Source organism: Protopterus annectens, chromosome 7.part0 (assembly GCF_019279795.1).
Source record: "Protopterus annectens isolate FY-2018-M chromosome 7.part0, PAN1.0, whole genome shotgun sequence".
Lineage (NCBI taxonomy): Eukaryota > Metazoa > Chordata > Ceratodontiformes > Protopteridae > Protopterus > Protopterus annectens.
In genome coordinates, this window is record NC_056739.1 from 438,031,229 (window position 1) to 438,175,407 (window position 144,179).

The 144,179-nt window shown below is 42.4% G+C and overlaps 1 protein-coding gene across 1 annotated transcript; it reads right to left on the minus strand.

The window, feature by feature from the left end:
• Nucleotides 1–1,140: 1,140 nt before the first annotated feature.
• TMEM256 (transmembrane protein 256) lies at nt 1,141–119,310 on the minus strand. Its single transcript, XM_044077019.1, has 4 exons — nt 119,150–119,310; nt 102,260–102,297; nt 43,342–43,422; nt 1,141–2,709 (listed from the first exon to the last, which is right to left on the minus strand). The coding sequence occupies exons 1-4, from the start codon at nt 119,241–119,243 to the stop codon at nt 2,566–2,568; spliced, it is 357 nt and encodes a 118-aa protein (XP_043932954.1). The 5' UTR covers nt 119,244–119,310; the 3' UTR covers nt 1,141–2,565.
• Between the last annotated feature and the right edge of the window lie 24,869 nt (nt 119,311–144,179).

Genomic DNA, 144,179 nt, shown 5'->3' on the forward strand with positions numbered 1-144,179 from the left:
TTCCACAAACAATCTTGGATTAGACTAGCATCCTTTGAGCCATTTGTTAACTAGATCCTTGAGTCATTGCTACCCCCCAGTGGTGAAGCAGCAGTTTACAACAAGGTCACATTCTAATGAGAGACTTGAGCTGCGCTCTACATTTAACTGTTTACAAAATTCACTAAGATATGCATACTGGGAAGGAGCTGATGCAGGTGCCTGAAACTTTTTTTTTTTTTTTAAATCAAATAATTTAAAATATCTTTGCTCCTCAATAAGAACATCTCCATGGGCCAGTTCATTAGTAAATCTAAAATGTATGATGCTGTGCTCATATATTAAAATGTTTTACAGTCTAGGCTGAAATCTCACCCCATACGATACGAGACCATCATGTTTCACAATCCTTGCTACCTGGACAGCAGGAATAGTTTGCCAACATCATCTCGTTTATTCCAACATTACTCTACCATTAGCCTGATCACATTCTCAGTGCCACTGGTGACCATAAGCATACCTACTATCACTGCTAGCCTGATTTTATTGTACTCTAGTGCATAATGCTGTTCCTAGCCTTGTTACCCCTTAGTTCGCTCGCCAGTGAAAGGGCTGGATGGAAAAGGGCCCCCTTGTCACAATAAATTAAAAAAATTACTTTGCAATTTTGTCAGCCTGTTACTTCCAAACAAGTAAAAATGGCACATTTTCACAACTGGCCCTTTAAAATAAATACAGACCAACAAGAATTTATAGTCTCTATATACACTACCGTCATGTTATGAATCTCAAGAAGAGTTGTTAAGGTATGCTTCCTGTTTGTACCCTATGTAGGATTGCTACCAGTAAGAAAAGAAAACCAAGCTATTTCAGGTTACAGACAGTTAACAAGAGAAAAGGAGCTTTGTGCCATTTCTGAAAGTTGAACAAAAAGTTACACATACACACCTTTGTATTCTGCTTGCAAAAGAAATTGTAAGGAAGCAAAATGTCAATATACAAGCCAAGAGCTAGATACATTTGACACTCAGCACTGAAATATGTTGCTAATAAAAGCCCAGCAGTGACAACATACATCTGAAGAACTACAGTGCAATGTTATGCAAATCACACAGTTCAGGGTGTAAGCCATTACGTTTTGACCATGCAAAAAACAGGTAATGCAGGATACAATCATTTTAATCAATACTCATTAGCACTTACTACAAGATAAAATCATCTTAGTTCTTATATATTCCTAAATAAAGCAGTGTAAAAACTGGGTGTAATGTTGCAAACTGAGCATCAATGTTCCATTCTGGACATTTTAACCACTTTACACAGTGAAGCCACATGCAGTCAACCTACGAATAATTCAAAGCTACAATATTAGAAACATACCACTTTCATTCATGGATGTACTTTGATAGAATGGTCCTGTTCTTTCCTGTTCACAATATGTACACTACAAGCAGTAGGTGTGTTTTAACTGGATACACTAGAGAATCTCGAAGTACTGAAATGTCGAATTTCAGTACTTGGAGACTGAATACTCAAAAGTGCAGTTATGCGAAACTGCACTATGTCGAGTGTGGAAATGTGGAATCCGCTATCGTGGTGTCGCGTTCATGATATGCGGTTTGTGGATTTATCTGTGGTTTCAGGCAAGTGGTGTTTGTGTAAGGGTATTGGCTATGGATTCTAGTGTGCTTGTGTAGTGGTGCTTTTTGTGTTTGTGTGTTTAGTGTGACCTCAGAGTTATACAAGTAGGGTGTGTGTTATGCTGTGTTTGTGTGTGTTTTGCTTGTTTTAGTGTAGTTAGGTAGGTGTGTGTGTGTTAGGTCGCGATTGTGCTATTCGCGGTTTTGGGTGTTCAGGTATGTGGGTGTTCGACTATTCAGTCTTGAAATACTGAAATTCGACATTTCAGTATTTCAAGATTGTCTAGTGAATCTGTTTTAACTACACCATGCTATATAAAGACTTAAAAGTTCCCAACCTCCATAAAAGTGAGAGGGAATACAGTCTCTAATTAGCAGACCTGCCGACTAGTATCCCCTGCAAGGTAAAACAAGTGTAAAAGCACAGTGCAAAAACACAAGACGCTGGTCACCCATGTATGCTACCTCTGGTGTTTTTAAAGGTTAGTGTTATTTGTGGAGTTTTATGCATAGTCAATGCCACAAATTTTACACTGAAGGTTTGAAACCGGTAGTAAGGCATAAACGTTCATATATAATAGGACAGAAGTAGATATTTATTCCCTCTTAGTGTACTGAAGTTACAGGTGCAGCAATAACCACACAAGGACACACAAAATCCTCACCTGTATCTTAGTGAGACCCTGCAAACTTTACTGCAATTTAAATTGTGAAGGACTTCTACAGTTATGTGCCAAGGGCATCCTTGTCAAAGCCCAAGTAGTCATAGCTTGGGCTATTTCTTTGTCATTGTACACTTTTTGCATTTAACAAATGGTGGGAGTGGTCCAGCTACAAAAAATTGGGATCTCATCTCACAGGCTACTGTATGCTACCACAATCTTGCACGTCTGATTTTGTTTGAAGATGCTCCATTCCATTTGCCATTTCAATAGCAGTGGTTGTGTCAGAGTGCCAAGGCCACCCATCCTGCAATTAGTAAAGTTCCGCCATATGGTGCTGCCTTGCTGAGTGAGGAATCACCTGTCAGAGCATGATAGTAAAAAACACCACAGAAGAGAGTCATGCCAGATGCAAGCAAACTGCCAGCCTGTCAAAAAAAAAAAAAGTGTGAAAAGACTTGGTAAAATGCACAGTTACCAATTCAACAAGACAACTTAACTAAGGAATATAGAATATTACAGATTCAAAATTGAATGACCTGTCAGCAGGTTGCCAGGGCTACTGTTATTAAACACCAATGACCTCATAAAAAAACACCTTGGATGATAATGAATCAGCTGAAGTCATCAGCTTATCAGGTAAGAGTCCACCTAATAGCAACAGTAACATCTGGAGAATGACGTGCAGCAGTCAGGCTATACTCGTACTGTGGTACGAGTGTTCCAATAACTTGGCCAGGTCGACACATGGTGACAGCAGAACTCAACTCCATTCATTCACATTCAGAGTGGTGTAAACAATGGGGAAAGGAACTAACCACACAAAACTGTGCTCCACAAGCACTACTTTCTCAGTGAACACAGAACCATCTGCTGGTTAAAATGCTGTAACACTGGGCAAAAAGGCAAGACAGTCCCTCAGATGCATGCAGGTGGGAAGTTCTTACTGTAGGAGGATAAACTATGAAATAAAAGTATAACTCTGTACGTGTGGATAGCTACTTACAGATAAAATACTTCATAAAATTATTTCAATATTACTGAGGTCTGAGAACCATTCTGTCTCTGCTAATAAAATACACTACAAAGACAAAGGGATTTCTTCTTGTCACAGCAAATCTTATTAGGTCACAACTGCATTTCAGCAAATATGGATTTAACAGGATGCCAGTTTTCACTAATAGATCATACTGGCTCTGGGAGCAGTGATGCCCTTTGCACCCACCATGTTTCATATAAACAAACTCCAAGGTTACACCATACTGAGAAGGGAAGAAAACATGGCTCCTAGTCTGGATCCCTCAAAATGCAGTTTTGACATAACAGATTTGCACAGTCATGGTGCAATGAGAAGACAAACGAAGTAAAACAATCACTTACATACTCTTTATGCAAGTCTATTCTGCAAACCCTGCCCAACAAACTCTCTCATATGACTTGTAGATCAATGTGTGTATGTCTTTTTTAAAAGCTATCCAAGGGCTTGCACAAGTATATAAATACTAAGCTTGTGCAAGTCTGACTGCCATTTTGTAGTAAGCTGTTGAGATGTAAGCATGTAATGTCTGTTAACCAGTTTAATATTTTATGATGCTGCAAGCCATCCTGATGTATTAATGCATCTAAATGAAATACCCCACCTGCTTGTAATCTATGTTAGAGAGGGACAAGCGACATGGTCTCAGAAGTGGCATGTCTAAAGGACTTGAAGTCAGAATGGAATCCAAATTCTTCAGTTCGAGAGAGAGGCATTCGGTTGAAACTGGAGTGAATCATCCTTATTGCACATATACTTCGCAAAACAACGAATTTCAGATGTTAAAACTTGCTCAGCACTATTTCTTATTCTCACAATATAAAACAAGACATACAGAATATTCTAAATGATATTTTGAATAATTTACTGACGCTGCTCTGTAAAACTCTGGTGGGGACGAATTATCAGGCGTCCCGAGCTACAGGAAGTGGATGTTATTGTGTTACGGTAAGTTCATTTACACTCTCCGAGCTTTTTTGCACTCCTGTTGGGTTTAGTTTGTGATTTTGGAGAGCTTTCCGTTTTTTTCTGGTTTGTGTTGGTTTACGGATTAGCTATGGAGAGAGAGTCCCCAAATAATGGAAAGGGATGTGACGATCTGGGCCAGTCCCGGAAGTTAATTGGACAGCTTACAGAGCTCATTGATTTACTGACGCCGCTCTGTAAAACTCTGGTGGGGATGAATTATCAGGCGTCCCGAGCTACAGGAAGTGGATGTTATTGTGTTACGGTGGATTTATAATACACTTTTTTGGGCCAGATAAGTTAATTTACACTCTCCGAGCTTTTTTGCACTCCTGTTGGGTTTAGTTTATATTTTGAATAAACCAATATGTCCAATATTGATAAAATATTCAAATTATTTCAAAACATTTTTCTGTAAAGTCCGAATTGCAAATGAATAAAAGAGGAAACAAAGTACAGTTTTGTACCTACCATAAATGTAGAGTTAGAGTGCTCATACAGCTGCAGTCATAAAGTACAGTTTTGTACCTACCATAAATGTAGATGTCCGAGAGGTATGCATCTGCAGTCCTAACAAATGGGTTGTCCTGGCCTCAGGCAGCCCTTCGGTCGGCCGGATTCCAAAGTCTGGGTCTGGCCTTGGCTGATGTCGCACTTCACCCGACGTCATAGCTGCAGTTCAGCTGGTATAAAGGCATCAGCCGACGCCATTTTCCTCAGTGTTTCTTGCCCCAGATGCCAGGGGCCCTCTAGGAAGGCTAAATTTGGATAAATGCAAATGTTTCCAAACAATAGAGAGCAAATAGAAATAAACAAGTATATACATATATACAAACAAATACACCATAATAGATTCCCCCAGCTAGCTACAAGATGGGCAAATACCCTAGGAGTACCACAGAGGGGAAGGAGGGTGGGTAATCCTGACTGCAGATGCATACCTCTCGGACATCTACATTTATGGTAGGTACAAAACTGTACTATGTCCTTCAAGGATGCATCTGCAGTCCTAACAAATGGGTAGAATACCATAGCCAAACTGGGGGAGGAGGTAATAATTACATTATGGTGTAGTTAAGATCCCTTGCAAAACAGCAGTGGCAAAACCTGCTCGGGATCTGGAGTATAAGGGTAGATTATAATGCTTGGCAAATGTATGCACGGAGCTCCAAGTAGCAGCCTCTAAAATGTCTTTGGTAGCCACTCCTCGTAAAAAGCTGTAGTAGTGGCTGTAGCCCTTGTGGAGTGAGGTCTGATGTTTTCTGGAGTTGTCTTTCCATGGTAAGAGTAACAAAATCTAATGCAATTTCCTATCCACTTTGAGATTGTCTGTTTTAAAATTGCTTTTCCTTCCATTCCTGTTGCATATGCTACCAGTAGCTGGTCAGTTTTCTATTGCTCTTGGTTCTGTCCAGGTAGTAGCGCAATTGCCTATGTACATCCAAGGTATGTAATAATCTTTCTCCCCTGTTCTGTGGGTTGGGGAAGAATGTAGGTAGGTGGATAGCTTGGTTTAGAGATACCCTGGAGACCACCTTTGGCATAAAAGTAGGATTAGTTCTCATGGACACTATCTTGATGGAAGATAAGGAAGGGCTGTACTGCCATTAATGCCTGTAATTCAGAAACCCTTCTTGCTGAAGTGATTGCAAGCAGGAAAGCAGTTTTCCATGATAAGTACTGTAATTCTGCTGTTGCTGCTGGTTCAAAAGGAGGGAGTGTCACCTTTTCCAGTACAAAGTTCAAGTCCCATGTGGGCAATGGTGGCTTCCTTGGTGGCTTTACATTTTTAATTCCTCTCAGAAACTGCCTGAGTAGAGGATGAGAGAAGACTGGAGGGTCCATGTTGTATTCTGCTGAAATAGCTGATGCATGAATCTTAATGGAAGACTAGGACAGGCCATTGTGGAAAAGTTCTGCCAAGTATTCCAGTACGTTAGCTATGTTTACCAGTGACACATCTTCTCCTTTAGATGCACTCCAAATGAGATATCTTTTCCATTTTGCTGAATAAGTTTTCCTTGTTGAGGGTCTGCGATCCTCCAAGATAATGTCTTTAACCCTTTGAGATAAATCTGGGTTATTTTGTCTTATGCAATGTTCCAGGCAGCTAGCTGCAACGTTTTCAAGTTTGGATGCAGGGTTTTGAAGTTGTTCTGTGTTAGCAGTAAGGGAACTAGGGGCAGAGGCCATATTTGTTCCCGAGACATACTCCTCAGTAATGGGTACCAATGCTGCCTCGGCCAGTCTAGAGCTATCAGGATGATCCTTGGGCGGTCTTCTTTGATCTTCAATAGCACCTTGTGCATCAAAGGTAGAGGTGGGAATGCATATGCTGTCAGGTTTTCCCAACTGAAAGATAGGGAGTCCACCTTCCAAGCCAGAGGGTGGTATGTCCTTGTGCAGAATTTTTCAATTGGTGGTTGTGTGGGGATGCGAATAAGTCTATTTCTGGTAGTCCCCATTTCCTTGTAATGGATTTGAAGATGTCTGGATGCAGCATCCATTCGTGGGCATCCGTGGTAGTTCTGCTTAGGATGTCTGCTAGTATATTTTCTTTTCCTGGTACAAATATTGCCTGGAGCTGAATGTTGAAGCTCAGGGCCACATTCCAGAGGTCCATTGCCATCCGGCATAGAGGGTATGAATGTGTGCCTCCCTGTTTGTTGATGTACCACATAACTGTGGTGTTGTCCGTCCTTATCAGCAATTGACCCTGTTGAAGAAACGGTCTGAATGTCTGAATTGCCAGTTTTACTGCCAGCATCTCCTTTTGATTTATGTGTAGGTTCAGCTGGTCTTGAGTCCATAAGCCTTGTATGCACTTGTCCAGCATGTGTGCCCCAACCGAGGTCTGAGGCGTCCGTGGTGATAGTCTGGCTTGGTTGAGGGCTGTGGAAGGGCAGTCCTTTGTTCAATTGACAGGCCTGAGCCCACCATTGGAATTCTTGCTTCAGGCATGGAATTATTGGAATTTGGGTTTCTAGGCTGTGCTTGTGCTGAGACCATAAATTCCTTAGGTACCATTGCAACTTCCTCATATGTAGTCTGGCATGTGGAATCAATATTATGCAGGATGCCATGTAACCCAGGGCTTGCAGGACCTTCCTTGCTGTTAGCTGGTTCTGCGTTGTTAATGCCATGAAATAGAGAGGAAGGTGCTTCTGCTTTTCTGCTGTGAGGGATGCCATTTGATTTGATGTGTCCAGTTCTGCACCCAAGAAAGTTATCCTCTGGGATGGTATCAGCCTTGACTTTTTTATATTGATTGTGTATCCCAGGGCTTGTAGCAGATGAATGACCTTTTCAAATCTTTTGCTAATTTTTTTTGTTGTCCGCTTGTAACAGGCAGTCGTCCAGGTAAGGGTAAATTTGAATTCCCTGAAGCCTGCAATGAGCAATTACTGATGCCAGGCATTTCGTGAATACTCTGGGCGCAGTAGATAAGCCAAAGGGCAATGCTGAGAATTGATAATGCTCTGATCCTGCAAGAAATCTGAGGTATCTTCTGCAATTTGGTCGTATGGGGACGTGCAGGTATGCCTCCTTGAGATCTAGAGTTACCAGCCAAGACTCCTTGCCCAGCATGGGAAGAAGCTGCTGTAGGGTCAGCATCTTGAATTTTGGAACAATGAGATATGTGTTCAGAGCGGACAGGTCTAGAATAGGTCTCCATTGGTTTTCTTTCCTTGGCACCAGGAAAAGTCTGGAGTAAAATCCTTGCCCTTGTTCCATAGACGGTACCTTTTCTATAGCTCTCATCCTTATTAAGTTGTCTATTTGTTCTAGAGCTTTTGTCTTTTGATTTGGAGGTAGGTTTGGCATTCCTCTCTTTCTTGGTAGAGTATGGAAGTGAAACCTGTAACCTTTGTCTATTGTCTGTAAAATCCATTTGTCTCCTGTGATGTAATGCCAGTTTACTGAAAATAAGGCTAGCTTTCCGCCTAAGGGTGCATCTAGTTGTTCCCTGGTAGGCGGTCTCAGAGCCAAGTCACTGTGATTGTCCTGTGGAAGTGGTAGTGGCTGGATCTGTGGCAGTACTTCGCTGGTTGTTAGGCTGCCACTGGCGTCCCCTGTTGGCACCTCTGGATTGGCCCCTGCCTCTTGGGCGCCTATTCCTGCCTCTCTGTGCTCTGGTGGTGTCTGGAAAGGACCAATTCTTGGAAGGCCAATTCCTACTAAACCTTGGAGGCTGGACCTGTAAGAAATCCCTGACTGTCTGGACAGATTTTGCTTTCTCTTCCACCTTCTTCAGCACCTGCTGTGCAGGTGAGCCAAACAAATTATGCTTATCCATGGGAGCATCTAGGAGCTTTGATTTTACATGGTCTGGTAAGGACTGCTCTTTTAACCATGCATGCCTTCTGATCACTGTACCCGTCATAGCTGATCTAAAGGAAGCCTCCAGTGCATCATAGCCGCATTTTAAGGAATGATTACTGACCTGCTGTATGTTATGTACCATTTCCTGAAGAGACGTTTTGTCTAATGGTTCAGGCGAGGACAGTTTTTTAGTTAACTGGTCTAACATAAATTCCTGATACTGAATCATGTGGAATTGACAGTTTAAGGCCCCAGCAGAAAGAGTAGCAGAAGTATAAACTTTTTTACCCCATCTCTCTAAGGCCCTAGATTCCCTTTCAGAGGGGAGGGGGTTTTTGGCAGAGGTAGCTGCTACAGCCTTGGGTCCCTGTGAAATAGTTTCAGGATCTGCAAAAGGAGCCTTATACAAATGATAATGTGTGTCCGGAACCCTGTAGTACCTGTCGGGCTTAGCAGGGGCTGGAGGAAGTGAATCAGGGGCAGTACAAGCATCATTAAATGCATCATCCACAACAGTAAGTACTGGAGGAATGGCTAAAGGCCTATGCTGTGGCAAATGCAAAAAGGTCCTAAGCCTTTTCCTAGAGTCTGAAAAATCCTGGCCCTGCCATTGAAATTGTTCCCTCATAGCATGCAAGGTTTCCCCAAAAGAAAATTCCTCAGGCGGAGAGGCAGAAGGAATGGAGTCTTCTGCATCAGAGTCCTCATAAGGATAATAAGGGCCTTCTGGAGGGTTTGTATTTTCTGAATCATCAGAAGAGTAATCTGAAGAAACTGGCTCAGGGGGCTCTGCTCTAGGCCTCTTCTCTGGAGGTGGGTGAGAGGCCCTGTCAGGGTGAGGTTGGGATCCCTTGATCAAAGAAATGAGATCCTCTGCTAGACTAAGCATTTGAGTACTAGAGCTAGGCCTGTGAGAGGGGGTCTTAATAGGTACAGTCTTGGTTGATTTTGCTGCTTTAGCCCCGGCAAAAGCCTTAATCGACATGGATGCAGGGGGCCTAGCAGCTCCACGTGCACGAGTGGATATATCTAAAGGGATAGTATCAGATAAATCCTGTGAACCTGTAAGCGCAGGTGGAATTTCAGTAGCAGATTCAGCCATGCTGGATGAGGCCTCGGTGGGAGGCAAGCTTTCGGCCGAAGGAAGAACCGAGGGCTCGGTTTCAGCCGAAACCGAGACACTCGCGGTTGACAACCGCGGTTTCGGCCGAAACCACGGACCGCGAGTGTCGGTCCTTTTCCTTGCGCTTTTTAACTAATTGTGAAGTCGGAGTTTCCGACGGCATGTTGTAAGCAAAAGCGGAGCCGAAAAACTCCTCAGCAAATTCCGACCGACGTCTAAGTGTCCGTCGGTTGAAAGAAGCACAGGCTAGACAGGCTGCTACGTTGTGGTCTGGGCCTAGCAGTAAGAGTGGAAATCTTTATGAGGTATTTGTTTCCCACAAGTTAAACAGTTATTCACTTTTTCTGACATCGGCTGAGGCAAGAAAGACTCTAGCGGGTACTTAGCTTTTTAGAAGTCTTCGGTAGTAGCAATCTCTGGTTCTGACCGACCGGCACTTGCGAACAGCTTCTGCTTCGGGCGCCACGCGGCAAGAAAGATTGAGGAAAATGGCGTCGGCTGATGCCTTTATACCCGCTGAACTGCAGCTATGACGTCGGGTGAAGTGCGACATCAGCCGAGGCCAGACCCAGACTTTGGAATCCGGCCGACCGAAGGGCTGCCTGAGGCCAGGACAACCCATTTGTTAGGACTGCAGATGCATCCTTGAAGGACATCAGATGGGTTATCCTGCCGTTAGGCGGGTCCTCGGTCGGCCGAATTCCAAAGTCTAGGTCCGGCGTCGGTTGTCGTCACTTCTTCCCTGACGTCAGCGCGGCAGGGGTATAAGAGAGGCAGCCGATGCCATTTTCTTCAGTTTTTCTTGCCCCAGATGTCAGGTGCCCCCAGAAGGAAGGCAAACATAATGTTATGCAAAGATACAATGTTGATAAATCAAAAACAGTAGTTGCAAGCAAATACACCATAAAAAAATACCCCAAAAAGGTTATATGAAAAGTGTTTGTCATAAGGCCTGTCCTAAGAGGGGATGGAGGGAGGGAAACCTGGACTGCAGCTGTATGAGCACTCTAACATCTACATTTATGGTAGGTACAAAACTGTACTATGTTCATCGTGCATACAGCTGCAGTCATAACAGATGGGTAGAATCCCAATACTAAGTGGAACTAGGAGGGGCTAGGATGCCCTGCAGGACTGCTGTGGCAAAGCCCGCTCTAGATTTTGAGTATAGTGGGAGGTGATGGTGCTTGGAGAAAGTGTGCACTGAACTCTCCAGGTAGCTGCTTCAAAAATGTCCTTGGTAGGGACACCCCTGAGGAAGGCTGCAGAGGTAGCTGTGGCTCTGGTGGAGTGGGATCTGATGCATGCAGGCACAGTTTTCCCATGAAATGAGTAACAAAAGCGTATGCAGTGGGCTATCAATTTTGAAATTGTCTGTTTGGAAATAGCCTTTCCTTGAGCACCTGCAGCATAGGACACAGAGTTGCTCAGATTTCCTGAATGGTTTTGTCCTGTCCAAATAGTAACAAAGTTGTCTGTGAATGTCCAAGGAATGTAGTAGGCTTTCCCCTTTGTTTTGTGGATTAGGATAAAAGAGGTAGGTAAGTGGATAGTCTGATTCAAAGCTACATTGGATACTACCTTTGGCATAAAGGTAGGGTTGGTTGGTAAGGAAACTCTGTCCTGATGGAAAATGATGAATGGTTGCACAGCCATGAGGGCCTGTAGCTCCGAAACCCTGCATGCTGAGGTGATAGCCAGAAGAAAGGCTGTTTCCATGACAAGTACTGTAACTCTGTTGAAGAAGCTGGCTCGAAGGGAGGAAGGGTCAGCTTTTCCAATACGAAGTTGAGGTCCCAAGCAGGGACTGGTGGTTTCCTTGGGGGTTTTATATTCTTTGCCCCTCTGAGGAACTGCCTTAAGAGAGGATGAGAGAATAAAGGAGGATCTGTGTTGTATTGTGCAGAAATGGCTGAAGCGTGGATCTTGATGGAGGAGAAGGAAAGTCCATTGTTTAACAGCTCAGCTAGGTACTGTAAAATTTGAGGTATATTTATTACCCAAGGATTCTGTCCCTTTTCTTGATTCCAGGCACAAAATCGTTTCCATTTGGCGGAGTAGGCCTTTCTAGTAGAAGGTCTTCTGGCCTCCAAGATGACATCCTGCACCTCCTTGGAGAGGAGAAATTGTTGGGAAATAAAGGAATTCTCCATGCAGCTAGATTTAGAGTTTTGAGATGGCTGTGAAGGGTTTTGTAGTTGTGCTGGGACAACAGAAGAGGAACTAGAGGTAGGCTCCATGGTGGGGAATGTGTCAGGCTCTTCAGGAGCGGATACCAGTGTTGTCTTGGCCAGTCTGGCGCAATGAGAATCATTTTCGGCCTCTCTGCTCTGGCTTTTAATAGAACTTTGGGCAGCAGAAGAAGAGGCGGGAAGGCATAGACTGTCAATGTTGCCCAATTGAAGGAAAGTGCGTCCACTTTCCAGGCCTGTGGATGATAGGTCCTTGAACAAAATTTTTCAACTGGCAATTTCTGTGGGTAGCAAAGAGATCTATGTCTGGCTGTCCCCATGCCTGAGTTATCTTTGTGAAAACTTGAGGATGCAACTTCCATTCGTGTGGATCTGTCATATTTCTGCTTAGGTTGTCTGCCAGTGTGTTTTCCTTCCCTGGCAGGAATTGTGCCTGTAGTTGAATTTGCAATTCCAGTGCCGTGTTCCATAGGGTCATGGCTTGCCTGCACAGGGGGTATGAATGAGTTCCCCCCTGTTTGTTTATGTATCACATCACTGTGGTGTTGTCTGTCCTTATCAATAGCTGGCCTGGATGCAGTAGGGCTTTGAAGGTCATAATAGCCTTTTGCATGGCTAGCATTTCCTTTTGGTTGATGTGAAGGTGCTTCTCTTTTCGGGTGCATTTTCCCTGAATGCACTGATCTGTCATGTGTGCTCCCCAGGCGTAGTCTGAGGCGTCTGTTCTGATGATTTGAGACCTGTGTTTCTTTGGCAAGCTTGAGCCCACCACATAAATTCCTTTTGAAGGCATGGAATGAGTGGTATAATTGCTTCCAAAGCTGTGGCTGTGTTGAGACCATAAGTTTTTTTAGGTAACATTGAAGTTTCCTCATATGCAGCTTTGCACATGGGATTAGTAGGATGCAAGATGCCATGAATCCCAGAGCCTGCAGGACTTTCCTTGCAGTTAGCCTGGTGTAAGTTGCCATTTTTCTGAAGTATTGAGACAGTTGCCCTTGCTTGTCTGGCATGAGGTAGGCCATCTGGGTTGTATCCAAGTTGGCACCCAGGAAAATTATTTGTTGAGAGGGTATTAGTTTTGATTTCTTTTTGTTGACTGTGTATCCCAGGAAGTTCAACAGTTTTATTACAAACGCCAGGTGCTGCAGTAGTATGTCCTTGCTGTCCGCTTGGATCAGGCAGTCGTCCAGATATGGGTAGATTTGTATCCCATGTATTCTGCAGAAGGCGATTACTGATACCAGGCATTTCGTAAACACTCTGGGCGCAGTAGATAAGCCAAAGGGCAATGCAGAGAATTGGTAATGGGTTGAACCTGCAAGAAATCTGAGGTATCTTCTGCAATCTTGTCTGATAGGGACATGCAGGTATGCCTCCTTGAGGTCCAATGTTAGCAGCCAAGACTCCTTGCCCAACATGGGAAGAAGCTGCTGTAATGTGAGCATCTTGAATTTTGGCACCTGTAGATATGTGTTTAGGATGGATAGGTCTAAGATAGGTCTCCAATCTTTGTCTTTCCTTGGTACCAGGAATAGTCTGGAATAAAACCCTTGACCTTGTTCTTTTGCAGGTACCTCTTGAATTGCTTTCATGTCCATGAGAGCTGAAATTTATTTTTGTGCCTCTGCCCTTTGATTTTGTGGCAGGTTTGGCATGCCTCTCATTTTTGGAAGGGTGTGAAAGTGGAACCTGTAGCCTCGGTCTATAATGTCCAGGATCCATTTGTCTTTTGTAACAATATGCCAATTTTTTGAGAATAATGTCAGTTTTCCGCCCAAAGGTGCTGCCATTAAAGCTTTGCTTGGCAGGTGTAGGGGGAAGTCATTGTGTCTGTTTTCTAAAAGACTGTGATCTATCTTCTCCACCTCTTGGGGTTGGTGCTTGCCACTGTCTGGCTCTGAAAGATCCTTGAGGTTGCCCTCTACCCCTTGGACGCCTGTATCTGCCCCTTTGAGGTCTGTCCGTGGCTGGAAAGGACCAATTTTTTGAAGGCCAGTTTCTGCTGAATCGTGGAGGCTGTACCTGCAGGAAATCTTTCACTGTTTGCATGGATTTCACTTTTTCCTCCATTTTCTTTAGCACCTCCTCAGCTTTAACACCAAACAATACATCTTTTTGAAGGGGTGCATCTAATAATTTAGCTTTGACATGATCTGGTAAGGTTTGCTCTTTGAGCCAAGCATGCCTACGTATAACAGACCCCGTAACAGCAGCTCTACATGAGGCCTCTAAAGCATCAAAACCACACTGCAAGGTATGTTTACCCACTTGCTCTGCACCATGCAAAAAATCCTGCAACTCTTAAATCTGGTTGTTCTGGTTGTGTCATCTTGCTTTTCAGCTGAGATATCAAAAACTGTTGATACTTTAACATATGGAACTGACAGTTTAATGCCCTCATGGTTAAAGTGGCCGAGGTGTACACCTTTTTCCCCCTCCTTTCTAAAGCTCTGGAATCTCTTTCTGAAGGTAATGGGTTTTTAGCAGTAGAGGCCTTAATTCCCTTGGGACCCTGTGAAATTGTTTCTGGGTCAGCAGTATGGCTTTTATATAGGAACTGGTGAGAATCAGGAACCCAGTAATACCGGTCTGGTTTAACAGGAGCTGGAGGCAAAGAATCTGGATTAAGGCTGGCTTCTGTGTACACATCATCCAATATAATCTAAAACAGGAGGGATAGCCAGAGGCCTATGCTGGGGGAGCAGAAGAAATTCCCTGAGCCTTTTCTTGTAATCTTGGCCTTCCCAGTGAAAGTGTTCCCTCAATGTATGTAGGGTTTCCCCAAAAGAGAAGTCCTCAGGGGGGGAGACCAAGGGAATAGACTCCTCTGCATCAGAGTCTTCGAATGGAGAATAGGCATAATCCTGGTCCTCAGATAGCTCTGAGGTAATAGAAGCTTGATCTGAGGAAGGGTAGTCTTCCCCTAATCTGGGCCTTTTGTCAGAGGGGGGTTGAGAACCCCTGATAAGTAATCAAATCCTCAACCATTTTAAGCATCTGTTTTTTAGGCATGGTGCCTTGAGAGGGGGTCTGAGGAATCTGTTTTTTGGTTTTCATGGCTGCTTTAGATTTAGTGAAGGCTTTAATAGAGAAGGAGGAAGGCCTGAAGACCCCTTGAGAAATGGCAGGACTGTCTAAATTCTGAGTTTTCCCGCCAGGAGTGGCGTCGGTATCTGTAGAAGGAATGGGGGCCGAGGAGCCTGCGACCTCGGGTACTGAAGACACCGGTAATGCATTGTCATCGGTACTCAGGGGCTGCGTAGGCACCTCGCTGAGTACCGGAGAACCGGTAGTCGGCCTTAACGTGGTTTCAGTAGGTGGTGCGGACCTCATATGTCGGTCCTTATCTTTGCATTTTTTGCTCAAAACTGGAGTCGGAGTATCCGACGCCATAATATAATTGAATTTTTTGCCAAAAAAGTGAAGGGTGAACTCTGCCCGACGCTTAATAGTGCGCTTGTTGAATCTAGCACAAAAATGGCAGGCCGAGACGTCGTGGTCTGGGCCTAAGCAAGGTATACAGAAGAGTGGAAATCCTTATGCGGTATTTGCTTCCCACATGAAATGCAATTATTAACTTTGTCTGACATCGGTCTGAGGCAAGAAAAGTTTCCCTAACGGGGTACTTAGCTTTCAAGAAGACTTCGGCTGAAATACTTTCGTAAATCTCAGGAGCTGGTCGACCGGCACTTACTAACTTCTTCTGCTTCGGGCACCGCACGGCAAGAAAGACTAAAGAAAATGGCGTCGGCTGCCTCTTTTATACCCCTGCCACACTGACGTCAGGGAAGAACTGAAGACAACCGACGCCGGACCTAGACTTTGGAATTCGGCCGACCGAGGACCCACCTGACGGCAGGATAACCCAACTGTTATGACTGCAGCTGTATGCACGATGAACATCTGCATTTTTACTAAGCACATACTTTATCCGAGTTATCAGAATTGTATGAATTGTTTGCATGTTTGTGCAGTATTACAGTAAAGATATTTCACAGAATACAGCTATTTCAGAGAATAATTCATAAAGTACAGTATTTTGAAGTGTGTATTGTGCATTTGAATGTTATTACAAGCTCACAGAACAGTTCATACAAAATTACAAGGGCCATATTTTCAGTGTGTTTGTGCACACTTTGTGGACATGGCAGATGGATTTTGAAAACCCAGTGCACTTATGTTTGAAAATAATATTGTCAAGAACTGCAGGGTGTTTGAGCAAGAGCACGACATTTTCATACAGGCTGCATTTTCTGTTAAACATGACCACACAAAGCCATTTATTCTGTTTAATTTAGCTGGGTCAGAAGCCATAGAAAGGGGCGCAGTAGATAAGCCAAAGGGCAGTGCAGAGAACTCATAGTGCGTGCAGCTTTGAAGTGTAGGTATCTTCTGCAAGATTCCCTGATTGGGATGTGCAGGCATGCTTCTTTTAAATCTAGTGTTGCCAACCAGGCATCTTTACCTAGCATAGGAAGTAATTGGTGAAGAGTCAGCATCTTGAATTTTGGAATCTCCAAAAAGGTGTTTAGAGTAGACAGGTCCAGGATAGGACGCCATGAATCGTCTTTCCTGGGTACCAGAAAAAGTCTCTAGTACAAACCTTGTCCCTTTTCCTCTTCTGGTACCAGATGAATAGCCCCCATGCTTAAAAGTACTTGTTTTTGTGCCTCTGCTCACCGATTTGGGGGTAGGTCCAGTCATACATTTGGTGTCGGCAATGTGTAGAAGTGAAATCTGTATACCTGGGACACTATATTTAAAACCCATTTGTCCTGGGTAATGAGTTCCCAATTCTTTGCATGAAGAGAAATCTTTCCCCACAAAGAGACAGTCAGATGATAAGTGCTTGGAAATTTTAAAAGGAAGTCACCGAGACAGTTTACCATAGGGGGAGTCTTATTATTCCCAGACTTGGAAGTGGAGGCCCCCCCCACTGCTTAGTTCTGCGAGTCCCCTGGGACTAAAACCAGGGGGTTTTGCTGTGTCTGGGTTTGGCTTGAGAAGACCTGTAAGGGGCTGGAAAGGACCATTTTTAGAGGGCCAGTGCCTACTAAATCTAGGATGCTGAACTTGTAAAAAATATTTAACAGTTTGCATAGATTTAGCTTTATCTTCCATCTTTTTAAGGACTTCCGCAGCCTTGTTGCCAAACAGACTGTCCTGATTTAAAGGAGCATCCAACAATTTAGCTTTAACATGATCAGGCAAAGATTGCTCCTTAAGCCAAGCATGCCTTCTGAGCACAGACCCAGTAACAGCAGCCCTACAAGAGGCCTCTAATGAATCAAAACCACATTGCAAAGTATCTTTTTCAACTTGTTTGACAGAATGCATTAAATCTTGTAATTCTTTATTTTCCACACAGTCAGGAATCAACATCATTTTCTGTTTAAGCAGTCCAATAACACGTTGCTGATATTTTAGCATATGAAACTGGCAGTTTAAAGCCCTAATGGCCAAGGCTGCAGAAGTGTAAACCTTCTTACCCAATCTATCCAGTGCCCTGGAGTGTGAAGGGGTAGGATTTTTAGCAGTAGAAGCCTTAGTCTTTGGGCCCCTGTGAAATAAATACTCTATGGATCTGCAACAGGATTTTTGAAAAGGAACTTGTGGGACTCGGGGACCCTGTAGTATCAGTCAGGTTTTTTGGGAGCAGGAGGCAGGGTATCAGGTGCCAAACTAGATTCCGGGAAAGCATCATCAATAATGTCCAGTACAGGAGAAATAGCTAAAGGCCTATGCTGAGGTAGGAGAAGGAAATCCCTAAGCCTCTTTTGAATCAGAGAAATCCTGGCTTTCCCAGTGGAAATGCTCCCTTAGAGAATGTAAGGTTTCCCCAAAATTAAAATCCTCAGGAGGGGAAGCAGAGGGAATAGAGTCCTCATAAGTATGTAAGGACAAATCTAGGTCATCAGAAGAGTCAGAAAAAACAGAATCCTGATCAGAAGATTCATAATCAACCTCAGTCATAGGCCTATTAGAAGGGGGGGGGGTTGGCTACCCCCAATTAGACTGATTAGATCTTCAGCCATTTTTATTTGTTCTTTAGGCATAGAGGCCTAAGCATGTGGCCTGAGAGTCGTTTTTTTAGACTTTGATCGAGATTTAGGCCTAAATATGAAAGTCCATAGGCCATTTTTATTTGTTCTTTAGGCATAGAGGCCTGAGCATGTGGCCTGAGAGTCGTTTTTTTAGACTTTGATCGAGATTTAGGCCTAAATATGAAAGTCCATAGGCCTGAATACACCATCAGACGCTGGTGCCTGTACAGCGGCTCCGGACCCATCCAAGGTAGAGACATCGGCGGGTTCCATAGTTGAAGCATCTTGCAGCATACCGGACTCTGAATGCAGCTCAGTAGAGGCCTGTGACTCAGAAGTAGCGGGTATCAGGGCCTGCAAAAGCGCCTCAGTACCGGCGAACTGGCGACTGACTTAGGAGAAGCGTCATCAGCAGTTTTTGACCTCGGCGGCCTGTCTCTGTCTTTATCTTTGCATTTTTTCGGAATCCTGGTAGTTGGATGGCTAACCGATGACATTTCTGGATAATTAAACCGAAAACCGAAATATTTAGAGGCAAAAATATACCGACGATGGATAGTGCACTGATTAAGTAAAGCACAAAACCGACAGCAAGGTATGTCGTGGTCAGGGCCTAGGCAAGGAATACAGTATGACTGAAAATCTTTGAGGTATTTGCTTTCCACAAGTAATGCAATTATTAACCTTTACTGACATCGGTAAGGAGCAAGAAAAAGTTTCCCCAACAGGGTACTTAGCTGTAGTTGAAGACTTCGGTTCTGAAACTCGAAAACTAAATTTTCAGGAGTCGGCCGACCGGCACTTGTGAACTGCTTCTGCTTCGTGCATCGCACGGCAAGGAAGACTGATGTAATGGTGTCGGTTGCATGTTTTACACCCCTGACGACCTGATGTCATGGAAGAAGGGACAGCAACCCACACAGGACCCAAGACTTTGTTAATCAGGCCGACTGAGGGCAACCTGCAAGCAGATTACCCAAATGTAATGACTGCAACAGTGAAACATGAAGAACATCTGCTAGTCTACCAACTCTCAGATACTATGATGTTCACAAACCAGTTACTCTTATGTGATGCTTTGAAATTTGGTCTAGGTGCAGTCATTCTACAAGAGAGAGTCAACCTGTTGCCCATGCATTGAGAACTGTTACCCAAACTCAAATGCAGTACGCTCAGATCGAGAAAGAGCTTCCAGCAATTGTGTTTGCATATCCATGATTAAAGTTATGGTAGACCTATCCAGATTCAACCACCTCTAGTCACTATCTTGAAAAAGCCTATGCATTCAGCTCCAGCCAGACTATAACGTATGATGCTGAGATTACAAAAGTATAATTTCAATTATGTCTACAAGAAAGGCAAACTTCCCTATCTTGCTGATGCATTATCCAGATAGTCCAGAAACACCACTGAACAGCATGTGAATGAATTTTGAAGTCATGGAAGTGAGAAATTTTTCTTCCACACGTTTCGATGAGTTGGGAGATCACACAGCCACAGATCCAGTTTTACAAAGGCTCAACCATCAATCAAGGATGGACATCAAAGCAATCTGGTTTACCTCAAAGTGCATCCTTCTATTCAGAGATGAGATTTTGTCTGACAACAGTATCATTATGAAAGGTCCAAAAGTAAATGTTCCAAAGCCCTTGCAACAAGAGTACATTACTATCTTGCATAGTGGTCACCCAGGAACAGACTCTACCAAAAGAAGGGCGAGATGCCTAGTATTCTGGCCTTCTATGTCACAAGACATGGAGACAGCATTTTCTTCTTGTTTCATGTGTAATCGTACAAAGCCACATTAGCAGAAGGAACCACTTCAACTAAACCAGATTCCTGAACTACTGGGTCGACAGTAGCTAGAGACATCTTTGAGTGGAATGGTCAACATTATTTGGTGTTGTCATTCTAATTGGATCAAGACCGACCTACTTCCTAACATAGCATCCAGTACTGTCATTACTAAGATGAAGCATCATTTTGCAGTACATGGCTCATAGGTTGGCACTAGGCTATCGTCCCTAGGGCCTATATAAGCCTAGCCATAACAATTCCCTGGATATTTCTTCCCAAAATAATTTACTTCCCTGAACCCCTGTCTAGCAGGGCTACTGATGTGATCCCCGGGGTGAATTTCCCATCTCCCATCCAATCATCAAAGTTCCTTGAGCGCCAAGGAGGCGCTCTGCTCAACATGTATGGGCAGTCTATTCCAGAGTATGGGGAGTCTCTGGGTCAGGAACCTAGCCCTCCAGCATGTTTTGTTCATTGTGATGACAAGGTTTAGATCCCTGAAGCGTGTGGCTCTGAGGGATTGGGATTTCTTTAAGTGGAGCATGTCCAACAGCTCTGGGTCTGACATGGCCTTGTATGTTAAGCAGAGATCGCCTCTGAGTAGACTATATGCCACAGAGTATAGCTGGAGTTTTTTTTTAGACGGTCAGTATACGGCATCTGCTTTATTAGGCCTGTGATTCTTTTAGTGAGGTATTTCTGTGGCCTTTCCAGCTGTTGCAGATGTCTTGTGAGGTACATACCAAACAGGGCGTTGTATTCTATAATGGGTCTAATGAGGGATGAGCACAGTGGGACGATGACCTCCTTTTTTCTTGATGAAAAGCCCTTAGTGATGAGGTGTGCCACACAGAAGGATTTCCTGACTGTTGTGGCGATGTGGTTATCGAAGGTGAGACCACTGTCCACCTGTATCCCTAAGTCTCTCATCACACTTTCGGTGTTTAGTGTACTGCCACCTATGTGGTAATTCATGGGTATATGGTTTTTCCCAAAGGGGATAACTATACATTTCTTGGCATTAAGCTTGAGCCCATGGCTCTGGCACCAAGCATTTGTTTCTGTAAGGCCCTTTTGTAGAATATCCACATCATTTGGGGATTCAGTAATGGCTCCCAGTTTGCAGTCATCTGTGAACTTTGTTAGCCAGAGTCCCTTTTGTTGGCCTGTACTTCAGAGAAGTAGATGCCAAACAAGAGCCGTCCCAGTACTGAACCTTGAGGCACTCCACTTGTCTGCAGCTAGATTTGGAGTCGGCTAATTTTACAGTCTGGGTTCTGTTAGTAAGCCAGTTGGCAACCCATCAAGTGACATATGGATTTATGCCTAGCTTAGTAAGTTTATCTAGGATTCCAGAGTGGGGGATGGCCATGGCAAGGTCCAGATAGGCTGTGTGGACTGCCTTACCCTCGTCCACAGCTCTGGAGATGGATTCGAAGAAGCAAATCAGGTAAATCAGGTTCAGGAGACAAGATCGGCCCTTCACGAACCCAAACTAGGTGGGGTCCAGTGTTCGAATGTTGCCAATGTCCTTGTTTATAAGTTCCATGATAATGCGTTCCATGCCCTTGCAGATCAGACTCGTCAGACTGATGGGACGGTAGTTCCTGGGATCCAAGATGGATCCCGCCTTGTGGAGTGGGGTATCTGTAGCTGTGCGCCACTCAGTGGGCACAAAATCTGAGGTGAGGCTATGATTAAACACAACACTTAGGTGAGGTGCCAGTTAATTTTGTAGTTCATGTAGTACACAGCCCGGGATGTCATCTGGTCCCATGGATGCTGTATTCTTAGCTTTGGAGAGTGCGGTTTCTACTTGTGTGGCCATGATTACCGGAATTTGACAATCTTTTGGTATTGAGATGGGCCCTTTAGGGAGTGAGAGGGGCGTGAAGTTTGCACTAAATCAATCTGCCAGGATATTGGCAATATCCTTGGGATCAGTATATTTAATGCCATTCTGTTGTAGCTCAGAGCATATCTGAGCACTGCCATTTAGATTCTTGACATAACTATAGAATGCCTTGTGGTTGTCTTTGGAATTTTTGGCAATTTTATTATGTAACTAGCTTTGGAGGATTTTATGAGGGATCTCAGCTTCTTACTGAGGCTGGTAAGGGAGTTTTTTGCATCTTGGGATTTTCCTCTTTTCTGCAATAGTTTCTTTCTTCTGTTGTATAGTTTATTTATGGCAGGGGGACCACCAGATTGGCTTCCTTTTGAGTGTAATGGTTCTATTTGGGATGGCATGATTCATGCACGAGTGGATGTGCTCGTACAGTGCCTTAATGTAGGATTCAGTCGAACTTTCAGCTCCCATCTGCATGGGTGTCATGAAGTTTGCTTATGGTCAGACCTGATCAATGAGGGGGTGACCACTGGTATGGAGCATCTATTTCCCATGTTGGTAATGACTGGGTCTAGGATATTGGAGCCCCTGGTGGGACAATGGATTAGTTGACCCAGGGCGTTGGAATTTATGAATTCCAAGAACCGTTGGGAAAAGGTGTTGGTACCCGAGTAGTTTTCCCAGTTAATGCCAGGGTAGTTGAAAATCACCCAGTATTAGGGTGTTTGGTTGTATCTTAGTATTGTCCAGTATGTTTAGAAAAGTGTAGTGAGAATCATGGGGCATGGTGGGGGATCTGTAGCAGGCTACAATTTGGATTGCAGTCTTACCTAGTGTTAGTTGCACCTGGAGAATTTCAGATGCATTGCGTTGGGCAGCTAACCTGGAGGTGTGAATATCCTTGGTGAATATGGACAGTCCTCCACCTTTAGTGTTTTGGTCTATGTTTGGTAGTCTGCATAAAGTTATTTCTGACAATGGCACGCAGTTTACAAGCCAACAGTTCAAAAGATTTGCCGAAAATGGGACTTTCATTTCACGAGTAGCACTGAGTACCCACAGTTAAATGGTTTGGCAGAATGTGCAGTACAAAGTGCACAATAGTTACTAGAGAAGTCAAAACGAGATAATAGGGATGTTTTCCTGTATCTCTTGAATCTCAGAAATGTTCGTGATAAACATCGTGGTTCACCTGCTCACAAAGACAAACTAGAACCACATTACCAATCAGTAGGTCAATTGTTGGCTCAACAGTTGGTTCCATGCGTCAAAAACAGGTCAGTAAAAGCCAGTCTGTTGAAGAAACTCCTAATGCAGAAATCCTACTACGATAAAACCAGCCAACCACTCGATCCATTATGAGAAGGAGAGGTGGTAAGGATGCAAACATCCAGAGGTTATGACTGGATTGGAGTCGTGAAGAATATTTACCCAGAGCAGAGATCATACATTATGGAACAACAAGGAAAGCACAGTTGTGTACACTTACCATAAATGTAGATGTTAAGAGTGTATTCAATGTTGCAGTCATCACACTTGGGTTATCTGCCTGCAGGTAGCCCTCAGTTGGCCCGAATACCAGTGTCTTGGGATTTCTGCGTTCGATGCTGTCGCTTCTTCCATGACGTCAGGTCATCAGGGGTAGAAAACATGCAGCAGACGTCATTACATCAGTTTTTCTTGCCCCATATGTCAGGAGCCTCCAAAATAGAAAGCAATTACATGCTGTGGAACACCTGTAGTAGAAAGTAAATACCACAGCCATAAACATGGCCAAAAAGAGTAAAGGTAGATAGCATAAAGTCAGGAGGTTGGAGGGAGGGTAACCAGGACTGCAACAGTGAATACACTCGAACATCTATATTTATGGTAAGTGTACACAACTGTACTATGTTCTTCATGTTTCACTGTTGCATTCATCACACTTGGGTTGATTCCCAAAGCCGAGGAAGGGTGGAGGCAGTCAATAAGTATTAGGGCTGGCTTGCAGGCCTTGCAAGACTGCTGTGGCAAATCCAGCTCTGGATTTAGAAAAGACAGGTAAGTGGTAATGCTCGGTGAAGGTGTGTTCAGAACTCCAGGTTGCAGCTTCCAGGATGTCCCTGGTAGGGACTCTCCTGAGAAATGCTGTAGAGGTTGAGGTAGCCCTACTGGAATGAGTTTGATCCCTTGTGGGATAGGTTTTCCATGGTGTTTGTAGCAGAAATGGATGCAGTTTGCTATCCATTTGGAAATGGTTTGCTTTCAAATGGCCTTGCCCTCTGCCCCTGTAGCAAAGCTAACTAGTAACTGGTCAGTTTTTCTGAAAAGCTTAGTCCTTTCAAGGTAGGATCTGAGCTGTCTGTGCACATCCAAGAAGTGCAAAATCCTTTCCCCTTTATTCTGAGGGTAGGGAAACAGGTTGGTAAATGGATGGATTGGTTTAAAGCCACACTGGATACCACCCTGGGCAAAAATGATGAGTCAGTCCTGAGGGAAACCCTGTCCGCATGGAAAATAATGCCTGTAACTCAGACACTCTTCTTGCTGAAGCGATGGCTAGAAGTAAGGCTATTTTCCAAGAGAGGAAGTTTAACTCTGCTGTAGCAGCAGGCTCAAAAGGGGAAGCGCGAGTTAAGGTCCCAGGCAGGAGTGGGAGCTCTCCTCGGGGGAGTCTTAAATTGTTAGCTTCTCTCAGGAACTGTTTGATCAGAGGGTGAGAGAAGAGAGGTGGCTCAGTATTGTAATGAGCGGAGATGGCAGAGGCATGAATCTTAATTGATGAGAAGGATGCCTTTGTGGAGTAGCTCTGCTAGGTAATCTAGGATTTGAGGTAAGGTGGGCATGGTTGTGACCTTTCCTTGAGACTGGTTCCAGGAACACTATCTTTTCCACTTTTCTGAATAGGATTTCCTAGTACTAGGCCCTCCTGGCCTCAAGGATGACATCCAGCACCAGTTTGCTGAGGGTTGCTGGTGGTGTATTCACGGAATAAGCCAGGCTGCAAGGTTGAGGGTTTGCAGCTGAGGATGCAAAATCTGTCCCTCCTGCTGGGACAGCAGAGAGGGGATCTGATGTTGGTGCCAGGGTGGCACTGCTGTCAGACTGCGCAGGAGTGAGTACCAGTGCTGGTGTGGCCAGTCTGGTGCAATAAGGATGGTCCTTGGCCTGTCCTGTTTGATCTTAAGTAGCACTTTTGATAAGAGGGGCAGAGGGGGAAAGGCATAGATTGAGTTTTTTTCCCCATGTAAAGGATAGGGCATTCACCTTCCATGCTTGGCTGTGGGCATTTCTGGTGCAAAATTTGCTCAATTGATTGTTTTGGGGGGGAAGCAAAGAGGTCCACCTCTGGTGTCCCCCACCTGTGGTTTAGAAGTTTGAATGAGTTTGGTTCCAGTTTCCATTTGTGTGGGTCCCGTACATTTCTGCTTAAATCATCTGCCAGTGATAAGGTATTTGAAAGCTGTCACTACATTCTGTACAGCTAACATTTCTTTTTGACTGATATGCAGGCAGGTGAATTTGTCCTGGGCTCCATTTACCAACCACGTGAGCCCCCAATGCATGATGCGTCTGTTGTCAGGGTTTGGGCGGCGAGGGATTGAGTGAAAGGGAGTCCCTTGTTGTGGTTGCAAGCCTCTGCCACCAAAGGAGCTCTATCCTTAGACAAGGAATGATCGGAATCGGTGTTTCCAGGTCCTGAGAATGTTGACACCAGAGACTTTTTAAGTACCACTGAAGTTTCCTCATATGCAGTCTTGCATACAGAATTAGTCGAATGCATGAGGCCATGAACCCTGGGGCTTGCAGTATTTTTCTTGCAGAATTTTGGTGGCCAGTAGTTTGAAATCATTTGGCAAATAAACCTGCTTTTCTGGAGTGAGGAATGCCATCTGGGAAGGTGTGTTCAAGCTTGCTCCCAGGAATACAATCTTTTGGCTGGATACCAGATGTGATTTCTTTTCGTTGATGGTATACCCCAGAGAAGTAAGGAGTCTCTTTACAAACGTCAGGCGCTGAAATAGCAATTCCTGACTGTCCACCTGAATCAGGCAATCATCCAAGTATGGGTAAATTTGAATATTTCTCTGCCTGCAGTATGCAATGGCTGGAGCCAGGCACTTACCCTGGGCATAGAGCCTGCCCTAAAACGTACATATTTCCTGCAAGATTCCCTTATGGGGATGTGCAGATAAGCTTCTTTCAAGTCTAGGATGACCAGCCAGGAGTCCTTAGCTAGCATAGGAAGCAGCTGCTGGAGTGTAAGCATTTTGAATTTTGGTACCACCAGGAAGGTGTCGAGAATGGACAGATCCAGGATATGGCGCCAACAGTTCTCTTTTCTGGGCACTAGGAACAGTCTGGAGTAGAAACCCTGTCCCCTTTGCTCTACGGGAACAGGTTGAACAGCTCTGATACTGAGAAGAGAAAGTACTTGCTTTTGAGTCTCTGCCCACTGGTTTGGAGGAAGGTCTGGCAACGCACTTGGGGTTGGCAGTGAGTGGAAGTAGAATCTGTATCCCTGGGATACGATGTTTAGGACCCATTGGTCCTGGGTAATGTACTTCCAGTTTTTTGTTTTTTGCATGCAGGGCGAGTTTTCCTCCTAGGGGTGCAAGTACTTGGGCATTGCTGGGAAGGATGATAAGACAAGTCATTGTGAACTTTTTCCATACGGGGTTGGCTTACCACTCCCTGTTTTTGAGGTGGGAGCACTCCACTGTTTAGCTCTCTGCATACCTGAGACTGTAGTCTTTGTGGTCTGTTGCCCCTAGGTTTGGACTGAGAAGGTCTGGGAGGGACTGGAAAGGACCAGTTTTTCAAAGGCCAATGCCTACTGAATATAGATGGCTGTACCTGTACGAAATCTTTAACAGTTTGCATAGATTTAGCTTTTTCCTCCATCTTTTTAAGAACAACTTCTGCTTTTATGGCAAACAAACATTCTTGGTTTAATGGAGTAAATGTAATTTTGCTTTGACATGGTCTAGCAAGATTTGTTCCTTCAGCCAAGCATGACTTCTCAGTACAGACCCGGCGACAGCAGCCCTGCAAGATTCTTCTAGGGCATCAAAACCACACTGCAAAGTAGGTTTACTAACTTGGTTTGCAGAATGCATTCACTCTTGTAAATCTTTATTTTCTGTACAATCAGGAATCAACAACATTTTTTGTTCAATTAGTTTCATAATATGCTGCTGGTACTTCAACATGTGAAACTGGCAATTTAAAGCCCTGATGGCAAGAGTTGCAGAGGTATATACCTTCTTACCCTGTCTAAAGCCCTAGAAACCCTGTCTGAAGGGGTAGGGTTTTTGGCTGTAGTAGCCTTAACACTTTAGGTCCCTGGGAAATGGTCTCTGGAGCCGCAGTGGGATTTTTAAAGATAAATTTGTGAGAGTCAGGTACTCTGTAGCACCTGTCAGGCTTTCTAGGAGCTGGAGGTAAAGTATCAGGGGTAAGACTGGATTCCATGAAGACATCATCTACAATATCCAGGACAGGGGGTATAGCTAGAGGGTCTGTGCTGAGGCAAGTCAAAAAATTCTCAGAGTCTCTTTCTGGACTGTGGGTAATCCTGGCATTCCCAGCGGAAATGCTCTCTTAAGGTATGCAAGGTTTCACCAAAAGAAAAGTCCTCTGGAGGGGAGGCAGAGGGAATGGAATCATCTGTATCTTAATCCTCATAGGTAGATAAAGACATGTCCTGGTAATCAGAGGGATCAGAGTCATGTCCTGGTAATCAGAGGGATCAGAGTCATCGGACTCGTGGCCTGTAGAATCAGAAGGAAAATCAAAGATTTGTCTTTTAGAGGGGGAAGGCTGGCTTCCCCCAATTAAAATAATAAGGTCTTCAGCCATTGTAAGCATTTGTTACTGTGGCATGGGAGCTTGAGAATGCACTTTGGTCGTCTGTTTTTCTAGGCGTAGTGCGAACTCTGGGCCTGAGAAACTCGGTAGTTTTAGTCAGAAATGAAGTAGTCGGTTTAATACGAACATCGGAAGATCTGAATACACCCTTAGAAGCCAGTGCCTACACAGCGGCTCTTGACCCATCCAAGGTAGAGACATCTGCAGGTTCCATAATTGAAGAAGCATCTCGCGGCATACCGGACTCCGAATGGGTCTCAGTAGAGGCCTGCGAATCTGCAGAAGCGGGTATCAGGAGCTGCAAAGGTACCTCACTGAGTACCAGACTGGCAACTGCTTAACAGAAGCGTTGAAGGCAGTTTTGGACCTATGCGGTCCGTCTCTGTCTTTATCCTTACATTTTTTTCGGAAGATCAGTAGTCGGAGAACGAGAGCAAAAGAATTTAGCGACAAAGATAGCCTGATGACAAACAGTTCGCGCATTAAACAGGGCACAAAACAGACAGCGAGGAACGTCGTTGTCTAGGACTAAACAAGTGGCGCAGTAAGAATGAAAATCTCTGTGAGGTATTTGCTTTCCACAGGCAAGACAATTAATAACTTTTTCGGACATCGGTTAAAGCAAGAAAAAAAAAAAAAGATTCCCAACGGGGTACTTAGCTTTAGAAGACTTCAGGTTTGAAACTCGAAAAATGAAAATTTCAGGTAGCGGACGACCAGCACTTGCTAAACTGCTTCTGCTTTGGGCTCCCACGCGGCAAGAAAAGCTGATGTAATGGTGTCGGCTGCATGTTTTATACCCCTGACGTCATGGAAGAAGTGACAGCATCCGACACAGAAATCCCAAAACTCTGGTAATTGGGCCGACTTGAGGGCTACCTGCAAGCAAATAACCAAAGTGTGATGACTGCAACAGTGAAACACGAAGAACAGAGTTTAGGCGGAATCAGAAACATTTGAAACCTGTGTTCGAGCCTATGCCACAGCACACAGACAGAGTCTATCTCAGAGGGAGTTGTCCAGTGTTCCAATTCTGAGTTGTCCAGTGTTCCAGTTCCTGAGAAAGTTCAGGAGAATATTCCCATTCTTGTGATGAATCCACAAGTCCTGATAAGAGTTGTTCACCGAAGACTGTCCCTGTTGCAAAATTCAGTCCAGATTGTTATGTTACGAGATTTGGCCGTATCACCAAATCATGCAGCAGATACATGGCAACTTGGACATGAACATTGAGTTTGTTTCTAATGTCTATAGTAATGCACGTCTAATTCTAATATTGTTTTTACAAAGGGCAATCTTTTTAAGAGGGAGCCTGTAGATAAGTGTGTGTGTGTGTGTGTGTATATATATATACATATATACATATATATATCTTTAAGAAGATATCCAAGGGCTTGTGCAAGTGTATAAATACTGAGCACATGCAAGTCTGACTGCCATTTTGTAGTAAGCTGCTGAGATGTAAAGCATGCATGTATGTAAGGTCAGTCTGTTAACCAGTTTGTTTATATTTTATGATGCTGCTATCCATCCTGATGTGTTTCTATGTATTAAAGCATTTAAACAAAATACCCAGCCAGCTTGTCATCTATGTTAGAGGGACAAGCAATATGACTTAATCGTAATACTTTTTATTGTGAAGTTATTCTTTGTAGAAGTTTTGCCTTTGTCCAGAGTCATCTGAAAACCTGCATTTTAATAGACCCCCACATACTGTGAGAGGAAAGGCATACCTTTGGAATGAATATGCCAATCAGCCTGAAACACTACATCAAAGATGTAGTCATACAAAAGACAAAAATGTTTATGACACATCTTGGTACAAAGATATTCAAAGTCTTTTAGTATGTATTTTTTTTAAATTACAAGTTCCTCTGCACATCCCTAAAGGATAGGACTTTTTCCATTACAGCTCTAGCGGCTTGTTAACTACCCACATATTAGCTAGACCACTTGTCTCATTGAGGGCTGCTGAACCAGCTGTATTCAGTTCTCCACTTTCAGCACGTATGAAATGAAATAAACTGTCCATTAGTTTAAAACGGTCTTTCCTTTTCCGGTTTTCAGTCAAATCAACCTTCCGATCCTGCATATTACACTTACACCAGAACCCAGTTACTGCACAGTAATCAAAGGATCCCTCTTTGTAATCATTATGAGGCTCCTTAACCAAACAATCAACACCCAGCAAGCCATTAAGGGATATTAAAATGCAGGGACCCTCCCCTTCTCTGAAGTGGCCTGTATACACTCGGGTTCTTTCTATGTTCAGTCTTGCATCACTCCTGAAAACTAACACACCTGATGGAACACATGAGCAATGTCAATATAATGTTTAGGAAGCCCAAGAATATTTAGATATTCCCAGTTTTTTACAATTTGTGGAGTAGACATCCAAGATGGTGGAAGATGGCTGCCAGCTTAAATCAAGTGATATGCTCACTTACTCATGGAATAAAGAATACTTATTTTTGTCTTGATTGGACTCTCATAATGATGGTTTGCCACCCAGGGCAGATCAAAATTAATTCCGGGCCGTTTTCAAATCATAGGCCCCTTGCATATGAAACATACATGTGTTCTTTGATACACCTTCCTATTGCTTTGAACATTTTTCCAGTAAACAATGAAACAAAACTGTCCAATTCACAACATTTCCATCATAAAAGTCTACTCAAACTTCTACAGTCCACCATTATCAGTAAATATGCACAATTCTACAGTCCACCATTATCAGTAATTATGCACAATCTCTGAAGTAGTAAAAAAGTCATCTAAATAATTCCACGTTAAATAAATCTGTAATGAAGAGGTTGGTGCTAGCAATCACCTTTATATTTCATGGTTTCATTGAAAAATAAAGTGTCTGATGCCCCTGAGGAATAAATTGCCTAAATTACATTAAAAATAAGCTAGTAATATTGCAATAGGAAATGGATGGTAAACTGATAACAGGCTCATAGTTAGTATCTTAATTTTCAGTATGGCAGCATTCACCCCTTATGGGAGTAGAACCAACAACCTTCTGCATCAAAAGCAAGTACACAATCTTTTGTGCTATTAGAAATGTGAGCTGACTTGGCATAATCAGCACTAAACTTCTCTTCCCCTGCAGCTCTCAGCTCCTTGTAAAATCTACTCAATACTCAACTGCATCTCAACTTCGCAGCACAAGAAGTCTGGAAAAAGCCAAATTTATTGGGGTGGGTCAAAAGGGCAAAAACCAGGGACACATGTATAATCATGGAAAGCTGCTAGAATAAAATGCTGCGTTACCACCATAGATTTTACTGCCATGGTCCCTGTGCAAAAGAGTCAGAACAACATACCACTATGCCAAATCACCTGCTTTGTGAAAGAAAAATGCTGTGTTAACCACCGTACATTTTACTGCCAAGGTCCCTGTGCAAAACGGTCAAGAGCAACATACCACTACGCCAAATCAGCTGCTTTGTGAAAGAGAGGAAGACTGAAACTCAAATGGCTATCATTTAATGAATTCAGTTCTCACCATAGCTGTCAACCTCTTAGCACAAAACACCTGGACAAACCCAGTAATGAGGGAATACAGCCCTCAAACATACTCAGTGAATTCAGTTCTTGCCATAGCTGTCAACCTTAGCACAAAAAGCCTGGATAAAGCCACTAACAGGGTATTACAGTCCCAAAAATAAGGACAAATTTCAAATAGCCATCTTATAAACTTAAAAAATTGCTATAATAAAAGGTTGTGTTACTATATATTTATTGCTAGAATAAAATGTTGTTTTACTATGTATTTTCTGAAGAATATGAAGTCTGAAATTCAAATGCCTGTCAATTTTACTTCTGACGGAACAAAAACAATTTTCAGCAGAGGCCCAGGGAGAAATACTGTAGACACATGTCTTTGTAAAATGGCAGGACACCAGAGCAAATCCACACAAACACAGGGATAAGATGCAGACTCCACACAGAAGGCACCCCAGCCAAGAATCAAACCAGAAAACCTATAGCTGTGAGGCAACAATACTGCCACTGCACCATCAAATATGTAAGGAACTAAACATTTAGAAACCTGAAGTCTGAAATTCAAATGCCTGTCAATTTTATTTAACATTTGTTAATCAGGACAGTCTGACTTGGAACAAAAAAACAATTCTCAGCAGAGGCCCAGGAAGAAATAATGCAAACATGTCTTTGTAACATGGGAGGACACAAAAGCAAACCCACACAAACACAGGGAGAAGATACAGACCCCCCCCCCCACAAAGAAGGCACCCCAGCCAAGAAGCAAACCTGAGAACCTGCAGCCGTGAGGCAACAATGCTACCACTGCACCATCAAATATCAAGCATTGCAACATTTATAAACCACAGATATTATGAGGAACAGATCAGATCAAATATGAGGCAAAAATCTGCAATTTTTTTACAAATGGTGGTGGGTAGGGAATTCAGGTCTTTAACACCTGCATACAAGGTACAGGGTTCCAGCCTGAGGTATTCCCTACCACACCACCATGAGCCTAACCACCAGTATATTGCACCAAGGGCATTTTTACACACACACACACACACACACACACACACACACACACACACACACACACACACACACACACACACACACACACACACACACACACACAGAGACACACAGACACAGAGACACACACACACAGAGACACACAGACACACACACAATCCCTGTACACTTACCGGGTCCTGTAGTACATCCCTGTCCGCAACCACCATTAAATTAAATCCAGGTCCCTGTCCACAAAACCCCCCGACGAGTGCAGCTGAAAACCCGCGCAAATCCGACCTTGCCCATCATGAGATCTTCCCCTACAGCAAGCTCCAATCCAGACCCGAGATCCTTCTCCTGACTGCCGACCTTGCAGTCCGACCCAGACGCGTTTCCCCAGCGAGTTCCCAGGCAGTCTATGCAGTTTAAAACTGCATAGACTTGTGGGAGCGCTCCTGTTCTCGTGTCTCAATCAGGACTGCTGCTGAGACAATCTGCGCATGCTCCATGCTGTCTCAGCAGCAGTCTGGACTAGTGCGCATGCGCGAAGTCCATGAAATTTTAAAATATTTTTTTCTTATTTTTTTCTTTTTCTTTTTTTTATTTTGTTAGTTTGAAGTTGAGGGGGCTGCAGTCCGGCAGTCCAATAGCACGGGCCGCCCCTGTACATTTTACAAGTTGCCAACCTGTACGGCAGAAAAAGAAAGTCTAGTTATGGGACAAGCCATCAGGGTGGCTCGTATGACATCACATAGGGAGGATGTGTGGGATGAGTTAACCAAGTTAAAGGAAATGTTTTTAGCAAAGTGGTATCCTGACAGCAAACGGATGTGTAGAATGACTGGGGCAATGGGTATAAACCTCTTTTGGGTACTGTTCTAGCAAATCAGAACAAGACAAGCATAAATATGAAAGGGCATTAGTAGCTGAATACAACCAATTCTCTAAGGAAATGAAAGAAAAAAAAAAAAAAAAAAAAAAAAAAAAAAAAACACTGGTGTTCTTTAAAACCGACCCAGAATTATACTCACTAGTGAGGGCTGAACCTGTATTCATTTCAAAAACTGCCCCAAATTTCAAGAGATTTTTGGAAACCAAACATGCCACTCTAAGATTTCCAAGGGCACTATTAAATCTGGATGGTGCAGCCAGTGTGCATACATTACTAGGAACCAAGTCATGGTGCTAGGAAATGTAATGAATACAAAGATCACCTTTCATGATGGTAACTGTATCAATGGGTAGTTTATGTAGTGATGTAAGCAGGATGTTCGGCATTCTATGCTGGCAAAACTGAGCGAGCTCTCAGAATATGTATTTATGAACACACAATATTGCGAACAAAAATCAGAACAGTGCTCTTATAGACATTACAATCAATGTAACAGTTCTAGCAAGGGTTCACTTTGGTATTTTAGAAATAAAACAATCACACTGGATCCCAGGGGGGTTGTCTGAGAGATTGGAAGAATTAAAAGTACGTGAACTGCAATGGCAACAGACTGGGGGCTTCCTTTCCCCCTTGTTTGAATGACAGCGTCTCAAATTACAACTGTTTTAACATTGAAGGCTAACAAATTATAGCCCAGGTTTTTACAAATCTTTTGTTATATTTTTTACACCATTACTATGTGCAACATTGCTTATTACTGTACATTTGTTGTCTGGGCCTTTAAAGAATAATACAGTTATTATTAATTAATCAACTACCAAATGAAATATTTGTATCCACCACTGAATGGCTCTGTGCTAGGAACATTTTATTCTGATGAAGTCTCTTGTAGGAGATGAAAGCAGTCATTTTATTTTTTCAGGTTGTTTTAATAAATTAATTCTTGGACCACTTCTAGACCCTTGTTTGGTGTTGATTTTCTTTGGTTTCAAGTCACAAGATTCCACCCAAGACTCAAATGAACTTTGAGTCTTAGCCCTTGGGGGGGGGTCTGTCATCTTGACTGAGTGTACCAAAAAACAGTCCCAGGGACCCTCTGGGATTGTTGCAACATGCTCACGTTAAAGCTAGTGAAAAACTTATTGCAGTGAACAAGCAAACTTACTCCTGTCTTTCCTCCAATGCATGGGCTGCTAGCTGAATCTAGAGAACTTGTGGTGTACTCAAAACCAAAATGTTCACTCTGCAAAGCCTGCTTACTACAATGGATTTATTTGCATTTTTGAAAGTCAATCAAGAATTCTCTTCCCCCTTATTTTGTGGATTGAAGTAGAAATCAGGAAGCTGGGCAGTTTGATTAAGAATAAATTCAGAGACTACTGTTAAGCATAAAGGAAGGATTCTGTCATTGTGAAAAGCCAAAAAAGGTTGGAGGCATAAGGACCTGTAATTTAGAAGCCTGCCTAGCAGACATTATAGCTTCCAGCAAAGCAGTCTTCCAGGTCAGAAAGTTTGGATAAGAGACGGCTGCTAGTTCAAATGGAGGTCAGATTCAACGTTTACAAAACAATTCACACACAAAGACGAAGCTACCTTCTTTCTTGATCTAATAAGCAACCCCCCCACCCCCTTGCAGAATTCCTTAACTTGTAAGGTTTTTCTACCCATGACCCAAGTGAACTCCCCTGCCTCCAACTGCTTCATTCTATAGTGTACTGAGCACACAGTATGTTTTGACCATTCCTGCAAAAGTACTTCTACAGCTGAATTTCTCTCCAGCTGCAAAAGTACAAAAGTAATACCTTCAGTTAAAATCTATGTAAAGCAGTTTCCAAGAATCAAATTATACTTAATGAGATATCTTAAGATGAAGCTAAATTGACACTTTAGAATATTTCACTCTAGCAGTGTAAAAATTCCCTGGAAAAGCAATATAGACCCACAACAATGAAATTAAATGCTGTGAAAGTATTTAAGAGTTCAAAGACCTCATCTTTGTGTCCATAAACATTCTTCCTCATTGATGGTTTTCCATAAACATTCTTCCTCATTGATGGTTTTCCACCAAAAACAATCTATGTGTGCGTGTGTGTGTGTGTGTGTGTGTGTGTGTGTGTGTGAGTGTGGGGTAACTGCATTCACTTAAGTACCCGATTGGCCCTACCCTCATATCAGTTGTTCCCCAGCTATGACAGTCCACTACAATACTGCCCGTTAACTTATGTGTATGTTAACAGTTAACTCTCAGCTTGCATTAGTCTTAAATGCAAACAGGATTTGTCTTATCTCCCGTCTCACAGCAGTTTTACATGGTGGAGGAAGTACCAGGAAAGCAACCTGTTCTGTTCAGCTCTCATTACCCTTGGGCATCACTCTACTCCCCTACCCCCAATTCCCATCCACCCCTACTACATTTAAACTTATATCTCACTTACTCTGCCTCCTCTACTCATCCTCCTATCCTGTGCCTAACTGCACTATCCAAACTGTTCTCAATAAACAATCCCCACTCAATTCTGTTCTAAATTCCTTCTCAAATATCACACTGCTCCAACACTATCACTGCTCATTACCTCACCACACTAAGATTTTTTACATTAACCATGCTGTTTCCTTCCTGTATCATCTTATTCATACTCTTCCTCCTTTCATTCCTAACATCGCCACTAGTAGCATTAACACAAGCATATCGCAACCATTACTTCATCCTCCCAGCAACCATTTTCCCTCTAGCTACTCAAAAATCTCTACAAGCTTATTTCCCATAACTGCATTCCACTTTTGTAAACTCAAAAATACTAAACAATGTTAGTACCAATGCCAGGTTAATACCGCTCCCATCTCTGCTAAAAATGCCATTAAAAAATCTCTCCAGCATACATCAGTGTGGTGACATCCACCTCACCCCAGGTCCCAACCAACCCCCCATACCAAAGAATACTCCCCAAAAGTTCAGAACAACTGTTTTTAAACCTTAGAAGCATATGCAACAAAATCAGATTTTCATGTCTGGATGACAACACAACCCAGACATCCTAGCCACAGGAGATATGGCTAAAGCTAGAAATAAAAAATGCTGAAATACTACCTCCTGGTTATATTATTATTAGGCTGAATAGCTATAATCTTCCCAAATATGTTCACAGTAACTCCTTATACAGGCACAATCACAAATTTTCAAAAAGCAGAAATCCTAATCTCATTCCTAAAACTTAATAGCTCCAAGCGCATATACATTGTTGTGCTTCATATCCCCCAGGACAGAACATTCCAATACCTGAACACATACTATCCTGGATAGCAGATACAGTCACAATCACAAATGAAATTATCCTCCTGGGCGATGTAAACACTGCTGAATTTGCAGATAAAGACTGCCAGACAATCAACACCATAAACCTATTAATACCAATAAGATATGGCAAATGCAACTCCCAAGAATCTATCCTGGACTTGTTTCTGTTTACCAGCCAGTTTCATTCTACCTCCTGCCAGCTTATATGCACAGGACTTATTACACAACTAACAAATGAATATAAGCTAAAGACCACCCGTAATCTCTCCAATTTCTCCAAAGACTCTTTCTTTGAAACTCTGAAAGCAGTTAATTGGTCCAGCCTAAAAAGGTTCCCTTTAAATGATACAGTGGAATACTTCAATGCAGCATTTCAAAATACTCATCACCTTAACCCCCCACAGCATACAAACAACCATACCCCACAGCTCACCAGCTAATACAAACTCCTTATGAAACAGACAAAACATGGATTAACTGGCAAAATATAAATTAAAAATTTGCAAATATTCAAACAGCTACAAAACCAAGAAACAAGTTAGAGATAAAAAGTATGATACTTGCCTAAAAAATAATCATAAAAACAACTCAAAAAATTCTGGTCCTCAGTATCCTCTCTCAACACAGGTACGGTACAAGACAAGATCCCAGCCCATACTCAAAACATTCCCCCTCATCAAATAGCTACCTATTTTGATACATACTTCACAGAATGCATAGCCAACTTAACCTCAAACTCACTTAACATCCCCTTCCACACAGCTAACTTCCCATATCTTAGGCTCTAGCATATTTCCTTCACCTACCTGCACCCTCTTCAATGCACATACAGACCTTTACCTTTCAACCAGTTTCTATAACACTCATAAAAATGCTTTTACATGAACTAAAACCTTGTACCTCTGCAGCAGACAACCTTGCCCTGGAATACCTAAATCTAGCTACAGGTGCAATAGCATACTTGATCAACATTCTTATCAATACATAAACAGAACTAAACAGAATCCTGTGTCCCTAACTTATAGAAATGTCATACATTATCCCCTTACATAAAGGAGGTAATTCCACTGACATTACATATTTCTGTGTCATAGCCATCCTGTCTCCCCTCTCTAAAATCCTTGAAAAATGTATACATCAGTTTCTCCACCATCTCTTACAAAATAAGCTAATCATTAACATGCAACATGAATTTTGGCCAGACCACAGTACCCCCACTTCATTACTATCATTTACAGACATCAATAAAGCTTGCAACTCTAATAAACTTCCCTCTGCAAGATCTATAAATCAAAACATTTCAACATTGTCTCGCACTAAATTTCTCAACTTTCCACCCTTTGGTCGATCATCTCCATCGATTCAATGGTTTTGAAGTTACCTTGCCAACAGGCAATAAGCTGTAAAATGACAAGGATCCATCTCTGCATACCTTCCCACTTCCACAGGAGTCCCACGTGGATCTTTTTTTAAATCAATAACCTAAATTCATGTTCTTGTGAAAGCACCTTGTTTCAGTATGCAGAAGACTATCATCTGTTCTTTAAACACCTCCAAGATCTGTTCTTTAAACACCTAAACACCTCCAAGAAAAATCATTCAAGCAGTCATCGCCAACGAATCCTGGCTTACAAGAACACAACTCTTAAAACTCCTCCCCAAAAACCTTTCAAAATCTTTTAGGCAAATGGCACTGAAAAGGAATTTGTCCACCATACCAAATTATTAGGAGTCATAATATGTATGAATCTTAAATTTGACCTCCACATCCAAAGCAATATCAACACCCATCAAAAAACTATGATGCTATACAGAAGCAAACATTTTCTGAACACAGCCACAAAAAAAGTTACTCTAGCCATAACCAACCTTCCACCCTCCCTATGCTATGGAGCACCAATTCAAACCAATTTACAATTATCCATAAAACAAACTTGAAAGCTGCTACAACAAAATTGCTAAGTTTGCCACTAATTCATCCTCCTTTACTCATCACTGTAAAGCTCAGCTCTGCAAACTCTTAGCTGGCTGAACTCCCCCTCCACCTCTCCTACATTCAGCTTACAACAACACATAAAATCATACACAAACCCATCAGCCTGCCCATCTCTGACCCTTTTATCGACATATATTTCCCTAAAAGAACTCTCAGATCAGAAGACAAAACTTCACCATAAATACACCAAATAAATCACTGGACAAAAGTCTACATTGTTACAGAGTAGCAAAAAAATGAACCCCTTACCATTTCTAACTTACCCACCTTTAAATGCTCCATATTCAAAATCATGGACCTGCTCCTGTGCTAATCCTGGCTAAACTTACTCACTATACTTCACTCACTCCCTTAAACCAGAGTCACACTTCACAACCCTCTCTCCAACTTCCTACTGCACTCCTTTCTTGTAGTTTTCCCCACTTTCCATATCCACTTCCTTTTTTCTACCTCTTTCTTTTTCCTCCCTATTCATGTAAGCTACATGAAGACACCCTACCCTGTACTCTTCTTATAATCTCTTTTTTTCTCCATTCTTCTTCCTTCTATAACCATAATATGAACACCTCTCAAACAAAAGACGTTATACGATTAGAGACAGTGAAGGGGAAATTAATTTCCAGTCTCTTAAATATCGTATTCGAGTTGCCTCAGGTCTCGTTTATCCCATACTAATCTATGTCTATGTAATAAATAAGACTAATGAGTTTTTCCTCTCACATATTTTTTCCAACTCATGATATTATTTTTCATTGCACTCTACTATGAAATACATTGTGATTGTGGAGTTCTTCTCCCAGAACCTCTTCTGAAAATGGACACTTTCTGGCCTAGTTGGACTTTCCAGGTAAATAAAATATCAACTAACTAAAGATGGGAGGATCCAGTGGCAGACAGGCTGATAATGGCCAAAACATGTACCTTTACTGAAGTGTACACAACTCCAGAATTGAGCAATTCACTGAATTAGTGGAGAACAAGGGGTGCCTCCACTTTAGATGGGTCCTGTATTTCTGCACCAAAATGAAAATCTCTTCTGTATGGATAAATACAATTTTCTAGTGGTATGTTCTTACCTCCAATACCATGGATATTTGCATGCATCAGAGATCTGTTATCTTGTGTTAGCAAGTCTGCTGTATAAGGTGGTTTATGGCAATTGCCCTTGGCTACCTGCAGGAGGATTTTTGTACACTAGTTGTGCGTTTTAAGACTAGTTTGAAAGGCAAATACATTTCAAGGTGCTTAGTCAAACACTTGTAATGGATCTTTTCTAATGTTTCATCCTTGAGTAATTTGATTATTTCCTCAGAGACATTACTAGGGAGTGAGGTAATTTCGGGAAATGCTGAGTGCCTTGTTTGTTAACCACGCAGAACGAGTGAGCTCTCAAGATCATGCAGTCATGGCAAGTACAAGATAGTATTTGTTTGAAAAAAATAGCAATCCTAAGATAAATCATTTTCTTATGTCTCATAACCATTTGATTGTAACAGATATATCTTAAAAGGTAAGGAGAAACAAGGTCTTCATAAACTTCATCCCATGCTTCAGCAGTCCAAATGACTTTACGACATATGCTTACAAATAAAGTGCAGAAAAGAGTAACACACAAGACCAAGGTTGTGACTTTTTCACTTAAGAGTACGTATCTTACATCTTTGTCTCTCTGTATATATCTATGTCAGTTACCACAAAAAATTGTCAAAATAGTCCCTTGTTGAAACCGTGGAAATGTCAGCACACCTGATTGAATGTACAGGCTGTGTTTGTGCAAGACTGCAGAAAGTGGGGACTGGGGAATTTGCTCTTTCCCCAACGTAGTATGATCTCAGAAACGGTATACAATTAGGGAGTGTGCAGGGGAGCCCCGAAAAAAAAAAAAAAAAAAAAAGTTATGTCTTACCATAATGTTCCATCTGTGTTGTTGATCTTCTATCTGTGTTGTTGATCTTCTTCCATTTATCACTGATGGGTTCGGTTCAAAGCCCTTGGAACCAAGTCGGCCTAATACCAAGCTCGTGTACACCAAAAACTCTCGAGCTAAGCTGTTACCCACAATGCCCTTCTCCCAGTTACCTCAGATCGGGTTTGCATGCAACATATAGAAGTAAAAGCAGAAGCTATTTTCTGTGCAAAAACCCTGAAAACACCACACGGACCCATAAGATCCGCCAGGAGCCTTTGGAAGGGGACAGAGGGTACGATGTGATGAATGGAAAAAGATCAACAAACACAGATGGAATGTTATGGTAAGACAGAACTTCTTTATCTGATGTTGCTAATCTTCTTCCCATTCATCACTGATGGGACAGAATCCCAAGCTGAACATTCCTGAGTACCACTGAGCCAAAGGCTGCTCTTCTCCTGGAGACCATGTCCCACGTCCAGTTTGTAATGCTTGATGTAAGTATGGGGCTTAGCTCAAATGGCTGCTGCGCAAATGTCGTCCATAGAAGGTCTGGAGTGAAAAGCAACGGAAGTTGCTACGGCTCTCATTGAATGTGCTTTGATATTGACAGGTTTAGGTTCATTCGCTTGTGAGTATGAAAAGGTAATACAATCTCTGAGCCATTTTGATAAAGTGACTTTTGATACGGCACATCCCATTTTTTGGTCCAGAGAAGGAGATGAAAAGTTGATCCGACTTGCAGATAGATTTAGTCCTATCAAAGTAAAAACGTAATTGTCTATGCACATCCAATGAGTGTAGACAGTATTCTCCTTTATTGGAATAATTTGGGAAAAACACTGGGAGGACTGGTGGACAGAGAAATCAGAAATTACTTTGGGGAGAAAAGATGAATTAGTACGAAGAGATACTCTGTCTTTATGAAAGATTAAATAAGGACTCTTGATGCATAAGGCTTGTAATTCTGATATCCGTCTAGCTCATGTGACAGCCACCAAAAATAGAGATTTCCATGATAGAAATTTAAGGTCACATTTTGCAGCAGGCTCAACAGGGGATAAAGAGAGAGACTGTAATACCAGAGAGAGAGTCCATGTCTCTCTAAAGGCTGCCTGATTGGGGGTCCGCTATGGAAAACTCCTTTGAGAAAGGTCTTGCATATGCGGGTGGAGATAAGTGGAACGCCTTCTAGACAGTTATGGAAACTGGAGATAGCTGCCAAGTAGACTTAAACAGTAGAAGCCGATGCTCCATTCTCAAAAACCTCAGAAAGGTATTGAAGTACAACAGATACAGGAGCTGAGAAGGGGTCTAACATCTGTTCTTTAGACCAGAGAGCGAACCTTTTCCACTTATCTCTGTAGAGTTTTCTGCTGGATGGCTTATGGGTGGCCAGAATAATATCGTGAACATGTGAGGAGAGGGTTTCCTGCCTGGCGACTAACGGAAGTTGGGAAACCAAGCTGTCAGCTTGAGAGTGGACAGATTTGGGAGAGTCAACCCTTGGGTGTGAGAGCTTAAGTCCTGACGAGTGTCCAGGATCCATGGAGGTTGTAATAGGCGAGGCCAAAGGAAGGGGAACCACACTTGTCGAGGTCAGAATGGGGCAAGGAGGATCACCTTGAATCTCAACCGAATTGCTAAAAATAGGGGTATCAAGGGAACTGGAGGATAAGCATAGAGGAGACCCATGGGCCAATCGTGAGTCAAAGCGTCTCTCTGTGACTCCCCTTCTGGGGGAAGGGCAAAGAAGCTGCTGCATTTGTTGTTTGAAGGGGAAGCAAAGAGATCACAGCAAGGCTGGCCCCAATGGCTACAAATTTCTGCCGTCACGTTCGGAGAGAACACTCGTGTGGAAAGAGAATGCATTTGCTCAGCCTGTCCGCAATCACGTTGGAGCTCCCTGGGATATGCGTTGCTATAAGAAAGTGGTTGGAAGCTATTGCCCAGTGCCAAATTCTCATGGCCTCTCGACACAGGGGGTAGGATTTGGTCCCTCCTTGTTTGTTTATGTAACAAACTACTGACATACTGTCTAACTGAATCTCAATCGTTCCCGATGGAAGGAGCGGATACAGTGCCTGCAACACCAACAGCACTGCTCTAAACTCCACAACATTGATATGCAAATTGGCCTCTTTCCCTGAAAATGGCCCCCACACTATCAGCGAAGTGTCCATGGTCACCGTGGCATTGGATTGAGGGATCTGGAAGGGGCGACACCAAAGTTTTTCATCTGGCTTCATCCACCAAAGAAAATCTTGCTTGAAGGAATTGGTAATGAGGATCTGTGAGTTTAGGGGGTGAAGATTTGCCAACCACTGGGACAAAAGGAGTCATTGTAATAGTCTCATATGCAATCTTGCCAGAGGAACAATTGGAATGGCCGCAGCCATAGACCCCACAGCCTGGAGAACTTGCCAAAAATTGTAAAAACATGACACTTAGCTGGAGAGCTCGGTGAAACGCTGCTATATGGCTGCCGGCAAATGAGATCCGGCAAATGAGATCTGAGTTAACTGGGAGAAGGGCACTGTGGGTAGCAGCTTAGCTTGAGAGTTTTTGGTGTACGCGAGCTTGGTATTAGGCCGACTCTGTTCCGAGGGCTCGGAACTGAACCCATCAGTGATGAATTGGAAGACGATTAACATCATCAGATAAATATTTTTCTTTTTTTTTTTTACTTTTTGTTTCGATAGGCTGATCGACAAGTAACGTAGTACTGTAATTTCCTTGGACCTAGATGCCACACTCTTACTTGTAAGTTGGGTGAGGCAGAATAATTACCTTACTACTAGGAAAAGCGAAAGAATCAAGCCTATACGGCTGTACAAGGGTGAGATGCACTGTTTGCCAACCTAGCCAGGACAGCACACACACACAGTCGCACACACACACAGTCGCACACACTCGTGCACACGCGCACTCGCACACACACACACTTTTTTTTTTAAACCTGCAAGTATCAGAAAAAGGATTAAAAAGTAACATGTTTGACTCCACTTCTATGTTCACTGCACACACAATGCAGGTTTACTGGCACATCTAAAGTGTGAAGGGAAATAAGCATACATTTCTTGCACTCCTGTATACTAGAGGTGCACTGAAATATCTTCATCATACCACTTGTGTATTTTTTGCCCCATATACACAGTCTGATACACCCATATCTTTAGGTAAGCCTCAGGGTCATAATGTATAGGACATTAGTAATAAAGAGGTGTCCATTTCACATTTCAGTAAATAGAAAACCACTATCATTCTATTACCTACCAGCAAAGGTAATCGACAATGGGGTACTCCAAGCAAAGCTAGGCTATGAATGAAGTGATATTTGTTGGCAGTCTCGAACAACTGGAAAAAAAAAACAGATAAATTAAACATGCAAATGATAAACATTACCAAAATTCTTTGTTGCTTTCCCACCACAGCAGTATCTCAATGCAAGAGATAAATACTTCTACAGCTTTAATCAAGTACACACCGTTTCTCTGCAGTATGAAGAGATTAATTTTTTATATTTAGGAAGACCAAAAAGAAAAAAAAGACTCAGAAGACTCTCAGAAGTGAAACTTAAGAATCCTCTAACAACAGCATGTATGTAGCTGCTGCCTTACCATTATCAAAATTAATGATGAATTAAAGATAGATTGTAAAAATTTTCCTCACACAGATAGGAGCAAAACATGCTCAGATTATCAGTATTCCACTACACAGACTGTCCAACACCATTACTTACAGTTCTTTTTTCAGTTGTGACAGGCAACATGTCTAAATAAATCTTGAGGCTTCAAGACTACTCCAAGACCGAACCTCCCATAACAGTCCTGAAAAGGTTTTTTCCTGTTGCTGGTTGCAACCTTGAGCAATCTCAAACTCTTCCCATATACTCTAACATTAACCTCGACCCCCACCTTAAAAAGGGATTAAACCGTCAGCCCCAGTCCCAGTCTTCAAGCACTTAGGCTGAATTATCAAAAAAATGAGCTTTTTAGCAATTGGAAGGGATCTTTCTTTTCTGCTTCTAGGGCACAGCCTTAAAGATGCCAGAGTTATTTTAAAGTACATCACTATGACCTGCTCTTTCATAGAAGAAGGTCCCAAGGCACTTCCCGGTTATCACATCCTTTGGTTTAGGGGTAGAAATTAATATTAGTGAAGAAACCTCTGAAAAACAGATCCTCACTCTGAATGGTATCCAACCTTGTTGTTGTATCTTTCGGCTTTTCCCAGTTAGGGGTCGCCACAGTGGAACTCCGGTCCGCTAATGATTGGCAGTAGATTTTTACGTGCCGAGTTGCTGGCCCTGATGCACAACCTTCAATGAAGGTACACCCATTGACGCATGTCTCCACACAGAAGACGCTCTAGCTGAGAATTGAACAGGACAACGTCTTACTGTGAGGCAACAACGCTACCGCAGTACAACCACCACCGCAGTTCCAACCTAAAAAAACAAGAGGCAGCTGAAGATACAATTAGTAGAAAAATTATGGAAACAGAAGGGTCAAGTAGCTACAGCACTACAGAAATTATTCTTGTTTCTTGTTCCCAGTGACTTCCAATGCTTCTCATAATAGGATGAGATACAATTACAGCTAGCTACAGACATCATTTAGACAGGTCTATATTATGTGATTGTAAAATGTGTTCAAACACATTTGACACAGACGGCAAAAACACTAATCACCGAATGGCCACTTCAGTGATTTTTTTCCCAGCGGGGGGGGGGGGGGGGGGGGGTTCACTTGGCCAAAGAAAAAAACTTTCAAATCTTACAGAGGGAGGTGGCTTCAACCCCAACACCCCCATAACTAAATATATCAACTCCAAGATCGCACTACAGCAGGGAAAAGGGCAAGTGTTTTTTCCCCTGGGGAAAAATTCACTGAAGTGGCCGTTGGAGATTAATGTGCTTGCTGTTTATATGTTGATGAAAACGTGTTCGATGAACATGTTTTTTGTTCAGATAATATACACCCCATTAGGACACCCCATTTTGGAACCTTAATTCGCATTACCTTCAGCAAAACGGCAACAAGAATCTTTTCAGGAAAGAGCTATTCTAGTACTGTCTGTATTAGCACGCCCAAGTAGTAACATCATACGCATGAGGGTATAAACACCCCCCAGGGAGGGGGGGGGGCAGAAGCTAAAAGTTTGGATAAACAGCAACACAAGAATAAAAAAGGGTTAGTCTAACAGAATAAACCTCCATCTCTAGAAAAAATACTGTTTGCAAATGGAGAGAGCATGCAGTTGTAAAACTGTACTTCTAGGTAAGGCTTACTCATGGCAAGCTCAACTCTTTCAGTAGACAAGTCAGTGAAGCAATAAAGACAAGGTGATAATTATGAAAGGGATGATTTCTGATGTACTGTACATAAAACCTTGGTCAAGTCATGGGACACTGATCTACGCAGAGAATATTACAATTTACTTATGTCTAGGCTATAATCCAATTAAGTGGGGGCTCAGAAAGAAAAGCTCTATAAATGATGAAGTACAACTAGCACTAAAGCTAATAATTAAATAAAAATACATACTTATTACAAAAATAAAGTAAACAAACTGAACAGACACAGGAACTAAAAATTCAAGTCTAAATACTGCAACACTGGATTGAAGCAAAGTAGTATAGGCACACACCATGGTACAGATGTGGATAGTTCACCTACTAAACATTAACAGCACTGGATATTTAACAAAAAAGTCGTAAATTAGGCAGACAAGTGAAGCTGTAGCAATTGCAGTCTCATGGATGTTTCATCTAATTAAAATATTTACATCTACAGTTACGGCGGACGGACCAGCTGCTGCTGGCACCAAGTAAGAGGATAACATCCAAGCAGTTTCTTCAATACTGAAGACTCGGCATATAGTTCCATGCCTGCTAGCTGCGGATTATTTATTCAAAGCACAGCAGAGCAGTACCAAAGGTTACTGCAATGTTCTGAAAGGCAATTCACATACAAGCTGAAAAAACATTGGACCTAGGATTCAGTCTGACAAAGATGAAGGACCATACTTGTCTTCACTTAACCTGAACTTTCCTTCTTGACTGAGAGCTGTCAGTCAAGAAGGAAAGTTCAGGTTAAGTGAAGACAAGTATGTGGATGCAATCTATGGTATTTGTCGCTCGTCTTGGTTTACAACTGAAGACGAACAGGTGGGGTAGTTCGTTTATATGCTTTATTGCACAGAAATACATCAGGATGGATAGCAACAGTATAAAATATAAACAAACTGATTGACAGACTACACAAACATGCATGCTTACAGCTCAACAGCATACTACAATATGGCAGTTAGGCTTGCACGTGGTTAGCATTTATACACTTGTGCAAGCCCATCAGCATTTATACACTTGTGCAAGCCCATGGAAAGCTTCTTAAAAGTATACATACATATTTATCTGCAAGTCCATGGAAAGCTTCTTAAAAGGTAAAGGTATACATATTTATCTACATCCTCCCTCTTAAGTAGATTGCCCACAATAAAATGACATTTGGAACAGACATGCAAAAGAAATGCACAACACACTTATGTCCAAGTTGCTGTGCATCTGGAACATGGTCTGGAAATGCAATCTGATCTAGTGATATAGCAATCAGAACTGGGTTTAGCAACAGGGACAGTTACTGGTGGACAAACAGATTCTGGAGTTTTGGGATTCTTCTTGGGAACAGGGATATTTACTGAACATCCTCTGGAAATGGAACGCTTGATAACTCACTGAGATTTAGTCTTTCTCGCAGGTATGATGCTGCAATACAGCTTGGACACTGGGGCCAAATGTTTCCTATTCTGTCTATATTCTACCCCTTGTGATTCCACAATATATGATGTCTGCTCTAGACACATTTTTCACGACACACTAATCCAATCAAAACCTTTGGATGTCTGCATCCTCACTATCTCCCCTTCTTGTAATAGATTGAGTGGTTTGCTCGTCTTACATTAGGACTTAGTGAAAGCTCGTCTGTTAAAGCACTTATCCCAGATCTGTTGTTCTTGACACACAGAACCAACAGATTACTGCTGATTGGTAGTGTGAGTGTGGTTCTGGTTTGTCTCTACAGAAGTCTCTGTGCAGGTGAACCAAAATGTTTATAACAAGGAATATTTGAGAGTCAAGAGATTAAAGAAAACATTGCTATTGTCTCGTTTAGACTTCTCCAGTAACGGTCTTACACTTTGAACTGCATGTTCTGCCAAACTGCCTGAATGTGGGTACTCAGAGCTACTTGTAACATGAGTAGAGTCCCACTATTCAGCAAATCTTTTGAACTGCTGGTTTGTAAACTGTGTACCATTGTCAGAAATAACTTTGTGCGGACTACCATGGACTGCAAAATGATGAAAGTAATTGACTTGCTTCCTAATCTAGAGTCCATCTCAAACCAATTTGAATTAAGAGTCTACTAACACCAAGTAATGTTGAACTACCTTGGTCGACAGTAGCTAGACATTTTCGAGTGGAATGGTCAAGAATCTTGTTTAGCTGAAGTGGTTCTTTCTGTTGATGTGGTTTAGTACAATTACATACAAAAACAAGATGAAAATACTCTCTCAATGTCTTGTGACATAGAACTAGTATTTTGGCCTTCTATCGCCCTTCCTTTGGTACAGTTAGTTCCTGGGTGGCCATGATGCAAGATGGTAATATACTCTTGTTGCAAGGATTTTGGAACAAATCACTTTTAGACCTTTCATGATAATACCATTGTCCCATTGTCAAACAAAATCTCATCTCTGTAAGGAAAATAAGGTTGCAGATCTACTGGTAAGCAAGACTGGTTTGATGGCCATCCTTGACTGATAAAGTGGTATTGGATCTGAGACTGTAGGACTTCCAAGCTCATCAAGATGTGTGGAAGAAACCTCTCACTTCCATGACTTCAAAATCAGGTCTCTCATTTTCATGCTGCTTAGAGATATTTCAGTTTCAGCAAGATAAAGAGGTTTGCCTTTTGTATAGACAACACTGAAATTATACTTTTGCAATTTGAGCATCATGCATTGCAATCTGGCAGGAGTGGTATGCATGGGCATTCTCAAAATAGTGACTAGAGTTTTGTGATCTCTTTCGATCTGGATAGAGATACCATAAATATAAACATGGAACTTTGAACATGCAAACAATTGCCAAAAGCACTTTATCAGCACATACTGCTTTTCAGTTTTGGTTAGAGTTCTGGACACATAGTCATTCTTCAAGAGAATAGACCAGTAGCCTGTACCAAGACCAAATTGGCAATTGCTCTTTGGCATCTTGAGAACTGCAGTTTGCTTTGAAGGCTCTGGTAAATATAAGTAACTTCTCATACCCTGAACTTAACACTTCTGAACATTCAGCTTAATTCACTTCATGTGCTCTTTCCAGAACTTTCTTGAGGTGAGTGTGGCTTCACCATTACCTCCTATTATAATATCATTACTATAACAGCACACAGATACCCAGAAAAAAATTGCTCCATTGCACGCTGGAAGACTTCACTGCAGAATTTATCCCAAATGGCAGTCTCAAAAATCTGTAACAGCCAAAAGGAGTACTGAATATAGTTAGCAATGAGGATTTTAGGTCAAGCAAAATTTGCCAAAATCAACTCTTTGCATCCTAAACAGAGGCATTTGGCATATGAGCAGCGACTTCTTCGACTGCACGCATTCAATGAGGTCTTTTCACTGCTTTGTTGAAATCTCTTGGATCAATGCATATTCTGATATCATCTGAGCTTTTCTTATGAGCCATGACCATGGAACATGCCCATTCATTAGGGGTAAAGAACCTATTGGACAAACCACACATTGTTGCACCATTTTGTCTAGCTCAGCTTTGACTATGTTCTGCAAAGCTACTGGAACTTTCTAAGCTGGTCTAATTTCATGGAGTCAACTGGGAGTTTTGGCTAGTTTGTTTTCAAAAAGATCAGCATAGGTAGAAAAAATACACTGGGTGAAATTAAAATAGTGGCGTTTCAAGCGTACAGGGTGGACTTCCTTATTAAAAGAAAGCAGCCTTATTTTCCAACTGTCTCAGAGGCCTAATGATGACTGTACATGCCTTTTGACTACATATGGCGGTTCCCAGCAGAGTAACATGAAAGCACTACTGAGCCTTCAGTTTGAATTTCTTCACCACCATAAGCAACAAGCTTCGCACACTTTGCCAAATCAAGCTCCTCACCAGCATATACTCTAGCAAATGTTTCTGCAGACATAAAATTGTACTTTGAGTTCTATGCATCTTACATTTATCCGGACAGTGCAAAACAGTTCATTCTTTGCCCATAAATCTACTGCATTGACTGCTTCATTAAGTTGAGTCACATCTTTCTAATTGATCAACTTGCCTCTTTGAATGTTCTCTTTTTAATAAAAGAATGAGCCTCTTTTAATTATCTTTGGAAATGATTCCACTTTTTACATCTGTAGCATTGCTAACCAAAAGCTAAGCACTTTTCACTTTTAGACACATGACTGCCACCTCAATTATGACACTGGACTATGAGGCTAGGTGAGGCACATGCTTTGAATTTGCTGATTCACCCTTGTGCTTCATGGATACTGTGCGCACTCTAGCATTTGCTAAAAAAGGTACGGGGTTTACGAGTTAGTGCTGCAGGGTTCACAGTTGCTGCCATGTGCTTGGACCTGCTAATTTTAAGCACATGCTGCATACAATCAACATTAGCACTAGAAGATACTGGAAGCATGCATTTCTCATTTGTAAGCATATTTGTGTGCCTTTCTGTGAGCTCATATAATCTGACAAATCTCAATGACCTTATTTCAAAGTTAAATCACTGTCACAAAGCAAAATGCTACTGACAGCATCATCTTTAATTACCACACACACACACAAGTCTATCAACTCGTCCTTTAAATCACCATATCTGCACGTTTTTAGCTTTTGTTTCTCAAGTCAGTTATATATGCTGCAAAAGTTTCACCAGGCTTTTGATCTTGTGTAAAATAAGTCCCTTTCCACTGTAATATACGTTTGGGGGTTACACATTTCACTAAATTTACATTTTAAGCACTATGGGTTTTCCCTTGACTAAGCTGGTACCACTATATGACAGTTTCCCCCCTCCCCTGCAAAAATAGCAAGTTCATACACAAATGAACACTCTCTTTCTATGGCTTATGAACCAGCTAAATAAGCAGAATAAATGCCTTTGCACGGTCATCTTTATCAGAAAATGCAGCTTGTACGAAAATATTGTACTTCTGCTCAAACTCTTCAATCCTCGGTAATATTATCAAATGCAAGAGGAGTTGGTCTACGAAATCCTTCAGCCATGCCAACAAAGTATGCCCAAACACCAAAAAAAATGGCTCTTGTAATTATATATGAGGATGCACACAGCCAGTATTTGTAACAATATTCAAATGCACAATAAACTCTTTGAAATACTGTACTTTCCGGAATACGCTTTGAAATGGCTGTAGTTTGCAAAATGACTGCACTGTCATACTGCAATGTATACTTCGGATATCTTGAATAGCTTTAATTAATGGGAAAAAGTAGCTCATAGCAAAAAATTGCAGTTTTTTTTTAGCAATATGTCGTAGTTTTGGACATTTCGTTTAGTTAGAAATTCATTTTGAGCGTTCAAAGTGCTTAGTTTTATATTTTCTGACTAAGAAATCATTTAAGTAAATTTTGGTACCTGAAATTTGTTTCTGACTGGTTCTGAGAGTTGTACATGCAGTAGGGATTATCTATTCCTCTATATTCCACCAACATTAACAGAGTGCCTTCTGGTCTTGCATCTGAATTTCTAAATCCCATTATGACACCATGCCGCTCGTCTTGTCTTAAAATTGAAGACGAACAGGCGGAGTAGTTTGTTTATATGCTTCACTGCACAGAAACACATCAGGATGGATAGCAGCAGTATAAAATAAGAACAAACTGATTAACTGACAGACTACACAGATATTTATGCTTACATCTCAACAACATACTACAAAATGGCAGTTAGGCTTGCATGTGCTCAGTATTTACACACTTGTGTAAGCCCATGGAAAGCTTCTTAACATTATACATACATGGTGATCTAAAGTATTATTGTGCAAACCCAGGCCTGACTGTGTGAAAACGTCTAGTATATCTTACAGTATAAATGGCCTTGAGCAGGTCTCAGGAGAACCACACTCACTGCAGAGGTCTTCCCTGATGAACTGAGGTCACAGAGAGAAGTTCAGTTTTTTTACAGAAAGCCTTTGCATAGTAACTTTATTGCAAAGACACACAACTGCCGTTATTTGAATATTTTGGCATTCAAGAATGCTACTGTTCTGTAACTCTTGGGTTTAAATTAAGGTTGTTCCTTTGTCGGGGGAGGAGCTTTGCACAGCTGGTACTATTCCCTCTTTGTTAGAGGAGATATTTGAAAAGGGAGGGAACTGTCAGTCTTAGAAATTAATGTGATGCCTTCTGACAAAATCAAGAGCCATTTGTCTTTACAGCAACTTCCCAATTGTAAATATAATAACCTGTCAGATGGAATTTACATGAAGTGGCAACTTGGTGGATATATATTTGAGGCACTTTTCAAACATCAGTGGAGGGGGATCACCCACAACTCAATCAGGAAGGAAGGAGAGTTCAAAGTAAATGTGAATAAAGAAGTAACACACCCACATCACACACAGTGCCAGTTGGTTAGTTCTTAGCTAGACTGTGTGCCATTTTTAGATCCTTCTGTGCACGTGCCTGGGTTTTCAATGGGTACTTTCAATTTCCACATTCCAAATACATGCTGTTGCTGAAATGGTGATCCAATTTGCCCTTGTGTGTGTGTGTGTGTGTGTGTGTGTGTGTGTGTGTGTGTATAACAGAGTAACATAATTCATCTGCGCTTTCTTGCACTGAACTGCTTTCCAGCAAGCAGTCTGACAACTAAGCAACCAGAGGATATAAAATTAGAAGTTTTGTACCTACCATAACGTTCCATGTTAGTTGTCTTCTCGCCTTCTTTCTTGCTGGATGGGATCGGCTCCGACTCGGCCACTCTGAAAGCTCGAGAGCTAGTTTCACCGGCTCGAGGCTCCCCTATATCCCACAATGCTAGGCGGTAACTTCCTCAGATCTCGTTTGAAAGCTAAAACCAGCAACAAAATTCCATAAGGAACAAAGAAACTCTTCTAGGTCTGTCCTGGCTAGGGGGAAGGAGGGTGGGACGCAAGAAAGAAGGCGAGAAGAAGACAACTAACATGGAACGTTATGGTAGGTACATAACTTCTAAATGTTAAGTTGTCAATCTCGCCTTCATTCTTGCTGGATGGGACCACGTCCCTAGCACCTTGTCCCGGGTGGCCTATCGGAACAGACTCTTGAGTACAGTGGAACCAAAGTTGGCCCGGTCTCTAGAGGCCAGGTCCAACTTATAATGAGAAATGAAGGTATGGGGAGAAGCCTAAGTAGCTGCAGAACAAATCGAATCAATAGGCAGCCTATCTTGGAAAGCTACCGAGGTGGCTAAAGCCCTAGTTGAATGAGCCCTGCGTTTGGATGGCAACCGTTGATGTCTTATTTCATACACTAGGGTAATCAACGAAGTGAGCCATCTAGAGAGAGAGAGACTTTAGAGACTGGAAGGCCCATTCTACCTTCGGCATAAGAAACAAACAGTTGGTCAGATTTCCTGAATTGTTTGGTCCTATCTAGATAGTACCTAAGCTGGCGGTGAATATCTAAACTGTGCAACTTTTGTTCTGACCTATTAGAATAATTTGGGAAGAACACAGGAAGCTCAATGCTTTGATTCAAATTTGCCAATGAAGCTACTTTGGGTAAAAAAGACAGGTTAGTACGCAAGGAAACCCTGTCTTTATGAAATACCAGATAAGGAGGTCGACTACACAGAGCATGAAGTTCAGAGACACTTCTAGCTGAGGTGATAGCTACTAAAAACAGTGTCTTCCAGGAAAGTAATTTCACAGAACATGAAGCCGCAGGTTCAAAGGGGGGAAGAATTAAGGATGCCAGAATCAAGTTGAGATCCCATAGAGGAGGAGGATCTTTGATGGGTGGTTTGAGTAGAAAAACTCCCTTGAGGAGGAGGATCTTTGATGGGTGGTTTGAGTAGAAAAACTCCCTTTAAAAAGGCCTTGCAGAGTTTGTGAGACATGATAGAGGACTCAGACTCCAACATGAAAGTTCGAAATTGCAGCCAATTGAACTCTAATGGTAGAAGGGGACGAACCTGCATGGAAAAGTTCGGCTAGAAAGTCTAGAACTGTTTGAATAGAAGCAGTGAAAGGATCTATGTTCTTTGACTGCGCCCAAAAAGAAAAACGTTTCCACTTGCTAGGATAAATCTTCCGAGTGGAAGATTTATGAGGCGCAATCAAGATATCTCTGAGTGAGAAATCAAAGGAAGCCTGGCTAAGGTCGGAATTGGAGGAACCAAGCTGTGAGGTTCAGAGAGGGCAGGGAGTGGTGCAACTGACCCAACTGATGGGTCAAAAGGTCTGGAACTGGGTCCAGATGCCAAGGTTGTTCTAACAGATAACGGTGAAGAAAGGGGGAACCAAATTTGTCGAGGCCAGTAAGGGGCAATGAGGATCATAGAAGCTTCCTGAGCGATGGCTTTCTTTATCAGCTGGGAAATCAGTGGGAAGGGGGGGGAGGCATAGAGAAGTCCCCGGGGCCAAGCGTGCACTAGAGCGTCTCTGCTGGGAAGGCCTGGTTGGGGAAAGAGGGTGAAAAAATAGTCGCACTTGCTGTTTTGGGGAGTAGCAAAAAGGTCGCAGCAAGGCCTGCCCCACTTTCGAAAAACTTTCTCCAACACTGAGTTGTTCAGAGACCACTCGTGAGGCATGAGAATAGCTCTGCTCAATTTGTCCGCAATCACACTGGACTTCCCGGGAATGTGCGTTGCTAACAGAAATCGCTGAGAAGAGATCGCCCATTGCCATAGTCTGAGCGCCTCTCGACATAGGGGGTAAGACCTGGTTCCGCCTTGTTTGTTGATGTACCACACTACAGACATGTTGTCTGTTTGGATTGCTATAGTTCCTATGGGAAGAGAGTCTTGTAGGGCTTGCAACGCTAGGAGCACTGCTCTCATCTCTAGAACATTTATGTGCAAGTGGCACTCGAACGGTTGCCACATGCCCTGGACTGTCCTGCCCTGGAAATGCCCCCCCCACCCGATTAGGGAGGCGTCCGTTGTCACTGTAGCAACCGGGGGGGGGCAAAGGGTCTCCCTAGGAGGAGCTGAGGGGATGAGATCCACCAAGAAAGATGACTCTTGCACGATTGAGTTATCCGAATAGGATGGGACATTGGAAGGCTCTGATAAGACCATTGTGTGAAGAGCATCCATTGTAAAATCCTCATGTGGAAGCGGGCTAATGGTAGGAGAGGGATGGCCGCAGCCATAATTCCCAAGACTTTCAGGATCTGTTTGGCCTCGACTTTGTTGTTCTGTAAAAGAGGAAACACCTGTTTGTGAATGTCTGTTATCCTCTGCTCTGCGAGTCTGGCTGACATCTTGACTGTGTCTAGATTTGCGCCTATGAAAGTAATAACACGACAAGGCGACAAGACAGACTTTTCGTAGTTTATTGAGATGCCTAGAGCCTGACATGTGCGAAAGGTGTAGTCTCTGGCGAGGAGTAAGAGATGCCTGGTGGGGGCTGTAAGGAGCCAGTCGTCTAAATAAGGAAACACCTGGAATCCTTGACGTCTCAGATGAGAAGCTACCACTGCCATGCATTTGGTGAACACTCGGGGGGCTGTAGTGAGACCAAAGGGCAGGGCTCTGAATTGAAAATGACTGGTTCCCAGTCTGAAGCGGAGAAATCTCCTGGAGCGTCGATTCGTTTTGATGTGATAGTATGCATCCTGGAGATCTATAGAGCACATCCAGCTGTCCCGTTCCAAAAGGGGAAGAATGGACTGCAGCGTGACCATCCGGAACTTTGATTTCTTGACAAACTTGTTCAAGTTGCAGAGATCCAAAATGGGTCTCCAGTCCCCTGTTTTCTTTGGAACCAAAAAGAATTTGGAGTAGGTTCCGGATCCTACCTGGACTGCTGGCACTGGTTGAATGGCTCTTTTTACGAGCAGCTTTGAAATTTCTAATGCTGCTTGTTCCCTTTGACTGGGTGGAACGTCTGGAAGGGATTTGTTGGACAGTTTCAGAACGAAGAGAAAGGGAATTCTGTAGCCTTCGGAAATGATAGACTGTACCCACTTGTCTTGAGTTAGGGATAGCCAGACTTTTGGGTACAGTGCCAACCTTCCCCCGACTGCCTCCGAAGGTGGACAGTCGGGCAACACCTCAGGGATGCTGAAAGGGCTCGTCGGAAAAGGATTCTCGATTGCCCTGATTCTGCGGGCCCCCTCTGCCTCTGGGGCGGCGTCTACCATTGTTGTTCCCCCCTCTGCCTCTAGAGGGGAATCGACTCTGTGCGTCAGGCAAGTCTCCTTGAGATTGTTTCCGGAACCACATCTTTCCCCTCTTCTGATCTTTGGGGTAAGGTCTAGGAGTAGAAAAACGGACTCAGACGGCAGAAAGTTTTGCCATCAGTCTCGCACCTAGTCAAGGTTTCCTTCACTTGAGGACCAAAGAGGGATGATCCATCAAAGGGGGAATTAGTGAAGGCCGCCTTAAAGGGGTCCGCAAAATTACAAAGCCACATCCAGGCGTGTCTACGCAAGGCTACACCTGTACCTGCTGCTCTACTTGCTCCATCAGCCGCATATGAAAGGAGGCGCATGGAGGAGTTGGTGATAGAATTAAGGGTAGTCAGCTGCGAGTTCATCCTATCCTGAAAACCCGCAGCTGTTGGGTCCTTCAGCATTTCACTCGCTTCCTTGAGTAAATCCCTCTGAAGTAGAGTAAAATGGCACAGGTAATTCAGCAATTTCATTGTAAAAGTCGCTGACGAGAACATCCGCTTCCCGTACCTGTCCATCGACCTAGACTCCTTGTCAGGATGAACAGGTACTGAAGGATCAGCTAGCTCCTTCTTGGTAGCTGCAGCCACCACCATAGCATCAACAGAGACGCCCTTGGTCAGAAATTCTTTGTCTTTGTGGGCCGTGATAAACTTAGATGTCTCCTGGGGGTGGGTTCCACTGAGTCAGGAGCCGCCCAAGCCTTCTTTGCCACCACCTGCATAAGGGGGTCAAAGGGAGGGGACACCCAGGAGGTGGAAGGGCAAGAGCCAAACACCTCAAGGTACACTGATTCATCCTCTGAAGAGTTGAGGGCTGGCTAATTCCCCCTCTGTTTTAACATTTCAAGGATGTCTGCAAAGGAGACATCTTCAGAGGGGGAACAAGGGGAACCTTCAGAATCCTCTAAATCAGTGTCAGAGGTGACAGACTCAGGTGAGTCAATGTGCTTCCTCTTACACTGCCTCTTCCTAGGGGGCTCTCCTACAGGATCAGGAGAGGCCTCGGAAGAGGAGGAGATCCCCACAGGGGAAACTTGAGGAGCTGGCTCTCTACGGTCGGGGACAAGAGAGTGAGTAGACATCACCAGAGGCACCATGGAGGGAAGGGCAGAAGGAGCCGACTGTGGATTAGAACCAGGTTCTAACACGCTCCTCATGACCTCAAAGGCACCCCTGTCAGGCAGAGCCGGAGGTCTCCGTTCCGAAAAACTGAAAACCCCCCCCGGCACCGACAGTGATGGCTCTGAGGCCGATGTCTGAGCCGAACTCACCAGCGCCGAAGCACCGAGAGGGAGAGCGGGGTCGGACAACGGTCTGATGCCACTCGCCCCCTCGGAGCCGACGAGTGAAGTCCGGCGCCGAGATTCTTCCAAGGAAGAAATCGGAGCAGACGACTGAACCGAAGACAAGGGTATCGGTTCCGACGCCACCACAATCTCGGGTCCGAACCGCCCCGGCTCCGAACTCAAAAGAGTCAGAGGAGGAATATTTTGAGTGGTGGGAATAGTCTTTGACTGTTGAGTCGGACTTTGAAGCATTTGGGCTAATGCCTCGGACTTAAGAAGTCGACTCACTACTCTTTGAAGGTCGTGGTCCGATAACCTAGAAGACCTAGAAGAGTGAGATCTATGGCTCCGTTCAGACAGCAAAGGTGAAGCTGGAGCCGAATGAACGGAGCCGATAGATGGGGAACGGGACCTCTTCTTAGTTATCGGCTCCGACAGCTTTATCGGAGCCGACTCAGTTAGGTCTTCCTCGGCTCTGGCCGGAGCAGAGGACAGCACAGGTACAAGCATTCGAGGTTCATCGGCTCCGGCCGGAGCCGATGTTCGAATGGACTTAGAGCCCCCAGAGGTCGGCTCAGAGGCTGGAGACGAAGGTCTGGAGGACTTAGAGGGTCTCCCCGATGACTGAGTGGAGGGACCCTCAGGCTTTAATAACCCTCTGAGGATTAATTTATTTTTTCGCTCCTGCAGGACTCTAGGGCTGAAACCATGGCAAACAGCGCATGAGTCCTGCAGGTGCAAAGGTCCCACGCAGTACACACAAGAAGTGTGACCGTCTGTGAGAGACATCTTCTTACAGCACGAGTCACACTTCTTGAAGCCTGAGACCTTTGATTCTTTGGACATGTCCAAAGAGGATAATAAAATGTAATCACAAACACACACACACACACACACACACACACACACACACACACACACACACACACACACCGATTACACTTTAAAAATAATAAACTTTGAATTAAAACTTCCAAGGTTTAAACTAAAAATTTTTCCCTACAAAAACACAGACACTCCAACTACCAAGGGAGGGAGGATAGGGCCTAAAGCCCAAGGGAAAGGTTAGATAATTTAGGATAGGAAGATTGGTGAAAAAATTAACTAAAAGGGATAAAGGTAATTAACAATATAAAGTTATACAAGGGAGCTAACTTAAAGGGGTTTTCTGATGACTAAACTTGTCAAAATGTTTAAACTAACCTGAGCCGGTTGAAAAGAGCACCTCGATCGCGTAGCGGCAAATGAGATCGGAGGAAGTTACCGCCTAGCATTGTGGGATACAGGGGAGCCTCGAGCCGGTGAAACTAGCTCTCGAGCTTTCAGAGTGGCCGAGTCGGAGCCGAGGATCGGCTCCGAACCCATCCAGCAAGAATGAAGGCGAGATTGACAACTTAACATCCAGCTGTTATGAACTAACTTGAGCTCCAGTTTTCACAACAGTACTGGATACATTTTGTAAGAGAGAGCATCTTAGCTTCTGGGCTATTTATCATTTCAAGACAACCTTATAACAAGATCACTGCTGTGACATCAACCACTCCCTTTGCAACAAGTGTAAATCGGTAGACAAATTGATACCAGGGTGACCCTATGTGGTCAGGCTTGATTTAGGATGAAGGGGAACATCATCATGTGCTTGAAAAGGGGGGAGAGCTTTGTGTGTCTAATTAAAGGGGTGCACATGGCTAGGAATCTTATGGTCCCCATGATCTATTGCCTAGGTCCCCATGATCTATTGCCTAGTATCACTCATGTCTCTATGTAAACAGGCCCTAAGCTTCAGAGATTTTAAGTGCCCAACACTGATAAAACAAGCAGTGGGGAAAAATGTTCAGATGTGTTCGCTCATTAAAGTTTACATGGTTAGCAGATTTACCTAGTTCTCTATTCAAGTAATATCTAAGCAATTTAATCACATTTAACATTGCAGTCTTATTGATATGTATGTTTGGAGTTATCACCCTGAGGGAGTCTGAAAATGTGCAAAACTAGCACAGCTCTCATTTTCTTGTTAACACACATTTGTCAGCTCTTCCTAATTTTCCCTTGATAAGGGCTAAAGATAAACTACTACAGCTATTAATGGAAATAAATTAAGATGTGGAACCCACATCTTTTAATGCAAAAATATAAAGGCCAGTGGGGGTCAATACAAGCTGTTTAAACTGAGTCTAAACTATGTATTATGCCTGCAGGAAGTACATTTTGCACATTAGAAATTTCCCTTCAGCCTTTATTATTACTCCCTCCCACACTCCAGTTCCTTACTCTTCTACAACCACTTCCACCACCAGAAAATCCGGAAAGGAAAATATTTTAATAAAGCAGTATTAAATTAATCCTATGTAGAAAAAAATAATGTTAATGCAAGCCTCAGTTAAATGACATTTAGAGATAAGACTTTGACAAGTTATCCCAAAAGGCTGCCCAATGTCAGCTGGAGCCTAATTACCATGGAAAAGCAGTTGTTGTTTTTATTTTAGTTTTGATCTAGGAAGGCCTGTCTCCATCTCTCCCCAAAAAAAGTAATAACAGCTTTTTTTAAATATATATTCTGTATATATTTACTCCCCTTCCCTTTTTACTAATGGGGTCACGTGACTTAAATTTTTATAGTTAAAGAAGGTGATCTCAGAGGTATTCCCCCAATTTAAAAATTCTTGAAACACTAGCTGTCACAGTCACAGCACATCAGTCTGAAGAGCGAGACAGACAAGTAAGCCTGAACCAAAGGCTGAGATTCACTCTACTAAGCACTGGGGCACTGACTACATCAGGATGCTGAACTGCATACAGTTGGTTATACAATATTTATGTCAAGTTCATTAAAATTAAGCTTCCTTTACCACTTAAAATCTGTATATGTTGCACTATTTACTTTAGCATGCATTAAAGAACAGAACTGGAAAATGCATTTGCAGAAGTAGAAATGTATTTAACAGGGTTTACTATAGGAGTGGTGAAACTGCCTTGGTCGACTGGCACATGGCCGAAAGGCAGTTTCCCAGATAGGCAGAATGTCAACCCAAAATAGATCGAGTTACACTACAGCAAACGGGTAGAGCAGGTCGATCATTTTGGTTCAGTATTGCGCAGGGAGGTTGCGCTTCATTGAGGAACAGAGAATTAGCCCATTTCCTCACTGTAGAGCGATGTCGAAGTTGGTATATTTAATATACAGGTGGTGATGGGGGCAGACCCCCCACATGGGGTGTGCTGGGTGTGCATAACCCCCCTGCAAAATACTAGAAGTAACATACCATTGACTGTAGAGTTCAACGGTACGTTAATGTGCATAGCAGGAAGTGAGTGATGTCACCTCCTGCTATGTCAAATACATCGAACCATGGTGGTCGATATATTCAGTTTCGCTTTGGGTTTACTTTCTAAATTTCAGATTCAGCATTTCAAGTCGACCTTTGTTATAGGTCTACCGAAGCCGATTCAAACTTTCAACAGTAAACCTTTAACAGCAGTATTGCCTTCTAGCACTTTGCTCACATGTTGCACATGGGCCATGCAGAGTTGTATGTCATGTCCCTCCATACTCATCAAAATGTATTTTAGCTCAACCGCTCCCATGGCACAGAGTAGTGAAGACTTAACTGTGACCCAGCCAAGCCATGCTGGGCTAACGGCATAGGCACTGCAGTGGGCGGTGAAGATGGAAGTCCGTGGGTGCTGCAGGATCACCCATCACACGGCAAGGGCGGTAGCCTTGATAGTTACTTGGGTGTTACCCAACTGGAGCATACACCTACGAAGTTTGGGCCTGGTGAGAATTCCGCCACTTAGAGGTTACTATGCATGCTGTATTCCTGGCATGATGTGTAAATAGTGTCAGGTATACATTCAGAGGCCAGTCAGCTATCAAAAATCTCAAGGAAGCTGCTAAAGGGGAACAGGAGCTCCTCAGGGGTCTACCTTATTTGCTCACCTACTTCCAGTCTGTCTCCAGACTCACCTCTCACAAGGGACTAAGCTTGCATGCCTGATATAGGAAATGAATAAGCTTTGGCTACTATGTGAAGAACAGAACTGGGCCCAACATCCGCCTTGAACAGGGAAGCTGACAGGCCTGCAAAGGGAATGAGGACCCTTGACCAGTCTCTTGACACAGTATGATCTGGGCTGGCAGACTACTTTACACCCTGTGGACCCAGTCACAGTCCCTCAGGAGAATGGAAAAATGGGTCATTTGGGAGCTAGTGGTGGGTGCCACTTGATATAAAAAAAAAAAAAAAAAAAAGGCATTTTAACATAAGCAACCATCATACCAGTTTTTTGCCAAATGTGATATATGCCGAACAGAAATGTAAAAAAAAAATCTAACAAAATCTGGGTATACCTAGTTGGAAGACGACTAAAGCCAATGCCTGTGCTCCACTGTGATCTTGAAAATTTATAGATATCCAAGTCAATTTTTAAAATACATGAAGGATGAAAAAGGGATTTCTTAAAAATGTGCCGCACAATCAGTAGCAGACTTACTAAATTACCATCCTGAATACAGACATCAAGACCTGAAAAAGCAGTGTTCACTGACATGACAAAAGCTTTTCATTCAGCAAAACATTTATACTTTCAGTGGGATCCTTGCTAGGTCTCTTAACCGCAGAGATTAGTTAGCTTAACAAGCATTTCCCACAGAGTACTTTCTGCTCTGCACCTGCTCAGGTAAGAAGTACTTCAGGGCTATGTTTTAGAGCCCCACTCTTCATTATGTATAATTACTTTCTCTTGGAACTCACTAGATAACAAGTAGTCCTCTGTGTAGGAGACATTGGCATTACATGTGATGGCATCAGCTATGCTTGCAAGAGGACATTGCACTGACTTAGTTTAGGCTTGCCCTAGAGTTACTTAACAGAGAAGGGGAAAGTATCACAGGGACTCCTCTTCAAATATGATCTAGTTACAAAGCAAATCATCTAAAATATCATACATGCAAAGTATGTGAAGTTAACAGAAAAGATATGTACAGAAAGACCTAAAGTGAAGTCATTTTCAAACAAGCACACAAAGTAACGGAAAATCGTCAGTAGCAAGTGAAGATTTAAATGCCCCTAAAGTAAAGGCAGCAGAAAAAAAAAAAGTAAATTAGACATCTATAACGTACGCACCTATGCATGGACATCCTTATCCAAAAAAGGAAAAGCAGACCTCACCAAAAATGCATCAGGTTGTGGTTGCAGTGCTCTTGGTTGGTTCTTCTGAGTGGAAGAATCAGGAGAAATTAAACAAGAGCTGTCAGCTGACTGTAGAGACGATTAGAGGACAAGTAGCCTGGTTCTGAAACAGCTTCTGGAGCATTAAAGTAAGGAAGTTCTAAACTAAACTGGGAATTACAGTTTTTAATCCTAGTACAAGGAAGGATGTACTCTCAAATGAGCTGAGAGCAATAAAAGAACATGCAGCGAAGCCACAAGTACTGACCATGGAGTTGACAAAATTGCAGAACAGAAACCTAGCAATCCATGGAATTAGACAGATTAGAAATGCCTTACTGGAAAGTCTGTTACCAAGATTTAGAAGCTTCTAGATCTTAGAGCAGAAGAAAAACAAAGTTTGAAATGGCACCCATTAAGAATTTTTGTTCTTGCCTGGCATAAGTGAAAGAAGAGAGTAAGAGGAGTTTCAAATGCAAGAAAGCTAGATATTATGTCGAAAGTACCAAGTACCACATTGCAATTCCACTTTATTTTGTCAATAAGAGAAGGTGGGACTAAGGTTTTTTTGGAGTACTCGAGTAAATCACCAAAAGACCTAAAAAATGAGAAAAAGGAACAGCTGTGCATGTAAACCTACCATAACAGTATATGTTCAAATGACCACCGCTACAGCAGTCTAAGCTAATGGGTTAAAAAGATACAACAGCTGGCAAGCTTTCAAAGCTTCAGAGCACCTTTCATACACCCACATCATTGGCTTGAGCTGAGCAAAGAGTTTAAACCAAAAACACAATCTAAGAACCAAATCCGAAGCAAAAACCATAATGGGAGGAAGTGAGTCTTTGAGATAATGATGGACCTGATATGGACCTGATATTATTCACAATTTAACAAGTGATTTTAATATTTATAATTACACTACCAATGTATATGGAACAGAGTATGCTGTATTACTTAGCGGCTACACTTTTGCCCCTACGGTACATTCTAAGACAAACCATTTTGCTCAATTTAAAACTTTATTGGGAAACTTAATTTGAAATTGTTTTTTTGGTGGCGTAAACAAAAAAGTCAACCCAAGAAATTTAAACACTGAGTTTATGTAGCAATTGTGTGGGAATAAAAATATTCGAGTTAAGAAGCATAATATGCATAACAACCACCCCTGCCCCATTAAGATACATCAACAAAATGTTCGTATTTTTGAATGCCAAAAATTTTTACGAATAAACCACCCTTAAATTACATGCATATTACATTTTATATATATATATATATATATATATATATATATATATATATATATATATATAAATTTTTTTTCCTTCGGGATATGGTTAAGGCAAAACTGCAAAATTGGAGAGGGTGATTTTTAAATGAAATTTCCAACTGTACCCGATATATCTGGTATCCCAAAGATGCATAAAAATCTTGTAGACCTGCCCCGATGAGGCCTATTGTCAATGCAGTACCTCCAAGATATATCTCTTGTCAAAATACATTGATACTAAGGCTCAAAACGTTTGGATAGTTACCCACACATGTCGAGATTCTTGGGATTTTTTTTTTATTCAAATTGCAAAATATACCATAGTCTGAAAATTTAGAGGATTGGACCATAGATGTGGCTAAAATTTCACATGACCAGGGTTTAGAATGGTTTTGGGAGTTTTTGGAAAGTTCAGGAAGGTTGAATAATGATGAAGTTAATACCCTGACTTCCCTTAGGGAAATGGTTTTGGATTAAAACTTAGTTTATACTGAAGGTCAATATTTCCAGCAGAAAAAGGGTGTGGCAATGGGTGCAGCTTGTGCCCCATTGTACGCCAATATTGTGCTGCAATGAGAGAAGCATTTTATTTTTAACCATTCGGGTTCTGTCCCCCGGAAGCTATAGGTTCATTTTTTGAATGACATTTATTGCTGGGAAGCAACTGAGGTTGAAGTTAAGAGGTTTAATTACTTACCTCAACTCTATTACTTTTTTAAGATTTACCTATACGGTTAGCCCTCACAGCATTAGTTATTGCGATGTTTCGATTTCCAAGGATATTATTAACAAGACGAAAGTGTCTAATAGTAAGCCTCACTATTCTAATGCTTTATTGCATTATTCTAGCAGTTACCCCCAACATATTAAGAGGGGGATTATTAAAGGACAGTTTGTCCGTTTTAGCCAGAATGATTTCGGAAGATTATGACTGAGATAAGGGACAAAAGTTGCCTGAAATGTTTTATTCCAGGGGGTTATCCGGAGGTTTTAGAGATCTATATAAAAAGAGAAGTGGATTCTACATGGGAGAAAGGTATTCTTACCCCACTGTTAAAAACGTTTTGTGATTTTCCTGTTGAGATTTCCAGGAATATCCACAAACAAAATGAAAATATTTTTGATTGTGCTTTTATTACTACATATACTGAGGATTATAGTGGCATTTTAAGTATCCTTCTCAAGAATTGGAAAATATTTTCTTGCTTTGGGAAAACTCTTGATACTCTTGGTACAAGACCACAAATTGTGTACATGATTGGGAGACCAATTAAGGGGTTTCTTGAAATGGCTCCTCCTTTGTCTAATAGAAAGGGTACTTTCAAGTGTGGATTCTGTAGACAACGTAAGTTTATTTTAGAAAAAAGATAGTTAGTTGGGAAGCATGACTTTATACCTCTTTTCATTGTACTTCTAATTCTGTGGGGATTATTTACATGGTGAAATATTTTGCAGTGTAGTGGGTTTTATGTTGGAAAGACAAAACAGAAATTTAGGGAACGAATATATGAACATAGTTTGGACAGAAATGAAAACCTGAAAAACTCCCTATATAAACATCTTCGACTCTTTCAAGAGCATTGCTTTGCTTTTTTCGGCTTAGATATCATCTCTAAAAATATGAGGGGTGGATCCTGGGAGGATTTAACTGAATACACGGAAATGTGGGAAATTAATTAAATTGAATGCGTGCGACATTTTGAATGAGCATATTTCCATTGCTAGCATACTACATCTTAAATCTTATATTAAAGTTTTTTTGTAATCTAGTTCTTTTGTGTTTTAAGAAGTTAATAGATTTTAATATAATTTTAATGTTTTATAATTGTATGACACCTTGTTTATTGGATTTCTTAATCATGTGATTTAGGTGCAAATAAGTATTTAAACAGGTAGATGGGATGTGGTTTTATGGATTCTGAAGAAGTCTTAAGATACAAACAGACGTAAGCACTTAACCTTTTTTTTTCTGGTTATGTAATAAAAGTCCATTTTGTGTGGAGTTACTACATCGGCATTGTTTTTTACTTAAACTAACCTAAACAGGTTTTAACACGAAGCCTTTCAGAGCTTTCATAGAACAGACAGGAGGCTAACTATTACCCTGACATGGGCAATGCTAACCCACAACCAACAATCATCCTGGCATAAAAATATACAAAAAAAAAACAAGGGGAAGGGAGCGGCTCTTGCAGCAGTAATCATTTGAACATGTTATTTTAAGTATATCTACTTCCACTGCTATTATGCTCTTCATATGGATTACTGCTGCAGTAGTTTAAATTGCATGGGCAGATTACCACAACTTAACAGGATTGAGAGGTGGAAGGGGAAGGGTCCAGGGATCCCTGGGGAATGGTCCTAGAAAAGCATGTCAGTGACCTGGAGAATTAATCCAATTTATGGCACTTTGATAAAGTTATGTTCAGGGGACCAAACTGCTACTTCTAACAAATCCAACTCTTTCCAAGAAGCCTTATATGAAACTAAAACCCTAGCAAAATGAGCACTGATTCTGCCTGAAATAGTTTTGTTGTGGTGGGTATAAATAACCAACCATCAGGAAACAAACATTCTGAATTGACACAGATTGCACCCTCCTTTTACGGTTACAAGAGGAGAACAGATCAGGGACTCTGCAAATTTTTTTTTCTGACAAGATGGACATCCAAGTTAAGAAATATCCTTATCTGCCTCAGGTAAGTTCTATAAGAAATAGAAGGAGATGGATAGCATAGCAAAAGGAAAACTATAATACCATCATATGGATAAATAAATGGTTAGTTTTAAAGGATGTCCCATCTTTGTGTAAAATGAGATAAGGTGACCCACCACAAGAGTATACAACTCGGATATGCTTCTTGCAGAAAGTCAGAGCAATTAGTTATACTGTATTTCAGGTCAAGAATGTCATGACAACCTGATAAGCTGGTTGAAGTTGAAAAAAAGTTAAACTGGTTGAAGTTGAAAAAAAGTTAAACTAACAGCAAGTTAAGATCTCATGGAGGAGCCACCTGAAATCTTGGAGGCTTCACAAGCGACATCCCCTTCCATGCAGTCTTATCTGAAATGACCAACACATTAACCTTGTTTGAGGAGAAAGACTGGCCATACTATAGTAACTCACAAATAATGCAAAACCAGGGAACACTAGCCCTGAATGGGTGCTGGTTCTTTTCTTGACACCAACCTTTTTTTTGCTAATGAATGATTTTCTGGTAGCAGGATTATGGTAGTAGCCTTTATACCGGTTGCACATCCTCATAAAAAATTCTAAAGATTCAGGCAGTCACTTTTAGTTGTTGTGGTGGATGGGATGCGTCAAAAACCTCTAGTCTTTTGTGAGGTAGATCCATTGTGATGAAGCTTGTGGTAATTACACCTGGCCATTCCAAGAGGACCATTGTTGCCTGGACTATATGGTAGTCACCACAATAACCTTTGGACAGTCCTGAATCTTTGGAAGTACCCTGGAATTCCATGAAAAAAGCATACAGGAACATTCCTGTTCAAGTAAAAATATATATATCATCAGTCTTCCAGGTCTTCTTGCATGGAACCCTGGAACAGGATTTTGCCAGCTGATTGTTAAGAGGAAGAAAAACAATCTACTACTCCATTGATGGAGCAAACCTTGTAAGACGCTCCGTTTGCCTTCGTGAGGGTCTGTCCTTATCCTGCTCAGCTTGCCTGCCACAGGGTGGGAGGATGACATAATGGTTAAGGTGTTTACCTTAAAGACACAAGGTGCAGGGTTTGATTCTCACATGGGGTAACTGGCTAGGCTTCAAATAGCCCAAAAAGGGCAGTTAACCTAGTACTAATCTATGAACCTATGTAATTTTTCTCCAATGGAATGCAAGATACCTGCAGAGTGAGATTGTGCTGTAAAACTATACACCATGCTAACATGTATTCTGCACAGAGTGCAAGATCTTGCTCTTCCTTGCTTATGTATCACATCACTGTGGTGTCTGTGTTACCTTTCACATAACAGTAAAACAGAACAATATCACATATTGCAAAGAAAGGCACGTACGTGTGAGACTACAAAATAAAGGCCCTATCTCTTTGAACAGCAGACTCACAGTTGCCTTTTCCGATTAAAAAAATTAATATTAGAAAAACCACTGACCAGTTAAATCAAACACTATAGCATTAATTCTGCTAACTAAGATTTCCTAACTATGTCTGACTTTCCATATTAGGCACAAGTTCTGAAATCAATAAAAGAGCTTTCTACAAACAGAACTTTGTACACTTGTTTGGCAGGAAGTAAATCAGATACATACTAGAAAACAGTTGGGAATCAAGCATGTTAGAAATTAAATATGCACCAACATTTCTTTCTCTGTATGTCTTGCCCTTCACATCTGTAAACACTTCAGGAGGTCCTGGGGACCAAAGATGATTTAGGGAATTGACAAGCTTTTATAGTAGCAGTCGTGTAGTGTCCCAAACACTCTGCACTTATGCTTATTGATACGATTCCCAAGCAAAGTCAGTGTCTCTGCTGTGACTGCGCAAGAACATGAGAGGATTTGAGAAATTTGGTGCCACAACTACATAATCTTCCTTTTCAAAAATCCTAAAACTGAAATTTGAAAAGTCAATGGGAGTTGATTCTGAAGCCATATAAATGCCAGATACTACTGTATCATCCTCATGTGGAGTCTTGCAAGAGGTATCACAAAATAATCAGATGCCATAAGCCTCAGAATACGGAGGAATTCCCTTGCCAAGACCAAACTGAGTGGAAAACCCTAGGAACAGATCTAAATACAGATCTATTTTTTTGCCTGTGGGATAGAAGCTCTTTGTACTGAAGGGTTCAGCAGGCATCCCAGCAATTTCCGAGAGAAGGATTCAGAAAAAAAACTTCTGGAATACTCTTTTGCAATCCCAGCCCATGTAGCAGATCCCCTTGCACAAGGGGGAGACGCCCAATGCTCATCTTTGCAGACTCTGAAGGAAGTAGTCTAAAGAAGGAGAAACTGACTACCCTGCAGTATACAGTGGGCAAGGCACAAACTGAACGTTGTGTACCTGCATCACATTAACACCTGAAATCTAGACAAATATGAACGGAATGATAAGCAGCGTTAAATCCAAGGTCAGTAAGTAAGTCAAACGAGGAAGAAGGGGGTAATAAGTAGTGAACTTGGCACTATCACAAACTAAGGAAGGAAAGCCCCAGAACTGATCTCCAAGAATCTTCTTTGGCATCAGAAACTTTCCTAAATAAAATTCCTGACAGTGAAAAGGAACAGGTTCTACTACCCCGATACAGCATGTGCTGTATGATAGAGAAGAAGAAGTTATGTACTCACCATAACGTTCCATCCGAGTAGGTAATCCGAACCGGCAGTTTCCAGCAGCCAAGATCCAAGCTCCAAGCTCCTCCCCCTTACCCAAAACTCCCCGCCATCCCTTCCTGACCTCAGATAGAGTTTGCCTAAAACAAGGCTTGCAATCGCAACCTGCCTAGTGTAAACTGGGTACAACCTACTGAGAAGCAGGAACACCAAAAAACATCCGAAAAGGACAGGGGGACGGAGGGAGGGACTGTTGCTGACAAATGAAGTTTACCTACTCAGATGGAACGTTATGGTGAATACATAACTTCGTAAATCTGAAGTAGTTCACTTCATTTCTGCATCAACCTATGGGACAGAGTTCCCAGCTACCGGAATCTTGGGAGGCCCTCAAGGAAGGATGTTCCGGAGCCAAAGGATGCTCTCCCTCTGGAAACCAGATCTAACTTTTAGTGGTTTATAAAAAGTGTGAGACTAGGCCCACGTGGCAGCTGAGCAAATGTCATCCAACAAAACTCTAGCTCGAAAAGCAGCAGAGATAGAAACAGATAGAGTTGAATGGGCATGGACTCCCTGAGGAGCAGGCCTGCCAGAACTCTCATAAGCCAAGAGAATACACTGAGAAATCCACCTGGATAGTGTGACTTTAGAAAACAGCTTTCCCCAGACTGGATCTAGCAAAGGACACAAAAAACTGATCTGAACGTCTATGACTGGGTGTCCTGTGCAGGTAAAATCTCAACTGTCTATATACATCCAAAGAGTGTAATATGAATTTGCCCTTATTTTGGTAATTAGGGAAGAAGACTGGCAAATTAATAAATAGACCGATTAATATTAGCTTCGGAAGCAATTTTGGGAAGAAAGGAGGGATTGGTCCTGAGGAATACCCTATCCTTGTGGAAAATCAAGTACGGAGGCTTGGCACAAAGGGCTTGAAGTTCCGAAACCCTCTTTGCCGACGTGATAGCGACAAGAATAAGAAGTTATGTACTCACCATAATGTTCCATCTGAGTAGGTATCTTCATTTGTCTGCAACCTTTGGGATACGGATCCGAGCCGGCAACTTCTATCATAGCATAGATCTGAGCTCCTAGCTCCTCCCCTTACCCATAATCCCCTGCCTACCCTGACTGACTTCAGATCAAGTTTGCCCCATAGCACAGCTGATAAGTGTCCCAAAGGGAACATATGCTAATAACCACAAGAACAATCATTTTGGTCAGGGAGAAGGAGGGGGGATGGTTGCAGACAAATGAAGATACCTACTCAGATGGAACGTTATGGTGAGTACATAACTTCTTAATCTGAAGTAGGGACTTCATTTGTCAGCAACCTTTGGGACAGACTCCCCAGCTACCTAAATCTTGGGTGGCCGCCAAAGGACGCCCTACCTCGGGAGACAACATCTATTTTATAGTGGCTGATAAAGGTGTGAGATGAAGCCCAAGTGGTTGCGGAACAAATGTCATCCAGTGGAACCCTAGCTTGAAAGGCCGCAGATGTGGCAATGGCCCTAGTAGAATGAGCATGGACTCCTTGAGGTGCAGGCCTTCCCAAGCTCTGATATGCTAAAAGAATACAACTCGAGATCCATCGAGAGAGAGAAACTTTAGAAACTGGCTTTCCGAAATTACTTTTGGCAAAGGAGACAAACAACTGATCGGATTGCCTATGATCAGCAGTTCTATGAATATAAAAACGTAGTTGTCTGTGTACGTCTAAGGAATGCAGCTTGTACTCTCCTTTGTTTTGAAAGTTGGGGAAAAACACTGGAAAATTGATAGATTGACTGATGTTCGCTTCTGAAGATACCTTAGGTAGAAAGGATGGATTGATCCTAAGGTAAACCCTATCCGGGTTGAAAGACCAGATATGGTGGTTTGACACAAAGAGCTTGCAATTCCGACACTCTTTTGGCTGAAGTTATGGCCACCAAAAAGGCTGTCTTCCAAGATAGAAATTTGAGATCAACTGTGGCCGCCGGTTCAAAGGGGGGACCAGTCAAGGCCTGTAAGACTAAGGATAAATCCCATGGAGGTACCACCACTTTGACTGGAGGCCTAAGGAGGAAGGTACCCTTGAGGAAGGTCTTACACAGTTTGGAAGTGATAAGAGGGCCAGACTCTTGCCCCACGTGATAGTATGAGATTGCTGCAAGTTGTACCTTGACTGTGGAAGAACTAGCCCCTTGGTGAAAGAGAGAGGTTAGAAAATCTAGCACCAACGCTATCGGGGCTGTAAAAGGGTCTAAACGACGGTGTTCTGCCCAAATGGTGAAGCGTTTCCACTTACTTCGATAAACCTTCCTGGTGGAAGGCTTGTGAGCTGCTACAAGAATAGCTTTGACAGGTGATGAGATCCCGGGAGTCCTTATGAGGAGTGGAACTGGAGCAACCAAGCCGTCCGCTTGAGGATGACCAGATTCGGAGTCGGAAGATCGAGAGGGTGAGAAATGAGATCCGGGAGGGGATCCAGAATCCATGGTGGATACACTAGGTGAGACCATAGGTAAGGGAACCAAGTCTGACGAGGCCAGAATGGGGCAATGAGGATCATCTTGCTCCCAAACTGCCTGGCTTTCTATAATAATTTCAACATCAGGGGAAGAGGAGGGTAAGCATACAGCAGACCGGGAGGCCAAGCATGAACTAGAGAGTCTCTCGGGGACTCCCCCGGAGGGGGGATCAGAGCGAAGTAATCGTTGCATTTGGTGTTTGAAAGAGAGGCAAAAAGATCGCAAAAAGGTTGCCCCCATCGGGCAAATACTTGCTCTGCAACTCGATGGTTGAGAGACCATTCGTAAGGAGTCAGGACTCCCCCGGAGGGGGGATCAGAGCGAAGTAATCGTTGCATTTGGTGTTTGAAGGAGAGGCAAAAAGATCGCAAAAAGGTTGCCCCCATCGGGTAAATACTTGCTCTGCAACTCGATGGTTGAGAGACCATTCGTAAGGAGTCAGGATAGTACGACTGAGCCTGTCCGCTAGAATGTTGGACCGTCCCGGAATGTGCGTTGCTATGAGAAAGCGGTTGGTGGAAATCGCCCATTCACACACACTCATGGCCTCGCAGCAAAGGAGGTAAGACCTGGTTCCCCCGTTTGTTGATGTACCAGATGACTGACATGTTGTCCATCTGTACTGCAATCGTCCCTACCGGAAGAGAGTTGTGTAGTGCCTGCAACGTCAAAAGCACCACCCTTAATCTCTAGGACGTTGATATGCAAAGAGGTCTCTTCGTCATTCCACGTGCCTTGGACTGTCCTGCCTGAAAAATGCCCCCCCCCACCCCAGGCGAGAAGCATCCATGGTCACTGTGTCGACTGGCGGAGGTAGTGAGAAGGGACGTCCCGTGTGGAGATTGGAAGACTGGAGCCACCACACGAGCGATCTTCTGCAAACCTTGCTTAAGGAAATGGGGTGAGACAGGGGGTAGTGAGACAGGGACCATTGTACCTGGAGGGTCCACTGCAGGACCCTCATGTTCAACTGGGCCAATGGCAGCAGAGGGATTGCAGCCGCCATAGATCCTAGGGCTCTCAGGACCAATTCCGCCGAAGGAGTTTGCAGTTGAAGGATGGCCTACACATGCAACATCAGGTTCCGAAGCAGATCTGGAGTCAAGAACGCAAGCATCTGTCTGGAATCCAGACTCGCCCCTATAAAATCCAACACCTGTGTAGGGATGAGAGAGGATTTGGTCATGTTGATGGTTAATCCTAATAGTGGAGCCAGACCGAATCCAGACTCGCCCCTATAAAATCCAACACCTGTGTAGGGATGAGAGAGGATTTGGTCATGTTGATGGTTAATCCTAATAGTGGAGCCAGACTGAGGAAATAATCCCTGCATGAACAAAGTAGATGCCTTGTTGGGGCCGTAAGGAGCCAGTCGTCCAGGTATGGAAAGACCTGAATTCCCTGGAGTCTCAGGTGGGACGCTATTATCGCTAGGAACTTGGGGAACACCCTGGGGGCTGAGGTGAGGCCAAAGGGGAGGACCCTGAATTGAAAGTGACTGGCTCCCAGCCGGAAGCGGAGAAACCTCCTGGATCATCTGTCCATTAAGATGTGGTAGTAAGCATCCTTGAGGTCTATGGAGCACATCCAGTCGTTCTCCTGCAAAAGGGGGAGAATGGATTGAAGAGTGACCATCTGGAACTTTTCTTTGGCTATTGCTAGATTCAATAGAGATAAGTCAAGGATTGGCCTCAAGTCCCCAGTCTTTTTTGGCACCAAGAAGAACCTGGAGTAAAAGCCCGATCCGTACTGGTCTCAGGGGGGATTTGCTGGATCGTTCCTTTTTCTAGCAGCTGCCGAATTTCTGTAGCTGCGGCCTCCCTCTGATCGGGTGGGACATCGGGGAGGAATCTGGGTCTGAGAGGGGGATGGAGAAATGGAATCACGTAGCCTTAGATATAATCCGAGGCACCCAGCGGGCTGTCGTGATGGACTCCCAAGCTGCTAGATGCTTCGAGAAATGCACCCCCCCCCCGACTGCCTCCAGAGTGAAGCAGTTGGGTAACCCCTCAGGGTTGCTGCGTGGGCCGATCAGGAAAGGTTCTCTGTACCCAAAGTTCTTCGGGCCCCCTCTGCCTCTAGGGCGGCGTCCACCGTGTCCTCCTCTGCCTCTGAAGGACTGGGAGACCGGAGCAAAATGGGATTGCTGAGACTGTCGGAACCACATCTTCTTCTGTCCCTTTTGTTTCTTAGAGAAGGACCTCTGGGGAGCAGAGAAGTGGACTCCGACGGCAGACAACGTCTTCCTCGCTCTGGACTAAGGTATCACATACGGTCTTGCCAAAAAGAGCAGAACCAAACAGGGCATTAGCGAATGACGCCTTGAAGGGTTCCGCGAAATCACAGTGGCGGAGCCAGGCCTGTCGCCTTAGTACGACGCCTGCTCCGCTAGCTCTAGTGGCCCCTTCCGTAGCATGGGACAGCAGCCGCATAGAGGTATTGGAAATCGACCTGAGAGAGTGACCATTCGCTCCCCCCAGGATCCGAGAGCAGACTCTCCCTCGGATCTGACAGGCAGATCAGAGCCGAAGCCATCATATCCAAAGGGCCAGTATGCTCAGACCTAGTCAGAGCCGAAGGCACACTGACCGCCTCGGATCTGAAGCTCAGCTCTTGGCTCAGAGAGCTAGGATCCATAGAAAAGGGACCCGGCAGGCTCGAGGGTACTGTCGACGCCGCAGTACCCGAGACTACCGGCACCGACAACCCCCCGGCTCCAACACTACTCGGCTCCGAAGACCCCGAGCTCAGGAAGCGGTTCGGGGAAGGAGCTATCGGGGTGAAAAAGGGGGTCGAGCCCCCCCCCCCGGAGGGGAGGGAGGCAGGAGCACTCCCATCTGCAGCTGGGCCTGGAGGAACCTTCTCATCATCCGGCCCAAGTCTGCATCCGTCAGGCTTCTGGTCGACCTGGAAGAGGCCACAGAGGCAGGACGGGAGTGCCGCCTCGATGACCTTGAGGGAGATCGGGTCTCCTCCTCCTCCGGCCCCGGCGAAAAGCAGGGAGAATGGGGCAGAGAAGGAGAAGGCCCAGCCATCCCGGGGGGAGAGATCCACTTGGTCGGCGGGGCCGACGCAGAGGCCTCGGCCTGCCGCTTGTGTTTCTCATGGTGCTTCTCCCCCCTAGCTTCCCTATCCTGGCCCGAAGAGAGAGGTCGAGTCCCGGCCAGAGGAAGGGAAGAGTCCGTGGATGCTGCCGCGGCAGGAATCACGGAGGGGCCGGTGGACGGAGCCAAGTCCGGGGGCAGAAGTTTCGCCAGGATCAGCTTCGACCTCCGGTCCCAGAGAGCCCTGGGTTGAACACTGCACAAATAGTACAGCCAGAAGAGAGGTGTTCAACCCCAAGGCATAAAACGCACAGAGTGTGGCCATCAGCCGGGGAAAGCTTATGGCCACACTCGGTACATTTAGAAAAGAAAGTCTTGGAAGCCTCAGACATTTAACTAAAAACACAAGCACTAGGCCCCAAGACCACACACACACACACACACACACACACACACACACACACACACACACACACACACACCCTAACACTCTAAAATTCAAGGGGGAGGGAACGCAAAACCCGAGGGAACTCTCTAAAACTAAAACTAGTTCCAACACTCAAAAATCACTCAAACTTTAGAAAGTTTAAAGAAAAAAGGAAGGATTTTTCTCACAAGACTCTGAAAAACTCAGACGCTCAAGATCAAGCTGCTGTCCAGTGGCAAACTAGATCTGAGGTCAGGAAGGGATGGCAGGGAGTTATGGGTAAGGGGGCGGAGCTTAGAGCTCGGATCTTAGCTGCTGGAAACTGCCGGTTCGGATCCGATAACCCATATGTTGATGCACAAATGAAGTTAACTACTTCAGATCAGAATAGTTTTACCTGGCAGAGAAGGAATCGCCTGGAAAGGACAAAGTGTCTCCCACTGCCATCTGTAGTTTTGATTCATCACATTCAGAACCCATTTGTCTCAAACAATCTGATGCCAAAGAGAAATGGAGATTCAGACATTTGGGGAGGAATGAAGGGCTGTCAGGGTTGGAGAAAAGTTGGGAATAGCTATAAAAAAGATCTAATCAGACTGCACTTTATTCTGGGGTGGTCCAGTTTTATTTTCTTAGCTTTTTTTTTTAAGGAACCTCCCTACCATTCTGTTTTAATGGTGTCCCCACTAGCCTTTTGCTTGCACTGTTTAGTTTGCTTTTTGCTAAAATTACACAAGGGAGGGAAGAATCCTAGGAAAACTTTAGAGTCCCCGAATCAGCTTTCCTCTCTATCATGTTTTGGTAACGTCTGCAACAGAAAGTCCAAAACCTATATCTCTAGTCAAGGGAGACTTCAAAATGTCTTTCTTGATATCCTCGGGGTAGTTCTGAAACACGAGCCAGGCAAACCTAATCATAAAAGTTTCATTACGAAGTAGCCCGGAAGTGGCATTCAGAGAGACACAGGCACATCTCAAGCAATGAAAGGGAAGAAATCAAAATACACAGCAGATTTCTCCTCAAAAACAGATGCTAAAACATTCCGCATGCTTACAAGTAGTCACAATAAACATCAACATATGAGCCTAACAACTGAGAATTCTGAAAGTCGAAGCATATATTTTGTTAAAGTGCACCTGTCTCTTCACATTGACTTTATCAGAGTAATCTCTTGAATTTGTTCAGGGAAAGGACATTTTCTCTTACCAGAGGCAGCTTTAATAGAAGCATCAAGAGCTTGCACTACACCTCAAGTTAAGCTTAATAAATGACTCCCATCCAAAGTAACTAAAGCAGTGCAAGACATTTTAGTTTTCCGTTTCTTTTCTAACAGGAAATTCTGAGGAAACAGAATTACTACTGCCAGTGACATCATCTTCAGGAAGGGCAAGTTATGCAAAGGCACTTTCCCTGCTGACAAACAGAGGCTCTCCCTTGTCCACGAAGCACTCCCAACAGCCAGAGAGGTGTCCAACTCTCAGTTGGAGGTAGCTGTAGGGACTATACGAGAGGGATCCAAAGAAAAACAGGCGATATCATACCACAAATCACCCATCTGTGGCACAGACAAATTACCAACCTGCTGGGGTGGCAAAGGCTGCTTAATATTTTTCCTTTTTGTGGCTGGAAGATGATGCAACCCAAGAAATGGCAAGTTGCTCTGTGGTAAAGACAAAAATGGTGCACGGTTCCCATGGAAATTTAGCAGCAATAGGTCAGTAAAGCAGGCAAGATGGTTTTAAAATGCTTTTTACTGTGTCAAAACACCTCAGCCCCAAAAAGTAAAATAAACGCAAATTATCCAAGTTTTAAACAGCTTTTACACAAAAGTACAAAAAAAGTGATATTTCCATTTAAGAACACATAAGTGTCACTAGACAGTCAAACAAAAACACTTTCCTTGCTTAAAAGTAAATCCTTTACAGAAAGCAATGAAATTACCCCCCCCCCCCCCCAAAATGAACAGTCTGCTAATGCTGTTCTATTGTAGAGAAGACATCAGTCCTTGAAAGTCTGCAGAAGAGCTCTCTCTTTTGCAGCAGGAAAGCTGTGAAGGGCTTATTTCACAAACCTGAATTAGTCAAGCTCATTTCAAGCTGACTAATTGTTTGGGCATATGGAAGCTGTCTGGATGTCATAAACTATGCAGGACACAATCTATAGTGCTTTGGCCACTACAGCAGTGATGATAACTAAAATTACTAGAACATATGGACAGAGCTTCCAGCCTGCCTTGGTAATCAAGAATCTTAAGGTAGGGGTACCTTTGGCACTTTTTTTCTGATTGTATGTACCTCAAACCTCAGGGAACATTACACTTAACACATCAAATCAGTGCTGAATATAAAGGTACAGGGAAACCGCTGAATATGGATAACCTACCTTTCACTATTAGTGGTGTCAAGTAGAAGAATTTTTGGGCCATCATTGCCATACGATGATCAAATAAGAGGGAACCATGTATCCAAGTTCACAGGTCAACTAGTTTTTAATTTAGCAGTAGAGAGTGTTATCACTGATGCATGTTTAGGAAGAAGGTTGTTTGTTGAATGTGATAATACTGCATCTTTTAGCATTTAGTGTGAGCCCAGTGCCAGTACACCAGATATCTTGCGATACCCACTACATTCTAATGCTGGGGTCACTAACAGCCAAACCCTCTCAGTGTCAGGCCACATTTCCTACTTTTATCCAAGCCATATAATTCACAGCACATCTTGTCCATAAAGTATAACGCACACTGCTGTTTGGTTCTGTGGAACCAGGTTTCAACAGCAGCACATTCCACACCTTTTTGTTATGCCTGTAATTTCTCTAATTGTGCTCCTTGACCATGTGCAACAGGTGCACTTAATTTTTCTCCAGGATACTGGCTGCTGTCCCCCCCCCCCCCCCCCCCAATCTGATAAATCACATATAACATTTCTTCCATTTACTACATAAAATAACCTTGCCCCACCTAGTGGCCTTATATTTAAGGGGATAATTCTTGCCCCACCTAGTGGCCTTATATTTAAGGGGATAATTTTCATGCAGAATTTGTCCAGTTCTGCCTTCAAACACTTCCTCAAAAATTACCAATATTCATACGTTCATAGGCGGTTACTAGGCTAATGGTACAACAGCCTTTACAATCCTAGTCAATAATACTCAGGATATGACAACATTATATCTTAATTCCCACAGCCCAGAGTCATTTTATAGACTGCCTCTTTTGATAAGGGACATGGGCAGTGCCCCATCCATTTATCCAAATTCTTTTGAAGAGAGTGAGGGACAGGCTTTGTTTTATGAAGATGGAAGTTTATTCCACAGATGAGGTAGCCTTTGGGATATGAATCTGTCTCCCCAGCAAGTTTATTGGGGTCATAAATAAGTTTCAGGTCCATGGAACAAGTAACCTTCGTATAATTTTTCTTGTGAATATGTAACATTTTTATCAGGGCTGATCAGAGAATGCCGTGCGGGTCAGGCATAAAAGTCACCTCTCAAATGACACGAGATTGAGTAAAGGGATAGGGCCTTTAGTTGGTCTGCATAAGATAGGTGTTTGTATTTTCTTTTTTAGCAAGAAACCTCTGTGGTAATTCCAGTTGGTGCAAGTGCCAGGTTAGGTACATGCAGAAGGGGAGCACTGTGCTCGATTATGGGCCTGATGACGGTCAAGTACAATGACACTATGACTTGCTTTGATCTTGATGCCATGCCTTTACTTTTAAGTTAAGCCACACAGAAGGATTTTCTCACTGCCATAGCTACCTGGTGGTCAAAGTTAAGGTGATTACTTATTTGTGTTCTTCGCTCCCTTACCACTGGGTCTACTTTTAGGGGTGTGCTATAAATATTATAATTTGCAGGAATATCCTATTTACTGGAGAGTATGATTATGCATTTTGTAGCATTTAGTCTCAGACCATGGTTTGGATACCAGTCTATTGTCATTTTTAGACCTGTTTGTAGGATGTCAACATTGTTTGGGGATTCAAGGATTGCTCCCAGCTTACAGTCGTCAGCAAACCTGGTAAGCCAGAGGCAACCCTCCCCCCCATACTGTTTGGTATATACTTCTCTGAAATAAAGGGCCAAACAGGTTTCTTATTGGAAGTGGCTTCACCTATCTGGACAACATATGACCCGTCTGTGAGCCAGTTTGCTATCCATCTGAAAATGTAGGGGTTTATGCCTAACTCAGTAAGTTTATCCATGAACCCAGAGTGTGGGACTGTGTCAACAGTTTCAGTCAGGTCTAGATAAGCAGTGTGTACAGTTTTACTCTCATTCCATGGTCCCGGTGATTTTCTCAAAGCTCACCAGATTCAGCAGGCACGGCCTCCCTTTGACAAAGCCAAATTGGGTCTGGTCCACTGTTTGGAGACTTCCTATGTTGTTATTGAGGAGGTCGAGAAGGTCAAACTTATGGGTTTGTAGTTCCTTGGGTCAGCTGATGGGCCTTCCCCATTGTGCAATGGGATGACTGTTGCATACCTCCATTTATCTGGAACAAAACCCATCCATCCAGAGGCTGTCGTTAAAGAGGGTTTCTAGAGGCCATGGTAGAGTCTGTTTCAAGCCATTTAAAAAAGCATCTTGGAATGTTGTTGGGACCCATGAAGGCTGTGTTTTGGGCTTTAATTGCTCCAGGGTGTTTCCACTGATGAAGTCCAAAAATCGCAGAGCAAGTAAATTATGGGTCATATAAAAGTCTCAGTTTATGGAGGAATAGTTGATAGGTGCGGTCTACCAGACTCATCTTAGGAGAACTGTAGCTAGCAAGGATATGATAGGGGGTCGCACCTATGGTTAGCTGGACATAGAGCAGCTCAAGCGAGTCATGTTAGACAAACTTTATAAATACTGAGACACCTCTTCCCTTTGTTTTACCCTGAGCCAAGAAGGATTGAAATGTACGATGGGCATTGTAGTCTTTGAAAGCCTGAATGAGTTTCTGAACCATGTTTCTGTGACTGCAGATATATCCGAGTTCTCCAGGGTGAAGACTGCTTCCAGGGAGTGCAGTTTTTAAAACTCCTAGCACTGAGTAGCAGTACCTTTAGGTAGTCTTGAGTTATTTTTGTTATGTTGGATGGTTTAACAACTTGGCCTGGCCTAAAACAGGCACGGTCTACAAAAGGCATTATAGGGATAGATAAAAGTTTTTGCCAGTATCTGGAATCCAAGGGCAAACCATCTCTGGAAAAGAATCATGTTTTGTTAATCATGTCTCCCCAGGCTGACAGATACTGGATCCCAGTCTTGTGACATCAGAAACTAAGCCATTTGTTGAACTCAAATCATTTTATGCTGGGATTGTGGCATCATTGTTACAGATGTGACTCTAGCCTTGAGTTGCATCCTATCTGCCTGGGAGACAGAGCTCTATCATGTCTCTCGTCATATAGTCCAGTGAGGTATGTCGGAGGTCATTTACACCCACAAGGACTAGGACAGTGTCATACTTGTACTTGTGGTTTGAAGAACTAAGTGCATGCATGATCTGGTGATATTCAAGAAGTTCTAACTGCAGAGTTCCTTAATCATTTATTTTTTGTTTTCGTATCACCAAGTCTTTCAGCTCAACACTTTTACACTCATTACAGAGCTTCCGTAACAATATACAAAAGCACATGCAAGATTTCTGGTGGGCTGCTGTAAAAAGGTTCAGTGGTCATTAGCTGTGTAGTGTTCTGGATACTCTTCCATTTCCCAGATCACTTTATCCCTACATGCAGAGGCAAGTGGGGTCTTGAATCTCCTTTTGCATTCTTTCCTCTACAATACTTTCCCTGCTTCTCCTAAGCCAGCCCTTTCACAGCCTCCAACCATGTAATTCTCAGTCTCTTCTCTTTACTTAAGCACCTCTACTGCACATCTCCCAGTAGGAGAATTACAGCAGTAATCTTCACAAGGAATTCCTCACACCAAAGTAAGACACTAGCTTTACCTTGGAGTTATAGTTCCACTGTTAAAGGAATGAAATATCAGGAGCAGGCGTCAGAAGACTTTATAAAACAGACAAATTAAATCTGTAAATTTTGGTATGGCAGAACTAGAGGATACTAGGATTCAGTGCAAATAATATGAGCAATAAATGTTAATCGCAGTCACTTTTGAAGCAAGTGATGTAGGAACAACGAATCTGGATACACTTAGAAAATAGTGCTAACAGGTTAAAGGGTTTACTCATTTATGGAAAAAGGGTGATGAGCAGAAGCACAATTGTTACTGTACTCTCTAGTTCTTGGTCTAGGATACAAGGAATGGTTTTAGGTCTAAAATAGAGACGCATTTGATTATTTTAAAATTAACTGATCCAAGAATCATCTTCAGCAATGACGTAGCGAAGAAACACACTGAAATTAAAACAATGATGAAAATACTGCAAAACCTACAGAAAAGTAGCAAAGTATAGTAATAAATAATAAAACAATGATGTGCAAACCTCAGTCTAGAGCTTACAACATTGTTTAAAACAGATGTATGTAACAGAATATCGCATGGTAAGATGAAATAGATTTCTAAAAATTTTAAGGTAATGGTTCGCCAATTATATATAGGAAATGAGCCCAAACAGTCAAAGCTCTATACAGTTAATTCAGAAATTATTATAGGATCACAGGGTATACAAGGGAAGTGATCTAGAACCTGTGTACACCTTGTCAATAACCACTTTCAGACACTACCTATCTTTTCAAGGAGGGAAAGGTCTGCAAGGCCCACGGTAAGTTTTCAGGGTACCATCCAGTTGTCCAAGCTATGTTTGAAGGACAAAAAGGAATCTTATTGTTTGACCTATACAAGAAACCTATTCCTGAACACAGAGGAGGTGCTAAGTGATTAAACTATCCCTCCATCTAGTTTTACTTATTTCCTGATATAGACTGAAATCTGTCTCTAGTGTGTTCTATAATGGGTTTGACCACAACAGAATACAAGGCAACAAGGACTTCCCTGGTTATAGGGGAAATTACTTAGGAAAACCCTCTATATCCCACAACTAATTGGTGAACTACACAGTCACATAATGGCGGTCAAAGAAAAGTGAGCAGACTCACCTAACAGCAGGGTATTATCAATGCAGTAGGTTGAAGCAATTTGCTGTCTCCTGAAAAGGATAGCTATACATTTCCTGGCAAAAATTAAGCCCTTTTTCATTCTACATTCCCGGCAAAGATAAAGCCATTTTTCATCCAACAAAGTGCTGATGCGTGGTTATTCATTTTGAAAGGTACAATTATCTTGGAGTGACTTGACAACTACACCAATCTTACTACACATCAATAAAGGTTTAATGCCATTACTATATTTACGATATAGTCATGTGGTAAGGTGTCAAATGCCTTGGCCAAATCCTGATAAACATGGACAGCGTGACCATTGTCCACTACCTGTGCAACCTTCTCAAAGAATCTTGCAACACTTAGCAGGCATGGGCTACCCTCCAGAAAGCCGAAATGCTGTGGGTCAAACCAAATCAGATTTTTGATGTTGTAATTTGTAAGGTAGGTAATGATGTACTCCAAGGCTTTACAGAGGAGATTCATAAAGCTGATGGGTCTGTAGTTTCCAGAGTGCATGGTGGGTGCACCCTTGTAAAAGGGCATCATTACCGCAAGATTCAGGAGCACAGTCTGTAGATCGGCTTAAGTCAGTTTAAGGAAGGATCAGCCAAGTACTCGTTTTGACACAGATTAGGCAACGTGGTATACACTGTCAGAACCAAATGAAGTTTCTTTGAGATTACCTTAAGGACAAAATCCTTGGCAACAGTGGTGGGTGGAGGAAAACAGTGATCTGGGAATTACTAATTAGGAGGGAAGAAGTTTTCCACAAACATGCTGCTGGTAAGTCAGCAAAGTTTTTCAGGTTTTAATGGGAGGCACTATTATACAAAAAATTGAAAATGTGTTGTGAATTATTTCTCAATTTTCTAATGTAACTGATGGAAGACTTATAATTATCTACATCTCAGTTGCTAGGCTGAGTTCATGAGATTCTTTGCTGGTCTTTGTAGTTGCCTTCAGTTTCTTAGATTTTTAATATCTTCATGCAACCCTACATGGTAATTTGAGCAGGTTCTTCCTTCTGTTACAGTTTGTTTATATTTCCTAACCACTAGGCTGGTTCATGCATTTGTCACCTTTAACACTGTAAATTAACCAGATTTGTATAGTACTCATTATTTTAATACTGGTTATTTTTATTAATATGCTGTACTTTGAGCTTTCTCCTAGGGCCTGTACGGAAAACAGTTTGCTCAATTGGACTTTCCCCATAAATAAATGCATTTTATTTCGGAAGAGAAATTAAACACAGAGACTTTAGTGAGTGTTAATGAGACTTTATACAATTTGACTGACATTGTTTTAACTGATGATGAACGGCGTGTTTTAATGTTGGGTCTCAATTTCATTCCGAGCCGAAGGGCGAATGTAGCTTGCTCTTCTCGAGGCTGGAGAGAACATATGAATAGGGGTTTTGGGTAGGCTTGCAAGTCTGCAGACTAGTTTTCTAGTACTTATCTAGGCAGCTATGATAACGCAAAGAAGCAAAAGAACAATGTGAAGGCAGTTAGTAGCCTCAAAGGTAGTAATCTGGACACAGTTTAATAAAACTTAGTCCTCCTACTTGGTGTTTTGGGGGATGGCAATCATCTCCAAGTAAAAGTATACATGGTTTGATATTTAGTTCAGTTTTGTAAAATATAAATTTAATGTGCGTGTGCATATTTAAAAAAAAAAGGACATGAATAACCTGTATTCAAGTCAGCCACCCAATATGTAATTCAGTAAGTCAGGAAAGCAGTGTTGAACAGCGAGCCAAACAAAACTGAACTGAAGAAAAGGATGAAAGCCCCCATACCCATATCTAGGGGGAGGAAGGGACCCACTACACTCCCCAGTTAGCAAGAACTGATACTAGAGCTGCTGCTTCTCAAAAAGTGCAACTCCAAAAGGGGAGTCAGTTTCATCCAGTACTATTCACTGAAGGGAAACAGTATTCAAACTGTGTGAATGCTGGAAGCGCAAAAATTGTGACCATGGTCGAGATGTAGAAGACCATTTCCAGAAATCTGAAACTGTTTGTGTAGAGTTAATGCGAATGCCTACAAGGCTATAATTTCGAAGCAGGAACAGGAACATTAAGCATTACTGGTGGGATAAGGGTGAACACAAAAGCTATTTGCATGCAACTCACAGATTAAACCACGAGACAATTTAAGGACTATGATAACAGCAGGTGCCTGTCTTGATAGACAGCAGTACTGTCGAATGCTGAATGATTGAAGACAAACCAGTGAAACGGCTTCGCCAAAAGTGAGTTTTTTCTCAGCTGCTGTAACAGCTGGGAAGCTGAGGAAGGTGCAGGGGGGCTTGCCCTTTTGCAAAGGAAATAAATGTTTTTCCAAGGTCTAGAGAAAGTTATTTGTCTGGTTTGTCAGTCATTCAACACTTGATAATAGTGCTGTCACATCGATTCACATTGCATTTGCAGACTCGAGAACCAATTTTAGCAAATGCTGATTATTTTTCCTTTGCACAGGTCACTAGCAAGACCTCAGCTACAGTACTTGGTGCAAACTTGGAAACCTTCTAGAAACAAATGGCAAATGTCTAATATGCAAAAATGATGTACATTTCCTCTGAACTACATGTGCTTGGTGTGGGTACATAAAAAGGCTGTGGGAGATCAATTCAGTTTACACTGGGGATAAACTAACAGCATTAAAACCCTGGAATTTACTGAAGAATGTGGTAGAATGCTATTTGGATCACAATTTGACTGCTGGGGACAGTACTTGGTGTAAGAGGGCAGTGATCTATAAAATGGAATACAATAACTTGCCTTGTGCATCTTACAGCTCACAATACTCTCTCACCCAAACCTCTCATCCACCCCCCCCCAACTTTTTTGCACATGGGATACATATTAATTCATAAATGGGTTCTTTGAATTTTGATATTTTTACCCCCATTAACATCAACTTTTTTCAGCCAGGTAACCATTCACACTACTTACAGTTTCATTCGAATGCCAAGAGCATTTAGAAAATCTCTCTCATTCTCCTAAATTATAAAGGAAAGTTAGGTGGTTATAATAAAAACTAGATTTTTTTTCCTTCATCCATCTCAACAAAATGACAGAATACAAACTTACGGTCACTACAGCTACCGATGAAAACTATAATCTTTCACTTTAATTTTGCCAAGGGCATGTCCTGTCTGTTGATTCTAGTAAACTACTTTGCAAAGGTTACAGAGGTTTGCACAGTGGTTACTCTTTGGATGCTCTTTTTCTAGTCATGGCCAAGGCTTCCAGCATTACCTCCCATTCTGGTATTAAAAAATTAGACAAACAATGTAAACCCACAAGTCATCTGATGGATACATATTGGCCATTCAACAGATCCCATGTTGGAAATATTGCTAGTACTCTGAATTTAACATTGTAACTAGTGAAATAGTACAGGCATCGGTGATGGGCCCCTGCTGGTTGGCATTTGGTAGACATCCAACTAATAGCTCAGAAGAAGTATACTTGATCATGTCTGCAAACTGCAAGCAGATTACTGCTACCTGTTAATCCACTGATAGATTGCTCCAACCAGGGCTGGGATAAGCCATGTATATGATGTATTAAAATCAGTTTCAAGCCAAATTCAATCAAGTGCAACATAGTAGAATTTAGCAAAAAACCTGCTTCAGTCTCATATTTTTAAGTAGAAGGCCGCTTCAGATAGATACACTCATATGGGTACTTACTTGGACAACTCTGTCTCATTTGGATCATTCATAGTATCTGGCCCATTTCTTTTTCAAATTAATTTCTTCAAAAGGTCCAAAAGTAGTAGTCACCTTATCAATATATTCTTCCCTCATCATAATCATCAATGTGCAAAATACCCATTTATACAAATCCAAATTACTCAACTGGAAAGGATCCAACAATTTTTAACTAAGAAAATTAAAGGCTCCCTATTGAAATGTTGGCTCTTGGAATGCAGAGTGTTGACATGCAGGGAAAAAATACTGAACACACAGGAGAAGAGTGAATCTCAAAGATTGCTCTTCTCCTTACAAATTTTCTGCAGGGGAGGGGGTCCCCCTGCACTCCCCAATGTGGGGGGGAGCCCCCTACACCCACAGAACTTGTTTTATATAACAACTCTGTGATCGCCATACCTCAGAGAAAAAGGGAATATTCCTGAAAATGGCATCTCGGACTTAGTGTATGCAAGTTCGTTCTTTCGGCCACTCTCCGCATTTTAGGACTCGCTGTAGTAGGTCTCAACATTACAAAAAAGAAGTTATGTACTCACCATAACGTTCCATCTGAGTAGATACTTCATTTGTCTGCAACCTGTGGGTGTCGGATCCGACCTCAGATCCGATCCGGCAGCTTTCCAAGCTCCAAGATCCGAGCTCCTCCCCCCTAACCATAATCCCCTACTACCAACCACATTACCTCAGATCGTTTTTTTGCCTCACCAACTTGAGACAGAAACAAGGTCCGAATGATCAGAAAAATTCCCCAACAGGTTCGGGGGATGGCAGGGGGGGGGTCGGTTGCAGACAAATGAAGTATCTACTCAGATGGAAAGTTACGGTGAGAACATAACTTCTTTATCTGAAGTAGTAAGTAGTTACTTCATTTGATCTGCAACCTGTGGGACAGAGTCCCCAGCTAACCTACAAGAACCTGGGTGGTCCTTACGGAAGGATATTCCGAAGCACCGCGGAGCCAAAAGAAGCCCTACTCCTGGAAATCATATCCAGCTTGTAATGAGAAATGAACGTATGAGATGAGGACCAGGTAGCTGCTGAACATATATCGTCTACTGGAACCCTAGACCAAAAGGCTGTTGAGGTAGCTACAGATCTTGTGGAATGAGCACGGACGCCAACTGGAGCTGGCTTACCAGACGAAGTGTATCCCAGCATAATGCACTGACAGATCCAATTTGCTACAGTCACTTTAGCAATTGCCTTGCCCATGGCTGACTTTGCATAAGAAACAAACAACTGGTCCGACTTGCGAAACCCTCTAGTCCTGTGAAAGTAAAAACGCAGTTGTCTGTGTACATCCAATTTGTGCAACGTGTATTCACCTTTGTTGTGAAAATTTGGGAAAAATACAGGAAGATTTATTGATTGATTAATATTTGATTCTGTAGCCACCTTAGGCAAGAAAGACGGATTAGTCCTGAGGGACACTCTATCCTTGTGAAAGATAAGGTACGGAGGTTTGATACACAGAGCTTGCAATTCTGAAAACCCTCTTGGCTGAAGTAATAGCCACCAAGAAAGCCATTTTCCAAGATAAGAACTTAGGCCGCAGGCTCGAAAGGTGGTCTCGTCAAGGCTTGCAAGACCAGAGTGAGATCCCACGGGGGAACCACAGTTTTTACAGGTGGTTTCAAAAGAAAAACACCTCTTAGGTTCATAGGTTCATAGGTTCATACTAGGCTATCTGCCCGAGGGCATTTATAAGCCTAGCCCATTGTTTTCTGGCTTACGCCACCCCTTTAGTATGGGGAACTATACCCATTATTTTGCTGTGCCTCTGTCGAGCAGTGACACTGAGGTAATTCCTGGGGTATATCTGCGATCTCCCATCCATTGGTCAAGATTTCTCTTGAACAAGGCCAGCGAGGTGCTCTGCCTCACATGTACCGGGATTTTGTTCCACAGCATAGGGAGTCTTTGGGTGATGAATCTATCCCTCCAGCACGTCCTATTAATAGCCGTGTCGAGGTTTAAGTCTCCCGCCCTTGTGACTCTGATGGATCTAGATTTTTTGAGGTGAAGCATATTCATCAAATCTGGGTTTGACATGGCCTTGTATGTTAGGCAAAGGTCACCTCTGAGCAAGCGTGCGACTGAACAGAGCTGGAGTTCTTTCAGTCGGGCAGCATAGGACAGATTTTGAGACCCTTTATCCTTTTGGTGAGGAACTTTGTGGCCTCTCCAGCTGCTGCAAGTGTCGGGTCAGATACATTCCGAATGGGGCATTGTACTCAATCATTGGTCTGATGAGTGATGAGTAAAGGGAGACTATGACCTCCCTTGATCTAGATGAGAATCCTTCATGATAAGGTGGGCAATGTAGAAGGACTTCCTAACTACTTTAGCTACATGGGTGTCGAATGACAGACTACTATCAACCTGGGTCCCCAGGTCCCTGATAACTTCTTCTGTGCTCAGTGGATTGCCACCTATTTGGTAGCTAGGGGTAACCTTGTTTTTCCCGAAGGGTATGACTATGCATTTTTGGCATTTAACTTTAGGCCGTGGCTCTGGCACCAGTTATCCGTTTCTGTGAGACCCTTCTGAAGGATATCTGTGTCAGATGTGTTTTCTACTATGGCCCAGTTTGCAGTCATCTGCAAACTTTGTCAGCCATAACCCTCCTGTGTTTGCTTGTACTTGGAAAAGTAGATGCCAAACAAGAGTGGGCCCAGGACTGAGCCCTGTGGGACACCACTTGTGACAGGCTTTGAGTCTGACATGGCGCCAGCAACTCTGACCCTGTGGGTTCTGTCACTCAGCCAGTTTGCAACCCATCTTGTGATGTATGGGTTAACATTTAAGCTGATGAGTTTTTCAATGATACCCGAGTGGGGTATTGTATCGAAGGCCTTAGCCAGATCGAGGTAGGCTGTATGGACTGCCTTTCCCTCATCAATGGCTTTGGTGACTGTTTGAAAAAGTCAACCAAGTTTAAAAGGCATGATCTGCCTTTGACAAAGCCAAACTGGGTTGGATCCAAAGTCTGCAAATTCCTATGTCTTTATTTATGAGGTCCATTATGATCCTCTCCATGGCTTTGCAGATAAGGCTTGTCAAGCTAATGGGCGGTAATTTCCAGGGTCTGTGGAGGCACCGCCTTTGTGAAGTGGGACCACAGTTGCAGTGCGCCACTCCTGGAGTGCGTATCCAGAGGTAAGACTTTGATTAAACAGCTGTCCTAGCTGTGGGTTTAATTCCTCATTGAGTTCGTGGAGCACACAGCCGGCGACACCATCGGGTCCCATGGATGCTGTGTTTTTGCCTTGGAGGGAGCAGTTCTCACTTGGGCTGGAGATGTTTGGGGGCTGCACTCATTTGGTATAGATATCTCTCCTTTTGGGGAGGGAAGAAGTTTGCACTGAACCTGTCAGCCAGTATGTTGGCAATGTCTGTAGGATCAGTAATCTTCACATCATTTTGAACTAGTTCTGAGCATATCTGGGAGTTTCCTCCTAGGTTTCTAACATAGCTAAAGAAGGCCTTATGATTGTCTTTTGAGTCTTTAGCTATTTTTCTCTCGAAATTTGCTTTGGATGATTTTATGAGAGCTCTTAGTTTTTACTTATAGTGATCAAGGGTGTCTTACCTTTTAAGGATTTTGCTCTATCTTGTAGTAGCTTCCTCCTTTTGTTGTAGAGTTTGTTTATGGCTGGGGTACACCAGACTGGACGCTTGCCTTTGGTACAAAGAGTCTTTGTTTTGCTTGGGATTGCCTTATCCATGCAGTCCTGCAGGTGCTGGTAGAAGGCGTTTGTAAGTGATTCAGCGGCTTGAGTATTGTTTTCCGCCGGCTCGGGGCCTGAAAGGAGACCACACTAGTCTTTAGAAGTGTGAAGTCGGCTTTTGAGAAGTTCTTTACTGTGGTCTTTTTATTTCAGGTGGGGTGGGATGAGGACCTCCAGCGAGATTAGTTTGTGATCTGATCTCACCAGTGAGGGGTATACTTCGGTGTTGAACATTGTGCTCCCATGTTCGTGATGATGAGATCAAGTATGTTATCTCCTCTTGTGGGGATGGTGACTAGTTGTTCCATGGCATTTGAGTTTATGAATTCCAGGAACTTTTGGGCTAGGGTGTTTGGGCTTGAGTAGTGTTCCCAGTCTATATTAGGGTAATTGAAGTCACCTAGTATGATGGTGTTTGGTGATACATTTATCCCTCTAGTGTTTTCAGGAAGGCCATGTGAGTTTCCTGAGTTTGTGAGGGTGGCCTGTAACATGCTACAATTTGCAGAGCAGTCTTGCCTATGGTTAATTGCACCTGGATGGTCTCCGATGCATCGTGCGTTGCCACCAGTCTTGAGGTGTGGGTGTCCTTGATGAATATGGATACCCCCCCTCCTTTCTTGGTATTGTCCGGATTTTGGGGCCGGAACGCATGATATGAGGTAAAACCTGATAGCGCTGGGGTGCTCTCAGGAGCCTTGAACCAGGTTTCTGTCACAGCACAGACATCGATGTTCTCCATACTGAGAAGGGCCTCGAGTGAGTAGAAGGGCCTCGAGTGCGAAGGTTTTGCACAACTTTGTAGATGCTAAGGAGCCTATGCCGTCCCCCACATGAAAATGGGAGATGGACGCCAGCTGCACCTTAACCGTGGAGGCACTTGCTCCCTGCCTAAAAAGCAGGGAAAGGAAGTCCAGAATAGTCGGAATAGGGACAGTAAATGGGTCCAAGTCTTTGTCTTTGGCCCAGATGGAGAAATGTTACCATTTACTGTTGTAAAGTTTTCTGGTAGACGATTTATGAGCCGCCACCAGAATGGCCTTAACAGGGGATGAGATACCGGGAGTCCTAGCCATTAATGGAACTGGATCAACCAAGCAGCAAGTTTGAGATTGACCAGGTTCAGGGTATGGCATCTCGCTGGATGCGAGATTAGGTCTGGACTGGTATCCAGAATCCATGGAGGAGCCATACTGTGAGACTGCAGAAAGGGGAACCAGATCTGTCGAGGCCAGAATGGGGCTATGAGGATAACTCTGCTCCCCAACAGACAGGCTTTCTGGATGAATTTCATCATGAGTGGGAGGGGGGGATAAGCATAAAGGAGTCCGGGGGCCAAGCATGGACTAGAGCGTCTCTGGGGGTCTCCCCTCTGGGGGGAACTATCGCGAAGTACTCGCTGCATTTTGTGTTTAAAGGAGAAGTGAAAAGATCGCAGCGAGGCTGACCCCATTTGTGGAAGATCTGCTTCGCAACAGACGGATTCAGAGACCACTCGTATGGAGTGAGGAGCACTCGACTTAGCTTGTCCGCTAATATGTTGTACCTTCCCAGAATGTGCGTTGCTATCAGAAAGCGGTTGGTGGAAATAGCCCATTCCAACACTCTCATGGCTTCTCGACACAAGGGATAAGATCTGGTCCCTCCTTGTCCGTCTGGATTACAATAGTCCCCAGGGGAAGCAGGTCGTGGAGAGCTTGCAATGCCAAAAGCACCACCCTCATCTTTAGGACATTGATATGCAATGCGGTCTCTAGGAAGTCCACGTGCCTTGAACGGATCTGCCTGAACAATGCCCCCCCCCACCCAAGGCGAGAAGCGTCCGTGGTCAACGTGGCTTCGACTGGGGGATCACAAAGGGCCTCCCTTCTGAGTTCCTGTGCATGTAACCACCACAGAAGGGAGTCCCTGCACACCCTGCTCAGGGGTATTGGCGTGCTTAACGGGTGGATCGACAGGGACCATTGGACTTGAAGGGTCCATTGTAATATGCGCATTCGCAGACGGGCATGGAGAGAGACCGATCGCTGCTGACATAGACCCCAGGGCCCTCAGGACTAACTCCGCCGGAGGAGCTGGGCTCCGAAGAAGGGCTAACACCTGATACGACAAGCTGTTCAACCTGACTGACAATAGAACAACTCGGGAGATTCGTGTACCTAACCTGGCCCCTATGAATTCTAGGGCTCGAGTGGGGCACAGGCAGGATTTCTGCTCGTTCACTGAGATGCCTAGGTTGTGGGCCAGAGACAGGGCATAATCTCTCGCCACACAGAGCCGATGCCTGTTGGTCGCGGTGAGGAGCCAGTCGTCTAGGTAGGGGAAGACCTGAATGCCCTGGAGTCTCAGGTGGGCTGCAACCACTGCCATGACCTTGGTGAACACTCTGGGGGCTGAGGTGAGGCCGAATGGAAGAACCCTGAATTGATAATGACTGGCTCCGAGCCGGAAGCGGAGAAACCTCCTGGATCGTCTGTCCATCAAGATGTGGTAATACGCATCCTTGAGGTCTAACGAGCACATCCAGTCGTTCTCCCGCAGAAGGGGGAGAATTGATTGGAGAGTGACTATCCGGAACTTTTCCTTGGGTATGAACAGGTTCAGAGCGGAAAGGTCTAAGATGGGTCTGAGGTCCCCCATTTTCTTTGGCACCAAAAAGAACCTGGAGTAATAACCCAATCTGGACTGATCTGGGGGGACGGGCTGGATGGCTCTTTTTCTTAGCAGCTTTGAAATCTCCAAAGCCGCTACCTCCCTCTGACCGGGTGGGACATCAGGGAGACGTCTGGGTTTGGGGGGAAGGTTTATGAATGGAATGGAGTATCCTCTGGATATGATCCGGAGCACCCATCGATCTGTTGTAAGGGACTCCCAGTTTGACAGGTGCTCCGACAACCGCCCCCCGACTGCCTCCAGAGAGGGACAGTCGGGCAAGCCCTCAGGGCTGTTGCGCGGGTCTGTCCGAGAAAGGTTCTCTAGACCCCGAAGTTAAGCGGCCCCCCTCTGCCTCTGGGCCGGCGTCCACCTTGTCCTCCTCTGCCTCTAGAGGACAAGTGGTCCGCAGCAGGATGGGATTGCTGAGACTTACGGAACCACAGCTTCTTTTGTCCCCTCATTCCTGGAGAAGGATCTTTGGGGATTAGAGAAGCGGACTCAGACGGCAGACAGCGTCTTCCCATCCTTTTCGCTTTGGACCAGCGTGTCGCGAACAGTTTTGCCAAACAAGGCAGAACCGTCAAAAGGGGCATTCACGAAGGACGCCTTGAAGGGATCCGTGAAGTCGCAAAGACGGAGCCAGGAAAGTCGCAAGACGACCCCGGCTCCGCTAGCTCTAGCGGCTCCCTCCGTTGCATGGGAGAGAAGCCGCATAGATGTATTGGAGATGGATTTTAGAGTGGCCATTCGAGTCTCAAAAACCTTCTTGTCTGGGACCGACATGGACTCCGGGGGGGCTGCAGCGTATTCCTTAATCAAGTCTCGCTGTAGCCTAATGGTATGTGCCATATAGTTCAGCGCCCTTATGGAAAAGGTCGCTGAAGCAAACATCCGCTTCCCAATCCGGTCAAGCGCTCGAGATTCCTTATCCGGCGGGTGAACAGAAGAACTCTCCTGCGCGAGTTCTTTCTTGGTGGCCGCCGCCACCAACATGGCATCAACGGGGGTTCCTTTGGCCCAAGACGGTCTATCTGTGGGTGGGCTGAGGACATTATCGGGGCGCCTAGGGATTGGCTCCACGGTGTCGGGCTCCTTCCATGCCCTGGTGGTAATTAAGTCCACCAGGGGGTCGGCCGGAGGGGACACCCAGGAGGTAGATGGGCCTGCCTCATAGGCCTCCAGGAACACGGACTCATCAAGGAAGGGCTTTTGGGCTGACCACCCCCCTCTGATACGCAACATTTCCATGATGTCTCCAAAGGAGACATCTTCAGGGGGCTTGGGGAACCCTCCGTATCATCTAAGTCTGTGTCTGTGGTAACGGACTCGGGGGAGTCCAGGTGCCTCATTTTGCACCGATGTTTCCGAGGGACCTCCGCGGTGGGGCTGTCCGAAGAGGGCTCGTCCACGGGTTGTTTTTCCTCCGCGGGAACTAGCTGGAGGGCTTGGGCAGGCTGTCCCGAAGGAGGGATGATGGAAGACAGACCCTCATACAGTGGGGGTACGGGTGGATCCGAAGCCCAGGTCGGGGATCTGGAGGACCTCAACAGTACCCTCTCCACTACCTCAAAAGCCGAAGGAGAGCCACTCTCGCCAGCCTCCGAGAGCAATCTCCTCGGATCCGAGGAAGGGATCGGGGTCGGCGCCGAGGCAGAGGTGTGCTCCGACGCCAACAGCGCCTAAGACACAGCAACTCCCTCGGATCCGACGCTCAGCCCTCGGCCCCGAGAGCTCGGGTCAGACAAGCTCGAAGGTATAGTCGGCGAAGAGACCACAGTTATCTGCGGCGCCGAGGCAGAGGTGTGCTCTGACGCCAACAGCGCCGAAGACACAGCAACTCCCTCGGATCCGACGCTCAGCCCTCGGCCCCGAGAGCTCGGGTCCGACAAGCACGAAGGTATAGTCAGCGAAGAGACCACAGCTATCGGCGCCGACAATTCCCCAGGTCCGAAAGGGCCTGGATCCAATGACTCTGAGACCCGAAAACGAGTCTGAGAAGGAGTGATCGGGGCAAATATGGGGGCCGCACTCCCCCCCCAGAGGGGGGGAGGCAAGAGCATCCCTATCTGCATTTGGGTCTACAAGAACAGACGCATCATCCGATCCATATCCGCTTCGGAGATGCTTCGGGTCGACCTGGACGAAGTAGTAGTGGCGGGCCAGGAGGGCCGCCTCGAAGATCTCGAGGGAGACCTATCCTCCTCCGGCGAGAAACAGGGCGAACGGCGCCGAGAGGAGGGGGATCCGGAGACCCTCGAGGGAGACATAAGCACTTTCACTGGCGGAGCCGAAGAATGAGGTTCGGCCCGCCTTTTGTGGGACTTATGTCCTTCCTTATCCTTGTGCCTCTTCTCTCTAAGGGAAGAGGCACTAGTTTCCCCAGAGCTCAAACCCGAAGAGGAAGGTTGAGTCCCGGGTAGAGCTAAGGGGACAGACGGCGCAGAAGTAGCTGGAGCCCGAACGGGAGAGGAAGAAGAAGCTGACTCCTGGGGGAGCTTTCCCGCCAGGATCAGCTTGGTCTTCCTATCCTGAAGTGCCCGGGGTTAAAGGCCGCGCAGATCTGGCAGGCCTCTGACAAATGGGCTGCCCCCAGGCACAAAACACACTGAGTGTGGCCATCAGCTGGGGAAAGCTTGTGGCCACACTCAGTACATTTAGAAAAAACGGCCTTAGGCCATTCAGACATTATTCACACACACACCCAAACACTAGGAGGGGGAGTGAAGGTAAGCTAGTGATTAAAATTAACACAAGGGACCAAAAACTAGCACAAGGAGCAGAAAAAGGGGCTAGCACACACACACAACAACAACTTTGGTTGAAAAAAGTGGTTTAAAACCAGCAATGATCTCACCCAGCCAGGAGCTCTTCACAGGGAAGCTTCTTCAGCCGCGGCAAAAAATGATCTGGGGTAATGTGGTTGGTAGTAGGGAATTATGGGTAGGGGGAGGAGCTAGGAGCTCGGATCTTGGAAAGCTGTCGGATCAGACACCCACAGGTTGCAGATCAAATGAAGTAACTACTTCAGATCTGTTACTAAATTAAAGGCCTTAAATCCTTACATTATCCTAACAGATTACAAAACCCTCTATTCTCAATAACACACATCTCCTAAAAGATTACCTGCATCTCCATTTTAAGCCATGAGAGGACTCAGTCTTATTTGGCCACTACTTTTTCACAAAACCAGTTTGACTCTGCAAATAATACTAGGGACCTAAATTTACATCAACACATGAAACACAATTCATTGGAGGAATAGGTTCCTAATGCAATGTATTTTCAGTCTGTCAAAGAACTTACCATTACAAGTCAAAGTACATTTTTGCCTACCTTTACAACCAGATGGTTAGACACAGATTTACACCTGGTTATCATATACAGCCCTGCTTGATTTGGGAGATGAGCGTTAAATACTTGCAAGGGGTGTTAACAATTTTTAAGGATCTGTGTAAAGGTATATCTGGCTAGGGACATTATGGTTCCTAGCACTGCTACTATACAATCTCAATGTACGGCATTCAGTACTATGTTAAAAACAGCAGGAATCTGCAGAAAGCCAAAACATAAAAGGGTGGCAATCTGTAAGGTGATGTACTTTTTTGGGGGCAGGGGGGAGAATTTCATCATAAAAGGGTGGCAATCTGTAAGGTGATGTACTTTTTTTTTTTGGGGGGGGGGGGGGATTCCATCATTAACAGATGAGCAGGTGCCAACACCAACAAAAAAAGTGCTTGGCCTAAATCATGCAGCAAGTGTTTCCAACAGGTACAAGAAAGATATTGGTCATCCGGTGTACTTTGGTTGAAAGAATTTTGTTTAAAAAGGACACAAGCCCATTGAATTGTGAAGATGCAACTGAAGGTCTGTGATGGAGGAGCCAAGATGAATTTCAGGGACAAGCTAAGAGCTACAAACCTAAATGAAAACAGAATGTAACTTGGGCATATCAAATTTAGAGCATAGTACAAGAATTATTCTGAAAACAAATACAAATGATCTTGGGAGTGAAGAAAACAAAGTTCAGTGACTGGGCAGTGGACTGTTACAATTACCTACCACAGCAGACTTCATCAACAAGATCTATTAATACAATCTAAATAGAACAGATTATTCATCTGTATCAAAGCTGCAGTTGTTAAATTCTGTAATTCAGGTAGCACAGCCAAATAACGGTGGGGTTACAATAACTGTTTAATAATAATCCAAATGTGCTTTCTTACAGAGTAGACAATAGTACTGTGCTGGCAAAATATATAGGGCACCATTTTCTTCTGTAAACAGAGCACTGAAAGGAAATTAAAGTCTTTTAAAATGGTTAGCAAAATGTGCAAGACCACCAATAACACCTGTATATTAAAAAGTAAAGCAGCTCCAAATGTGCTGCTTCAGAAGATGTGGGTTTAAGTGCAACTACCACTCCTAAGTAAGAAGAGCACGCCATAAAGGCAAAGCACCCATGTAGTTTTTTTAACAGCTAGAAAATCTGGTATTCTATCTGAGCAAAGCAAAGGCATGCACAACTTTTTAACAAAAAATCTCAGAGGACTTCACGGAGAAGGAACATTTATCATAGTTAACAAAACAGATGGCAGAGAAAAAACAATCCTGGAGGACTCTCAATCATGTTTTATGTCAGTAACATAAATCAACACAATCAGTTCAGTATATAGTAAGAATCTACAAAACTTTAGAGACAGAAGTAAAAGCAATTAGAAGCTAGCTTTGTTGCATGCACTCTCTTTTACGGCCAGCTCAGACAATAGTCAGTTATCACCTGTGGGTTCTACACTGGCTACACATGGAATTTAAAGATGCAGTCTAACCAGCTCTAAGTGCTGGCAATATCAGTACTTTAGAAGCTGCCCTTATATTTCCAGAGTTCCAAATTTCTGTTTCCGTTAAAGTATGTATAATTTGATGAGAATGCACTGTGACCGTTTAGTCAGCAGCAAAATCTATTCAACACTTGTACGAAGATGGAAATTTGTTTACATCAACATAACGAAAATTAAACCAGAAAGATAGGCAGTCACGCACATATGAAAAACAAAACAAAAGCTGGAATTCATATACTCCTTAAATGTACAGTAAAACAAAACAATTCTTTAAATTTGTAGTTAATTTTTCCAAAAAAACTGACAGTGGCCTTGAGTTACTACTGTTCACATTCAACAATAACAGCAAGAAGTTCAGGGGGGGTGCTTTTGCACATCAGATGCCCCCTAGCATATGCTGATGCAACTGTGCTTTCTCCTTAGTTCTGTTTTGGCAAACAAGTTAAGTGGTCATTCCAATAAGCTTGGCAACATCATCAGCCAAAGATGACTACTCAGAAGTCCAAGTATTTTTTTTTTACATTTTTAAACAGTGTTGCTCAGTTCAAGGGAATAGGGCAAACTGTGCAATGTGTGCCTTCATGAGGTTACTAGGTTCATAGGTTACCAAGCCAGCAGCCCTACAGATTTTACAAGCCTAGCCATGTTAATCCCAAGCATCCCTATTTGTTCCTTTTAGGTGGTTCACAGAAGGAATTTATGAAAAGAGCGAGTCTGTGATGAACACCGGCTACCCCATCCATGAGCGACACAAGTGCCACCCCCAAGAGTGAATTGGCAGTCTCCCATCCAATTATCCTGGGTGCGTATGAACACAGTCAGTGATGAGCTCAGTTTTACATGAATAGGAAGTCTATTTAAGAGAGGCAATAGTCTCTGGGAGACATCGCCATCTCTCCGGCATATTCTGTTAAGTGTCACAAGCTAGGCTGAGATCCCTAGAGTGAGTGACTCATGCCATTTGACTTGCAGATGTGCAGCATTTCCATTAGGGCAAGGCTGGTGACACAAGTCACCTCTCAGCAGCCTACAAGATACAGAGAGGAGAGACAGGTCTTTCAGCCTGTCCACATAGGTCATAGTGTCAAGTTCCTGTATTTACTTAGCGAGGAACCTCCGAGGTCTCTCCAGCTGCTACTGGTGTCTGGTGAGGTACATGCAAAAGGGTACATTATGCTCTATTAGTGCTCTAATGAGGCCCATTTACAGTGGAGTTATAACAGCCCTTGACCTGGAGGCTATGCCCTTGCTTATGAGGTGCGCTATGTAGAAGACTGTCCTTACCGCTATGGAAACCTGGTAATCAAAGTTAAGACTGCCATCAACCTGTGTTCATAAGTCTCGCACCACTGGGTTGGAACTCAGGGGGGTGCTGTCAATATTGTAATTTGTAGGGAATTTCATTTTACCAAAAGGAATAATAATGCATTTTTTGCATTTAGTTTTAGACCATGGTGTTGGCTCTAATCATTTGTTTGAGTTAGCCCTTTTTGTAATATGTTGACATCGTTTGGAGGACTCAACAACTGCTTCCAGTTTGCAATTTAACTTGGTGAGCCAAAGGCCATCCACTTTTGTCAACTATTTCTCAGAAAGCCAGGCCAAACAGTAAGGGGGCCCAGCACAGACCCATGTGGTACTCCACTGATAATGGGTCTACTGGTGGAGGTGGAGGTGGAGTCACCAATTCTGACAGTGTGTGTTCTGTTAGTGAGCCAACTGGCTGCCTATCTACTAACAGTAGGGTTAATCCCTGTCTGGGGGAGTTTCTCAATGATGCCAGAGTGGGGAATTGTGTTGAAAGCCTTGGCAAAGTTGACTGTGTGCACTGTCTTACCTTTGTCCACAGCTTTGGTGACCTTCTCAAAGAAGTCTATCAGGTTTAACACACATGATCAACCATTAAAGCCAAACTGGGTTGGGTCCAGCATTTGGAGGTCACCTATGTCCTTGTTGATAAGGTCCATGATCATTCTTTCCATGGCCTTGCAGATGAGGCTGGTTGTACTTAAGGGTCTGTAGTTCCCAGGGTCAGTTGATGGCCCCCCTTTGTGCAGGGGGATTACTGTTGTTGTTACTTATTCTGCAGAACATAGCCAGTTCTCAAAGAGAATGCCAAGTGGGTCCAGTAGGTCTTGTTTTAGATAGTTTAGGAAACAACCTGGGATATTATCCAGTCCCACTGAGGCTGTGTTTTTGGCATTGTAAGCGCAGAGATTACCTGTTCTCTAGAGATACCAGGCAGAGTGCTGGTGGTCAGGTATACTTTGGGATATGGTAGGTGGGGAAGGGGGGTGAAGTTTGCACCAAATCCGTCAGCTAGCAGTTTGGCGATATCTTCCTGTGTAGTATGACTGATCCCATCTACAACCAGTTTGGCACATAGCTGAGCATTCCCTTTTAGACTTTGAACACAGTTAAAGAATGCCTTATGATTATCCTTGGCTAGGGATGAGACTTTAGTTTTGTAATTTAATTTACAAGATTTCTGATTTTCTTGTTTAGGCTTAAGAGGGAGCTCTTCCTCTGCAGAGTGATATCCCTCCTGCTTTTGGACAAGAGTTTTCCTCTTGTTATATACAGTGCAACAAAAAAGTATTTGCCCCCTTCCTGATTTCTTATTTTTTTTTTTGCATGTTTGTCGCACTTAAATGTTTCAGATCAAACAAATTTAAATATTAGACAAAGATAACTGAAGTAAACACAAAATGCAGTTTTTAAGTAATGATTTTATTTATTAATGATTTTATTTATTAATGAAATAAAACTATCGAAACCTACATGGCCCTATGTGAAAAGTAATTGCCCCCTTGTTAAATCATGACGTAACTGTGGTTAATCACATTTTTGGGAAATCTGAGTTCAATTTCACTAGCCACACCCAGGCCTGATTATTGCCAGACCTATTGAAATCAAGAGATCACTTAAATAGAACCAGTCAGACAGTGAAGTAGGCCAAAAGATCCCAAAAAGGAAGATGTCATGCCACGATCTAAAGAAATTCTGGAACAGATGAGAAAAAGTAATTGACATCTATCAGCCTGGAAAAGGTTGCAAAGCCATTTCTAAAGCTTTGGGACTCCAGCAAACCACAGTGACAGCCATTATCCGCAAATGGAGAAACCATGGAACAGTGGTAAACCTTCCCAGGAGTGGCCGGCCAACAAAAATTACCCCAACAGCCCAGTGACAACTCATCCAAGAGGTCATAAAAGAACTTAAACAACATCTAAAAAACTGCAGGTCTCACTTGTCTCCGTTAAGGTCAGCGTTCATGACTCAACCATAAGAAAGACTGGGCAAAACCAAAAACAAAAGGCTTGTCTCACTTTTGCCAAAAAACATCTTGATGATCCCCATGACTTTTGAGAAAATATTGAAACAAAAGTTTAACTTTTTTGGGAGATGTGCGTCCCGTTACATCTGGCGTAAAAGTAAAACAGCATTTCAGAAAAAGAACATCATGCCAACAGTCAAACATGGTGGTGGTAGCATGATGGTCTGGGGCAGCTTTGCTGCTTCTGGACGACTTACTGTGATTGATGGGACAAGAATTCTGCTCTCTACCAAAAAATCCTGAAGGAGAACTGTCAAAGGAAAAACAACTTCAAAATGATCAACACACGGCAGGTTCAGGTTAAGGCACTTAATCTTGCAGCAAGGAGACAAAAACGTGCTAATACAGATTTTGTCTAACTAGAATCAGGAAGTGAAGCTATTCTTATACATTTCTTACAAGGCATTGCCTACTAAGCTGACGTAATAAATCACACGTTCTTTCAATATTATTTCACAGCAGCGGTTTGTCCATGATTTTCTGCTGGCATATCAAGTTTACAAAAAAACTTGATAAGAAAAACAATGTGGCCTTGATGACCACCGGTCAGATATGACTTCTCACTACGCAATGTTACCATTCAAGGTACTTTGGCTAATTTGAGCACAAAGCAAGTACATATTATACTTCATTTCTTCAAGCAATCATTGTCTAACTGTATCTAGTTTTTCTGCAGCTGTGCATGTTCTCATAACACGAACAGAGCTGATTTTTGAAAACAGTATTGTTCTATTCATTAATTTTCTGACCTAGCAGATAATTACCTGCTTCTCAGTATATTTCCAAAAGGCATAAACATGAATTTTGCTGTGCTAGCAAATACTAGGTCAGAGAGCATCTTGCAATTTCAGAAAGCATACTGCAGTTTGAAAAAGCATCTTATAATTTCATACAGAATTAAGCTGTACATAAAATAGAATGAAATGTGTTAACCCTTTTAGCTTCTAACAAGCACTAAAGATATACATTAATACATATTTTTCTAACAAGAACATCCAGCCATCAGTTTGTGACTTCAAGCTGAAGCGCACTTCTGCAGCAGGACAAGGATCCAAAACGCACCAGCAAGTTCCACCTCCGAATGGCTTAAAAAAAAAAAAAAATGAAGGTTTTGGAGTGGCCTAGTCAAAGTCTGGACTTGAATCCAATTGAGATGCTGTGGCATGACCTTAAAAAAGGTAGTTCATGCTCGGAAACCCTCCAATATAGCTGAATTAAAACAATTCTGGAAAGAAGAGTGGGCCAAAATTCCTCAACAGTGATGTGAAAGACTCATTGCCAGTTATCACAAATGCTTGATTGCAGTTGCTGCTGTTAAAGGGTGGCACAACCAGTTATTAGGTTTAGGGGCAATTCCTTTTTCACATAGGGCCATGTAGGTTTGGACAGTTTTTTTTTCCTTAATAAATAAAATAACTTGCAAACTGCATTTTATATTTACCAGAGTTATCTTTGTCTATTATTTACATTTGTTTGATGATCTGAAACATTTAAAAAGTGTGACAAACATGCAAAAAAATAATAAATCAGGAAGGAGCCAAATACTTTTTCATTGCACTGTATCTGTTTACACGTGAAGTCTACTACAGTGGCTTGTTTTTATAGGAAGACCTGGTTTTGATCCAGTGAGGTACAGCAGAGTTTATGCAGCCACTTAAGTGTTTGTACAAGGCATTTGCGTACACTTCTGCATAGTGCCATTCTGTGAACCACGAGACACATTTTATAAAATGAGTCTACAGTCTATATAGGATGTTAGAGGTACTTCAAGAATGCCACTTCATAAGAAACTAAAAAAGTCTGTTTTTACAAGTGACAACAAATTCCCTCCTTGACAATGCAGGCTTCAATGTTGTTGTTCTGTCTTTCGCCTTTTCCCGGTTAGGGGTCGCCACAGTGGAACTCCAGTCCGCTAATGATTTGTAGTTGATTTTTACGTGCCGAGTTACCAGCCCTGATGCACAACCTTCAATGAAGGTACGCCCATTCACACATGTCTCCAAGCAGAAGACGCTCTAGCTGAGAATCGAACCGGACAGCGTCTTACTGTGAGGCAACAACGCTACCGCAGCACCACCGCCACTGGTATAATGCAGGCTTCAATGCACATCATAAAGAACAGTCTCATTCATTACCAGCAGGTAGCACATTTGCCTTTGGTGCAGAAAGCTGCAGGTTCTACATCAGATAGTTGGATTAACTTTCTCTAAGTGAGGTGTTAATCTGCCCGAGGTGGTATAAACCCATCTTAATTCTGAATTTCATACCAAATTTCACCACCCATACTGCTATAAATGGCATTTTATGATATACCTTCCGATATGTACTTATCTGAATAAACTTAAGGTAACAATTCAAGACCGGATACAGAAGATTATGGTTTCTTACCTCTCTTCGATACTCATCAGCATCACTGTGTCGGAATCCTAATTAAGGATAAAAAAAAAAAAAGTTCAAAAGATACAGCACTGACAAGTACAAAGGCCAACTCAAAGCTCTACACCAAGTAAGCTGACAATACACCTAAATATGTATACAGTTTAAAAAAAAAAAAAACAACACCAGCCAAAACATCAGCTGAAAGACAGCACACTAACTTTTTTTTAAAACTTAAATGAGTTCAGTTTTACTTGAGAAGCACCTCAAGAAACTGCATCAGTAAAAGACTAGTTTGCCTGTGATCAGTTTGCTGTAGCATATGGGGGTACACATCTTTTAGTAAGGAAATACACAGCCACAGGAAGTGCATGCCATATGGTACAACTTGGGAGTCAGAGTGAAGACCTCATGAAATCTAGCACCACAACCATAGTACCCAGCTTTACCAAAGCGCCCAGATATTATTGATAACAGGGTGGGTGGACTGATGGAGTGGACCCATGTCAGCCACAATTCACATCACACTAACAAGTCTACAAACATGCATGCTATATAAAATTATAATTTACAATGCTTTCGACACTAGACATTTACTACGACAGCTATATACCATTTGCCACAAGTGAGTTGATGACATGCAGCAGGGTTTGGTGACTGTCACCAGGAAGAAACTATGAACAAAAGGATTTGATAGAATGTGATGAGGAGTTAGGAGTACAGCTTCAACTATTTAAGCCTGTACAAATTGTTGCTAATATTACACAAGGTAAAGTAGGTTAACAAAAGACTGCAATTGTGATATCAGCGATATGTTAAGTTAGCATGCAAGAAGAGACTATTTTAATGTAGTGCACCTCTTGAAACAATAAGGTTAAAGCTAAGAGAATCTACACTGAAGATGTAAATGAAGTGAGTGTTAGAGATGCGAAAGTGGCTTCCAAAAGATTTCATGGGGGCATTTGTAGAAAGCAGTTACATTTGCAGGAAGCCCGCAAGTGTGATTCAGCTCATATTTTTTTTTTTAAATTCCCAGTGAAGGCTGTGTAAAAATAATTTACTGGGGTGACATTCATTCTGCTGGACCAATGTTTGAAAAGGCTCTGTGTTGTACATACGGAACTGACGACATATCATACAGGAAAGATATTTGGTCTTGGCAGCTTATGTTTAAAAGCACAGAAGTACAATCAAGATGAAAAAATGTTACAACTGCAACTAGAAGGAATGCTGTCAATGTAAGAATATTCAGCACAAAGCTGGAAACTTTGAATACAGAACTATGGTACACGCAAGTCTTTCGCCTCCATCATATAAATACTACAGGCCTACTGTTTATGCTCATTTGCTAGCTATTTGTAAGCCATAGCACTCATCTACATAAGCACTTATTCATACATGTGCAGCGATGAAGAAAAATGTAAAACACATCAACACAAAAAATAGGCACCTTCCCCAATACTGATTAGACAAACATACATGGACATGCAACTAACAGACTGGTGGTGCTCTAGAAAAAGCATATTTAGGAGGAAGATTCAATAAGCTGAAAAGTCCCAGTCATGAGTCTATGAAGTCCTCCTTGCAACTTTATGAGGGCTACAAAGAAGCTCAATAAAAGTCAGTTCATTTACATCACTGAGTCTCTGCAGTTTTTTTAATAGTAGTCACGCAGCAAAGACTAATACAATGAATCACATCACCAGTGCTACTTGGGCTAAGAAGCGGCTGGTCAAGTAAACCCAGAGAGGTACAGCACATTGCAAGCCTTCCTACTAGCTGCCATAGTGAACCACAGAAGTGTTCTGGGGTGGCCAAAAATCCAGCTGCCATTAAGTGTAATAGTCGGACATCCACATCACATAATATCCCTTCATAAGTGACCAGACAAGTAATCTCTAATCAAAGAATAGCTGAGAATGGAACAGCAGAGGGATCAGAAATCCTTCAACAGTCAGAAATTCTCATTGCTCAACATCAGCAACATCCCCCATGTAAAGCACAGTAATGCTACTTTGGTTCCTTACTTTGTGCAAGGAAAGTCACTAAGGAGAATTCAGAGTTTGTCTCTCCACAAGCACTGCCTAGTAGTCCTACAGAAAAAGGTCAAAGGCAACAGTTTCCTCGGCACAGAAGTAGCAGTCATCTCTCAACTTGTCTCTAGTTAGACTGCCCCTGCAGAACTAAGATTCAAAGCTATACCTTTTAGGGAGAAGTTTCAATGATAAACTACTAGTTATCAGACCTTCCATACAGGCCGATTCTGTGACCATGCTCTACACTTCTTTCAGAGAACTAGACATGTCAGGAAAACATTCATATAAATGAAAGGCCAGGGCAGTGTTATTCCAACAGAGAGAGGAGAGGACTGAAAGTACGCAGAGTGGACAGCATCATACTACTGTAAAAGAAGTCTGCTGGTGGTCCAAGTCATACTACTGTAAAAGAAGTCTGCTGGTGGTCCAGGATTAAATGGTAATTTCAGCTGAAAGACTGAAAAGGACATATCCAAACATCTTAAGGGAGGCGCTAAGTCTTCTTCAACCAAACAGACCTGCAAGGCCTCTGTCAAAGTTTGTAACAAAATTTATACACAACAGCGAAAATGGGGTTCTCAAGACATGAGCAACAACTTGTTCCCTAATTTTGCAATAAATGTATTTCATACCTTACTCTACTTAAACCCCCTCAATGCCATTTACCCTTAACATTTTTTTAAATAATTTACTAATTTCTCATTCATTTCTATAAAGTACAGGAATTGCATTATTGTTAGTGCTTTTGGTAGTTTCCATGGAGTATACTCTATCACACAGACAGTGCTTTTCCTGCCTGTAGACTAACTTAACGTACAACAAATTTATACTACTATTTTAGTAATACAGTGATGATTCTGTTAGGATTTGTTGTAGAAAATTTTAACTACTCAAAAGTTTTACTAACTTTTTGTAAGACTGACAATATGTATGTTCTAGAAGGCTGATGCAAGTTAGTAGTATTTTCTTTTACAGTATGTACAACACTGATTTATGATATTCAAATAAACTGCATGTTCAATATTACTATTACATGCAAACAAAACAAGATACTGGAATAAAGTATGGATTTTTAGTAAAATTCTTGCAAATAAACTGCTCATTTAATCAAACATAAGAAATGATGTATTAAAAATATATACATTATAAAATGAGGAATACAAACACCACCTCCTTTTACTGTCAAGTTGGATGTTTTTACTACTTTTACAGTAGGCAATGCTGCCTGTGGTTTATTTTATTTCTTAAATATAGCTTAACAGTAAAACAGGCAGCTTCTGACTGAATGAGTGTTTATACCACGCACAGTGTGTCGATAAACACGATAAAGCAAAGAAAATGTACACAATATTTATATCCTGAAACAGAATATGTGGATTTATTGATAAGTATATCAATAGAAGAGCTCAGTGTTTCACCAGAAAGCACAACCAGAACAGAGACAAAGTTGAAGATCTTCTAGGACTTGACTTTGGTAAAAAGTGAACCAAGATTAGACAGACAAGGAACAAAATCTTCTCCAAGTTTGGAAACCACAAGAGCATTACTATCTAGACACAGACAGGCGCGCGTGCACACACACAAACACACAGGCAGGCGCACGCACACACACACAGACACACAGGCGTGCGCACGCACACACACAGGCGCATGCACACACACACACGCAGGTGCATTCGCACGCACAAAGGTGCACGCACACACACACAGGCGCGCGCACACACACAGGCGTGTGCGTGCGTGCACCTGCGTGTGTGTGCGTGCGCACACACAGGCTCGCGCACACACACACAGGCGCACACACACAGGCGCGTGCACACACACAGGCGTGCACACACACGCAGACAGGCACGCACGCAGGCAGGCACACACATGCAGGTGCATGCGCACACACACCCACACACACATATGCAGGTGCACGCACACAGGCGTGCACACACACAGGCGTGCACACACACGCAGACAGGCACGCACGCAGGCAGGCACACACACGCAGGTGCATGCGCACACACACCCACACACACATATGCAGGTGCACGCGCGCACGCACACACACACACACACACACACACACACACACACACACACACACACACAGGTGCACGCACGCACACACACATGCAGGTGCACACAGGCAAATGCACACACAGGCACACACACACGGGCGTGCACACACACAGGTGTACACACACACAGGCGTGCACATGCACACATACAGGCATACACACAGGCAGGCGCGCACACACAGGCAGGCAGGCACGCACACACAGGCAGGCATGCGCAAACACACAGGCAGGCGCACACACACAGGCACAGAGGCGGCGCACGCAGACACAAGGCAGACGCAGGCAGGCGCACGCACACACAAGGCAGACGTACGCACACAGGAGCGCACACACACAGGCGCGCGCACACACACAGGCGCGCACACACAGGCGCGCGCACACACAGGCGCGCGCACACACAGGCGCGCGCACACGCACACACACACACACACACACACAGGCGCACACACACACACAGGCGCGCACACACACACACAGGCGCGCACACACACACACAGGCGCGCACACACACACAGGCGCACACACACACAGGCGCGCACACACACACAGGCGCGCACACACAGGCGCACACACACACACAGGCGCACACACACACAGGCGCACACACACACACACAGGCGCGCACACACACACAGGCGCACACACACACAGGCGCACACACACACAGGCGCGCACACACACAGGCGCACACACACACAGGCGCGCACACACACACAGGCGCGCATTTTTCTAACACATTTTTATTTCTCCATCTCCGATTCCACTTCACGTAAGAACATGATATTACACATGCAAGTCCTTGACAAACTAGCTACTCGTCTATTATTGCCACACACAAAATGATCACAAATAAAAAGAGAGACAGCATGTGGAACTAAAATACCATCCCCTTGCCTTTTATGTTGGGGGTCTGAACCTCACCATCCCTGCTACTTATGCAATATAAAAAACTCCAAGTTCAGACCATCACAGGGAAAATGGATACCCCCGAATACAGGCAGCTCTACTTTTATCCTTGTTTTTGTACTTTTCCCCAGGCCTTCACTGAAAATGGGTATTTCAGTTCTCAGGTGGACTTTCCCAGTAAACTAAGGCAAATCTAGGTGCTTAGGATCCCCCCCCCCCCGGCTGACCTGGTGTGACTCAGTTTGAACTTCACATTTACCTACACTAACAAACTGCAGTTCCAGAACGGTGTCTACAGGATTGCAATTGGAAAACACAATGAATATTGTTTCTCCCAGCAATTAGAGTAGGTTACACACACAAAAAGCATTTGTTAAGCATTCTCTTACAGCGCTGCGTAATTAAGCAAGTCACCATTTTGGTCAGCCATAGGGCTCTTTTCTACTTGAGTGTTTGCCTCCTTCCCCTGTAACTAAAGTACACTGACTCTTACATTTGTGTCTCTGACCCGAATTTTTACAGGTATAATTTATACCCTTCTGGTTTTCTAACACTCATAGATTCCTGTTGAAAGTTTTACTTGTCTGACATTTGAAAAAGTAACCTTTGTAATAATCCTCAAAATTGTATACTGTTGCCTGTCTTTCCTGCTAAACAGAAGTAAAATTAAAGTGCTGAGTGCAAGTAACATTACAGTGCTGAGTGCAGATTTTAGGCCCTTACATTCAACTTACCTCTGGTGTCAGTCAATCAAGGTATTCCTCTAACCACTCCTACTGCCGTCTCTTTTCCCCCACCTCCCTCTTTCCTCATACAGGTTAAACTGCTACAACTTAGTACAGGCATTGGTTTAACCCTGCTCCACTTGCTTCGCACCCCACCATGCCCCCAATTCCCTCCCACCCATGGTGCTGCTACATTTACTGGTATTCAACCACACCCCACTTTTTTTTAAGCCAATCAGTAACAACTTGTCACTCAACAACACCACTCTCAACCGGATACCATCAGTCCTCCAACTCTACTATTCCTTTTGCTTAAGTTTCAAGTATCACTCAGTAGGTATGCTATCACCCAAAATAGTCTCAACTCTACTTCTACCCCTTTTACTCATCCCATATCTCCTAACCGCCTACAAATATCAGGATCACCCAGGTTTCCACTACCCTAAATTCCAAACATCCATCCCATCTACAACAGATAATAATGCACCCTTACTCACTCCCCTCATGCTTACCTCCTTAACCCCTAAATACTACCATCTTACTAGACCTAGTTACATTAGTCATAAAACTAGACACCATTACAAAAATTGTATTCAAAATCTTAAAACTCATACTCAGGATACACTACAACCTCACAAAAGGATGGCGACATCCACCCAAACCCTGGTCCATCCCCACCTGTTGGCCCTAATCCCCCCTACTATATCTCCTACCACCATAGCTCCAACAAATAGATGACCTAGCTCATTGCTGGCCTGCCATCTAAACATTAGGAGCATAAATAACAAAACTCAGCACCTGCATGCCCTCTTAGGAGGGGAATGAACAGCTAACAGAAACGTGGCTGAAGCCTGCCACCAAGGATAATGAGATTCTGCCACCAGGGTATAGTATGTTTCGACTAGACCATACCACCAGAAAGGGTGGTGGGGTAGCCATATTTTACAAGTCTACCCTGTCAGCATAGACACCCAACAACCACCCCAGTTCAATAATGCTGAAATTCTTCTCAAAACTACAAATTAACAAAAAAGTAAAGATTGTCTGTGTCTACATCCCCCCAGGGAGGGACACAGAAACCTTAGAATACTTCTGTGTCTACATCCCCCCAGGGAGGAACACAGAAACCTTAGAATACTTCTTACATTATCCAATAACCACTCCCAAGAAAAAATTGTTCTTTGGGATTTCAACATTGACTGAACACTTGCTCTCAACCGCAATAACAAACTATCCTCAGCACTCTTTCTAGATCTATCCAAGGCTTTTGACATAGTTGACCACAAAATGCTTATAAATACCTTGAAGGCCTTCTCCTTAAACAACCATGCACTCCAATGGTTTCAATCCTACCTGCAGGGCAGGCAACAGGCAGTCCTATGGCAGGACAAGCTATCATCTCGTCTACCCATCACATTAGAGTCCCCCAGGGTTCGATACTAGGACCCCTTTTTTTCTCCATCTTTATCAACGACCTTCATTCAGTCATCCCAGATGCTACCTGCATTCAATATGCGGATGACTCCACCTTGATTTGTTCTGACACCTCACCAGCTACTTTATTCACATTAACCCAAATTACCTTCAATACAGTGTAAAATGGCTCTCCAATCAACATCTAATCCTAAACCCCAACACACCTAAGTTGCTCATCTTCTCCCCCACATGCAGGACCCCCCTGCCAGCCTTCAACATAACTGCTAACAATGGCACTATCATCGCCCCAGAAGCCCAAACTAAACTACTGGGTATCATAGTTGATAACCTGAAGTTTGATACGCATATCAAACTATCAAAACCCTTAATAAAAAACTTGGCTCTCTTTACAGAATCAAACCTTTCCTTACCCCACTTGCTAGAACCGCAATTGCCCTTTCCCATCTGCTATCAGCTCTTCTCTATGCCTCACCTCGATTCTCCAACTTAAACAAAACAGATCTTAATAAACTATCATCCTGCTATAACCACATTGCCAGATTTGCTACTGGCACAGCCTACTGGACACACCACTGTCACAACCTAAATCGCCTAGGATGGTTTGAACTGCCAACCCTACTGCAGTTCAACCAGCTAATAGTGGCACATAAAGTCCTTTACCAACCAGAAAATACACCTGCACTAAAAAATATTACCAGCCCCAAAACCAGCACCCGGGCCACTGCGATCATCCACTAGACTCCTAGTTCAAACACAGAAATCAAACTACTTAGCTGGGGACTCTCTGCCAACTCTGTTGGAAAAATATGGAACAGACTCCTAGCTGACTTGACCCTAGAACCCTCACTAATAATTCAAAAACAAACGCAAGAAATACTTCAAAATTCATTGGTTATGTGCTTGCACCAACCTCGACTAATGATCTCTCTCTCTCTCTTTCTTAGGTGCCTTACCTTCAACTACTAACTTGTTTCTACCACTCCATTTCAGGAAGGGTCAATTGTATAACTGCTGCTCAGTGTGTCTTAAACCCAAATGTAATGTTTTGTATGTTTAACTTTGAAAATAATGTTATGTTTTGTAAAGTGTTAGTACTATATGTGCTAAATATGTTGGTATTGCTTATGACTGTAATCTGCTTGAAACTAGCATTTACTAAATGTTCGATGTGTATTATTATCTTGGAGCTTTTCTCCCTAGGCCTCTGCTGAAAATGGACATATATATATCCAGTCGGACTATCCCAGTCAACAAATGTAAAATAAATAATAAATAAATCATTAAACAGAACAAATATTTGGGTTCAATTTGTATCATAAATGTTGCAGTTATATTTATACAATTACTATGACCAAATGTTGACCTTTATATTTCTTGTCACTCAGTGCATTGCCTCAGAGGCATTGCAGTCTGCCCACCTGGTCAAAGTATAAATAAAAACATAAAATGAATAAAATAAAATGGAGCTCGCTTATATGGTCCCCATTTTTTTTTAACCATTTCATATACTCACTAATCATTCCACATAGCAAATTCACCCCCTCCCATTCTTACAACCCTATGCCTATACAAATCTTGCTGTTCACAGCAGTCTACAGAGAAACATTTTTTCCAGACCTCTCTATCAAGACAATAGAAAAGTCACACTAAGTTCAGGACCAGTTTTATGCAGGAGTTATCCTACTTTCCTTACAGTGAATTCTATTTCCTAGGTTTATACTAGGCTATCTGCCCTGGGGCATTTACAAGCCTAGCCAGAGTGTGTTTGGCTTTCGCCACCCTTTTTATATCGGTTTACTGTGCCTCTGTAGAGTAGGTCACTGAAGATAGCCCTTTTAAGGTTAGTTTACTGTGCCCTTGTCTAGCAGGGACACAGAAGAGATCCCAGGGGTGAACTTACGATCTCCCATCCACTCGTCAAGATTTCTCTTGAAGAGGGTCAGTGAGGGCTCTCCCTAACATGGACTTTGATTCTGTTCCAGAGTGAGGGCAGCCTCTGGGATATGAATCTGTCCCTCCACCATGTCCTATTTATTTCTGTGCTGAGGTTTAAGTCCCTGGAGCGAGTAGCTCCAAGGGATTTGGACTTCCTGAGGTGGAGCATGTCCATTAATTCTGGGTTGGACATGGCTTTATACGTCAGGCATAGATCACCTCTGAGTAGGCGGTAAGCAACTGAGTAGCGCTAGAGTTTCTTTAGCCGAACTGCATAGGGCATCTGTTTGAGTCCCTTGATCCTCTTGGTGAGGTACTTTTGGGGCCCCTCCAGTTGCTGCAGGTGTCGGGTAAGGTACATCCCAAATGGGGCACTGTATTTATTATGGGCCTGATGAGTAGAGGGGCACAATAACCTCTCTTGTTCTAGATGTGAACCCTTTCGTGATAAGGTGGGCTATATAGAAGGTCTTTCTAACCACTCTGGCAACGTGATTGTCAAAAGAGATGTTTCTATCTACTTGGGTCCCCAAATCCTTAATTTCTTCTTCCGTACTTAATGGATTACCACCTATGTGGTAATTTGTGGGCACTTTGTTTTTCCCGAAGGGGATGACTATGCACTTTTTGGCATTTAGCTTAAGGCCATGGCTCTGGCACCAGTTTTCCATCTCTGTGAGACCCTTTTGGAGGATGCTTGTGTCAGCCGGAGAGTTGTTTATGGCTCCCAGCTTGCAGTCATCTGCGAACTTGGTCAGCCATAGTCCTCCCGTATGGTGTGGAACACAGAGTCCCCATGTTGGTGATGACCAGGTCCAATATGTTATCCCCTCTTGTGGGAGCGGTGACCAGATGTTCCATAGCGTTTGAGTTTATAAATTCTAGGAACCGTTGGGCAAGGGTGTTGGGGCTCGAGTAGTTTTCCCAGTCGAGGTTTTGAAGTCACCCAATATTACTGTGTTTGGAGAGACCTTCATATTCTCCAGTGTTCTCAGGAAGGCCGAATGGGGTTCCTGAGTTTGGGAGGGTGGTCTGAAAGGCAGCTTTACCCACTGTTAACTGTACATGGATGATCTCCGATGCTTCGTGTAGTGCCACTAACCTGGAAGTATGGGTATCTTTGATGAATATGGATACTCCCCCTCCTTTTGTAGTTCAGTCCGAGTTTTGGGGCCGAAAAGCATGGTATGAGGTATAACCTGGTAGTGCTGGGGTGCTCTCTGGGGCCTTGAATCAGGTCTCTGTCACTGCACAGATATCGATATTCTCCATACTGAGGAGAGCCTCGAGTGCTTGCATCTTGAGGTTTAGACTTCTGGCGTTGAGCAGCATTACCCTTAGTTTTTTTTTTCTTGCGTTGTCTATGGAGGTGGGTTTGTCTTTTGAGCCTTGCCTAAGCAACGTGGCTTGTCAAGCATGTCATTCCAGGTTGACAGACACTGAATCCCCTTAGAATAACATCAATACTTTAGCCAATTGTTAAAATTGATCATTTTATCTTTATACTGTGGCAACATTCTTGGTGAGGGCAAGATGCTACTCAAGGTCAGGGTCATACCGGTCTGGGCTACATGATCAGACAGCTCTTCTATGTCTCTTCATGTAGTCCAGGGAGGTACGTCTCAGGTCATTCACACCAGCATGGACAATGACGGAGTCATATTTGTACTTGCTTTGGAGTGACCCGAGTGCTTGTGTTATGTGGCGGATCCTGGCACCCGACAGGCAGCTTACAGTGACCTTCTCCTTGTTCAGTCTGGTGAGAGGGACGTCAGTGTGTCTGACAATAGAGTCCCCTATTACAAGTGTGTTATTTAGCCTTAAGGGCTGTGTGGCATACTGAATTTGTGAAATGTGTGATACGTGGGTATTGTTGCGGGGTAGTGGTTGCTTGGATGTCTGCTTTGGAGGCCTCTGCTGCTTTGGCAGATTTATATTTAGAGCCTCCGAGTATGTTTTTGGGCGTTTTATGTGTTTGGTTTGCTGATGTGGTAGGTCTATGTGAGACTGGAATAGTGGTGTGTGTGGTTACCTTCTCCTCTTGACTGACTGTGCCAGTGCTGGGTTGAGAGAGCTCATCCTCTAGTTTGGCTATATAGTTGCATCTCTCACATATATTTGAGTTTGATGGTCACCCCTGTTCTCACAATCAACCAGACACTACTGGATCTACTCAGAAAACCTTTGCTTGTATAGCACGGACCCCATTCTATAGCTATGATGTTCACTTTTAAAACTCAATAGATTTTGATGCACATTAGTTTGATTTGATTTTGAGATATGACAACTTTGAACCAATTGCTGCCTTGCTGAAAACTCACATGAATTACTAAATCCCCCAAAATTTCTGGTACTGTGACTCAGAAGAGATTAAGACTATTGACTTGCTGCTAACAAACTACATCCCTATAGTCCTGGGTTTGACTCCTTTGGTCTCTATACAACTACTGAGAGACAACAAAGCAAATCACTTAGCCAGACAACGTTTCTAGGTCTTTCTTGAGACTGAGCTTGTGGCATGTAGGTTTACCCAGCTGACAAATACGAAACAAAGGTAGTATATTAAACTCAACATCATATCCGGTTATTCAAGTCTGCAGTTGCAAATCATCCAGATGTGCATAAACCTTGGCAAAAGTTGCCTCCCCCAGAAAAAAAAAATTGTTCATAATCAAGGACTTCCAATGGGAGGGTTATAGAAGACATCTACATTACATTGCAAAGTCAAAAATAAAACAAATTTCCTTGAAGCAAAACTGGAGTCTGGGTCACAATAAATATGTAGCCAACTGTACTGACCATTCTAGCAGGCTTGCTTTTTAATGTGGGCTTCTAACCCCACAAAACAGAAAAGCTACTCATAAACTGACTTAACGTTGAGTTTCAGAAAAGAAAAAGTGTGTTTTTTTTTTTGAGGGGGGGGGGGTGCCCTGACTACTTAAACATTAGCAGGAAGGTCATGTAGTCCAGTAGCAGCTTCCAACATGGAGTATTCTAATATTTATTAGAAGCAACTGGGAAAAGACAAAGGCAATATTCTACATTTAGAAAATAAAGAAAGTGTTTTAGCCTATTTGAATCCAGGGACTGCATTTACTTGGTTATCTAACATTCTGAAAAAAGGTCATGGCTCAAAATGGGGTGGGGAACTTTATGGAAAGTATAACGAAATGGACACCTGTAGTTAATTAGGTCCCAGGTTTTGAAGTTTTCACCCTTTCAAACTAAAGTGAGACCTCCTTAAGAAATGCAAAATTCTACAGGATTGTGCAGTAAAAAGATGGAAAAGTAGTACCCTACCAGTTGTGACCTGGAAGTCAATTTAACTCAGGCTGTCAAAAAGTGTTGAACCACTTGAGAGGAAACCTGAAGAACTAATTGTTTCAGCTCAGCGTTCCAATCATGAACAGCAAAGTCTTGGCTTGATGCTTCCTGTCACTGGAAAGGGCATCAGTGATTGCAAGCACAACATTCAGTTAAATACAAATGCTACTGAAGTAAGACGTGACAAACTTCATGACACCCAAGCAAACGGGATTTGAAAGTTCGACTGCAGAATCCTACACTAAGGCACTGTACGAGCACATCCACTCGTGCATGAATTGTGCCATCTCAAATAGAACCAAGATGCTCTTCTCCAAAAGAAGGAAGCCAATCTGGTGGTCCCCTGCTATAAACAAACGATACAACAAAAGGAAGAAATTGTTGCAGAAAAGAGTAAAATCTCAGGACGCAAAAAAACTGCCTCACCAGCCTCAGTAAGAAGCTGAGATCCCTCATAAAATCCTCAAAAGCTAGTTACAAAAATAAAATTGCCAAAGATTCCAAAGACAACCGCAAGGCATTCTATAGTTATGTCAAGAATCTAAATGGCAATGCTCAGATCTGCTCTGAGCTACAACAGAATTGCCAATATCCTGGCAAATCAATTTAGTGCCAACTTCACCCCCCTCTCACCCCCTGAAGGGCCTATCTCAATACCAAAAGATTGCCAAATTCCAGTAATCATGGCCACACAGGTAGAAACTGCACTCTCCAAAGCTAAGAATACAGCATCCATGGGACCAGATTACATCCCAGGCTGTTTACTACATGAACCACAAAATAAACTGGCACCTCACCCAAGTGTCATGTTTAATCATAGCCTCATCTCCGGCTCCATCCCCACTGAGTGGCACACAGCTACAGTTATCCCACTCCACAAGGGGGTAACCACCTTGGATCCCAACTACCGTCTTATCAGTTTGACAAACCTGATCTGCAAGGGCATGGAACACATTATCACGGAACTTAAGACATTGGCAACCTTCAAACACTGGACTCCACCCAGTTTGGGTTTGTGAAGGGCCAATCTTGTCTCCTGAACCTGACTGACTTCTTAGAATCAGTCTCCAGAGCTGTGGACGAGGGTAAGGCGGTCCACACAGCCTATCTGGACCTCTCCAAGGCCTTCAACACCATCCCCCACTCTGAAATCATAGATAAACTTACTAAGCTGGGCATAAATCCCTACGTCAGTCGATGGGTTGCCAACTGGCTTACTGACAGAACCCAGATTGTAAAAGTAGCCTACTAAGCTGGGCATAAATCCATACGTCAGTCGATGGGTTGCCAACTGGCTTACTGACAGAACCCAGACTGTAAAAGTAGCCTATTCCAAATCCAGCACCAGACAAGTGACAAGTGGAATACCTCAGGGTTCAGTCATGGGACCACTCTTGTTTGGCATCTACTTCTCTGAAGTACAGGCCAACACTAAGGGGACTCTGGCTAACAAAGTTTGCAGATGACTGCAAACAGGGAGCCATTATTGAATCCCCAAATGATGTGGATATTCTACAAAAGGGTCTTACAGAAACAGATGTCTCATGCCAGAGCCATGGGTTCAAACTTAATGCCAAGAAATGTATAGTTATCCCCTTTGGAAAAAACATGTACCCATGAATTACCACATAGGTGGCAGTACACTAAACATCGAAAGTGTGATGAGAGACTTGGGGACACAGGTGGACAGTGGTCTCATTTTCGATAACCACATCGCCACAACAGTCACTTTGCATCCAGAAAAAAGGAGGTCATTGTCCCACTGTACTCATCCCTCATTAGACCCATTATAGAGTATAATGCCCCGTTTGGTATGTACCTCACAAGACATATGCAACAGCTGGAAAGGCTACAGAAATACCTCACTAAAAGAATCACAAGCCTAAAGCAGATGCCATATGCTGACAGTCTAAAAAAACTCCAGCTATACTCTGTGGCATATCGTCTACTCCGAGGCGATCTCTGCTTAACATACAAGGCCATGTCAAACCCTGACCTGTTGGACATGCTCCACTTACAGAAATCCCAATCCCTCAGAGCCACACGCTCCAAGGATCTAAACCTTGTCATCACAATGTACAAAACATGCTGGAGGGATAGGTTCCTGACCCAGAAATTACCCATACTCTGGAATAGACTGCCCATTCATGTCAAGCCTCCTTGGCCCTCTTCAAAAGGAATCTTGATGATTGGATGGGAGATAGGAAATTCACCCCGGGGATCATGTCAGTCACCCTGCTAGACAAGGGTCCAGAGAAGTAAACATTGTGGGAAGAAATATCCAGGGAAGTGTTATGGCTAGGCTTGTATAGGCCCTAGGGCTGATAGCCTAGTACCAACCTATGAACAAATTAGTGATGCAGACTGCTGTAATGTACAGCTAACTAGACAAAGTTGCATCTATACACAATGTATTACATAAATGATTTCCAACCATGAATGGCAAAAATATTATTGGAGTTCTATTCAGTGCAGATGTTCACCATGTGATTTCAAGTACAATAACCAAATGATTAACTTCATAGAATATAAACTACAGTAAAACTTACAAGTACAAAAAGCGCAAAATTACAAAGATAACTCAGTTAAAGCTACAGCAATACTCCCTCATTACACTGTGTCTCAAATTAGACACTTCATTTTTATCCTACACTCCTAAACTGCTGCCAACCATCAATTAGGAATAACTCCAGGGTCAGTATATCTGCTGATTACATGTAGTCACCTTATTCCATCAAGGGGCTTTGTTGTACTGTCTTAACCCGTCGGCCGTTTTGCACATCAAGGTATGTAAAACTAAGTTGTCACCACTAGTACAAAAACGAATAACTCAACTAATATCAATCACATTCCCTTGCCACACAAGGCTGAGTCCAGTTAACATCTGTCACCTCCTAAACGCTCATCACTTCCTCCCACATCTGCAGAACTACTACATGGGGAGTGGGGGCATATTACAAAGAATGACTGCCCCACACACAACGTCATTAGAGTACTTCCTTTAAACACACTACCACTCTTTTCCCATCTTAAAGGACACGCAAGTATGGGAAATATGTCACTCAACCTCTTAACACAAGAAATCTGGGCAAAGCCTAAAATAATAGTGGGAGGGGCAAAGGCACAAAAATAGGGACAGGTTTTAAATATTGCTCTTACAGACTTAGAAAATTGCTAGAACAGCATTTCTTATAGCATACATTTTCTAACGGAAACAAAATCTGAAACTCAAAAGTTTTCAAAAACATGGGTCTGGAGCGTTTCTCCCCCGGCCTCCGCTGAAAACTGGCTCGTCTAGGGTTACCACCTGTCCCACTTTGTGAGGGACAGTCCCTCTTTGGGCAGTTGTGTCCTGACAAAAAACTGTAAAAATGGCAAATGTCCTGAGATTTTAGGACAAAATTATTTCCTATATTTTATGTAACAGTTGCATAAAACAGTTATTCTGTATCTAAAATACCTAAATGTTTTAAGAAACAGAATGTTGTTGTATCTTTCGGCTTTTCCCAGTTAGGGGTCGCCACAGCAGAACTCCGGTCCGCTAATGATTGGCAGTAGATTTTTTTTTACGTACCGAGTTGCCAGCTCTGACGCACAACCTTCAACGAAGGTACGCCCATTCACGCAGGTCTCCACACAGAAGGCGCTTTAGCTGAGAATCGAACAGGACAACATCTTTCTGTGAGGCGACAACGCTACCACAGCACCACCACCGCAGTATGTTATAAGAAACAGAATAAGCAACTAAAATGCTACAAGAATAAGCTTTTATTTAGGCAAAAAAGTTAAGTTCTAACCTTTGTACTGACCGTGGGTATGTGTCGGCCTGTAAAATCTGATGTTTGTACCAAAAATGTCCCACTTTGGCCATTTGAAAAGGTGGCAACCCTAGGCTCGTCCCAAGTCTGACTTTCCCGGTAAACAAACACAAAATAAATAAATAAAATATATGACATTATTTAGTTATTTCAATCCTCAGTGATCTGCCAGAAAACCACAAATTTTATGAGAAATGAGTCAAAATATGTGGCAAAAAATCTGAGCAGTTGAAGGATATAATGGGGACATAAAGGTTGGTTAATGTGTCTACCTTTCAGACATAAGGTTCAAGGTTTGGCTCAAACACGGAGTAATTAGCCGAGCTTAAAATGACCCACCAGGACGGTTAGTCTAGTACTGTCTATGAATCTATATGGCACAAACACTCATTCAAAAAGTAGTCTCTAGAACAGAATGCCTAACACGGACTACAGTTAACAAGAAGTTTAATCATTGCCTTCTTTATAAACACAAAACATTAAGAACGTACAATATGCCTCTCAATACACAGAAATAACCCCAACATGAAGAGCATGGTGACATCCCCTAGCAACAACTTCCTGAATTACGCAACCACACTTAATTTTCTAATAAGCTTTGCCGTAGCAAAATAGGTCACATTTTATTTCCTCCCCAGTTAATCCTTCCACTCACCATGTGCCCCGTAAGCCCCAGCAGTTACTGCTAGCGCTCCAGACAAACCAGCCAATCGCCCAAATAATTTCCGGACTCCAGTTTGAGCCGCCATAATTCGTTTATAACCCCCAAAACTTGCATCTGTTTAATAATCTTATTTGCCCTTTATCACATAACCTATTATCATACCATCCCGCCCTTCAACCAATCATTGCACAACTTGTTTATTACAACCTTGCTTATTATAATAACGACCCACCCACTCGATAATCGTAAGTTTGACTAGGACCACAAATAAGTTCTACCATTACAATACCGCCCCTGTGCCAGATCATCTGGCCCAGATGCCAGCCAGTGACTCTATTTCAAACATTATTAATGATCTGATTAAATCAATATTACCAAATGTTATAATTTAATTACGTAGAAGATGAAGAAATGTTAGCTGCCGTGATATGCGATAGTTTCGGTATGTATCAGAAGGTCAGTTGCCTTTTATTTTACAGTTCACTACAAACTTTGTGAAAACAGAGAAATATATGGCGTTACTGTACTTTTAAAAATTAAAGGAGTACAATAAAATAAATCATATTCAGGGCCTCAACTGCCATGCTGCGGTTTCTTTAGGAAATTCCAAATAAACTTTTTGGAAAACCGTGTTATTAGTGAATACCAACGGGCTTGGACATGGCAAGGGGGTGTGACGCGGCATGTTAATCATGCACGATTTGCCAATGTCATCGTGAATATTTAGTGCGTCGTTGTACTGTTTCGTCAATGTGCATTGTGGCGGAGTTGTTCTTTTCATAGCTCTTAAACTTCCATCTCAAAAATGAGAAACACCGGCCCTCATAATGTGAAACAGATGGGCAAAATGTGGAACACATATAACTGGGTGACTTAACATCTTTCTCTAGGAAGGTCATAGGATGGTTAAATATGCTGGTCTTATTTGTCAAAAAGGTATTTTAATGAATTAATATTCGTTTGTATTAACCATGGTTATCAAAAATTTCCTAACATTTAATATGCGACAGACTTTTTCAATGTGGAACTTTGAGGAACTTGAACATTGTAAGACGCCAAATGAGGTACTGTTCCTCGGGTTTGTATTACATTACCCCACAAGAAGCTCAGTAGCAAGTACCGCCCAGCACTTTGCTCATGACGTTTATTTTGAAAAGTGCTTTGAATAAACATGGGAAACGCATCCTCAGAAAGACGAGTATGCTGAGTTATTTTAATACAAAACATTTTCTTCCCTATTTGCTGGTACCAGGATTTCAAAGGCGATGTATTTCAGGGCCTCACCAGATGCGCATTGGCAAGCCCCGCCCAAAATCCGCCTCCGTGCTGCTTCATAATCGGGCACTAATGAATATGTATTCCCTCGAAGAATCCTAATACACTGTCCGGCTTTTAGTACGTGTCTTGTGTTGTCTTCGAGAACAATTGTTTGTTTCTTATTTTAATATAAACAAAGAAATGCGTATTTATTAAATAAAAGACATATTTCAGAAACTTTGTTTTGTTCCTGCATCTGGCTGTCTGCAAAGTATATTTTCTTTTAAAAGGTAAACTACATGGTCACTCTTTAAGCTAATGATTTAATCGGGAGATACATTTTTTTGTTCAAAATAAAGTATATAAGCCCACTTCTTATTCTTGTGAGGACCTAGGGTTACCACCAGTTTTCCTTTAGGCGGGGCAGGCCGTTATTTGGGCAGGTGTGTCTTTGTCGGAGAGGGGGATATGAAAATGGCAAGTGTCCTTTTTTTCTAAGTCCCCTTTATTAGTCGACTAAAGCTATTATTTTTGTATTTGAATCGCTTACCAACCAGCTAAAATTCTAAAAAGAGTGGGCTTTTATTTTAGCAAAAAAGCTATTATTGTATCTGAAACACTTCAAAATGTAACAAGCAACTAAAATTCTTCAAGAGTGTGCTTTTATTTTTAGCAAAAAAAAAGTCCATTCGTTTGCATTGTTTGAATGCCATGTCAATCATGGCTCATTACATATGCAGATCTGGTCGTCACTCATTCGCGACATGCAAACTTCTGCGCGAAACGCAATGTGAGGCCTTCAAGTACAATATCGCCATTTCCAATTTGCAATTCTTTAAAGGGAGGGGTGCGGACACATAGTATGCTGCACGTAGGGTTGCCAACTTTCTTTGTGGCTAAAACCGGACTAAGGTCATGCCCCTCACATCACCCATAACTCCACCCATTTCCACCCCCTCTCCCATCCATGCTCTGCCCATTTTGTGACATCACCATGACATCAGCTGATGAGAACGCCCTCTTTTTCTGTTCCGGATGCCTGCTTTCAGCCGATTTCTCCCCAGTTGCCATAAACACTGTTCAAAACTCTCAGTGTGCATACTGTCTTCTGCTTTACTTCTACAGTGATTACAGTTACAGATGTTTGGATTTAATTTAAAACATTTATTTCAAATTTTATAGCACAAACCACTGAGACACATTTGCTAAACAAAGCAAAGTGAACAACGGGACACTGTGCAAGCAACATATTTACTATTCACACTGTTTGAAGCATCATGATTAGGGCATGCCTAACATGGATTCCCTTCCCCATAAAAGATGAAAACACCCAGAAGAAGATTATATTAGTTGGGGGTTGGCGACACCCAAGGCAGAATTGAGAAGATCCTTTGGGAAATAGTAAAGCCATTCACAAAGACTATTTATACCTGGGTGCCACAAGTAAGCAGCACATATAGTGGAACTCGCTTAACTTTCACTTGCACACTTTACTTATAAAATGCCTGTCCCCTGTAAGCCAGTACCCTGTATCACCGCAGGTCAATCAAGGCAGGTATTATTTATTATCAAGCTTATTGCCAGTCTTTTTCAACCATGACACTGTGAACCACCATGCCAGTATGCCAACTGCAGTTTTTCAAAAGGAGAGCTTTGCATTATGCATATATGTAGCTATGGTAGTAGTACTGCTGCTGCATACAAGGATATAGCCTGGCATACTCTTTCTACTCAACTTGCATGCTCTCTATACTCAACTTTGTCCATTATATTTCTGAATATCGCTCGTAAAATATGTACTGATGTAAGAATATTTCTAAACTATTTGTGCATAACCTTTTCAGAAATACAAATATTACTCTTTGTTTTAGTTGTATAAGGCTTCTACTGAAAAGTATGCACCCACACTGAGGAAGATCTGATGAAATGTGCACATTTTAAATGCAAAAAAAAGTAGGGGGGGCACTATGAGATTGTAAGTACAAAATGGAAAATTCTGAATACACCCTTGTCCGCACATCAAAATGAAAAGCTGTCTTTTCTGGTGTACTCTTTCATGATTTAGCTTACATTTATTTTTTTGTCTGCAAAAACAAACAAAATTAAGTACCTCCTCTTTCATCCTCAAAATTTAGCAAGCCCACTTCTAAATGTCTTTTTTCATCAGAGGGCACTGTCTCATTGCCAGCACCTGAACCATGGTCTTTCTCCTCTCTCTCCTTCACATAGTCACCTCTGCTAGCTGGTGCAACATGCTCTTTCTTAGGTTTGGAACTGCATTCCTCTTTGCTGATGCAGCTGGCTATATCGAGCAGGCCCTACCTCACTTTCCTCCACTGTATCTTCTTCCTTTGACTGATTGACACGTCTTGCGATCATCCTCTTTACTGCTAGATTCCGGTCTCCTCTGTTGGAACACTCTGTTCCTCTTTCTGAACATGATTCACCTTTAAAATCCTGACTAGAGCACAGTACTCCAAGCTTCGTAATTAAATTATCAATGAATCACGGAACTGGCTGCTTAGGCTTAGCTAGCTTAAAATTTGTGCGTGATTAGATTTCCATTCTATGTTAGGGGTGTGCTTGTTGTTGTAATAAGCACGCGTGCATGATGAATTTTGTAAGCCATAACTTATAGGAGATGGTGGCGCTAATACCGCAATCAACCTGTGCTGCACTTGCTGCAGCTGTAAAAGTGGAAGGGCTCTCACGGTGTCGGTGGTGGCACAAAACCCGGACTTCACGAGTCCGGTTTTGATGATATTTGTTAACCGCACAATTTGTTTGAAAACCGGACAGTGCGGGCAGAAACCAGACAGCTGGCAACCCTAGCTGCACGAATAAAAACTATTACACAAGACTTAAAATTCCTATTCTGTAAAGGTGCGGGTGGCGACCTTTTTGAGAGGTCTTTTTTATTGAATTTATTGTATGCATTTATTGTCCCACTGCCTTAGAATATTGTTTGTTGCTTTATCTGCAGAAAAATGTTTAAAGAAAGGTGGGGGGTGCAGGGGGGCTTGCCCCCCCTGCAAAAGCAATTACTGCACAACAATATACCAAAGAAAGCTGGGGGGATCCACGGGTTATGGGTCCGGAGTGCAAAATGGGAATTTGTGGGTACTGGGTACATACTGCCCTTCTGACCTGCTTCTTACCCTACAACACAGTAATAGGGTTAAGACTAAGTACAAAGTGACAAAGCAAGTCAGACACCCAGGACATGCAGAGGTTTCGACGGTGCACTTACAAATATAGAAAATAAGGATAACTTTATTTAATCTCTGTTTTACATATTGTATACTAAAAGCTGTGGTAACTCTAAAGATAACATAAAAAAGCATGAAGCCTGTGTTACAGATATTCACCATGACACTGTATAATCTGCATGGCTTGTCACTCAGCCCTGTCAATCATGTAGGCCCCGCCCATTCCTACACAAAAATCGCGGTGGGGTAATGTTCTAATACAAAGCCTATTCCTCATAATGAGGTACAGTTGAGAGGCATGGTTCTTTTTTTTTACTCCATTTAAAAAAAATAAATCTGCGGCCATACAAACATACCCCTAAACTGTCTGGGCCTGTCCTTGATTTTGAGTCAAATTTTAGCTTTGGCCCTCTTAATCCTTCTTAACACTGGTGCCTTTTGAACAAAAGGTGGTGAATTATACTTAATAAATAATGACAATAATTAAGTGCTGAATACTTATTTTACTTCAGGAAATGTATATTCATTTATATTCTCTAATTCTGTTAATATCTCAAGTTAATAGAACTAATATTTTAAAAGTGTCCCTACTGCAAAATCTCATCTTTCAGTCCCGACTCTCATTGACCAACTCTCTAGTATTAACTGGTCCTATCTCACTGCACTCCCCTTAGATGAGGCTGTCCACTCTTTCAACTCCACCTTTCTTAACATCTTCAACTCCCTTGCTCCTCTCTGCACAATAAGAATCAAAGCTAACACCGCTCTTTGGCTGACCAAATCTACTCGAACCCTGATGAAAAACCATGACAGGATATGGAAATTATGGACTAAAACTAAGACCTCTTCTCTTCTACAGACCTCTAAAGAATGTAGGAATCAAATAAAGAAAATTATCAACAAAGACAAGGCTAACTTCTATGCAAACCCTCCCACTATCCTAAAATCAGACCCCCAAAAATTCTGGAACACAATCACTCATGTACTACATCCAAGAAACCCTTCCCCTCCTAACCCATGCCCAAATAAAACTCCAGAAGAAACTGCCACTACATTTAGCAATCATTTTATTGACTCAATAGCTACCATAATAAATGCTCTTCCCACTAGGAAAAATGCTAATAACTCCACAATCTCTACTTCTCCTCCCTATCCTTCTAACTCTTTTTCCCTTAAATCAGTTTCAACTAACTATATTAAATCCCTACTCTCCAAACTCAAACCCTGCTCTCCCCCTCAGCTGATAATCTACCTTCCTATTTCCTGCAGATTGCTACTGAACCCCTAGCCTATCCAGTTTCCACCCTCATTAACCGATTTATCTCTGAATCATATAGTACCTGTACATAAAGGCGGTAATTCGTCTGATATATCAAACTTCAGACCAATTGCTATACTTTCTCCCCTCTCTAATATTCGAGAGAAATGCATTCACAAGCAGATAATGCAGTGCCTTCTACAAGACAGCCTTCTAACACACACACACACACACACACACAACATGGATTTCGTCCCAAACACAGTACTACAACTGCACTAATATCCATCATCAATACTGTATCACTGGCCCGTGACAACAATAAACTAGCTTCATGTTTGTTCCTCGACCTCTCCAAAGCCTTTGACACTGTCTCCCATCCCCTCCTCTTAGACAAACTCTCCCATTTAAAATTCTCTCCCCCCACCATATCCTGATTTTCTAGCTATCTCTCTAACCGCCAGCAAGCTGTTAAATGGCATTCTGCACTATCTCCCTCCTTAACGTCCCTAATGGGAGTCCCCCAAGGATCCATACTTGGGCCACTGCGCTTCAATATTTTCACTAACCTACTTTTTACACCTCTTATACCCACTCTACACTAGTACAATATGCTGATGATTCAACTGTCATCACCATTGCAGACAAACCATGTGACCTCCACTCTACTACCCAAGCATCGTTTAAAACCATAGAGACATGGCTTTGTGATAACAAATTAATTCTCAACCCTAAGAAAACTAAGCTCCTACTCTTCTTCCCTAAAAACCTCATCAATCTCAAAACTACATTTTCCGTCCTATCAAGCAATAACACTATCATTACTGCCGAACCCAGCACTAAACTGCTGGGAGTCATAATAGATGATGAGCTTAAATTTGATCTCCAAGTCACTAACTCTATCAAAAAGACTCAGCAGAAACTTGGACTCCTTTATCGTAACAAGAAACATTTAACCAACACAGCCAGGATAACTCTCTCCCATGCATTTCTTTTTCCCACCCTTCTTTATAGCAGTCAATTATTCACAAACCTTAACACCACACTCATTACAAAACTTGAAACAACCTATAATAAAGTGGCCAGATTCGCTGCAAACCAAACCTATAAATCTCACCATTGCTTATCCCTTAAACAATTGGACTAGCTCGAATTACCCCATTTACTCCTACTACATCAACTGCAAATTATCCACTCCATCCTCTAGCTACCATCTCTCTGTCCTAGCCTTATATCTATTATATCTAAATATTCCCCAACCAGGACACTACGTAGCTCAGACCAAGACTTCCTACAGATTTATAAACTCAAAATCAAAACAGGATGTTTACTCTATAACTATAACCCTACTGCAACTTGGAACCAACTACCCCAAGAAATTAGGTCGCTTGACCATACCAAGCATTTCAAGCTAGCCACTCGGAGATGCCTAACAAACAAATGGCCCTGCCACTGTAGTCATCCTCCCTGAAACTACCCTACCTTATCTTCTAATACCTCCCCCTCCATTCAGTCCTCTCATTCTTACTTCCCTGTTTTCCCACTATACTCTTCCCTTCTGTTCCTTTTCTCTCTTTTTCCTCTTCGCTGTCTATCATAATAAACTTCTACCCCTTTGTCTCAATGTTTAACCACTTCATCCCCATGCTATTCCTTTTGTACATATACTATATATAACCAAACAGGAATTATGAACGCATTATTCCTTTCATAACATTGTACCCAAGTGCTTTCTGTATGATTTATTGTAAATGTTATCTCTTTAACTGTTTGTTTAGTTGCAAAAGAGAATTTCTTAACTGTTTGTAAGTAAAATTTAAAAACTCACCAAGGAGCTTTTCTCCCCGGGTCTCCACTGAAAACGAGCCAAACGCTCAGCTGGACTAACCTGGTTAACAAATATAAAATAAATACATAAATAAATAAATAAATAATAAATACATTTTTTGGGGATTTGTCCCTGATTGGTTTACAGCTATGCATACAGAGGTAATGGTTCCCTGCTGAAATTGCCATAGATTTTAGCAAATACTACTTAGTCTTTCCCCGATTCTTCTTTCGGCTTTTCCCGGTTGGGGTTGCAACAGCAGATCACCTGTCTGCTCATGATTGGCAGTGGAGTTTTACGGTGTCGAGTTGCCAGCCCAGCGCCCAACCTTCCATGGAAGGCACACACGCACTCACTCACGCCTAGGGCCTATTTAGAGTATCTAATCCCCCTACAGCATGTCTTTGGGATGTGGGAGAAAACTGGAGCACCCGGAGGAAACCCACGCAACCACAGGGAAGACATGCAGACTCCACACAGAAGGCACCCCAGCCGAGGATCGAACCAGAGAACCTCTTGCTGTGAGGTGGCAACGCTAACCGCTGCACCACCACGGCCGCCCCACTTAGTTTTTCCCTGATAACCCACTTACTCCTTTCAGAATCACTGAAAACACGGTATCACAGCAATAGATGGGCACAATGCTACTAACTTATCCTGGACATTTATTTTACCAAAATCACTTTCTGTAGTATAGTACAGAACAGTAATCGCTTTTGCAGGGAGGCAACCCCCCCCACACCCCCACTACTTAAATATACCAACTCCGAGATCACACTACTTTCAGGAAAATGGTAAACTATTTTGAATGAAGAAGAACTCCATGTTTTGAACATTCATATGGCGGAACAGATCTTCTTATGTTTATTCCCATGTACAGAAACAATAAACATCATGCGCAGGGTGTCGGGCAGGGTTTGGGCGGTCCTTACTACTGCTCATCTGGCGGGGTAGTGTTCTAATACAAAGCCAAGTCCCTTACTGTCTTTATGATTGACTTGTACACAGTCTCTGTGGTGTCACAGACCAAAACTGCACAATGATGTAAAATTAAATTCCAAGCTCTATCATTTATCTGTTAGTTGTGTTTATCATACCTCTCAATCTCTTAGCACAAGAAATCTGGGCAAAGCCTAAAGTAATGGTGGGACAAAGGCTCTAAAATAGGGATATATTTTAAATATTGCTTGCTAGAATAACAGGATTTGTGTTAACATCATGCATTTTCTGGAGGATATGAAGTCTAAAACGCAAATGTATGCTTTTATTTAGTGACTTCAGTGCACAGTGATTTGTCAGAAAAACACAATTAGGAACAGACCAAAAATATGCGTCAAAATCTAGATGTTCTGTGAAAATCTGGACAGTTAAGTGGCATGTTATTTATTTATAATAATATTAATGTTTTACATACATACGTAAATGCGCTTAACTGTCTACATGCTAGAGAGAAAAAAAGAAGAAGAAGAAAGAGGAGGAGAAAGTGTAGGCAGAGAGGTTCCATATCTCTAAACTGTACAGATTTTCACAGAATGTCCAGATTTTTGCCTCATATGTTTGGTCTGTTTTTCATAAAATTGTGGTTTTCTGGCAAATTAGTGGCAAATCATTAAAGACTTAAATTAGAAAATAATGACAGGCTGAGTTTCAGACTTCATACCCTTCAGAAAATTTGTGCTAATGCAAGACCTGTTATTCTATCAACTTTCTAAGTTTGTATGAGGAATATTTAAAAATTGTCCCTATTTTGAGGCCTTTGTCCTAGTGGCGTCCCACTTTTATTTATGGCTTTGTCTAGATCTCCTGCTCAAGTGGTTGAGAGGTATGAGAGGATCAGCAATGAGTGGTGTGTTGAAATGCAGTTCTGAAGTCAAGAGGTAGAGAAAATGGGATGACTGAGAACAAAAGAGTGTCTTCAGTTGGGCCATTTACATTTGATCTGTTTCATTAGGTATGTATTGAACTTTGGTCTGAAGTTGGAATACTTGGATCTATAGTTTCGATTATTGAGGACTTCATTCCACAGGTTTCGGGGTAGCAGACATTAGTTGTGATTGGTGCAGTGGCGTTTGATTTTGTGTGTTTGGAGTGCAGCTCTTGAGAAGCATTGGCCTTTGAAGTAGTGGGAGTTTTGAGGAAAGTGTTTTGCGGGTGTCAAGTTGCAAGAGCTTAAATATTAAGGAACCCAGTAAGCATTGCCCGCCTTAGGCATAGGCCATCTAGGTGACCGTCTAGGGCATCACTCTAGCATGGGGCTTCTCCAGTATTTATTTTGGTTTTCAGTATTTATTTTGGTTATTTTTTTTGTAGTAAAGAAATAATTTCTTTAAAATATGTTGAATGAATACAGGGAACTCCCCTGAAAAGTAAGACAAACTGTGAGAAAAAGGAAGAAAAAAGTAATCAGTATGGTATAAGTAGACCGGGATGGGGGCACTTGGTGCTAGGGGGCACTGTGGAGCCCTTTTGCCTAGGGCACTAGTTTACCAAAGGCCAGCCCTGCCAGTAAGAGGTTGGGTCTTTGGTTTATGGGCATCCAGTCTGATTCTCGAGTGGAGATGGAGGTGGTGTTCATTATTTGGAGAGTTTGATATAAATCATCCTGTTATGTTAGAGAAGGTTTGCAGGGTTGTGGTGCATTTACTATTAATGGCAGACTATATTCCATTAGGAGAAATAAATTGCCTTTGCCTATGGCAGGTCTAACAGGACAGGAATGGAATTTAGAGATTTTCTGGCCCTGAATAAAAGATATTTGATTTTGATGTTTTTTTTCAATGTGTTATTAGAAGCTTAGTGTTTAGACCATCCACATACTTAGGTAATTGAAAGCAGTTGTGGTTTCTGTTTGATGATTGTTTTGGTCTTTTGTTCTGAATGTCTTTGAGTTCTTTGACCATGTTTGATGGGTGCCAAAAATCAATGATTTCATTTTATGTGAGTTGAGGAGTTTATTGTTACAGTGCCAGCTGCTGAGTGCAACAGAGTTTGCACATCTGCTTTGAAGTGGATCTGAAATATCCATATGTTATGCATTGAATATAAGGGACAGGATGTGAAGAGCAAGGGAGGAGTTTGTTTATGAAAATACAACTTTGTGAGATCCTTGCGTGGATAGAGGCTTCAGCTGAAGTGGTTGAGCCAATGCTAATTTTGTACAATATTGTGGACAAGAAGTCTTTGACCTAGGTGGCAGCTTGTGGGGTGTCTCCAGTTTGGATCAAGACAAACAGTAATATAGAGTGCTGTACCAGGTCAAAAGCACATGTAATATGTATAAACAGAGCATCAGTGAGTTTACCTTTGTCCACAGGATTTCATCTGTGAATGTCCAGAGAACTGTCATTGTACTTCTCTCAGACCCAAATATATGTTATTTGTGTGAGAGAAAGTGATACTGTTGCAGCAAGGAAGTGGGTTGGTTGTCAATATCTTCTTCTAGTATTTTTCCTACCGCTGGGATAATAGTGATGGGTTAGAAGTGACAAGTTTAATTGGGACTGGATTGTTTTGGAAGTGGTTTAACTACTGCAGATTTTTGCAGATCTCCATATATTAGGCATAATGTTAGACGTGAAGCATAGGTTGCAGATATGGCATAATGAGATCATTATGATTTCTCTATATGCACCATCAACAACCAGCATTATCACTTTGTTGTTTGTTTAGAACTCTCTGTGTTCCGTCTCCAAAATGTGGAACACTGCCTCCCATATTGTGGAATAAATGAGCAAAATGTGAAATGCTTACTAACATCCTCAATGGGAAGTTCACAGTATGGTTAAAATGTGCTACATCAAGTTTTTAAAACATTATTTTGATGAATTAATATGAATGAATATTGTTTACAATGCATATAGGCTCATAGGTGTATGTTAGACTAATGACCACAAGGGCCTTTTTATGTCTAACCTTGCATCCCAAATCTCTGACAAGTTCTGGTAACCTTGATAAGTGTAAGTAGGGGCTTGGGAAATTACTCATTTACTAGAAGGGGCCTGAGAGATGAACCATTTACAGATTGTTTGTGTCCATTAGAGACAGGTGCCAAAACAAGGATGAATTTCCTGTTCCCATTCCAATTATCCAAGTTAAACTTGAATTGGGTTAGGGAGGAACTCTTCTTCACATGGATGTGTAGCTTGTTCCAGAGAAGGGGTAGTCTCTAGGATGCATACCTGTCTCTCCAGCAGATCCTATTTGTATCACAGGCAAGACTTAAGTCTTTAGAATGGGTAATTGTGGTGCTGTTTATTTTGCGTATATGTAGAAGGTCCATCAGGGCGGGGTCTGACAATGCCTTGTATGCCATCAACAGCCTGTAGGAGACAGAATACAGGGATAGGGCTTTGAGGCAGTCTGCAAAGGACATGTTACTTACTCCCTGTATTCTTTTAGTGAGAAATCTCTGTGGAAGTTCCAATTGTTGGATGTGGCTGGTTAGGCACATACCAAATGGGGCATTGCACTCAATGATAGGTCTGATGAATGCCAAATACAGTGGAAGAATGACCTCCTTGGACCTACATGTCATACCTTTGTTTATACATTGCACAGCATAGAATGATTTCCTCACTACTGTAGACACGTGATGGTCAAATGCTAGATTGCTGTCTGTGTGCATCCCCAACTCCCTTACTACTGGGTCGATTCCTAGGGGTCTGTTGTCAATATAATAGTTACCAGGGGTGAATGACTCTCCAAAGGATACTACTGTGCATTTCTTGGCATTTAGTTTTAGTCCATGACTCTGACACAAGTTGTTTGTCTGTGTCAACTCTTCCTGGAGAAAATTCATGTTGGTGGGGGATTCTATGATTGCTCCCAGTTTGTGATCATCTGCAAATTTGGTCAGCCAGAAGCTCTTGACATTGACCTTGACTTCAGAGAAGTAAATGCCAAAGGGGAGCAGGCCCAGGACCAATCCTTGAGGGAATTCACTTGTAACTGGCCTCTTATAGAGGTGGACTCCCCAATTCAAACTTCCTGGGCCCTGTCTGTGAGCCAGCAGGCTATCCACCAGGGTACATAAGGGTTTATACCTAACTTATTGAGTTTGTCAACAATGCCAGAGTGAGGTATTATGTCAGATATTTTGGCCGGTCAAGGTAGGCAGTGTGAACCATTTTGCTGTCATCCATTGCTTTAAGAAATCTTCCAGGTTGAGTAGGCCTGACCTGCCATGACAAAACAAAATTAGGTTGGGTCCAGTGTCTGTAGTTTTCTTATGTCATTTTTGATAATTTCCATGGTAATTATTTCCATGACTTTGCATATAAAGCTAGTGAAACTTATGGGTCTGTAGTTGGTCCACCTTTGTGCAGAGGGTTGACTGTTGCTTTTCTCCATTCATTAGGCATAAAGACTGTTTGGAGGCAATAGTTAAACAGCAATTACAGAGGGCATGGTAGGTCATATTTCTTGCTATTTAGAAGGCATCCTGGGATATTGTCTGGGCCTATCGGTGTTCTTTGCCTTAGAAAAAGCATTGAGGAACTGTTCCCTAGTGATGGTAAGGAGAGTTGTATTTAATGTCTTTTCCAGCAGGGGAGAGATGGTTAAAGTTAGAGATTAATTTGTCTAGGCTTGGTATATCTTCTGGCTCAGAATTACTTTCAGTTGTCTAGGCTTGGTGTATCTTCTGGCTCAGAATTACTTTCAGTTTAGTATTGCCTAAAAAAAGGCACTGTGGGGAAGAAATGTTTTAGTTGGTATTCGAAAGCCTACATAAGAGGTACAGACCATCCCTGGCAAAGCAGCATGGACTGTTAACCATCTCCTTCCATGCTGACAAATATTGCACCCCCTTGAATGGCACCAGAAACTAAGCAGATTATTAAAGTCAGTCATCTTCTGTTCGTATTGTTGCATCATCTTTGGAGAAGGTGAATGAAGCTCAATGCTAGGCTTATGCCAGCATGGGCCACATATTCTGAAAGCTCCATGATGTCTCTGTTAATATAGTCAAGGGAGGTACATCTCATGTCATTTACACCCACATGGGCTATAATGAGTTATACTGGTACTTGTGGTCCAATTACCTTAGTGCATGTGCAATATGGTAGATCCTGGCTCTTGATAAGCAACAGACTGTGGCTTTCACCTTACTCAGCCTGGTAAGGGTGACATCAGTATGTCTCAAAATGGAGTCTCCAGTGACCAGAATGTTGGATCATGTGGTGGCTTGCTTAAGGTCTTAAAAGTATAAACTCTATGAGATGTGGCCATATGTGTTGAAGGGGGTGTTATTTTGAAAGAGTGCATTTCAGACTACTGAAGGTATTTGTTATGTGTACTTTATCTAGGAGGTCTTTGTGGTTTAGGAAGGTTACATTTAAGTACCTTAGCATATATGGATCTATGTGTCTGCCTTGTACTGTGTGTGATGGATGCATCATGTGTACTACTGTTCACCAGACTGACATTAGGAGTGATTTTATGTATGAGCTTTGCATCCAGTGACATTGTGTAAATACATATCTGACATACTTTATCTGTTTGAAAACTGCTTATCAGTAAATATGAGACAGTTTTTACAGGATGCCCATATCCACCAAGCTGGTAAAGGAGGCAGTGAGAAAGTTCATATCCATGGCAAAAGGTCCTTTTTTATTGATAAGACAGTTGTGGTGAGAATGTAAAGTAATGTCAGGAGTATGTGGTTTGCAACTCTAGGGACAGTACTTGTCACTGCAGGCTAGTTGCCCTGTGTGTAGGGTGATCAAATTTCAAGGGTTCTGTCACAGGAAGGATGTCAACTCAAGGTACCTGTGTCTATAGAGGGCACTGCCAAACACCTGAGGAGAAGCTACCAAATTAGACCCTGATGATGATTTATGGATGAAGTATTTATAGAGATATTCTGAAGTTAGCTTAGACAGCAGCTAATCAAGCAGTACTTAATGAAAATAAAGAATTAGCTTTGTCAAGAATGATGAAAATAGGGGAATTCATCTGATTGGCTAGTACTTGGCCACTACCAGTGCTGGTCTCACCACAGCTTCATTCTGATTGGATACAATGGTCTTTTGCTTCTTATCTCACCAGAAGAAAAACAGCAGCTCAAATCTCAAGATGAGAAGCAGGTTCGTTGGTGATCAACAGTCTTGCCACAGATGTTGCAGGGGTCTGCAGGCTTGTTGTAGCCTTTTCCTGGTTGATGCCTTGAATAGCAACCAGTCCAATTAGGAATATCCCACACAGACACTAACTTCCCATTCAGAGACAGTCAAGATTCAATACTCTCTGCTGCTTTTCCACCAGGAACAAAATATAAGCAAAAATTCCAAACCGGAACCTATGAAATCGTTATCAGGCTTTCTAGTGATCAGCAGTCTCCAGGAAATAATACCCCTACAGTCCTTCTCTCACAGGACAGAACAGAAGCACTAATTCCAGGATGAATACTGAGAGGCAGAATGTGGGCTCCCTGGTAATTGGTGCTCTTGCTGCAGATGTTGCAGATTTTAAAGGTAAGATGAAAAATGGGTTAATATCCTAAAAGTTTCAGTGTGCACTAAGCAGTTAAATGTGAAAGGGGGGTAACACAAGCTTTAAGAATCTAAGGGGAGAGACACTAATTTTAAATGAACAAGATAGAGTGTAAGAGGTTGGGCATGCAGTACAGTGGCTCAATGGAATACAGGGGAATGGCCAATAAATTTAAATAGCTGAAGGGGAGTGACTTCACAAAATGATAAGTTTGTGATTACTGACAATAGCCAATGAAAGAAGAAGGCAATATATGATCAAATTAACATAAGAGGTGGGCAACTACAGAGACATTTGAGTTTAAAAACACAACAGGACCAAATTGGGAGGGTGGGAAAATGTAATTTCTGTCTGACTCACAAGAGACACAGTTCTGGTGTCTTTCCCTGTTTAAATATGTAATTGAAAGCAGCATACAATTAAAACAGAGTGTAAAGAAAATGTACCACGATGTACAAAACAGACGAAGGCAATGAAGCAATAGAAATTACAAGAAAGCAAAAACAAACTTAGCTTACCCTCACAGCAGTCTATGGTAGAGTCTGAGTGAGCTTTTCCATTAAAGCTTTGAAATGTTTTATTTTACCCCTTAAATACAAGGTTTAGTTCCTATATCCACCTTCAGTTTACAGGTAGTTAACCTAAATTAATCTGTTCTAATTTCTGAGTGACTCACAAGAGACACAGCTCTGGTCTCTTTCCAAATTTAAACATGTAAAATAAAACAGAATATAATTAAACACAATGTAAAGCAAACAAATCACAATATATAAAACAGAAGAAGGCAATGAAGCAATACAAATTACAAGAAAGCAAAAACAAACTTAAGCTTTCCCTCACAGCAGTGTATGGCAGAGTTTGAGTGAGCTTTTCCAGTATTAGTTTAAAACATTCTCAATCAATGTATGACAGTCCTTTTCAGTGTGTAACATTGTAGAACATGGTCTTTTTAAAATTCTCCTCATAATGAGGTACTCTTGAGATGTATTCTTACATTTGGACATGGCTTGGTTTAGTGCTTTGGGTACCCCCAGCAAACTTCAGCTTGGGAATCTCCAGCAAGACAATTCGCAAATCATGCTAATATACCTTCAGGCACTACTTTAGCATGATATATTTGTCAGCTAGTAGTTGATGACCCCAATAGGAATGTAACAAATAATGGTGATAAGCATGCTGCTATGTGGGCTCTTCCTGGACAAAATTATTAAAATGTGATGGTCACATAAGAGCCAGCATTACAACATCAAATTAGCAGTAGACTTTATGTAAAACAAACCCAGTATGCACTGAGAAAGTTGAACATCATAAGAATGTCACATCATGAGAGAAACAGATATTCTGTGCTTTATCTATGTGTGCCAGTACAAAGATTATTTTATATGGGAGGAAATATGCTCAGGGCTGAGGAAATATTATGTTTAAATGTAGTTGTCCTTTAAGGAGCATAACAGCAGAAGTATGCGTGCAACTGCAATGGGGCATGATTCACTATAATACAAATAAACCATTTCCTCCTACTGGGCTATGCCTGATAAATTTTCCATGAAAGATGCCCAGTGGACATTCTCACCAAGTGCCTCAGACCATCTCAACTAACTCTTCATAACATGAAGGAGCAGTGGCTGTGTTCTGTGATCTGCTTTGATTGCCTAACTTCCCGCACTGTCATGGAGAGTGTGTGAGCTCAGCCACTGGTTGTGAAGGAACTTAATTGTCCTACTTGTGTGCATTATCTCATCCTCTCAGTCCCTTCCCAAAACTCATGATTCTCGTTCAGGATGAAAACACAGACCAAAGAATTGCTGTTGCTGTACCTATCTGCTAACTAGTCTCCTGATACTCATTTCCTGCACTTATGAACAAGACCCCAAAAATGATTAAAGTCATTCCCCTGGGGAACCCATTCTCCCCTCACTTGCAGATGGCAATGTACTGTTTTCCAGGTGAAAACTATGACCTTTGATTTGGAGCTGCCAGATATCACAGCCACTTCACAATGGGCAGTGAATTGATCCACTGTCCAATGAAGATCACAGTTAGTTGATGCTAAGAGGACAATATCATCTGCAAGAACAAAACTGCAACCCTTACATCCCCAGACCATCCTACTAGCTGTTTAGGTAGTAGGTATTCTGTTTTGCCTTGCTGTGTCTTTACCATTTAATCATATTATTTATTTTTATTTTGCTTTGTTTTTCTTTGTAAAGAAAATATTGTTTACTTTATACTATACATTTGTTAAATACGAATTAGTCCATGATATCTTTATACATGTATTCACTCATCAAAATGTGTCCAATTATAACAGCAGGTATTCCTGTCTGCTTGTATTCTGTTGATATGTTTGTTATGTCAGTTGTGTTAGCTAAGTGCATGTTGCAAGCATCCCCTTATCTTTGTCTTTTGGGCCTTTTCTTTACAGGTAAATGGTGGATGGATATCCAACTGGCTCTTTCTATAAACAAACTGAATGAATAAATGCTGGATATGTACAAAAGAGCAGAGCGTCAAGATTAGTCAAATTTTTTTTTCAAATCAGATTCATTTAGAATCAAACTGGTTACAAGGTCAATGGACTGGCCCAAAGGACCACTTTCAGCCATGCTCTGAGGTACGGTAACTGTAATGAGATATACGATAAAACAGTAAACAGATCTACATCAGTTATATATGCTAAATTTTATAACTATGCAATATTTAAGAGAATATAATCCATCTGATTGTTATATATTTCTGACTGAAATATATAACAATTAGAAGCATGTACACATTTATTGATTAAGCATTTATACCATTTTACACAACAGATAAATGTATTTGGCTTCCTGAAGTCGACTCCTGTTTTCAGTTTAGTGAAAGAACAGCAAAATCCAAGTGCCAAATTAGCTTAGAAAATGAGTTAATGCAGTATACTACTTGTGAGATTTGTTATACGTAGTATACTACTTGTGAGATTTGTTATATGTAGTATACTACTTGTGCGATTTGCTATATGTAGTATACTACTGGTGAGATTTGTTATATGTAGTATACTACGGTTTACTGTTATATAGTTGACACTCAAAAGATAGACCCACCTGAAATGTCGACTAAAACATTGAACACGGAAAGTCGAGAAGGTCAGAATGTCGCAAACACACTTCCTGTTGCAAATTCAACCTTTCTTGATATCCGTGGTGTGCAGTCCAACACTGCACACCACGTGATGTGATAATTTTGCAGGGGGGCAATCAGGGACACTTGTAAAATATTAGTACTATTAACTGGAGACATTGACAGAATAAGAAAATGTGAATTAATATCCATTTTCTGAAGTAAAAGAAGTCTATCATTCTATTGTCATTGTTTATTAAGTGTAATTCATCAATTTTTCTCCAAAAGTCACCAGTTTTAGTGGGCATTAAGAGGGTCAGAGTTAAAATATGGGTCAAAATCAGGGATGGTTGAGAAGTATTCATAGGTTGTTCCTATTAGAAAGAAGTATGAGAAAGAGTAGAGAATGCCAGAAATCTGAAGGCATGATTATCAAGTTATTTTTTAATCCAACTATTTAACTGCTGCCCTAATTTATGTCTGTAAATGACTTGCTTTGAAACTCTACTAGTGTGAGTAATGTAATAAATAATACAGGATAGGATTCTTATGAAATACAGTAACAATCAGCAGAAGTGCAAAATGGTACTTACTTTCATTCTTTTAGCAGTGGACGGCTTTAGATGCAGCACATTCTCTGTACCTTTCAGGCAAAGAAGCCAAACCAAAAGCATTTCTGAGGAAATGAGCACAAACCCATGCACACACTGGGCTTATATAGAATCAGAAAAAAAACAAGTTTTACAACAGCAAGGCCTACAGACCAATCAGGAAAACACACAATAAGCTTTCAGCCAGCAGTCCCCAACTCAGATAGGTTTGCTACAAAACAGTTCTGCCATAAGAGTGCAGTCAGAGCACCCTATTAATGTAAAAATGCTGGTTTTAGAGCTCAAGTGCAGGGAAACCACACTGTCTAGATACCACAGTCCTGTGGAACTAGCAGACACAGTGTAGAAGTACTACAGTGGTAGTGGAAGCAGTTCATTTTGAAACTCTATTGAAGTATGAGAAATGTAACAAATGATACAGGATTTTTATGGAATACAGTAGAAATAATCAGCAGAAGTGCAACACGATGCTTATTTTCATTCTTTTAGTAGTGGATGGCTTTAGATGCAGCATATTCTCTGTAAGTCTCAGGTGAAGTAGCCAAACCAAGAGCAGCTCTTAGAATTGTCTCAATCCTTATAAATAGGTAAGTCTAGGAATTCCATTTTCCCTCTCTCTGGAAAAAAGTCGGACATTATCCCTGTGCACAAGGGGGGAAATTTACAGACATTACTAACTTTAGATCTATAGCAACCTTATCCCCCTCTCCAAAATACTTGAAAAAATGTATTCAAAAACAATTGCTAAACTGTGTAATACAGGAAGAATTCCTGACCCCCACACAACATGGATTCCATCCTTCCCATAGTATTAACACTGCACTTAACCTATACAGATACTGTCAATAAAGCTAGAGATAATGGCAAACTAGTCTCCACCTTATTTCTAGACTTATCTAAATCTTTTGAAAACAATTTGTGACAGCAAACTTTTACTTCAAATATTCTGTATAGGTCTCTCTCAGCCCACCCTTCTGTGGTTCAAAAACTACCTGTCCTGTAGGTATCAGTCAGTAAAATGGCACTCCAACCTTTTTCCATACCTCCCAGTCACCACCAGTGTATCACAAGGCTCTATCATTGGTCCCTCCTCTGTAATAACTTCAGCAACATCCTGCACATATCCACATAACAGGCTTCCCTAATACAGCACACTGATGACTCCACACTCATTTGTACAAACATGGCACACCTACACAAAATTACTCAGGAAGCTTTAACTGCACTTGAAACATGGCTTTGTAGCTCATGCTCAACCCTAAAAAAAAGAACTGCAACCCCCCCCCCAAATCCCTCTCCCAAGAAAAAACAAAATTTAAAGTCCGCCCTTTTGATAATACAACCATTGAAGTCAATTCTTATAGCAAATTATTAGGGATTATAGTATATGATAATCTTAAATTCAACCTGCACATGCAATATTGCATAAGAAAAACTCACAGAAACTAGGAATGCTTTATAGAGTGAAAAACCTTCTCACCAATGCAAGTACAGTTACACTTGCTTCTACTTATCTCCTCCTCACACTTCTTTATGGTGCTCCAGCCTTACTAATCTTCAGGCATCACAAAAATCAAAACTTGACAATGCTATAACAAAGTTGCTAAATTTGCAACAAATACCCCTTTGAGACCCCACCACTGTATTGCACTAAAAAGTCTACATTTGTTAGAACTACCCCATCAAATAGTATATACACAGCTTCTTACCACCTATAAAATTATCCAGAATCCATCTGATTGTCCACCACTAAATAACGTTTTACATAACTAAGTTCCCAGTCAATTCGATGACCCAAAACTCCTGTCTGTCCACAAGTATATCAGATCTGCTGGGCATTGTCTGCACTCGTACTATGTTGCTAAGGCCCGGAACTCCTTATCTGCATCCATCAGATCAGTACCATCCTATCCTTCGAAACCATTCTGAAAGATTTCCTCTCCAAAAGCTGTCTCTGTTCTTCTCAACACCAGGATAAACTATATGCCTAAATGAGAACAAATATCTATTCATACCGTACATTTTCGACTGGAAACAGACTGCCTACCCTGCTTGGATTACTTTCACATACTTAGTAATTCTGTATATATTATATATTTGTTATTATTTTTTTCACTTGACAAGTTAGTTCGCTACTTCTACTACCATTGTCTGATCTGATTAATATACGGTGATTAACTAGGTATATATGGATTGAAATCTTCCACACAGAGAAGTTTCTTACACTGTTTTGTTTAAATAAATAAATAAATAAATAAATAAATAAATAAATAAATAACACAATATAGAAGGGGAATCAGATGGAAGGGGTAAAGGGTTGGCGATAGACATCTGGTAAGCTAAAAGAATTATTGAGGAAACTTGTACTATGAGATCAATAGAAATCCCACTGAGGACGTGCAAAACAAAAATAAATACCACCCAACTGAGGACTTCAGACTTGGGGCAACATGAGTAGAGGCAGAAAATGTTTCAGTTAAAAGCTTCTGGAAGAGTCCCTTGAACTGTATTATACTGCTGTACAGACTACCATAAGCAGGAAATGAGTTTGTTTTTCAAGTTAAAGGCAAGTCAGATTACATTAACTGATATGCCACAGAACGTAATAGTCAGGTTGACTGCAAGAAATGGTGCCACAGTAACTCTCATCAAGAAAAATTTAGAAACATAACAGACCATAGCGCAAACCTTCAGAGATCCTGTCCAGAGTTCTATATCTATACCAGATAAAAGAGAATGTAAATCTAATGAGCTGTATCACATGGTCAATTAAACATTAATTACATTAAATAAAAGAGCTAGCTTGGAATAATATAAGAAAATACATTGAAAAATACATTTTACACATTTTTATGTATTTCTTATCTAATTTATTAATATTTATTCATTTTCAGTCTTACAAGTGTTATTAAACATTTTACCAGGTGTTAGTGGCTACTTTTCCAATATACTTCTAATGTACGTTTCTGAGGAATTTTGAAATGTATTTTTCAATGTATTTTCTAATTACTTTCTTATTTTCTTATCTTATTCCAAGCTAGGTCTTTTATTTAATGTAATTAACGTTTAATTGACCATGTGATATAGCTCATTAGATTTACATTCTGGGAGAGCGTATATAAGGTCTTGCATTCAGTATTGTATTGTCTGAAGAAGTACAGGTACTATCCTGTACAAATGCGCTTACTTTATTTGTGAATAAATAATTCTTTTTGGAGTGTATCCAGGTCGTGGTCATACTTTTTTTTATTTTCCAAGTTTGTTTCGTGGTTTCATAGTACACTGAGAAAAGTGAAGGCCTGTCAAAGCAATAGGATGAATCTTTTCATTCCGTCACTGAATCGGTAATCATGGAGGCTAATCAGGTAAGGTACAGTAATTGTTGTTATGTGATGGCTGTATCTGGCCAGCACCCATACAAGAAAGAAAATTATAGTTTCAAAAGTCAAGGATAGCAGTAAGAGTTAGAGAAAAATATTTGTTGAAGCTGTCTGTGTGCTTATGTTAGAAGTAGAAACTTACAAAATGTGACTAGAATGTAAATAATTTGTTAAGAGTGGTTAGTGAAAGTAGAGGATGGCTGGGACCAGGGTGCACCAACTTATAACACATGTAAGAGTCTGAGATGACAGGCAAGGAATTAAGAGGCAGAGAAGTATAAACTAATCATGTGTGTATAGACTTTACAGTGAATGATATGCAGATCACCTGACACAGCCCATGTTGAGATGGGGGAATTCATGGATTGATTTATGGGAAGATATCATGACAAAGAACAATAATAGGAGATTTTAATTTAGCACATGCTGAATGGTACCGCAGTTCAAGGCCTAATTTAGGTTGGTTAAACCCATTTATGAATTGTATCCTAACTGGGAAGTTCTGCCAGTTAGTGAAAATATCAACTAAAGTACAAATGTGTCAGTTCTAATTTTAGAGGATGAGACACCATCAGCTCTGATAATAAGTAGCGACCTCTTTGTTACAAAATTTTACATTAAGCATCCTGAGGGAAATTATGAAAGAAACACAAGAAGACATGTAATAAAATCAAAACTGCAGGCTTGGAGATGTTACAGCAGCATAAGGAAGAAGTCATCAAAATGGAGAGACCAGGTATTAGTGTGCAAGAAGGAATTATTAAGAAATTACTAATGTATAGGAAGTTATGCTCATGAAGGCATATGGAATCATGGAAAATGAGGACAGCTGCAATAACAACAGAGTTAAAATGTGATACTATATAAAATGCTTGCAGATAGTTACTTGAGTAAAAAATGTCAAATTTATCTTCATAAGAGGAAGACTTGGAAAGATTTTTATGTATGGAGGAAAGAGTGGGCCTTGACTAATACAAAAAAGGACAGATGAAAGGCCTTCTATCACAACAGGAAGGCAAAAGAAAACTGAAATGATGCAACAGCATGCATACAGAGTAGAAACAAACAATGAGATGATATTCTGCTACTTGTAGAAGCTTTAATGAAAAAAAAAATACTTTAGAAACAGGTACCTAAGTACTGTAGCCGAAGGTACAGTTTGTGCCCCCAGCTTTCCTAAATGAAGCACTGGAAGATAGCATATCAAAATTAAAGACATTAGCTGCACCCAGAAATGATAGCATTAGAAATTATGACAGTAAGACTTTACCTGTGATTCACTAATGCCTAAACTAAGTGTACACAGTTCTGAGTGAACAGACAACACAGACGTAACGTGTACCTTCTTTCTCCTAATTTTAGTTTTCCTATTGATTTTCTTGTAGCTTTAAATACTGACAGGGATTCATAAAGGTTACCACAAAGTTTAGACTAAATGTACACGCAGTGTAATTTTTCTGAGTGACTAGAAAGCACAAAAAATGTGGTACGAATGTTCTTGAATTCATATCGTGCACACTTAGTGTAGGCTTTATTGAATCTGGCCCAATCCCTACTATATTCAGCAGTAATTCTCTTTAATGATTTATTTAATAAAGGTCAACAACCTATAACATTGAAGCATGTGATTATATTTGTGAAAAAAAGCAGAGCAGACAGCTGTAGACCTAAATAATTATACATTTGGCTGCAGGAAATGCATGTAGGTTGTTTCAGTAAAGTATATAAAATACAGGCCTACTAGATGAAAGCCCATATAGATCCTAAAGAACATATCCTCAGTAACTGCAGTATATATACTTTTATAGCAAGAATTGTTACAAATGTCGGTATTATACTTCTCATTGTCTTTCTGTCTTGTGCTTATTCAATCATTTATTTTATGAATGGAGAGAAATGCCAACAGTGAAAATAGAAAAGAGGCAAGGTCCATAAACAAAACCTTAACGCACTCCCCGTTCATAGTTATTACTTCAACCCCTCGATCAGAGAGTGCCACTCACCACACTCTGTCACTTAGCCATTTCTAAATCTAGTTTGGATCATGTGTTACAATAAATAACTCAGTTTATCTATCACAATATTATACTGTACAATGCCAATTGCCTTAGTGAAATCAAAATAAGATGGATTGTTCTGTATTCTCTGCATTAAGGTTCATAAGGCCCATAAATCCAAAGTATAGTATAATAGCTCCATGTGAAGCCTGTACAAGTCTAAATGATTAAGTGTATAGAAAAAAAAACACAGCAATCATACAGCAAGAGAATAACACGCATCAGGTTCCTGTGATATAATAAGTTATAAAAAGTAGGTCATACTCACAGTGCTATACAAGACCAAGAGCAACACCTTAATAACTGAGGACTAGTTGAAGAAATTGATCTGTGTAATGCAAAATGTAGGCATTTTCAGAATTTAATAGAATGTGTAGTGAGGCTGTGAATGCCACCAAGCAGCAGTGGGGCACCACTGAGCTTTTACACTGAGGTGGCCAGTGACCAGAGTAAGTTTAGGACTGCTGGCAGTCTGCATTGGAAAAGTTTAGGTATAACAAGTATCTTTAACTGATAGATAGACAAGCAGTGTATATCAACAGCTTGAATGTGCCAAAGAATGCATGAATGAACAAACTGGCACTGTGATGCACTGATGCATAAAAGACAACTTGGGGATGTATCTGAGAGTATAAATGTCCTCTGCAATATTTCAGTTGTATATTTAGATGTGCATTCTATTTTTAGTGATAGATACCCTAAAGATTGTGTTAAGGTACCCCATTGAGGAGCTTGTTGACTTCTACCAGTGATGAAGTAGAGTGTGCCAGATTCAGCAGCCTTGTCATCCTTTACCATCTGCAGCATTAACCAGAGCAATAGTATGCAGTAAGA

Excerpts from the sequence above, each read along its gene's own strand:
- TMEM256 (XM_044077019.1), bottom strand. The coding sequence starts at position 119,243 with ATGGCGGCTCAAACTGGAGTCCGGAAATTATTTGGGCGATTGGCTGGT. Across the intron at positions 43,423-102,259 it reads CTGATGAGTATCGAAGAGAG|TTGTTCGAGACTGCCAACAA; the intron begins GTAAGAAACCAT and ends TTTTTTTTCCAG. Across the intron at positions 2,710-43,341 it reads ATTGTCGATTACCTTTGCTG|GCTGGCAGTTTGCTTGCATC; the intron begins GTAGGTAATAGA and ends TTTTTTTGACAG.